Source organism: Malus domestica, chromosome 08 (genome assembly GCF_042453785.1).
Source record: "Malus domestica chromosome 08, GDT2T_hap1".
NCBI classification, from domain to species: Eukaryota; Viridiplantae; Streptophyta; class Magnoliopsida; order Rosales; family Rosaceae; genus Malus; species Malus domestica.
In genome coordinates this window covers 23,134,154-23,278,016 of record NC_091668.1, presented here as the reverse complement: position 1 = coordinate 23,278,016, position 143,863 = coordinate 23,134,154, and the positions used below count along the sequence as shown (strand labels likewise).

The 143,863-nt window shown below is 37.3% G+C and overlaps 10 protein-coding genes, 1 long non-coding RNA gene and 1 pseudogene across 16 annotated transcripts; 5 read left to right on the top strand and 7 right to left on the bottom strand.

Moving 5' to 3' along the window:
• Nucleotides 1–4,746: 4,746 nt before the first annotated feature.
• Nucleotides 4,747–6,233, top strand: LOC103448637 (histone H3.3). Its single transcript, XM_008387902.3, has 4 exons — nt 4,747–5,150; nt 5,311–5,382; nt 5,477–5,553; nt 5,747–6,233. Exons 2-4 carry the CDS (start codon nt 5,311–5,313, stop codon nt 6,006–6,008), a joined length of 411 nt encoding a protein of 136 aa, XP_008386124.1. The 5' UTR covers nt 4,747–5,150; the 3' UTR covers nt 6,009–6,233.
• A 547-nt stretch (nt 6,234–6,780) lies between these two features.
• Nucleotides 6,781–10,453, bottom strand: LOC103448636 (cytochrome c oxidase subunit 6b-1-like). The gene is made up of 5 exons (XM_008387901.4): nt 10,195–10,453; nt 8,708–8,986; nt 8,506–8,588; nt 8,301–8,382; nt 6,781–7,059 (listed from the first exon to the last, which is right to left on the bottom strand). Exons 1-5 carry the CDS (start codon nt 10,234–10,236, stop codon nt 7,006–7,008), a joined length of 540 nt encoding a protein of 179 aa, XP_008386123.1. The 5' UTR covers nt 10,237–10,453; the 3' UTR covers nt 6,781–7,005.
• Nucleotides 10,454–17,103: 6,650 nt separating this feature from the next.
• On the top strand, nt 17,104–18,783 carry LOC103448634 (VQ motif-containing protein 9). Its single transcript, XM_008387899.3, has one exon. The coding sequence runs from the start codon at nt 17,492–17,494 to the stop codon at nt 18,473–18,475; it is 984 nt and encodes a 327-aa protein (XP_008386121.1). The 5' UTR covers nt 17,104–17,491; the 3' UTR covers nt 18,476–18,783.
• Nucleotides 18,784–23,765: 4,982 nt separating this feature from the next.
• On the bottom strand, nt 23,766–25,795 carry LOC103448635 (14-3-3-like protein). Its single transcript, XM_008387900.4, has 4 exons — nt 24,969–25,795; nt 24,432–24,554; nt 24,207–24,323; nt 23,766–24,108 (listed from the first exon to the last, which is right to left on the bottom strand). The coding sequence occupies exons 1-4, from the start codon at nt 25,455–25,457 to the stop codon at nt 24,043–24,045; spliced, it is 795 nt and encodes a 264-aa protein (XP_008386122.1). The 5' UTR covers nt 25,458–25,795; the 3' UTR covers nt 23,766–24,042.
• A 26,352-nt stretch (nt 25,796–52,147) lies between these two features.
• LOC103448632 (small ribosomal subunit protein uS9-like) lies at nt 52,148–52,871 on the bottom strand (annotated as a pseudogene).
• A 3,523-nt stretch (nt 52,872–56,394) lies between these two features.
• LOC103448631 (serine/threonine-protein kinase SAPK2) lies at nt 56,395–59,321 on the top strand. Of its 2 annotated transcripts, NM_001301724.1 has the most exons (9): nt 56,726–56,845; nt 56,959–57,033; nt 57,491–57,592; nt 57,813–57,866; nt 57,972–58,064; nt 58,155–58,244; nt 58,323–58,427; nt 58,549–58,647; nt 58,839–59,117. In NM_001301724.1, exons 1-9 carry the CDS (start codon nt 56,726–56,728, stop codon nt 59,115–59,117), a joined length of 1,017 nt encoding a protein of 338 aa, NP_001288653.1. The 2 variants fall into 2 exon arrangements, with proteins under 2 accessions (XP_070681976.1, NP_001288653.1); XM_070825875.1 differs by lacking the exon at nt 57,813–57,866 and having other exon boundaries at nt 56,395–56,845; nt 58,839–59,321.
• A 7,437-nt stretch (nt 59,322–66,758) lies between these two features.
• LOC103448626 (annexin D5-like) lies at nt 66,759–68,340 on the top strand. The gene has a single exon (XM_008387890.4). The coding sequence runs from the start codon at nt 67,079–67,081 to the stop codon at nt 68,030–68,032; it is 954 nt and encodes a 317-aa protein (XP_008386112.1). The 5' UTR covers nt 66,759–67,078; the 3' UTR covers nt 68,033–68,340.
• Nucleotides 68,341–74,632: 6,292 nt separating this feature from the next.
• LOC103448627 (small ribosomal subunit protein eS6) lies at nt 74,633–76,751 on the top strand. The gene is made up of 6 exons (XM_008387891.4): nt 74,633–74,793; nt 74,898–74,962; nt 75,397–75,454; nt 75,541–75,649; nt 75,755–76,027; nt 76,359–76,751. Exons 1-6 carry the CDS (start codon nt 74,788–74,790, stop codon nt 76,595–76,597), a joined length of 750 nt encoding a protein of 249 aa, XP_008386113.1. The 5' UTR covers nt 74,633–74,787; the 3' UTR covers nt 76,598–76,751.
• A 1,439-nt stretch (nt 76,752–78,190) lies between these two features.
• LOC103448628 (lysine-specific demethylase JMJ21) lies at nt 78,191–87,250 on the bottom strand. The gene is made up of 16 exons (XM_008387892.4): nt 86,775–87,250; nt 86,518–86,628; nt 86,372–86,427; nt 86,102–86,244; nt 85,201–85,398; nt 84,909–85,108; nt 83,768–83,867; nt 83,091–83,651; nt 82,718–82,840; nt 81,673–81,753; nt 81,272–81,603; nt 80,891–81,148; nt 79,866–79,950; nt 79,511–79,736; nt 78,999–79,167; nt 78,191–78,500 (listed from the first exon to the last, which is right to left on the bottom strand). The coding sequence occupies exons 1-16, from the start codon at nt 86,921–86,923 to the stop codon at nt 78,347–78,349; spliced, it is 2,946 nt and encodes a 981-aa protein (XP_008386114.2). The 5' UTR covers nt 86,924–87,250; the 3' UTR covers nt 78,191–78,346.
• Nucleotides 87,251–92,707: 5,457 nt separating this feature from the next.
• Nucleotides 92,708–97,161, bottom strand: LOC103448629 (phospho-2-dehydro-3-deoxyheptonate aldolase 1, chloroplastic-like). Its single transcript, XM_008387893.4, has 5 exons — nt 96,400–97,161; nt 95,920–96,197; nt 94,872–95,148; nt 94,261–94,506; nt 92,708–93,166 (listed from the first exon to the last, which is right to left on the bottom strand). Exons 1-5 carry the CDS (start codon nt 96,952–96,954, stop codon nt 92,900–92,902), a joined length of 1,623 nt encoding a protein of 540 aa, XP_008386115.1. The 5' UTR covers nt 96,955–97,161; the 3' UTR covers nt 92,708–92,899.
• A 28,055-nt stretch (nt 97,162–125,216) lies between these two features.
• LOC139198209 (uncharacterized) lies at nt 125,217–127,392 on the bottom strand. Of its 2 annotated transcripts, XR_011583489.1 has the most exons (3): nt 127,042–127,392; nt 126,245–126,875; nt 125,217–125,859 (listed from the first exon to the last, which is right to left on the bottom strand). It is a non-coding gene; the product is annotated as an uncharacterized lncRNA (long non-coding RNA). The 2 variants fall into 2 exon arrangements; XR_011583488.1 differs by lacking the exon at nt 127,042–127,392 and having other exon boundaries at nt 126,245–126,915.
• A 9,636-nt stretch (nt 127,393–137,028) lies between these two features.
• Nucleotides 137,029–139,714, bottom strand: LOC103448625 (F-box protein FBW2). 4 transcript variants are annotated; one of them, XM_008387886.4, is made up of 3 exons: nt 139,358–139,714; nt 138,216–138,532; nt 137,029–137,858 (listed from the first exon to the last, which is right to left on the bottom strand). In XM_008387886.4, exons 2-3 carry the CDS (start codon nt 138,521–138,523, stop codon nt 137,186–137,188), a joined length of 981 nt encoding a protein of 326 aa, XP_008386108.1. In that variant the 5' UTR covers nt 138,524–138,532; nt 139,358–139,714; the 3' UTR covers nt 137,029–137,185. The 4 variants fall into 4 exon arrangements, with proteins under 4 accessions (XP_008386108.1, XP_008386109.1, XP_008386110.1 ...); XM_008387887.4 differs by having other exon boundaries at nt 138,216–138,528; nt 139,358–139,585; XM_008387888.4 differs by having other exon boundaries at nt 138,216–138,528; nt 138,950–139,410.
• Nucleotides 139,715–143,863: the final 4,149 nt, after the last annotated feature.

Genomic DNA, 143,863 nt, shown 5'->3' with positions numbered 1-143,863 from the left:
GTTAAATCGTGATTTTTTGTTTTATAACCGTCGAAAAACTTTGTCTCATTACTTGATCTCTGAATGTTTGTTTTTTGTGATTTTTGGCGTATGCGATCTCGAAGCATATACAAATAAGTTTGACGGTTGGATCGTTGAAATTAGTTTCATAGAATTCGTATCCCATCAAAACGATAGATTCACTAACACTTAGAGTTTATTTATACTTTCATTAAGTATAACATAAGATTTAGTGGTATCCACTTGTGTAAATATTTTAAATTGACGATCGAATTCATTCATTGTATTCGTATAAGGTCAACAAGTGTAGTTGTAAAAAATCATCAAAATCGGAATTAAAATAACCGTTAAATCGTGATTTTTTGTTTTATAACCGTCGAAAAGTTGTCTCATTACTTGATCTCTGAATGTTTGTTTTTTGTGATTTTTGGCGTATGCGATCTCGAAGCATATACAAACAAGTTTGACGGTTGGATCGTTGAAATTAGTTCATAGAATTCGTATCCCATCAAAACGATAAATTCACTAACACTTAGAGTTTATTTATACTTTCATCAAGTATAACATAAGATTTTGTGGTATCCACTTGTGTAAATATTTTAAATTGACGATCGAATTCATTCATTGTATTCGTATAGGGTCAAAAAGTGTACTTGTAAAAAATCATCAAAATCGAAGTTAAAATAACCGTTAAATCGTGATTTTTTGTTTTATAACCGTCGAAACGTTTTGTCTCATTACTTGATCTCTGAATGTTTGTTTTTTGTGATTTTTGGCATATGCGATCTCGAAGCATATACAAACAAGTTTGACGGTTTGATCGTTGAAATTAGTTTCATAGAATTTGTATCCCATCAAAACGATAGATTCACTAACACTTAGAGTTTATTTATAGTTTCATTAAGTATAAAATAAGATTTTGTGGTATCCACTTGTGTAAATATTTTAAATTGACGATCGAATTCATTCATTGTATTCGTATAGGGTCAACAAGTTTAGTTGTAAAAAATTATCAAAATCGGAGTTAAAATTACCGTTAAATCGTGATTTTTTGTTTTATAACCGTTGAAAATATTTGTCTCATTACTTGATCTCTGAATGTTTGTTTTTTGTGATTTTTGGCATATGCGATCTCGAAGCATATACAAACAAGATTGACGGTTGGATTATTAAAATTAGTTTCATAGAATTCGTATCCCATCCAAACGATAGATACTTAGACTTTATTTATACTTTCATTAAGTATAACATAAGATTTTGTGGTATTCACTTGTGTAAATATTTTAAATTGACGATCGAATTCATTCATTGTATTCGTATAGGGTCAAAAAGTGTACTTGTAAAAAATCATCAAAATCGAAGTTAAAATAACCGTTAAATCGTGATTTTTTGTTTTATAACCGTCGAAACGTTTTGTCTCATTACTTGATCTCTGAATGTTTGTTTTTTGTGATTTTTGGCGTATGCGATCTCGAAGAATATACAAACAAGTTTCACGGTTTGATCGTTGAAATTAGTTTCATAGAATTTGTATCCCATCAAAACGATAGATTCACTAACACTTAGAGTTTATTTATACTTTCATTAAGTATAAAATAAGATTTTGTGGTATCCACTTGTGTAAATATTTTAAATTGACGATCGAATTCATTCATTGTATTCGTATAGGGTCAACAAGTGTAGTTGTAAAAAATCATCAAAATCGGAGTTAAAATAACCGTTAAATCGTGATTTTTTGTTTTATAACCGTCGAAAAACTTTGTCTCATTACTTGATCTCTGAATGTTTGTTTTTTGTGATTTTTGGTGTATGCGATCTCGAAGCATATACAAATAAGTTTGACGGTTGGATCGTTGAAATTAGTTTCATAGAATTCGTATCCCATCAAAACGATAGATTCACTAACACTTATAGTTTATTTATACTTTCATTAAGTATAACATAAGATTTAGTGGTATCCACTTGTGTAAATATTTTAAATTGACGATCGAATTCATTCATTGTATTCGTATAAGGTCAACAAATGTAGTTGTAAAAAATCATCAAAATCGGAATTAAAATAACCGTTAAATCGTGATTTTTTGTTTTATAACCGTCGAAAAGTTTTGTCTCATTACTTGATCTCTGAATGTTTGTTTTTTGTGATTTTTGGCGTATACGATCTCGAAGCATATACAAACAAGTTTGACGGTTTGATCATTGAAATTAGTTTCATAGAATTCGTATCCCATCAAAACGATAGATTCACTAACACTTAGAGTTTATTTATACTTTCATCAAGTATAACATAAGATTTTGTGGTATCCACTTGTGTAAATATTTTAAATTGACGATCGAATTCATTCATTGTATTCGTATAGGGTCAAAAAGTGTACTTGTAAAAAATAATCAAAATCGAAGTTAAAATAACCGTTAAATAGTGATTTTTTGTTTTATAACTGTCGAAAAGTTTCGTCTCATTACTTGATCTCTAAATGTTTGTTTTTTGTGATTTTTGGTGTATGCGATCTCGAAGCATATACAAACAAGTTTGACGGTTTGATCGTTGAAATTAGTTTCATAGAATTTGTATCCCATCAAAACGATAGATTCACTAACACTTTATTTATACTTTTTATTAAGTATAAAATAAGATTTTGTGGTATCCACTTGTGTAAATATTTTAAATTGACGATCGAATTCATTCATTGTATTTGTATAGGGTCAACAAGTGTAGTTGTAAAAAATTATCAAAATCGAAGTTAAAATAACCGTTAAATCGTGATTTTTTGTTTTATAACCGTCGAAAAGTTTTGTCTCATTACTTGATCTCTGAATGTTTGTTTTTTGTGATTTTTGGCGTATGCGATCTCGAAGCATATACAAACAAGATTGATGGTTGGATCGTTGAAATTAGTTTAATAGAATTCGTATCCCATCAAAACGATAGATTCACTAACACTTAGAGTTTATTTATACTTTCATTAAGTATAACATAAGATTTTGTGGTATCCACTTATGTAAATATTTTAAATTGACGATCGAATTCATTCATTGTATTCGTATAGGGTCAAAAAGTGTACTTGTAAAAAATCATCAAAATCGAAGTTAAAATAACCGTTAAATCGTGATTTTTTGTTTTATCACCATCAAAAAGTTTTGTCTCATTACTTGATCTCTGAATGTTTGTTTTTTGTGATTTTTGGCATATGCGATCTCGAACCATATACAAACAAGTTGACGGTTTGATCGTTGAAATTAGTTTCGTGTATCCCATCAAGTTCATTGGTGTGTGTATATATATATATTTATTTATTTGTTATGTAGATTTAAATATATTTATTTTGTACGTATAATTATTATAGTTTTTTTAGGGGTATAATATTTAATTTAAAATTTAATATATATATATATATAATTATTATAGTTAATATTTTGGGGGTATAATTATTATAGTATATATAATTATTATAGTTAATTTAATATATATATATATAATTATAGTTTTAAACTTTTTAGGGGTATAAAATTGTTAAATTATTATATATAATTATTACAGTATTTTTTAGGGTTATAAAATTATTAAATTAATATTCTGCTTATCGTATATCGTGTTACCCACGTGTATACCCGAACCAACCCGTTATTTTAACAGGTGCTTATCGGGTTACCCGATAATACCCGATTCGTTATCGTGTCGACTCAAACACCTGTTAATTTCGAGTCGTGTCGTGTCGGGTTATCGGGTCGTGTCAGGAATTGCCAGGCCTACTTGAACCTATGTACTTGTGTAAACCCTTCACAATTAATGAGAACTCCTCTACTCCGTGGACGTAGCCAATCTGGGTGAACCACGTACATTTTGTGTTTGCTTCCCTGTCTCTATCCATTTACATACTTATCCACACTAATGACCGGAGCAATCTAGCGAAGGTCACAAACTTAACACTTTCTGTTGTACCAAAGTCCTCACTGATTTTGTGCATCAACAGAATCCAAAAACATTTTCTATAAAAACGTTTTTAGCCTGTTTAAATGTACTTTCAAATGACCCTAAAACACAAGGATTATAGGATAAGAAAATTAATGATGATAAAGATATTGAGCTAGTTTGGAAGTGCTTTATAAATGACAAATTTTTTTTTAGAATAAATGTTTTTAAAATCAATCCTTAGTAAAAATGCAAGTGAATCCTGAAAAACATTTAAGTGCTTCCTACAAGAAACACGTAACTGGTGCTTCTTGCAAAAACACTTCAATTGCTTTTAGAATCCAAAAGTATTTTTTTTAAAAGCAATTTCAGTTATTTTAAACGTACTCCAAAGAAACGATTAGAATTATTAAGCAATTATTATGACTCTCCAAAAGAAACAGAACATTTTAAATATCAAAATAAATAAATAAAAAGTTTTGAATCTTTATAATAAATAAAAAAATTAAAATAACCAACAAAAATTTATGTTTTAATTTTCATTTGGAGAGTTGTAATGAAGGGTATATTGTGGAAATCCAAAATTTGTTTTTTAGAGAATTACTTTCTAAATTTTATGTGAAAGCGGAGTATGTGGTAAGAGATTAAAAAAAAAGAAGGTAAAAAGTAAGGTAAATAGAAAAAGTAGTTATAATTTTTCTTGTTAAACTTAGTACTACGGTCTGGTGATATTTATTTTCACTTAGAAGTGAAATAACTTCGAATCTCATTGATGACGAATTCGATACCAAATTAGGTTACCCATTATATAACTTAACCGAACTCTCTTTTCTTTTAATATAAAAATATCAATGTACTCCAAAAAAAAAACAAAAAAAACAAAAAAATAAAAAACTCGGGTGAGAGGAAGGAATGATTAGGATCAATAGGAAGGGCCTACTTGAGTTTCACGATCCGTGGCACATGACATCCAAACCGTTCTCTATCGATCGTAAAATAGCACAGCGAGAGAACGCATTGACCGTCCGATAGGCAGCGGGGCAAAACAGTAAATGCGAAACGAGGCGGTCGGCGATTCCGCCGCCAAGTTGGGTTTGTTGAACAAGCACTATGTATACACAGAGAGAGGTACGACCTTTCAATTCGCACCCACGTTTCTGAAGTCGTTTTCTGAAAGGAAAATCTCTCCTCTTTCCATATCCAAACCCTTTCGACTTCTCGAATCTAAGAAACCCAAGAGGTAATCTTTCTTTCTGCTTTTTTGTTCTTCATCTTCTTCGATTCAATTTATCGCGATTGCTTCTGCGATTGGGAATTAGGGTTCTTGGGCTGCGTTTCAGATTGGGATTTTGTAAAATCGAATTGGGTTTTGATTGTTGGGGTTTAATTTATGGTTGCAGATGGCCCGTACCAAGCAAACCGCTCGCAAGTCCACCGGAGGCAAGGCTCCAAGGAAGCAACTTGCTACCAAGGTTCGTAGATACCTTCTTCAAACCCTAATTTTTGCCCCCTTTAATCTGCTTTGTTTTCTTTCAATTTGTTAATTCTGATTTGGTATTTTCTCAGGCTGCTAGGAAATCAGCCCCTACCACCGGAGGCGTGAAGAAGCCCCACAGATACCGCCCTGGAACTGTTGCTCTTCGGTATGTATTCGAACCCCCATTTATCTACCCAATTAATCTTAAAATTTGTAATTTTGATTCTGGGTAATACTGAAATCAATTAACATTTGGTAATTGATTGTTTTTATTTTGTAATTTGAATTCTGGGTATTTAATTAAGTATGATTTTACGTTGCTGGATTGTGATTGTAATGTGTTTGTGAATATGCCGCAGTGAAATCCGCAAGTACCAGAAGAGCACAGAGCTGCTGATCAGGAAGCTCCCGTTCCAGAGGCTGGTTCGTGAAATTGCGCAGGACTTCAAGACTGACCTGCGTTTCCAGAGCCATGCTGTCTTGGCACTGCAGGAGGCTGCCGAGGCGTACCTCGTCGGGCTGTTTGAGGACACTAACCTGTGCGCCATTCATGCCAAGCGCGTCACTATCATGCCGAAGGATATCCAACTTGCCAGGAGAATCCGCGGTGAGAGGGCTTAAGAGATGAAGAAACAGAAGAGAAGCTGCTCTGTGTAGAAGGGCTTCCGGTGGGCAAGCTTTGATCTGATTGATTAATGGCACTTAGATTTTAGGGTTTATAATTTGTTTTGGTTAATGTGTAATTTTCAAGAAATGAAGACTTTAGTTTTCTTTGGTTGCAATTGTAATTGTGGTTGAACCTCTCTCGAGTTGTATCGACTTGATAAATGCAGTTTGTGTTTCTAATTACTTCTTCCATTTTCCTATTCGATAACTGCACGTAAACAATCAAACACACGATTATGAAAACGAAAAATGGATTTGTGAAGGATAAATAGACGAGCTTTTAATATCTTAATCTTAATTCTAAAGCACTTCAGAGAGAACATTTTGGTACAATATTGATGTATCATGAGATATGACAAGTGATATACAACATTTGTCAACATATTAGAAGAAAAGGTTGGGCATCAGTGACGAAGTTAGCTTTCCGAAAAATGCGGCGGAGCAAAATACATTGAATTATGCATACCAAGTCATGAATGTTGTTATCTGTATATTGTCACGATGAATTCCGCAAACTTTTTTTATCCTTATAAATAAACTATTTACTACTTTGAAATTTGGTTCAAATAATTGTTACACAAAAACTGATGGAAAAAAAAAAAAAAAAAAAAACAATATCACCAGTGCACCTTTATTGTGTGGCAGGTGCAAAAGGCTCTTAACAAATGTCGCCTAGCTTCCATCCGGGTTTCGGCAACTATTTTACAACAGCTAATGCAGAAAGTCATGAAAAATGAAAAACCATCTTTTAGTGATGAACAATAAGATCATTTCAAGGGCTACAATTTTGCTGTATTCTGAAACAAGCAAAAATTTCTTATTAATTCATTGTTTTCAAATAGGGCATTCCCTGAGAGAGTTTAACTCTCAATGTAGAAACTCATCTATTGGAGGAAAACTTGGATATAACAGCATCGCGCAGACCAGCGCTTGGTTTTTAAGCAAACACCGTCTACAGGGGACCTGGAAAAGTTCCGTTCTCCCTTTGCTCGTTCCATCTCTCAACCTGATATACATACAAAGAGTACAACAAGAACACTGTTAACTTTAGCACTGCTAAGGAATATGGACTTACGAGAGATCAGCAGCCAAATAGAAAACCTGAACTGAAATGAAAAACAATAACAATTCCTTATAGCATGTAAACAGATAAGCAAAAGCAAACTCAACAGCAGCACAAACAAATGCACGTGTGGGCACACCAGTAACTAAGCCACACATTGGCGAATGTCTTGAACTATAAGTGCGTGTGCAAGGGTTCTATTCTATACTCAAGATCGGGTACTTCATCCGAACAAGGAACTGTATTCATTTTGACAAATATTGAAAATATCATAAATGTTCTCTTGGTCACTAGAACAGGACTCTTGAAATTATAATATATACAATTCATCAATCCTTCAAATGAGGAATATTCAAAGTTCAAATCTTGAGCAAGACTGGCTGCCCACGCGCCTGAAGTGCGGGCGAACAAAATCACACCCCCTTAAAAAAAATTATTAAGAACATTCACAAACACTCGCCACAGATTGTGGCATATCCTCTCTCCTCCCAGTAGGAAAAACTTAAATAAGGAAGAGAAGAAACTATAAAAAGATCAGCAATGATCCAAGCGTTGAAAACATCTCAACAGATATTCTTCTAAGATTTTGCTTCGTATCTTGTGTAAACTAGAGTAGAAACAATCGATATCAACTATAAGCATAATAGAACTGCTTAATAACTTGTTATACGACACATATTTTTCTGATCTCACAACAGTATTTAAATCTCTAACCTCTCCCAAATATATACAAAATAGCAAGGCAAGGTGATCCAATTGAGAAATCTATTTTATATATTAGGTTCAGTTTCTAGTACAAAATGCATTACAAAAATACCAATGCTATTTCGGTAGCAATGAATGGCTAAAGAGTAGATCTGAAATTTGATGTGCAGAGATCAACATGAGTAAAAACATGAAGCTCAACAAATTGTAATAAGGTGTGTGGGATTCCTTTATTTTACACATGGTATCAATTGATTGTGGCCTTGTCAACTATATATCTGTTTTCCCTCCTTCCAGATTTGTAACCACTTAGAACACTATAAGATCGACAATTAGAAAACTTCTCCAATAGCAAAGGCAACTTAACTAAACTAAATTAAGAACACTGATTCAAAATGTTGAGGATGAAGAAGGCCATACTTTCAATATAATGGCAAACACTAAATTTTAGGGCCTGAAAGAGCACTGAAATTACATACCCATTCACCAGGGCAAAGAGAGCGGTAAAACTTTGCAAATTTGTCACACTCCGGAGCATCTTCCCCCTTTGCAGCTATGCACCTGAAAATAATTGGACCAGTGAAAACATTGTCAAAAACTTCAGCACCAAGCTAGAATGTCTGTGATAAATGCTGCTCAAATAACAGAAAGGAGCGGTGTGCCTGTGTGTATTTGTATACATACCGATGATACTCTATATATCGGGTAAAGCAATGCCTTGTCTGGTTAGTAGTTGGGAAACGGAAATCTGCTGGTGCCGTCTCAATCTGGACATGAGAATAGAATGCCAGTGAACAAATCAAACATATAAAGATAAAAAAAAGATACGATATGCACTATGTTAGGGAACAAAGAGAAATCATTGATAACTTTATGGGCAACTAACCTTAATTTCAGGTGTCTCTTCAACTATTTCTTGGTCACCTGAGTTTTCAGTACTATCACTGCTTTCTTCAGCAGCAGCTTCAGAGGTAGGATTGGTTTCAGTGCCTTCTTCAGTAGCAGCAGTAGGACTAGCTTCACTGCTTACTTCAACAGCTGGTGTAACTTCAGAGCTTTCTTCTGCTGCAGCAGCAGAAGCAGCAGGTGCTTCCTCAGGTTTCTCAGAAACAACTTCTTTTACTTCGACAGGCTTGGCACCCACATCTTTCTCCAATGCGTATTGCTGTATGTCAAAGTATGACAGGGAAACACTTAGCCATTACTAATCTTATGCCATTGAAAAGAAAGGACTAACAAAGGACAAGCATCTAACATCGTCAAAGGCTGGAAGATTTTTATCATTATCCAGAAAACAGCCGTATGGCACGGATAGCAGGCCCTGCACTAGTTCTTAGCATAATACAACTAGATTGCTGAGTAATATTAAGCTTAATACAACTAGATTGGTTGCATGCCTGGGGAAGGATACTGAGAAAGGGGAAAATTTTCAGCATATCTAGTTCAGTTAGGAACAAGCAATACGTGGCCCAACTACACCACAACAGGTCATGCCTACTTAGTGGAAGAATTTTTCGTACAAAGGAAGTGGGCACTACACTCCACTATGATTCTGCAAGCATGTCAGTCCTAGACGAGCCTATTGTATCCCGCAATCACAGTGTCAACTTTTCTTAGTACTAATATACTACCAGAAATATTACCCTACTTTGTGCTTTCCCAAGCTCAGGCTTGCTTTAATGTGGCAGGACTAACTCGACATTATAACGAGATGTAGGACCAAAGACATGCATTAAACCTGCCGATACATTATTTTCTCCACACGATGTCAAGTTTCGACATGATCTTCTATGAGCGTGTTTCATTCAAGGTGATGTTACTCCGTCCAGGATTCTGACACAAACCATTTACTTGTTTTAGAGCCTAATACCGCAGTGTGGCTTACATCTTACCTAATTGATTGACTGGCCTAAAATGCTCCTCTAAAGCAATAAACTTGTAATGCTTACTGCTCGGTTACCTGCCTTACACGATAAAGTGTTACACAACTTTGGAAAAAATTCAAAATAAATTGAAAGGCATACCTAACAGAGTTAATCAAAACCTAAAACTTGTCTATAACAATATTTAGTTGCATTAAAAACACAAATTAAGCACGCAGCACGCGACCGTTGATCAAAATTTTCAAGCAATTCTGAAGGTTTGATGAAAACAACAAATTTAACATTTTTCTATAGAAAATTAAGCTCTAGATTTTCACAGCAGATCATTGAAGCAAAAGATTATTACAACCATCGCACAGATCCATAATTTGATGCAAAATTTCAAATCTTTCCTTCTAAGAATTAGCATCTAGATCGAAGTAAACAGCGAACATTTCCATGAACGAAATTGGAACATTTGCAGAGATAGATAAGACGATCGGAATCGTACCTCAGCTAGGGTTTGGATTTTGTCGGCTTGCGTCTCCGCCATTGATGGAATCGGATCTTCTTCAGCTGCTCTCGCGTTTCAGGATATCAGGCCGCCAAGGAGAGAGAGAGATGAGACGAGAGCAACGAAGCGTGTGAATGGTTTAGGTATTACCGTCTAGAAGCTGGGAATTTTTAACTGAGTTACTGAGGTGGTAAAAGGTAAAAATTGATGATTACAGTGGAGGAGTATAGAGTCAAACAACTGACAATCTTGGGCCCGTTTCTGTAAATAAGGATGGGCCGTTGGCGATTAAGTAGACATGTTTTTTTTTGGAAACTATGAAGTAGACATGTTTGATTAATATTAGGCTTGTCACTTGTAAGGAACGAATCCGAATCCTCTTTGTGAGGATCCCGAAGATCCGTTAATTGTGTCTATTCATTATACATCGTACGATTAGAAATTATATTAAATTTATTTATTTAAAATTAAACACAAATAGTACCTGACAAAAACTAACTTTACGATATACGATAAACAAACACGATTCACGGATCCTTATGATCCTCACAAAGAGAATCTTGTTGGGTAAGGAACCATCACCCCCTTCCAAGTAAACAACTTGACACATGTACAAGTCTTTTTTTTGTGTGTGTTTTTAACTCATTATTCAGCGCCACTTAATACTACAGTTTAGTGATATTACTCTTCACTTGTAAGTGAGATATCTTAGGTTTGATTCTTGCAAAATGTGAAGTTGAACCACATTATTATGGCAAACTCATTGTAAGACTTAGCCCACTCCCCTATCCCTTTAGTGTAGATATTATCGTTTATTCAAAAAAAAAAAAAGCTATTATTTAGCAAGTGCTAGATTGTCATGATGTTCATGATTTGCCTCTTTAACCTTTTGTGTTCTGAATTTAAACTCTCCTCTTTTTCCTTACTATAAATTATTATAGATTTGAATATCGCTTGTGATAAAATTAAATAAAATAACAAATCATTACCTACCATTTGAGCCTGGGAGCGTGAACAATGGACTAGTTGTTTAAATAGGCATTAAAGTAATTTGTTGTCCGAGAATGTTGAGTCTCGGCTTAGGCCTTACAGGGCACACCCTACCCTCTACCGGTAGATAGCAAATAACAAATGATTTTGACCTGATTGTGTGCTAAAATTTAAGCTTGAACTTGCATATCACTAGAATGTAGTTTTGTAGTGTTAAGCACTGGTGAAGCTACATAGGCGCAAGAAGGGGCAACCACCCATTCTCTCGCCGTAAATGAAGCCCATGAGCGAGTAACCGCCCCTCTGGTCCGTCGGAAAACTTGTAGGTAGCAGCCCTATATTCTTCTGTTGCCGCACAGGCCCTGTTCACAGCAGCTTCTTGTTCTTAGTGTGATGCGAATGTCGACTGCAATAAGACAGCCATGGTTGCAGTTGCAAAGCTTGGTGCGGCATGACTTGCAGATTGCAGAGTCTGCATACCCACCATCGGGAAGAAGAAGATGAAAATGTTAAAACCTATTTTTTATAACTTAATTACACGAATTTTGCTTACATTTTACACATGGCAATAGTTACTGCCATTCATTTCGCCACAACCAGGAGAACATCACATAGAATTCTAATAGTACTCTAATTGAAAGAAAATTACACCTATACTAAAACCCAAGCAAAAGTTTCCTGTTCACCAGTAGTAAACTCCCTAAAATGCCCTATATACTAATCGACAAAATAAAAAGAAAGAAAGAAAAGAATACTATTATATTATTGTATTTCTTTTTTATTTTCTAGGGTACACACTATCATATAAATATACACTATATTCTTTTGTTTTATATCAAGGTTCTAAAAAACGCTAGGCGGGGTCCAGGCGGATTTAAGTAAATTTCTTGTATATCTTGTAAATAAGTGCATATTGACACTTACAAAAAATTATATTTGTATGAAATCCATGGATAAGATAATTAAAAAAATGATAAAATGCAAAAAGAGTATCCAACAAGTCCAAATTTTAAAAACACATTAAGCATATATTGTAACATCCCACATCGCCCAGGGGAGTGATCTTTAAATGTATATTTCCATCCCTACCTAACATGAGGCATTTTGGGAGCTCACTGGCATCGGGTTCCGTCGGAACTCCGAAGTTAAGCGAGAAGGAGGCCAGAGCACTCCCATAATGGGTGTCCCACTGGGAAGTTGCTTGTGAGTTCCCAAAAACAAAATTGTGAGGGAATGGTAAGCTCAAAGCGGACAATATCGTGCTACGATGGTGGAACGGGCCCGGGATGTGGTGGACCCGGGTTGGGATGTGACCTATATGCCATATAACCATAGTGAGAAGTATTGTAGGATAACAAATGTACAACAAGTTCACAATTTTAAACCACTTAGGCCATCTCCAACCGAGGGCTAGCCAGATGACTCGTTTTAGCCATCTGGCCCTCCAAGATTCTCCAAGATATTAATATTTTAATGAACAGTATAGAGCCATATTTGCCTCCATCTCTAACCGAGGGCCAGAGGGCCAGAGGGCTCGTTATAGCCCTGTCACAAAAAACTGTCTCCAACCGAGAGCCAAACATAATTTATTATTTAAAAACTACAATTTAAATAATAAATTTTGTAAAATTCTGTAAAATAAAAGTTATACGAAAAAAAATATGAACCAAATTTTGTAAAATATAAGTTTGAAAATTATCGAAAAAATTGAAGGATAGATTTTTGAAAGAGGAAAGAAAATATGAGAATTGAAATGGTGAAAATTTTGTGAGAATGGTTAATGAATGGTTTAGGTATTTATAGGAAAAAAAATAGAATTTTTTTAAAAAAAAAAGGCCCAATAAACCTAAAAAAAAAAATATATATATATATATATATATTTAAATCCAACGGTAACTGGTGCCAGCCGTTGGATTCAAAGTTGTTCATACTATTCGTGTCGGTTATAACCGACACTATGTGCAATTCAAATTACTATTAGTGTCGGTTATAACCGACACAAATAGTAATTAATAATATTCTGCTAGCCGTTACACTTATTCATGTCGGTTAGAACTGACAGGAATAACAAAAATTAAGAAGATCCCGTGGGGCCCTCCCAGATTCTAGAGCCCTCTGGCCTAGCCCTCGGTTGGAGACTGTTTTCGGGCTATTTTCGGCCCTTTGGCTCTCTGGCCCCTTCGGTTGGAGATTGCCTTAGACTTAGATAGGATTTTTTTTTAATTTTTTTTTTAATTTCATTAAAAAAAACCGCCTAGCCCCGCCTAGGCCACTTATAGCCCATCTGATTTTTCCAACCGATTTGCAAGAAAACGCATCAGCTTACCATCGCCTAGGGCATTTTTTAGAACATTGTTTTATATAAGTTGCAAGTCACACATATACAATATAAAATAAATTCATATGAGATTCAAAATATATTTCATAATGCATCACGAACTCGTAATCACTTGAACTTTTATCTCATACCATTAGATGATTTACCAAAGTACTAAGGAGAATTTTTCAATATATATATTATGTTATATAATAAATATGCATTTATTTAGGGAATTGTTATTGACACTTCAAAAATCTCATTTTGCACTCCAAACTTTGTATAATTAGTAAGAAAATTACGCTTGTGAGGAGTGTAGAATGAGATTTTTTGAGTGCTGATAACAGTTCCCTTTATTTATATGGTATAATAAATGAAGGCTCCGTTTAGGCTCTAGGCGTTAGGTTTCAGCCCGCCGCTTGACTAGCGTTTAGCGTTTTTTGGACCTTCCTCATTATACATTACGTAATGGAACGATACTAAAAGAAATGACACTTGTATCCTCCTTCAAATACGGTTATTGCAAATCCTCATTTGAATATTCCGAGTACTCCAAGTTCTCCTTTGACTATTCTGATTAGTCCAGATGCTCCTTGAATATTTTAGATAGTTCTCGATAAAATGAGGTTACTGAGTTTGATGAAATATTGGCTAACCTTCTTGTAGACCTTGAATGGTTGTCTAAATTCTTTTGAAACCTTTTACCCTTTATTAAATTCCGGCCCTCCTGCTAATAATTTATGGTTTCGCCACTAGTGCTAAGCAGCAACTATTGACGAATTAACAAAAATTAAACATGTTAGATTATTGTCAAGTTATCCAATACAAGTCTTCATTAAAACATGTGGGGTAATGGTTTACTAGTAATATAGTCCATGCCGTCTACAGTTCTTATACAAACTTGTACGATAGTTTAGGGACGTGAAAATAATTTTTAAAAAATGATTTTTCTAACCTCCCTACCAAACTTAGACCTACAGTCATGATTAAGGTCTAAAATATCGATATTATTCCGATATTTCCATCGAAATTTCCGTGTTTTTGAACTATCGATATTTCCGATATCATCGATATTTTAGACCTTGATAGGAACTCTATGTGGTACTAAGTCACTCATGTATTTTACCATGCAATGTATGAAGTGTAAAATATTTTACTAATTCATTATATATAAATGATTATGGTGTGTTTAAACTTCTTTAATTAATTACTACATATTTTCTACACTTACAATGTTTGCCAGCTCGCTATATAATCAACTTAAATTAGTTAAATCCATCATGCAATGCATTTCCTTCCAATTTTTTTTTATGATAAACTAATAGATAATTAACTAAATAAACATCTTGCAAAGTTTCAATAAAAATTTCCAAGTTTTTCTTACAATTTTCGTGGTTTTTATTCAATTTTTATCGATATCGATAATATCCCGATATTTCCATGAGACTAATGCCACAAGACAACATAAAAAGCTCTTAGAAATAATTTTCACCAGACTAATCATTTAAGGTTGCACCGTCATAGCATTTGGTACCACCAATTGACAATCCATGGTTGACAATCCACCTATGCATGTGTAACGTTAACTTACATAGGGTCATAACCATGACAAACGGCCTAGTAGCAAAGTGCAAACATCAACATTTTAAAGGGAAAAAAAATGAGGTGGGTTCTTGTAGATTGTAAATATAATTGGTTGTGATCACAAATAAAATATAATTATTAACTAGCTTCTTTTAAGCTTCGAAAGAATAAATAATTATAGGAAACTTTAATAAAAAAACTTTCAGTACTGTTCATTTTAACGAAAAATCACATTTTAACATTAAAAAATCAATCTTGGTACTATTTACTTTACCCTTTATTTTGTACTTATCGTTAAAACTCAAAAATTTCAAACTATTTCATTAGTTTTTCTATAATTATAATCTCATTAGTTTTCCTATAATTATAATCTGCCACTGAGTTATTCCCTTTTTAAGTAAGAAAAAAACTTAAGACAGTCGTAGTTGAAAACCGTCTGTATATTTGACGATTCTTCGTTTTGATAAAAAAAAAAGTAGAAAAAAGTGAAGGAATGTTGGACTAACTTTACATGCATACCCCACCCTTGATTGAAAAACGTGTTCTCTTTACCGTACAAATTGCATGATGGAATAAGTGGCAACGGGTCACAACACCCTTATCATGTAAAGAGCTTTAGATTTTGTTTGACCGTAATAGTTTGCACAAGAATAATAGTTCAAATCATAAAACTCAATGACACACACACTTCGCCGGGTGGTTTTTGAGTGTAATGGTTTTTATCTTTTTGGGGAAGGGTAGGTGACTCGCATGTAGTTATTGCTAAATAGTTAATCTCGCTTAATTTTTCTTTATTTGAAAAAGAATAAATGTATAGTATGCAGTCCTATTACGTTTAGTCGTTAAATTCAATAATGTATGTCATACATGCTCCAAAATTTTTAAACCGTCTCATCCTGTAAATGATCAAATTCCATAAAGACTTCATGGAAGGCGGGAGGTGTAAAAAAATTTAAACGAATATCTTGATGTATTTGAATACTTGGTTAATAGTATTATCCCATAGATTTTTAGGAAAACTAATGAAAATGGTTTGAAAACTTCGAGTTTAATCAAAATGACAAAAATGTGTTGTAAGTGAATAGTACCATGAGTGACTTTTTAGAGTAAAAATGTTATTTTCGTTAAAAGTGAACGGTACCATGAATGTTTCGTTAAAACTCTCTAGATTTTTAGGGTCAATTACGGGTATTTTAATGAAGGGGTTTTGAGTTGTTTTTTTAGGGAAGATACAAAATGAGGATGATGGAAGAAATTTTTTGAAATGAGTTTATCATTACGGTAAAATTTCAAGTATGAATATGAACGTTAGGATAGTGTTGAACTCATTCCCAACATGGGATCTAAATTAATTTGAAATTTTGGGTGTAACATTTGGCATGTTGATAAGGCAAGTGTAACAGAAATTTTGACCAGATGAGAAAATTTCTAGTTCCAAAATGCTAACATTTATTTATTTTCGTAAGTTGAAAAATACCCACCACCATTAAATACATATGCCATGTCATTACACAACAAATGTTTAATCCCCACCAAACAAATCTGCAGGTGTTATTATCTCTATTTAGTATTTAGTAGGGATTATTATTCATCAAAAGGTGGTAAAAAAAAAAAACCAAAAAAGGGATTATTTTGTACTAAGGAAATTATATAATTGCATTAAAAATCTTCCTATTTGGAATTGTGTCTGTTTTTACTGTCTAAAAACTTTAATAATGTAACATCATAAAGCAATTTACAACGTATAAAAACTAAAAATTGTTTCCCATAAAAAAAAAAAAAATTTAATCTCGCTTGCATGACTAGCAATGTAACTAGAAGTAAACATTATAGGTTGATTTTTTTTAAAAAACTTTGTGATACGACTAAACCAGCGTTTTGTAATTACTAATTAGCAGAAGAATAATTTTGAGAAAGATAAGTGAGATCAAAGGTCGAGAGATGCTTGGCTTGCATTACGGGTCGTGTCCCTTCTCTTCTTTTAAGTGAAGAAAGAGACCAAAGAGAGAGACACACACACATTTGTTAATTGCTTCTTTTTTGTTCTCGACTTGGGACCATAAAAATCATTTCTTTTATTTTCTTTTTCTTAATTCCTTTTTCCTTTATTTTTAATTTTCCTAAAAAAATAAAAACTTTTTTTTTCTTTTTCTAATTCCATATAAATAATATACGGTCCAGTCCAGACTTGTCCCTACTCGTCGACTGCCTGCCCCCCCTCAGAACATTATCCTCATTTCCCATTCCCCACCACTCTCCGACCAAAAACCCCGCTCCTCCGCCACCCCAGATATTTTCAGATCTACTCAGACCACACAGAGGAGGGAGGGGGAGAGAGAGAGAGAGAGAGAGAGAGAGAGAGAGTCTGCTGCGTTTGTATGTAATTTTGTGTTGTTTTTTGTTATGGATAAAAGCTGTCCCTCTTCAACTACTGATTCAGCTGCTCACACTACTGCCGCTTCCAGTGGTAGTGGCGGTGGCGGAGGAAGCTTCAACACGACCACCACCAGGGACAATTACCTCAAACACCTCAACAAGCTCTCCCACAAGATCTCAAAACCCACCACCACCAACACCCAAAACACCTTCCTCAAAAAACCCAACTTTGAAAACCCACCGCCTCCTCCTCCTCCTCCACTTCCTCTTCCTCCCCAACAGCAGCAGCACCAGCCGCCGGTCTACAACATCAACAAAAATGACTTCCGCGACGTCGTTCAGAAGCTCACCGGCTCTCCCGCCCACGACCGCTTCTCTAACCCGCCGCCGCCCGTCCACCAGCCCAAGCCCCAGATCAGCTCTCGCCTCCAGCGCATCCGCCCTCCCCCCCTCGCTCAGGTTAACAACCGCCCCCCTCCCTCGCTAGAATGCGCCGCTCCACCCCCAAACGCCAGCAATCCAATCATCCCACCCATGGGATCCGCCGCCGCTCACTTCAACTCCATCGGACGGTCCACAACCCCTCTCTCTCCCCTCCCTCCTTTCCCAACCGTACACGGAGCGGCTGAATCCCCCGTCTCAGCCTACATGCGGTACCTCCACAACTCAATCTCAGCCGTCGATTCTAACAACCAGAAGTTCTCGGGATTCTCGCCGCTGGCCCCACTTGTCTCGCCGCGCTGGACCAATCTGACGCCGTCTCCGCGGCAGAATCAGCAGGTTGCGCATCCGCTGCAGGGGATAGGTACATCAGCGAATCAACAACCGCAGACAACGACGGCGACAGCTTCACAGCCACAGTTCGCTATGCCTCCGTCGCCGCTTCCATTCGGGTGCTTGAATTCGCCGCGATCCACGTACCCATTGCTTTCCCCAAATCAATTAGGGTTTCCTCAGCTGCCGCTCTCGCCCACAGTGCCTGCACCAAGCCCTAGGTGGAGAAGTTTCTAAAGTTTCTTCAGGTAAGTCAAGCTTCAAAACACAGTCGTTTAGGGTTTAGGGTCTTTAATTTTCAATTTTATAAAAAAGACAAGAAAGACATGAACTTTGTACATTCTGGGTTGAGGGGTTTATTCAATCACCGGTGGGTGGACGGAAAACGGTCCATCGCCGTTTAAAGTTAGGGCATTATCTTTGTTATGTAAATGGGATATATGAGAGTGAAAGATATGTAGGTTTGTTCTTTGTTTGTTATCTGGATATTTGGGGTTTAATCAAAGGTTAGAAATGTTATATATACAGAATTTGTGCTGCTAAAATATTCTTTTGTTGTTAATTATCTTAGTTTTGTGAACTTTCTGCATATCGATTTGCTAATTGGATGCTATAAGCATGTCTGGCTCATATATATTTGCGAATTTTAATCGGAAGTTGCTATTGGCATTTCAAAATGGTCTGATAGTCAAAAAGTTACCATTTGCGCTCCATCAAGTGATCCTTGTGTTTTATAACGGAGGAGTGTATATGACTTCTTCGGAGTTCCAATGACAGTTCCCCTTTTGAATAAACCAAATAGAAAAAAGAGTGATATTGCAGGTATCATCACGATTTGTGCAATACATGGCAACATGTTCATCCTATTTTGGTGCTAAGTTGATGCAATCTATTTTTGGCACCTAATTTGCATATGCGATGAAACTCCACCTCATTGTTTGAATTTCATGTTCAAACAAAACTTGTTGTTTTATGTTGAAAAGGGCCATTCCCTTTCTTTGACCAGTTGGGTGATGGATGTTGATAAAACGTATTAATTGGAAACACGAGACTTCCAGGTGTTGTTGTCAAGCCTTACTACGCTAGGAGTTCATGTAAAAAATTAAAAACAGTTATGTTGTTCTAAGTCGTGAAGGACCCGATAAGTGCTAAGCTAATAAGTTAAGGTTTGAAGTGAATTTAAGGATATTAAGTTGTTGAAGATTGGTGAGTGATTAGTGTAGACACTAGGTTTTGGATTCTAGTGTGATTTTGCAGATGGAGTGTGCTAGGAGATCTTGTACATGTCATGCTGATTAGGTATAAGTATAACCAACCAATAGGAAATAATTAAATGAAATGGGGGAATGAAGAACTTAATAACTTAGACTTCCTCAAATGCTTTTCGACTCACCATTAGTTGGCCTTGTTCGTTCGCAGAGTTCCCTACTTAACTCAAATAGCCATAGGAGAAGCTGACCTAGACAACCTAGCTAAGGTTCTCAAACAATAGTTCCATTCCCCTTAAGTGCATTGCAGGCAAATCCTGTTACTACTAAACCTGGTTAACCTCTTGGTTTGTGACATAATTTCACTTTCCCCTAGCGCTGCCGCTGGTTTTCATCTGTTGTAGCCCTTATTTGTCTTTTGTTCTTTGGCCTTGACTTACCCCCTCCCCCGTCCTTCTTAGAATTCGCCATCTCTGATATGTTCTGGATTTTGTTCGCACACATTTCATTCGTTGGAGCTTTGGAATTCTGAAATGTTTTTGTGACACTAATTTGATATCTTGTATATTCGGAATCAGCAAATGTATGCTTTGCCCCGTATGGAGGAGAATTCTAAAGCATATAACTTGTCATCCAATAACTGTCATTTTTTTGGCAGAAAATCTTATAAGACCTAGGAATTTGTTATTACTCGATAACAACCTTTATATGTTGTATTTGGAGCAAATGCTATTGTTTGACGAGGACAATTTAATTCTTGGATGTTGCAACTAGGTTCAATGAACAAGTGTTTTTTTGGCAGACAACGTTGCGGCGGTGCTCCTTTCCCGCCCCATGGAGTGCATTGTTTCTAGCCTTCTAGGGGCTGTGTCTGCTTTGGATGCACTGAAAGAGGCTGTGTGATTCCCTAGTGTATTTTCAAAAGTTGGAAGGGAATCACATACCCGTTTTCTGAGTAACCAAATGCCAAACAAGACGCCACTTAGTACTACGGTTCAGTGTTATTCCTTTTCACTGGTAAGTGAGGTTTTAGGTTCGATTTTTGCCAAAGACGAATTTGGACCACATTATTGTTAGAGCCTATTGTGAGGCTTAGCCCATTTCTTCACCTCGTGCGATTGATTGGTCAACTTAGTATGTTTCGTTCAAGACTTGAGTTCCTAGTCTATAAGCTCTTTTTACATTTCATACCAAACTTATTAATAATTTACTCTTTTTCGCTGCATGTCGATACGTTTCATTGCGAATTGACCAAATGCGTTTTATTGCGAAAGTTAACCAAAGAGTCATGGTAGACAGCTTCTATGCGTGATGAAGGTGCAAGGGTGAATGCTTTTCGAGCGAATGTTGAGCATAGGTAACCGAAGTAAAAAAAAAAATTTGATTATTTAAAATTTTGATGGATACAATACATGTACACTTTTGATGACCCATTTGCATATGTTTGTGGAATGCTCCGCTATTAACTCATGGATTAGTGACGGGGCAACAAACTCTATTGTTTGTTTTCAATTTCAAATGTCATGGTTCATGATCGGATTGACATTAAGTTGTTGACCCCCCCAAAAAAAAAAACACGACATTAAGTTAGGCATCAATCATTTCTCACAAGACGGAAAACATGACATTAAGTTAAGCATCAATCATTGCTCATGAGACGGAAGGATTCCTTCGTGAAATTGATTCACCACATGACAAATATTTAACAGACGAATCATGTACTATTTAAATACGTTACAATCATCTATGCTATCAGTGTCGCCAATTGAGACTAATATCAGTTTCACGAGAGAAATCTCTCCAGGAGACGACCTATGCAAATAGATTCTCTAGTGATAATTTAGCCACTGCGATCGATCTAAGGACGAAAGAAGTGCTTTGGGGATGTTGAAAAGCAGGCTGTGTTTTAATTAAAAATAGCCTTGGCAAACATATTCCTAATTCCTCTGGACATACACATAATTTCGGGGCTTTGTTTAGTATTTGTTTTGGTCGTTGTGAATTTGGCCACTAAAGATATTTTTAGTGTGCTTTTAACGAATTAATTATATATACGTGTTATATTGTGATTTTGAAGCACTAATGAACCTACAATAGTCTTTGTGTGTGCTGCTGCATATACATGAATAATTTCAAGCTGTAACTACAACTTTGTACAAACAAATTGACAAAGGAGTCATAGTAGACAGTTTAGATGTTTGGCGGTGACAAACACATTGCTTAAGGCACACAAGTGAACGTTCTTGACTATTTGAGTTATGAGCCTGTCTTCAAGTGAATGTCGAGCATAGGTCATGGGGCACATCCCCAATGAGTTTAGCCTGTGTGTAAGAGCAAGTCCATCGATGATTTTTTGCCATGGCTAGGTCCCAAATCCAATCCAACATTCACCTCCACCCATGATAGTTATTATTCACAATGGGGGAAAAGTGGTAAAGAGAAGCCGAGACAATTACTATTTAAGTGAATAGTAACTGCCATGATAGTTATTATTCACAATGGGGGAATAGTGGTAAAGAGAAGCCGAGACAATTACTATTTAAGTGAATAGTAACAGCCACAAGTCCACTCCTAAATCCAAATTCATCATATGGATGGAAATGCTCTAATGCGAATCTCTAAATCAGAAATTTAATTATCTATTAAACAAAAAAAATTGATTATTTAGTATGTCAATTATTCAAGGATGTGCTATTCACACACCTCTTTTTATTTCTCACACAACTCTCTCAACCTCGGTTGTCAGATCAAATGAATTCAAAAATATCAAAGGCTAAAAGTTAACAAAAGGTGTGTGTGAGAAGTGAAAATATGTGGGTAGATAGCACCACCCTTATTTAATATTTAGATGGATACACGTACACATTTGATGATGCGTCTGCAAGCATGCTCCTCTAGTCTATCTCTAAATCATGATTAACTTAAGAAGAGATTAGCCCTAATTGACAAAACAAACAAACAAAAACCACTTGACACTTATAAGTGGGAAGTATTAGGTTCAACTCTTGTAGATGACGAAATTGATAACAAATTACTATAACTGATTGATTGCTCGAACATGCATACAATGCATAAGAGAAACAGTTGAACTTCAAACACGATGGCTTCATTTACACTTCCCACAGAGAGGAAGACCCTTTTACAAAAGCATGATTAGATTTTTTTTTTTTTTTTTTTTTAAACAAACGATATTATCTACACAAAAGGAATGGATCAGACTGAGCTTCATAATGAACTATCAATAATATGGTTTAAATTCATCTTTAACAAGAATCGAATCTAAAACATCTCGATGTAAAAAGAAATACCACTACACCTTAATATTAAGTGCACATGACTAGATATTAAATGAGTCGTGATGGCTCTTCATTGCCCAAAAGTGTGACGAATGACTGAAGATTAAATAAGTTGTCCCAATCCGAGCTTTAGACGATAAGATAAGATCAATGACGATAAGATTATTAAACATATCGAAGATCTGATATGATTAAGTCAACAGATTGTATTAGATTAACTATTAACTAATACATTGTTTATTAGGCAAGCCGAATGAGGATCCATGAACCGTATCCGTTCATCGGACATCGAACGGTCAGAAATTATTTTATTTAAAATTGAATACAAACAGTATCTAACAAAAATTGATTACACGATTTACGGTGAACAAACATGATTCACAAACCCAAGATCCTCGCAAAGAAGATCCAAAGAAGATCCGGATTAAGGCAAAGCCCACAGGCATCACTGTCTATTTCATGACATAGGAGCTACGAAACCGGGCACACAACTACTAGTTTAGTTCGAGAACTACCATTGACAATTCAAAAAAACTCATCCGACACTCCTCCAGCTCCAACTTTTTTTAGAGTACCGATAACAAATCCTTTCAGTTCTAGTAGTTTAGGTAAAGTTTCACCTCCAGTCTATGTATCCATTTTTTAGCCAGTAACTACTGTAGTTTTACTAAACCACAAATTCATACAAGACGACTTATATCCTTCAAACAAGAGAATGCTGGGGTCATATGTCACGCAACCACTCATGCCCTAATTACACTTCGTAAACTACACGACTTAAATCGTAAAATTTAAAACTACGTGGACTAAAATGCAACGTCACCCGAACTACAGGGATCAAAATCATTATTTGGCCTAAATTCATATGAACCTTAACATTTGTGGATGGTATCAAAAGGTACCATGAATGTGTTGTGTCCCAATCAAACAAGTCCATTTTCATTCACAGGAAAAAGGGGAAAATCCCTTCACAATCATGTAAGTCTCCATGAACAACAACAAATCATAACCCAAAGACATCAATGACGAATAAAATTATATGCGATATTAATCAAACATGATGGAAATTCAAGACAGATATTTCAAATCCCAATTCGAAAACACAGAACTGAAAAAACAAACTAATTAAAAAGGAGAAAAAAAATAAAGGAAAAGAAAAGACCGGTGTTTGTCAACCATTGAATTGGAAGGACAAGAATGCCTAGAATCGGAATAGGATTTGAATTAGCCAGGATTACCTTCTCCTATTAAAAACATATAGAGGAGAAGCTCAACCCTAATTTGCAGCAATGAATGTTGCTCACTGCTTTGGTTCTTCGGTGGGCTTGGGTGCTGCTGCTTCTTTAACCTCGTCAGCTGCATCATCCTGAAACAAGAGCATGTACAATTCAAAATGAGTCTTCGTAATATCTCAGAAGAGCAGGAGGATAGAAGAGACAGGATCAATATGATCCATATGAATACCTGCATGTCAGAGGTCCACAGGGTCAGGTTATCACGGAGAAGCTGCATTATCAAAGTGCTGTCCTTGTATGACTCCTCTCCGAGAGTGTCCAACTCTGCGATCGCCTCATCAAAAGCCTGGCGGAAGTCACAGATCAAATTCAAAGTTAAACAATGTTATAAGTTCCTAAATTTTATGCTTATCTGACACGGTGGTACAATCAATAAAATATCAAAGCCATTCACCTGTTTGGCGAGATTGCAGGCGCGGTCGGGAGAGTTCAGAATCTCATAGTAAAACACAGAGAAGTTGAGAGCCAACCCCAGGCGGATTGGGTGTGTTGGTGCCAGTTCGGCATTGGCAATGTCCTGAAACACATGAAACACAGAATCCATTTACAATCGAGCAATAAATTGATTCATAATCAACGGTATAATAATCCAATCCTTAATTTTCTGCACTGAATTTAAAAAATGAGGAAAATCTGAACACAATTCGCAATCTATTTGTTCCGTCGTAATTAACCACAATGTCTACCAATCCAATCCATTCAAGTGATTGCATACAAAATGATCAGTTGAGATTATTACACAATTTGGCATTTACCAAAAGAAATTAGATTAATCTGCACGAAACTTTGAGCTATTTGTTCCATCTGAACTAACCATAAGTATAATTTTACGACAAGATGATGCAGAAGATTGACATATAGTGAGTTTAATTGGATTCGCAAATGAAACCCTAAATCAAATAAATAAGGAAACTTTAAGCCAATGTGATACCTGAGCGGCCTTGTAGGCGGAGAGGGTGCTCTCGGCGGCCTCCTTGCGCTCGGCGCCGGTCTTGAACTCGGCAAGATAACGGTGGTAATCGCCCTTCATTTTGAGATAAAAGACCTTGGAATCGCCGGCGACAGCGGAGGGGATGAGCCTGGAGTCGAGGAGCTTGAGAATGCCGTCGCAGATGTTGGAGAGCTCGGTCTCGATCTTGGATCGGTAGTCACGGATCGTGGCAACGTGGTCGTCGTTGCCGCGGCTCTCCTCCTTCTGCTCGATGGAGGAGATGATGCGCCAGGAGGCACGGCGGGCACCGATGACGTTCTTGTAGGCAACGGAGAGGAGGTTGCGCTCCTCGACGGTGAGCTCCTCTTTATCGGCGGAGGCGGAGACTTTCTCGACGAACTCGACCATCTCCTCGTAGCGCTCGGCTTGCTCGGCGAGTTTGGCCATGTAGACGTTCTCTTCGCGGGGGGAGGGGGTGGTTGCCGCCATTGTTGGTCGATGGAGGGATCGGATCTGGAGATCTCAGAAGGATAGTGTGATTTTTGGTAGGGCGAAGAAGTAGAGGAGAGAGGTTTGAGGTTCGAGGGGAAAGGGGAAAGGGGGGTGTTATTTTTGGGGGGTAGTGGAGCGATAATTGCGTTGGGGGGAGGGGAGATGTGGGCCGTTGGATTGGTACCGGCCTTGTTTCCCAATTGGATGGTGTGGAAGCGGCAGCTGGCAACGCACTTTTTTTTTTTAAATTTTACTTTTTTTCATAAATGCTTTTGGTAATAATATTAATAACACGGGAGTTTGATTTTTGAACTGGAAAAAAGGTGCGCCTTTTTATTTTGAATGGCAGTTGGCAGAAGCTGGCTTTTGATTTCCTTTTTTATTTCTTGAAACTATTTTTGTCTTAATAATTGTCTTTTCTTTTCTCTTTTTGGGAATTAGAAATTTCTTGACCCTGAAAAATTGTGGCAGTATGTCAGAGCCATGTATGGTCGGTCTTGAGCTTTTTGGTGCCCAAAACAAATGCTTAAAATGTGTTTTATTTTTCATTACAACACTATGGGAGAATTATTAAGCACATGCGTAATTGGCTCAAGATATCATAACGTCACAATAGCATCTCATGTGTCCCCACAGAAAGGCAAAAATGGAATAATGAGGACTAGCAATGATGTTCAACTATGTAAATTTCTTTCCTTTCCCCATCAATGATGTTACAATACGATATTCTAGAGTACTCTACTAAATGGAGCGGGAATTCAAACTCCATTGCAAGAAAGGTAGTGATTTGAGGGGTTGGAAAAAGCTTGAAAAAGCGCATTCGTCTTAGTTCAAGATTCAGATGGACAAGAGGAGAATCAAGACAAGGGGGGATGCCTAATTCCGAGAATATGAAATATCCTATACCCTTCTTCGACTATTTGACCTGCTCCTCGAAGCAAGGAAGGGAATGAAGATGGCATAGAATGCCCTATTAGCAAAAAAGCCAAGGGCAGGGCTAGCAAGTAAGAATCATACCCAAGATTTTGAGCGCTAAAGCAGAACTCGCTATTAGGAAAGGAGAGAAAAACAAAGCAATGCCAAGAGCTCCATCAATCCGTTATTCAATAATAGACGAAGCTCTCTCTTTATCCTTCACCACGATTCTCTTCACTTTCCACCCTTTACCTAGAGAAGGATCATCGAAAGACATTCAACTTTGGGATCCAAGGAGAAAGGCATGATTCAGTCATCTAGGAAACTTCCTTTATGAAGGCTTAGTGAAAGCAAGAAAGTGAGTTTAACCTAGGGTAAATAGTTTGGTCAATATTGACATTTCATACTCATTTCAAAATTTCTGTTTTGTTATTCCCATCAACCGGTAACCACAGGATGATCCACAAGAAAGGTGGCAGGATTCGAACCTATGGCCGGCCCACCCCTAACACGCTGGGTTGGGTGGCCGGGTTAGCACCCATTGTCGCCTCTGTACCCAAAACAAATGCGCTGCGTTACCCAGCTTGTAACCTTGTCCCCTACCCCTCTTCTGGTTATGCCATTACCAATGGCAGGTAACCCCCTGCCCAATAGATATATAATTATATCTATAAACTAAGAAAATCCATTTTTTTTATCCAATTGTTCATTCTTGGGAAGAGGAAAAAGCATATAGAGCAAATGCCTCTTCTTTCCTTCCGTCCGTTCTTCCCGAAATGGGCGAATTGCATGTAGAGATCCACAAGGGCTTATAGTTTAATTGGTTGAAACCTATTCTGAAACAACCAATGCATAATTTGCTCCCATCCCCCTATCTCTTAAAGATTGCTTACTACCATTTCCCCTCACTGCCGCTTGCCTAAACGCATCGGTCATATTCCTAATAACTTATCCAATTACAACGTGTTAACCGCTATTGCACCTTTCTTTTATCAAATCTCATAGACATGGTCTAATCATGAGGGTACTGTTTTATCAAGGAAAAGTCTGTGAGTCATAGGAAGTGCACTACTGTTATTACTCACATGGATAACAGATAGCCTAAAAGAAGACTAGAGTTTGCAGCGGAAATGATTGTGAATGCATTGCAAGAAGAAAAATAAAAAAGAAACTTCAGTCAAACAAAGAATCAAACTTGAAAAAAATGGAGGGTTTGGATGAACACAAACCTAATGACCTTTGCAAAAACGACATCGATGAACACAACAGCACCACATGTGATTCCAACATTCACTCAAGAAGAAGTAAGGATTCTTTCCAGATCCACTTTCTGGGGATCCCAGGGATCTCCACATCCTAGCTGTTCATCGTACATCGTGCGGTCAGTTTTCGTTAGATACTATTTGTGTTTAATTTTAAATAAAAAAAGACAAATGATTTCTGACTGCACGATGCACGATGAATGGCTAAGATGTGAAGATCCCTAGGATCCCCACAATTTGAATCCAAATGGGATCCAAATCCCCTATTACCATTCGTTTTCCTCTCACTCCTCTCACACTCTTCTTTTTGTTTTTTTTCTTCTACATAAAAAATTTAAAACAAGATGTTGACGTGACTTAATCGTAACATTTTAAATATGAGGAGAAGGAAAGGGAGTGAGATTAAGAGGGGAAAGAATCCTACTCAGTGATAGAGAATGAAGATGACAACATGTTTTAAACCAATAGTTACGTTATCTTAGACTCTGTAGTTAAAAAAACTATGGTCACTCGCCATTTGATCTTAAGTCAATAATGTGTGATTATTTAATTTATGTTGTTTAACTTTTTACTCTACTGTTGTATTAAGATTGAACATTGGGTAATCATAATTTTCTTAGACCATGGAGTCTAAGAAAACGAGACTCTTAAAACCAAATGTAGATCATTCTTAAAAAAAGGAAAATAAAAAATGTGACGGTCTGAAAATTGATACCGATTAACAAAACTTTATAATAGTTTGTTTGATTATGCAAAGGTGAGTGACTTTGCATGTGGTTCAACATCTTGATGAATATAGTGTTGGGTTTCCACTCATGCGCCTTGGTTCGAAACTTCCTCATCCCCTAACTTATTATAATATCTGCATTTCTCTCTTTGAGTTTGCTAAAGTCACATGGGAAGTTTACCCTAATTCTCAGCCCATATTTTTAATCTATATATAGGCGCTTTAGTACTACGGTCTGATGGTATTCCTTTTCACTTCTAGGTGAGAGGTTTTAATCCTTGAAAATTTAAAATACATGGTTATGTGGAGTAAATTGAGAATAAATGATTTATGGTTATGAAAAATTTAATTAAGAACTTTTAAAGTTTGATTTCAGAAATTATTATAATTTACATCGGAAAAATTATTGATAAGTGAAAAGATGAAAATGCCTGTAATGAGATGTGTTGACTTTTGTTAACCTCGTGGTTGTGACACGTTTGACATATTAATTAGTATATTTGAATAATGTTTGTCGCCACGAATGTGTGAGTGCAAATTGGGTGCTAATTGGAATTTCGACGAAAAAGTTGCAGATTTTTAATCTTTTAGTTGATGGGCAATATAGTAAATTGGGAAAAAGGAGATTGTTCTAGAAGGGAGGAGACCTATTTCTTCTTCTATGGAGGGGGGATGAAGGAAAAAGGAGGATGGGGGCTGTTCTTGTTTCTGTTTTGGGCTCCCCTAAACATAAATCTTATACCTCTTTCATTTAATCATTGATTTTGACCAACCTTACATCTTAACTCAAGTCCTCGTCGAGCCTATCACGTTTGTCACCTCGATTTTGCTAGAAATCACCAAACAAGGCAGAAGTTCGTAGCTTTGTTTACAGGGAGACTTATCAGTGTTCCTCCATGGTAGCCTGAGCCTGTTCTTCTTCTGCTTGGGAAAACCCCAAAATAGAAAGATCTGATGCCACATCAGATACACCCCTTGCTGTCTTAAGTCATGTCTGACTTTGTTAGTGGACAAGGCCAGAAAGGAAGAAAGCATGCTCGAACAGGTGCATGTCCTTCTCTCCATCCATTGGTTTTTCAATCGATTTAAGTAATTCTAAATTTAGGAGAGCCTGGAGGTATGCATGTCAATCTTCCTCTTAGATTAATATGAGTTATAAAGTAAGCTAGCTATTGTATATGTGTATATGCTTGAATTCTGACCACGAGGTTGAAAGCTTGGACGAATTAACGAGTGGCTAGACAATTGTAAAATGGTTGAGATAAATAATTAATTGTAGAATTATGCTTACATTCTTAGTCCAAGAGAATACAACAAAGACGATGATACTCAATAGAATACTTAAACCATGATCACCTGATTCACTTGTTTGAACCTAGTTAATGATTGTTAGTCACTTGATTGATTTTCGGAAATGAGTTAAAAATTGATTTTGTGAACTATGAATGGCTTGATCCCTTCGTAGGGTATGTAGGCAATCTAACGAGTTTAGATGCAGCCACAATAAAATAACTGAGATTATTCTTTTCTTGAAATTTGGCTAAGAAAAATAATTTGGGTCTATCTTAATAATTAGCTTCTGAATTAGAAATTTCGGGTCGTTACAGAGGTCTTAGGTTCGAATCTCATGGATGGCGAATTCGATACCAAATTAGTTTGCCCATGATGTGGATTAGCCGAATTCCCCCTCCTCTTAGTGTAAAATATATCGTTGTACTAAAAAAATCTATAAGCAAATGTTGTGTGCACAGTTTCTTTAGTGACGCAAGTTTGTGCTAAAAGACCTCTCTATTTTCTCTCCTTATTTATCATCGTCATCATCATAAGGGTGTAAGAAATTCTACAACGAATGAATACGACCAGCAATGGACTGCAGAATAATGAAGAAAAGTAAAATACAAATGTTGTATGAAGCATGCAATGTCGTATTTTCGGATCCAAAGGCGCTCCCAACTTTCCAACAAATCCAATGGCTGAAAAATCTCCTTGGTAGCTTTGCTTATTAGGTTCATCTTAGAGACTATATTGTAAACACGGAAATTCCTGCGATGAACGAGACAAGAAACACGTGTACAAAATAATATTTGTATTGATGATTTAGGGGTTACAATCTCTTCTACAAATTTAGCCTCTGATTCTATCTTTGCAATGGGTGGATTTGATGTTGTTGGTCCAAAGGGCCGTCGGGGCTTGATCTTGGGATAAACAGTTGTGCAGATTTGTTGACGTCGTGGATCCAAAGGGCCGTCGGGGCTTGATCTAGGGATGAACGAATGATGAACAATAGACACTTTCTTCAAGGGCCGTTGGGGCTTGATTTTGAATGAGGATTTGACGAAGAACGAAGAGAGCTCTCTTGATCCTTCAGGATTTGCTTGGGAGCTTTTGAGTTTCAAAGTTTCAAGGTTGTGGTATGAGGTGAATTGGTTATCAATTGGTGTCCCAAAATGAATGCCTTGGCCTCCTATTTATAGAATTCCAAAACTTGATTTTTTGGATTTAAATAATTAGATGAAATAGATCATTTCTGCCAGGTGTTGACACGTGTCCTGTTTGATGACTTTTCCGATTTAGTTTGATTTTTCGTTTAGTCACATGCTATGTGTAAAATTTATGTGACACATAAACATTGAAATTTGAATTATTGATCAACATTTATTTTACCGAAATTTCGATGTCTACAAATGCCCCCACTTCAAGGCGCGTCGTATACATGTGCTTGTCACGTGTAGAAGATGCGTTTTGAAGTCCCTTACTGCAGATGTTGATCCAAGGGCCATTGAGGCTTGATCTTGAACTGGGTTGGTGATTTCTTCAAGGGCCGTTGGGGCTTGATCTTGAACTTTGTTTGAAATTTCTTCAAAGACCGTTGAGGCTTGATCTTGAAGGTTGAAATTGGACCACAAGGAGCTTCATGTGGTAGATGATCTTTTGCTTTGGTAATGGGTGAATCGGCACGTATTTTGTTGCGCTTATTGACTTTCCACAGCTTTGATTTTGAACTGGTTCGGAGGATTTTTTGGTTTCCTCCAATTGTTGACTTTCCACAGGCTTATTCTTGAACTGGGTTTGAGGATTTTCTGGTTTCTTCCAATTGTTGACTTTCCACAGCTTATTCTTGAATTGGGTTGGAGGGTTTTCTGGTTTTCCCCAAGGGACTTTCCACAGACTTAATCTTGAGTTGGATTTGATTCAAGGGTGATGGACACTTGATCTTGAATCGGACTTGTAATTTCTTTAAAGGCTGTCAAGGCTTGATCTCGAACTTAAACATGACCACGAGCAGTTTCAGGACATGCCTGCTTTGAAAGATCAAGGAAGTTCGCAGCATTTTCATATGAACCCTGAGCAGTTTGGTCAACGGTATGATCTTCAAGAGTGATGGGCGCTTCTTCTAGTTGGTGACTTAATCTTTAAGGATTTGAATCAAGGGTGGTAAATCGGCACGTGTAGCTCACAACGTCTAGCGGGTCGACCCAAGAATTTGAGGGTCGAAACAGGTCCACCAAACCCAGAGTGATTGCAACCCTAATGATATGAGATACTTTTGATTTTGAAGAAGTAACGAATGAATCGACTCGTGTTTTGTTTTGCTTGTCTCTACATGCTTCAATGTATCATTTTCCCTTGCCTTATCTGTTATTCAGGCAGATGTGGTATTTTCTCTAGAAGCATATGATGTTGAAATAATGGGTACTTCGAGAGCAGTGCTAGGTAAGCAATCAGGGAAGGGTTCCAAGCAGTTGGTTCCAGATCGGAAGTTTGATACCAAGTGCTGTCTGATTACTTTCTTTCTCCTTGTCCCACAGGTAAAAACAAGGACAAAGAAAAGAATAGGGAGAAAGCATGATATGAAATACTCTTGCTTTCGAAGAAGTGGTGGTGATTTGATAGCGTTGCACAGCGAGGCTTTGTTCTTCGACGATGGTGCCGCCAATATGTTTGTTGAAACTTCTCGAGCTCTTGGATTCAACTTAGACTCCTTCTGCTGGGTTGGTTGATTGTGCAAGGAATGGGAGACTTGATCTTGAAGGAAATCAGCACGTTGTCTCCACATGCTTCAAGGTATCATTTTCACTTGCCTTATCTGTTCTCCGGGCAAATATGGCATCTTCTTTGGAAGTACATCAGCAACTGAAGACGAGTACTCAAGAGCAAAGCCAGGTAAGCAACCAGGCAAAGGTTCCCGGTAGTAGGTTCCTTGCCCGGAGTTTGAGTGGAGGTTCCGACATATTGCTTTCTTTATCCTTGTCTTTGCAGGTAAGAACAATGACAAAAGAAAGGACATGGAGAAAGCATGATATGAGATACTCTTGCTTTCTACCTTGGTGATATGAGATACTTTTGATTTGGTGTCATTTGTTTGCAGAGGTACTCCAGGAGAGGAAGAAAACTGGGTATTTCGAGAGGCTCTGTTGAGAGTGTACTCTCGGAAATGAGGAAGGGTTGGGCATTTTTGCAAGTCTGCCTTGCTATGGACGGTGTAGGTGGACAGTTATAGGAAGTTCTTTAATACCTGTAGAGGTACTATTCTTTCACTCGTGTTGGCAACCATTGAGTGATTGATCAGTATGGCTCCACGCGCTTTCTTCTTTATCAGAAATCTTCGACAAATTGCCCGTAATTTCCGCAAAACTAAGTGTGCATGTGACAGGTGCTGACAAGGCTGAAAAAGACTGGCGCCTTTTCGATATCTGAGATCGGCGCTTCGACAAATTATCCGTGATTTTCGCAAAGCTGAGTGTGCATGTGATAGGTGCTGACGAGGCTGAAAAAAGACTGGCGCCTCTTCGATATCTGAGATCGGCCCGTGGTTTCTGAGCAGCCCAACTTTTGAGAAAGCAGACGTCTCTTCGATCTCTGAGCTTGCCTCTTCGATTTCTGAAGCTCCGTCGAGTGCTGATTTTAAAAGAGAGGCACGCATCACATTCCAAAGCATACTTGAATTTTCCGCCTGTAGAAGCTCCCTACTTGCACTTCTAAGAACTTGATTTGTCCGACCTCTTCTTTTTCTTCACACATTCGAAAATGTCTTGCCCTTCTGACCGTCGTCTTAACTTGAATGTCGGGGAAGATAGTGACATATCTTCTTCAAACAACATTTGGCAGCCATCATTCGTATCTCCCAATGGTCCTCTTACAGTTGGGGATTCTATGATGATGAACGATACAACCGCTTCGGTGGTGGCCAGAAATCTTCTCACTCCTAGAGACACTAGGATACTTTCCAGGCGGTCTGATGAGCTGGCTGTTCAGGACTCTCTAGCCTACATCGTCCGATGTGCAGGTTCAGTTTCAAACATGGGCCAACGCCTTCTTGCTCGATCTCGTCAGGTTGAGTCGTTGATGGCTGAGGTGGCCAGTCTTCGGCAAGAGGTCAGGGTGCTTAGGCACGAGAATAAAGAGTTGCACATGCTCGTAACTAATTACTCAACAAGCATGAAGAGGAAGCTTGACCAGCTGCAGGAGTCCGAAGTTTGGATTCAGAGTGATCATCAGAGGTTTGTGGCGTTACTCCAGCGGCAACTTCTGCCTTCGTCCTCTGGCGCTTCACCAAGTGTTGAAGCTCCGGATAATCAATCTCTGGTGCTTCGTCTTTCTGGAGCTCCGCCGAGTGATGAGGCGCCACCTGATCATCCTTGAAGATCCCTTCCTATAAATTTGATTTGACTTTTTTTTTTTACACACTTGTAATTTTTTTAGAGATATCAATGGACATGCTTTATTTTATTCAGTATGTTGTGCTAAATACAAATAAAATGTATATCTGACTAAAATGCGTTACTTCCTTCTTTTTCTTCTTTTTTTATTTTTTATTTTTATTTTTTATTTTATTTTTATTTTTTTTAGATGGTGCTTGACACATCCATTTCCTTTTAGATGGTGACTAATGCACTATTCTTTCACCTTTTTTTATTTTTTATTTTTTTTAGATGGTGCTTGACACATCCATTTCCTTTTAGATGGTGACTAATGCACTATTCTTTCACCTTTTTTTTTTTGGCACTTTCTTTTTTTGTACACAATCATATTGGCACTTTCTTTTTTGTACACAATCATATTTTCCCACACGATCATATTTTCCCAATGCACTTGGCACTTTCTTTTTTGTACACAATCATATTTTCCCAATGCACTTGGCACTTTCTTTTTTGTACACAATCATATTGGCACTTTCTTTTTTGTACACAATCATATTTTCCCAATGCACTTGGCACTTTCTTTTTTTGTACACAATCATATTTTCCCAATGCACTTGACACTTTTCTTTTTTGTACACAATCATATTTTCCCACACGATCATATTTTCCAATGCACTTGGCACTTTCTTTTTTGTACACAATCATATTTTCCCAATGCACCATCATATCACCTCTCATTTTGGTTTTTCTTTTCCAGGCACGGGTGGTCATTTGCACAGTCACGGACCTGCGTTTTGAATAGCCACCGCATTTCATTTGCTTCTCCTGGGACCTTATATATATATATATATATATATATATATATATATATATATATATGGGATTGCTCATTTGCTTGTACACTCATTACACAGCTTTAGCCACTGCGTTGCTTGTTGCTTTGCATCACCACTGCACCATTGTCCAGCAATCCTCCGCTGCTGCTTTTACTTGGTGAGTCACTTGAGTATATATATGTGTATATATATATATATATATATATATATGTCTTTTGAGCCGTGCATACCATTTCCATCTTTTGAGCCATGCATATATGTATTTATATATTTGTCCCATCACCATCACCATCACCATTTGCGTCCTTATATATATATGTTGAGGTTGATCGTCTTGTCACCATCTCCATTTTGTGCACTTGTCCCATCACCAAACCATGCACACATATGTCTATATATATATAACGTACAATGTGTGTGTCCCCATTGATGGATTTCTTTGTTTGTAATGTCAGGAATTTATTTATTTATTATTATTATTATTATTATTATTATTTTAATCTTGAGAAGGCAGAGCTTGACGCCAGGATCTTCGCAAAGCTTTTAGAGCCGTGGTAGCAAGTCGTGGGTGTGCTTGTGTAAAAGACTGCAACGAGGTTTCGCTGTGTAGTGCCTTTTTTACCACAGTTTTCCCTCGGTGGCGCGCTGTCGTGTGGTACAAGAAACTGCTTGCGTAATCGCTGTGGGTTTGCGTAGTGCGATTGCGTAGCATTTTGGTTTCTTTTGCCACTGTAACGTGCCTTGAAGGACCATCCTGTAGCTGCCATCTTTGTCGTGCTGCTCAAGTTTTGTGGCTGATTTGTGGTCATGGTATTTTTCAAATGTTTTAGGAACAACACCATCACCATTCTTGCAAAGGAAGGCGATTCACAAGATGAGGGAACAACGTTGAAGCTTTACCTGCCTCTAACTGGTCCTAAGGCGCTTGCTTTTCCCGTGAAAGACAATTCCATGCATATTAAGTCATGGTCTTCTGAAGTATCTTGGAAGGTGGTAGACATTGTTCAACCAATTACGAAGAGAAAGGCGTGCACATTGAGGGTTCTTATTTTGAATCATTCGCACCATGCTCGTGACCATCACCCGGCCTTGTTTAAGCTTCTTGGTGATCACATTCGCAGCGGAGCCATGGCTTGGAATGGTACCCTGTCGACTACTGGAGAAGCCGTCTTTGATGAGCTTTATTGGGAGTGACTTGAAGATGTCTTAAGCCGATCTAAAGATATGCTTACTAAAGTGGGCCTTTACCACGTTGTGTACGTATCTTTGTTTAGTTATGATTGTCATCCTTCCGTCCTTCGAGCGTTCTTTGAGCATTGGTGTTCAGGGACCAACACACTTCACACGGCACAAGGGGAGATGTCAATTTCACTGTGGGATCTTCACAGGATAGGAGGCTTACCGATCCATGGTAAGTTTTATGACGAGGTTGTTCCCAACGCGGAGGAACTTTCTCTTTGCAATAGCCGAGGATTACCTGTGAGTTGCCGCTATTTGTTTTGGGCGTATCACAAGCTTTTCCAGGATGCTCAAGGTAAATCAGGCGTGAGGATTTCCTCATGAATCTGATTTTGGTACTGGGAGGCCATGAGGTATAAGAGGTATTCGAAGAAAAGTTGTCGTAACAAGACCACTAGGCCAAATGGAGACTCAGACCCGTCCGGTGTTATTGGCTCAACCAGGCGTCGCTCTTCTGACGAGTTGAGAGCGTTTGAGGATCTTGGCATAGTATCAGAGCATGTGGATGAGTCTTACCTAGCTGCTTTTTTAGCTTGTTGGCTTTGTAAGTTTGTTTTCTCGACAGGTGACCTCAACTTAGTTCGTCCTGGAGTTTTCAAAATTGCTAGCAAGATGGCTGCAGGTGAGTCTTTTAGCCTTGCTATTCCGGTTTTAGCCAACATTTACAATGGCTTGAGCATTGTTTCGAACTCGGCAAGCACTGAAGATCGTGCTGCGGTGCTTCCTTACCACTATGTGTATGGTTGGTTGGGTGAATATTTTGGCACTCACTTTTCTTTGACGGCTCTAGACAAGTCAAGGCCTTCTTCATCGACTGCAGCCAAGATGGGGCCTTTGATGACGAAGTATTCTGGCGTGCTCTCCGCGAAAGGCCTTGATGATTTGCAGGCACGAGCGCTATTTGAAAGTTATGAAGATTTGAGGATGGACCCCTTAGCGAGAGTTGGCTCGGCGCGGCGAGGCATCGTAGACAATTCACATCTCCGCTCGTCAGACTTGTCTTATCTTATAAGTCTTCGTTCGGGGTTTGTTTCTTTACGGCAAGAAGACCGGTGCATTATTCAGCCATATAGTCCTCACCGTTTCAGCAGGCAATTTGGTTTTGTCCAAAACTTGCCAGGCAAGCTGAAGGAAAAGAACCAATCAGCATCCTTGCAAGCCGTGTATATACATTGGGAGTCTTGTACCCGTGCACGTACAAATGCTGTTATCACGCTGCCAGTCAAGGACGAGTTCAAGAGTAATCCAGTGACCCGTGTTTATGCTCGTTGGTGGTCAAAGGTATATTATAAGAACTTGGGGATGGCAAGTGGTACCAATTCTTCTTACTCGGGCAATGATATGTCGAGAGAGGACTGTCATGTGGTTCTTATGCAAGTGGTAGCTCTTGATTGCACCAGTGTGGCTCCCTTACAAGATAGACCTGTAGCTTTAGCTCCTCAACGCCCATACTTGTCTCCTCGACATCCGGATGCTTCTGAAGAGGCAGGAGATGAAGTTGACTCACACGAAGATGGATTTATTTTGCAACAGTGTCAACAAGTTTCAAACAAGCGACCACTTGAGGATGCTCAGGTTGACAGCGATGTCAATTTTCGTCATAAGAAGAAAGAAGTGTTTAGACCTCTTCTACTCGATGACTGTGTGCCATTTGAGAGAGATGTATGTACTTCATTCCCTCTCGTGATTTCTTATGCTTTCATTATTTTGCTTTCGTTTCTAACATCTTTCTTTGTCTTCTTTAGGTTGGGTCTTCTTGTTCTTTTGATTTGGCAACTGCAGATGTTTATTCCTGTACGGAGATGCTATTTGCAGGCAAACTACCTACAGACAGGGAGATCGGGGATCCGCCTGGTGCAGAGGTTGTTCCAAATCCACCAAACTTCCCAAGTTTGCCATGTGCAGGTGAAGGTATGCAAGAACCCGTCATGTGTCCAACACCTTTGCCAGCTAGCTCTGAGATCTCTTTGAGATGGCCGAACCTTAGCGGTACTGAGCAAGTCATCCATCGCATCAGTCTTAGTGCGGCAATGGATGTCAAGAGCCATATAGAGGAGAGGATTTCTAAGTGCCCGTTGGAAGACCTTATGTTGCTTAATGAGGATTTGTCGAAGCTTGTTTCTGTTATTGACAACCTTAACATTGACTCTTCATCCTTGAAGATCAAGATTGCCGAGCTTATGGCCGCCTCGACTGAGTATTCTTCCTTGTGTGCCATTTCCTTGGAGAAGTTGAGTCCAGATGTTAGAGCTTATCAGCTAGCAATAATAAACTCATCACTGGCTCAAGTCCAGTCTTCTCAGCAAGCTGCTTTGGGAGATTATCAAGTTACATAGACTTCTTTATCTTATGTCCAGGTGCATCTAGATACGTTGGCGAGAGAGAGAGCAGTTGGTAATCGAAGCATCGCAACTTGAAAGTGTTCTCGCGGAGCAAGGAACTACACTTTCTCAGTACCAGGAGGAGATTTCACGCCTAGAACGAGAGAAATGCATGACTATGGAGTTGCCCATCTTGTCTCCCACCGAGGCAGAGACTTTGAAGACTTTGGAAAGCTTGCTTGAAGATCGTCTTCGTAGTTTTGGGGACATAGTTTTCAAGTAGTATCTTTTTTTTTTTGTAATATGGCTTTTGAAGCCGACTCCTTCTTTCAAGGAAATAAAGTATTTACATTCTTGAATTTGCTCTTCATTCTTTAAAGTGTTTTTTTTTTTTTAGATGGTGTGACTGTACTTGAAGTTTTGACGTTTCAAGTTGCCTACGTACCCTCTGTTGAGGAGAGATCAAGTCATAACGTAGTTCAAATGCATTTTTTTTCTGATGATTTTGCCGTACACAGTTTATGCTCTTGCGGGCCAGGAGCTTTGGTTGTCGCCTTTTAGGGGTAGTAGCGCTTCAAGAATCTTCCATTAATAGGGCCAATCTTCAAGCCGTCTTATGCCATGATTAAGTAGGCGCCGTTGGTGTAAACCTCTTGTATTACGTATGGTCCATCCCACTTTGATGTGAACTTGCTTTTCGTCTTGTGAGTTGTGATGACAGGCCTACGCAATGCGAGGACGAGATCTCTAATTTGGAAAGACCTTGGGCGGACCTTCTTGTTGAATGCCTTGGATAGCCATGCTTGGTAGCATTCCAAGTGTTGTTGAGCTTCGAGCCTTCTTTCGTCGAGTGCTTCCAACTTTTGAAGGCGCAACTTTGCATTCTCCTCCTCAGTCAAACCTTCTTGTATAGCCATTCTCAGTGAGGGGATTTGACTTTCGAGCGGTAGAACAGCTTCCACGCCATATACAAGAGAATAAGGCGTAGCTTGGATAAGAGTCTTATGTGTCATCTGATATGCCCAAAGTGCTTCGCTTATTCTTTCATGCCAGTCTCTCTTTGTTCGACCGATCACCTTCTTTAAGAGATTGCACAATGTTTTGTTGAATGCTTCTGCAAGACCGTTGGCCGGGGCATGATACATAGAAGACTTGTGCTGCTTGAACTTGTATTTCTCACATAGCTCATCCATGAGTTGGTTGGAGAATTGCTTTCCGTTGTCAGTGACGATGTAGCGAGGAACCCCATATCGGTGGATGATGTGCTTCTTGATGAAACGAACGACAGTTTCCTTCTTTACTTCCCTTAGGGGTATGGCTTCAGCCCACTTGGAGAAGTAATCTGTTGCAGCTAGGATGTAAGCTTCTCCTGCATATGATTTCGGAGTAATTGGTCCAACGACGTTCAATCCCCATGCATCGAATGGCCATGAAGCAGCTGTAGGGTGTAATGGCTCAGGTGGTTGGTGTATGAAGTTGGCGTGGAATTGGCAGGCTTGGCACCTTTTGGCATGTTCCAAGCAGTCCTTCACCATGCTTGGCCAGTAGTAACCCATTCTTTTGAGCTGGAAATGTAGCTTTGGTCCAGATTGATGCGCTCCGCATACGCCTGAGTGTGCTTCTTCCATGGCTTGATTAACTTCTTCCTCACCTAGGCATCTCAGAAGTACTCCTTCGAAAGAGCGTCGGTAGAGTGTTTCTTTGTAATAGAGGAAGCGAGGTGCTCGTCGACGTATTTCGGAGCGGTGTTTAGGATCATCTGGAAGTTTTCCATGCTCTAAGTAATCGATCAGCGGTTGTCTCCACTCTTCAACATCGACTGGAAGTACTGAGATGACATTTGTATCATCTAGTAGAATTTCAGTGACGAAGGGGATCACCTATCTTTAGCAGACTGGCACGTCTGCAGCTTTATCTTCTCCTAATGCCATGTTTGAGGCTAGGTTGGCAAGAGCGTCTGCCATTTGATTTTCTTTTCTTGGCACATGCTCTAGTGTCACAGTCTCAAACTCTTGTAACAGTTGAGTTGCCAGCCGAAAGTATAGGATGAGATCATCTTTCTTCACCTCATATTCAGTTCAGAGTTGATTGATTATGAGCTTGGAGTCGCCAAATATCTCAAGGGCTGTGATTCCCATAATGATCGCCATTTGGAGTCCGATGATCAGTGCTTGGTACTCAGCGACATTGTTGGAGCATAATTCGCTTAGTTGAAAGGAATAAGGTAATATATGCCTCTGCGGCGACATGAATACTACTCCTGCCCCTGCTCCGTCTGCTCGTGCAGATCCATCGAAGAACATCGTCCATGTCGGGAAGATGTCGATGTAGAATACTTCCTCGTTAGGCAAGTCGTCTGAGATTTTCCAATCAGCTGGGATTGGGTGATCAGTAAGAAAGTCTACCAGCGCTTGTCCCTTTACGGCTTTAGCTGGGACGTAGATGATCTCATATTGGTTAAGAAGCAGCGCCCATTTAGCGAGTCGCCCTGTCAAGACGGGTTTGGACATGACGTATTTGACCGGGTCAGCTTTTGCAACCAAGTGGATGGTGTAAGCATGCATGTAATGCCTGAGTTTTTGGATGGCGAACACCAAGGTAAGACACATCTTTTCTATTGGGGAGTAGTTCAACTCGGTGCCGGTGAGGGTTCGGCTGAGGTAGTAAAGCGCTCATTCTTTCTGGGATTCATTCTCTTGCGCCAAGAGTGCTCTAACTGAACTTTCCTGAGCGGCGATGTACAATATGAGTGGTTTCCCGGGCACAGGCGCTCCCAAGACAGGTGGACTTGACAAATACTTTTTTATGCTTTCAAAAGCATTGTGGCATGCTTCGTCCCATATAAATGGAACATCCTTCTTCATGAGTCGGCTGAATGGTTGACAACGCCCTGCAAGGTTAGAGATGAAACGTCTGATGAAGGTAAGCCGTCATTGTAGACTTTTCAGCTCATGCATGTTTCTTGGCTCAGGCATGCTTTGAATGGCCTTGATTTTTTATTGGTCCACTTCAATACCATAGTGCTTGACAATGAAGCCGAGGAACTTTCCGGAGGTGACGCCAAACGCACATTTTAACTGGTTCATCTTGAGGTTGTATTTTCGCAGCCTTTCGAACACTACTCGCAAATCCTTCAAGTGATCTGATCTTTTCTTTGTTTTGACCACCACATCGTCCACATAACATTCTACGTTCTTGTGTAGCATGTCATTAAAGATTTTCTTCATTGCTCGTTGATATGTAGCTCCAGCGTTCTTTAGACCAAATGGCATCACCTTGTAACAGTAGATACCTTTTAGAGTGCGGAATGCTGTTAGTTCCTCGTCTTCGAGAGCCATACTAATTTGATTGTATCCAGAAGAGCCGTCCATGAATGACAGTGCATCGTGGCCAGTGGTTGCGTCCACCATGATTTTAATGATTGGCAAAGGGAAGTCGTCCTTCGGACAAGCGTCGTTGAGGTCCCGGAAGTCTACGCAAACACGTATTTGTCCAGATTTCTTAAGGACGATGACGATGTTGGAGATCCACTTGGGGTATTGTACCTCTCGAATGAATCCTGCTTCGATTAGCTTGTCAATCTCTGCCTCGATTTGTGGAATGAGCTCGGATCGATAGCGCCTTTGAGTTTGCTTTATTGGTCATGTTCCAGGCTTGACTGCAAGATGATGCACAACGATGACAGGGTCAAGGCCGGGCATTTCTTTGTAAGTCCAGGCAAAGACGTCTTTGTACTCTGATAGCAGTTGGTAGTACTCCTCTATCTCGTCTGCTCTTAGCAGTGCACTTACAAAGATAGGTTTTTGCTCCTCTTTTGTGCCCAAGCTGAGCTCCTTGAGATCGTCAACCGTGGCTTGCCCCCCATCCTCAAGTTGTGGTGGTGCAGCAGTGACATCTTCTTCAGGGGTCTCGTCTTCTTTGCCTTCTTGGATCGTGATGTGGAAGACATCTTGGACTTCCTCTTTAGTGTCGTCCTCTTGGGTTTGTTGGTATGCAGATTGTCCAGTATGGATGATGGTGCGCCTTCTTACTATCAGTGGTCCATTTGCATCAACCTCTAAGATTGCTTAACGCTTCATCCTTGAAGGAATTGAGCTTCGAATATCGCCTTTTTCTGCTAGCTTGTCGAGCTTTTCTTCCTTTGACGTTGTTTCCCTATTTCCAAAAAACTTCATGTAGTCTTCAAGTCTTTCCAAAGCTGACTGACGAGGAGGAGAGCTAGCCCTGTTGCTTTGCTTATTAGGTTTTGACAACCTTTCAAAAATAGAGCTTCGGGATGTTGGCCTGTTAAGCCTCTTGAAGACGGAGGTTCGGTTTTGACCACCAATGTGATCAAGGGCTGACGTTCTGGGTCTTGAACGTTTCATCCTATCGAAGATTGGCGTTTGAGGGGCGAATTTAGGCTCATCTCGATCTTGTTCAATGCTCACGCTAATGTGTTGAGTGCTAGCATTTTTCGCTTTGCTTGAAATCTTCACGGGTGCATTTGGTGTGAAGCCAAGTCCAGCTTTGTTGTTGTTAATTCCGTAACCATGCTTCTTCAACTTTTTTTGAGTCTCAATGAGGTCATGTTCTTTATTGTTGACGGTGTTTGAAACCCTTTTTCCAGGATTCGAAGAAAAAGCGAAGTCGTACCCAGCTTTTGACATGAGTTTGTAGGCGTTTGGATCAAAACCTTCTTCGGTCCTCTTGGTTGGGAGAAAGCTTGGTTCCACCCCTTTTGGTAGAGCTTTTACGAAGCCTTGTGGTAGTCTTGCAACCTTAGCGTTGCTTAGCTGTGTCAGAGGTAACACTGCATTCGTTTTGAGCAACTTTACATTATCCATGTACCGTTGTGCATCGACTTTGCTTGCTTCGGTTTCGAATGGGGATTGACCATTCTTTCTTCTTGACATCGGGATGTATCAGAAAACGGGTGTGTTTAGTACATTTGAAGGCGTCGTACTCCATTTGGTTGTTGCAGGTTTAGCAAGCTCATTATCGTTCTTGCTTGAAGACAACATGGCTTCTTCTTCTTGCTTCTTGGGCATGGCTTGTCACTCCTGCTTTTTAGGTGTTGCTTTACCCATGGATTTGATCTCTTTTGGAAGAGCTTCGAGCACCATGTCTTCATCCATGTAGAACTTGGCGTCTGCGAAATGTGATTCGGCTTCGGTGAATGGTTTGGTGTCGCCATAGATCACCTTCACTCCTTCTCGGTAGAATTTCAAGCATTGGTGAATGGTGGACGGTACTACTCCATTTGCATGGATCTAAGGCATTCCTAAGAGCAAACCGTAGGAAATTATTGCATCAATCACGTGGAATATCGTGCTTAACTTGAGCTCACCAATAGTCATCTTCACTCGGATCATGCCCATCGCTTTTTGTCCTCCTTGATTAAAACCTTGGATTAGTAGACGACTTAAGGACAGTTCATCCGCCTTGATGCCGATTTTAGTCATTGTTGACTTTGGCATGATGTTTATGGTTGATCCACCATCCACAAGCATGCGGTTGACTTTGTGCTCCCTTACGTACCCAGAGACGAAGAGATGACGGTTGTGAGGCTTGGATCCTAGCAGCAAGTCTTCGTCGGTGAAATGGATTGTGTCCTCGATGGCATAGCATGTGGCATATTCATGTGGCCGAAGCTTGAAGCCTTCGTTCTTGCTTTCTTGCACTTCGTGGTCATTGGGACTTTCCAAGACCGCTGCTAATGCTATTCACATCTTCTTTGGTAATCGTAACGCTTCCTCAATGCTAAAGTGTGTTGGCAAACCTTCTTCGAACGTGAGAATTTTTCCTCCCTCAGTGGTGATATTTTTGCCTTTTGAAGGTTATTCTATTTCTACTTCGACCATGTGGCATGCAGCGATAGTGCACTGTTGGAAGAAGTCATTCGGGAAGTACTCATGCAATGAGACAGGAATGCGTGGCTCTTGCTCCATAGGTTCCCCAGCATACATTGGCTTATCAACTTTTACGTTTCTTTTGGGCTTCCTACTGTTGCGGCGACGGTGCTTTCTCACATGTTCCACCTTTTGTCTTATGGCTTGTGGTTTTGGTTTCCTTGTTTTTTTGTAGGTCACCAATGTCCATCATTCTTCATCATCGGCATGTGCATCTTGTTCGTTTGCCCCCGGTGATGGTTGCGCAGAAGGTATCGTGTAACTTGAGCATTGATAGGAATGGTCAAGTGCTGCTTGGAGAGGCACGGGATCGAAAGATCCAAATGCAATTGTAGTAGTATGTGTCGCGACCGTGTCTTCGAGGTGGAGCTCGATTTGCCCTTGTTATGCTAGCTTCATGATGAGCTATTTGATGACGAAGCATTTACCCACAGGATGGCTCACGATTCGATGGTACTTGCAGTATTTATGATCGTTTATGCGATTCATTTCTTCAGGCCGCTTGCATTCGGGTAGCTCGATTACCTTCTTTTCTAGCAAGTCGTCTAACATTGCATCCATGTCTGAGTCAGGAAAAGGGTATACCTTCTGCTCCAATTCCCTCAAGGTGCTTTTGTACCTTTCTTGGGTGCGAGGAGGCTCACTTTTCTTTATCTCCTTTGCTTTGGTTTTGGAGGAGATCTTGATAGGCGTGGAGGCGGTCTTGACGGGCGCAGTGCTGACGGTTAACGCTTCCTTGGGGGGTTTCTTCCCAGTCTTGTCTACATTTGGGGAGAACACCTTATCCTTCTTGAAGTCGGTGATCGGCTCTTTCTTCCCGTGATGGGCAATACTTAGCTCCATGTCATGGGCACGGGTGGCTAACTCTTCAAATGTCCGTGGTTTGATGCCTTGAAGGATATAGTGTAACCCCCATTGCATGCCTTGGATGCACATCTCAATCGAAGAGATCTCCGAGAGCCTGTCCTTGCAGTCGAGGCTCAGATTGCGCCATCGGTTGATGTAGTCCACGACTGGCTCATCCCTCCATTGCTTCGTGCTTGTCAGCTTTAGCATGCTCACGGTGCGGCGGGTGCTGTAAAAGCGGTTGAGGAATTCCCTTTCCAACTGTTCCCAGCTGTTGATGGATTCGGGCTCCAGGTCTGTGTACCACTCAAAGGCGTTTCCTTTTAACGAGCGCACAAATTGTTTGGAGAGGTAATCTCCTTCCGTCCCTGCATTGTTGCAGGTTTCGACGAAATGTGCGACATGTTGCTTCGAGTTTCCTTTTCCAACAAACTGCATGAACTTTGGGGGTTGATAACCCATTGGCATCTTTAGGGCATCAATCTTCTTGGAGTAGGGCTTTGAGTAGAACGATGAGGTATGTGAGCTCTCTTCGTACTGCGCCTTGATGGTGTTGGTGATCATCTCTTGCAACTGTTGGATAGAAAGAGATCCCATGAATGCCGCTGCTTGGCCTGGCTCCGGCTTCACATCGATTTTATCCACCGGAGGCTCTTCATCCTCGTCGTTTTCCTTCTTTACTGAATCATCCCCTTGCTCGATTTTTACGTCAGGCTTTACGTCTAGTTGGTTGACTAGTGCGGTGATTTGTTGGTCATTTTCTTCCACAATCCGTGTTAGCTTTGCGATCGCTTTATTCATATGAGCCAGCTGTTCATCGATTGAAGTCGCTCCAGTAGTTATGACTTGCATGGCTGAGTTACCGCTTGAGTCGGCATCAGAAAACATGCAACCAGAGTACTTCATTGGGCTTTCCTTCCTTGGCGCCCTTAGCGAGGCCAGGGTGATCACGGGTTCGTGCCTCATGTGCTCTTGTTCCTTCGGTGGAGTTGATGTAGGGGTGGAAGAGGCGGCAGAAAGAGCTATTGCCTTGCTTCGAGTTGTGATGCCCGAAGTGACACCGCCTGCGGTGATGACGCTCTTGTTCCTTGCATTGGCTGCGAGAACAACTTGAGCCTTCTTTGATGCCATTTGTGCTTTTTGCGGATTCAAAGATAGAGATGAGAGGTAGAGATGGTCCCACTGGGCGTGCCAAATTTGTAAACACGAAAATTCCTGTGATGAACAAGACAAGAAACACGTGTACAAAATAATATTTGTATTGATGATTTAGGGGTTACAATCTCTTCTACAAATTTAGCCTTTGATTCTATCTTTGCAATGGGTGGATTTGATGTTGTTGGTCCAAAGGGCCGTCGAGGCTTGATCTTGGGATAAACAGTTGTGCAGATTTGTTGACGTCGTGGATCCAAAGGGTCGTCGGGGCTTGATCTAGGGATGAACGAATGATGAACGATGGACACTTTCTTCAAGGGCCATCGGGGCTTGATCTTGAATCAGCGGAAGTTCTTCAAGGGCCGTTGGGGCTTGATTTTGAATGAGGATTTGACGAAGAACGAAGAGAGCTCTCTTGATCCTTCGGGATTTGCTTGGGAGCTTTTGAGTTTCAAAGCTTCAAGGTTGTGGTATGAGGTGAATTGGTTATCAATTGGTGTCCCAAAATGAATGCCTTGGCCTCCTATTTATAGAATTCCAAAACTTGATTTTTTTGGATTTAAATAATTAGATGAAATAAATAATTTCTGCCAGGTGTTGACACGTGTCCTGTTTGATGACTTTTCCGATTTATTTTGATTTTTCGTTTAGTCACATGCTATGTGTAAAATTTATGTGACACATAAACATTGAAATTTTAATTATTGATCAACATTTATTTTACCGAAATTTCGATGTCTACATATACATTTTTATTAGTTTTTATGGGAAAGCATAGAGCTCAAACTTGTATCAAATGCAGGCACATTTGAAGCCATAGATTTCGAAATCAATGAATTTGATTGCGGTGGATCTCCATCTTCGAGTCTAATGAGCGACAAGTGAATGGTTTTTGGGCAAGGCATCTCCCAAAATCACCTACATTCATGTTCATGAATGTGAATTTCTCTGTAAGTAAATGAATAACATAGTTTGAGTGTTTCTTTGTTTTTTCGCAACAATTATATTTAACAGTCTGATAACATAACATATAAATATGACCAGTGAAAAGAATGTAATGAGCAGATAGACGTGTTTTGCTTCCCCGTTGGCGCAATGCTTCCCCTTCACGATCACCCTGGAATGACAGTTTTTAGCAAACTCCTCTACGGTTCTGTTTATGTTAAAGCTTACGATTGGATTAAAGTGGAAACTTCTACTGGCTTATATGTGATGGATTGCAGGCTTATATGTGTTGTTAGTTAGAGCGCACTCATTGAAAATCCTAAAGACCCTATAAACGTAAGAAAAACAATTTGGGTTTACGACCTTTTTCACCATTAGACCATCTCCCACCATTGCCTAAAACCTAAAATTTTTAGCCCAGAAAATTTAGGTTTAAACCCAGAAACAACTTTTCTACTCTAACCCTTCTGGCCTATCATTTTAGCCAAGATTATTAAAGAATGAATTTATGATATTATTTTTAAATTAACTTAAAAAAAATTATGTAGACTATGAAACTCATGAAACATTGAAAAATCACTAAATCGACACATGAAACTCATGAAACACTATAGAAGAATATGAAACACATGATAGAAATGTATAAACACAAGACACTTGAGCAAACACATGGTTTTGGAAGATGGTAGAAAGAAAAATTAGAAGAATTGTAGGAGAAAATTGAGTTTTGTGTGGATGTTTCAACAAATATATAGGTATTTATAGAGTTATAATTTTTATAATTATTTTAACCGTTGAATTTAAATTTGGACCGTTAGATCTTTTTTTTTACTATTAGATTTGATCATATTTGATTTCAGTCGTTGGATTCAATAAATTTATAAATATGAACAAAAATCTTAACTAAATTAAATGTGGGCCGTTGGATAACCAACAACCCATTTGAATGTGAGCCGTTGATTAACCAAAAGAGCCATTCGACTCAATTTTATTGGCAGACAAGTGGGAGAGACACCCATGTAGGTGGGGGCTCCACCATTAATCTTGGCCTAAATCTAGCTTTTTTTTAGGTTTTAGGTTTTAGGTCCAAATTAGAACTTAGGTTGGAAATGATTGGGGGAATAGAAGGGGAATTATAGGTTTTAGGCCATGGGATGGAGTTGGCCTTAGAATGGAACAGAAATTAAACATTGCATGTACCAAAACTGGCTAATTCTGTTCTTTTCTGACTTCTTGTTGATATACTTTATATGCGTGTTATGACAACGAATCCTCAGTGTGCGCTACTTAGTTCCAGATACTGTCTGAGTTTCCAAGGAACATAAACATCTCTTATCTAAAATATTCGCAGCAAGCTTCTAAAAGGAAAGGTAGTAGCTTTTACTTTGGTGCCGAAACTGCTAGATAACGATTTGGTTACACATTTCTTTATGAAATTATATGTTCACTTTAGCCTTCTCATCGCGGTCACTACTTATCTCTTTGTAACGACTAACAGTCCCGGAAGTTAAAAGCCACCCTTGGTTCTTCAAGAACTTAGCAGTGGAATTGCTGGAAGAAGGAATTTGGTAGTGCTATGATATAAATACTCCAGCCGAGAGTAATGATGAAGTTCTATCAATAATACAAGAGCCAAAAAAATAAAACTTTAGAGGTCCTGAATGCTGCTGATAGGCCTCGTCCTTGAAGCAGTAGCAGTAGCAGCACCATGAATCTTTAACGATTTGGTTGTCGATGTTGAAGATATTGAAACAAGTCTTACGTGTGAATTTGGGGCCTTCTTGTGACTTGTTCTAATACATGGCCCTTAGTTTGTGTTACTGACTTACTATTAATTTGTGCCAAGAAAATAATACTTCTAAGCCAAGGTTTAGGGTAGACATATTTTCGGACGGATCAGATTACAATCAAATTAACATAAATTCCAATTTATTTCTAAATTATCTTCCACTTTATTTCTAAGTTAACATAAATTCCAATTTAGGAAAAGTTAAAAATTTCAGATTAAATTAGTCGAAGCTGGAATTTTCTATGCAACTCGCACCCATAGTTTATTTTTATTTATTTTTATTTTTATTGGTGAACTGGATGCTTCATAACCAGGGCAAAGATGCCAAAAAGATGCATAGAAAGCCTACATGGAGGCAAACAACTAAATTAAAGAATAAACACCAAGTAATGTAAAGGATCCAAGAGTCATTGATGCCGTATCTAATGTTAGAAATGTCACCCCTTATACTACCGATGAACGATCTAGGGAGGGCAGGGGAGCCCATCGTTACATAAGATATGAACAAGGGAAGATAGAGGTTGATTAACCCAGATGAAATCGCACATTTCCCTGTAACGCCGCGACGCTAAAAAGTTAGCTACCATATTGGCTGATCTTGGGATCCAAGACTAGGGACAATCTTGGAAAGTTTTGCCCTTCCTTTTGCTCTTCACCACAATGGGGAAGGCTTCCCAACTGCCTATAGTTAGCGTATTCCTAAGGCAAGAAGTTGATTCTGACGAATCAGACTCAATAATAACTTAACTCCACCCCGGGAGATACCCAACTCGCATATATGGAGGATCGCCATAGCCGCACTTATGGCCTTAACGTTGTATCTGCATGCAGCTAAGAAGTTACCCTCCAAGTTCCGCGCTACCACACCTGCAAAACTTGACTTCGCAGTTGCCACCCAACTGACATCCACGTTGATTTTTATGAACTCCGGACAAGGTGGGGTCCAATGGACCGTAGAATCAGAAGCAGGATTGTTGGGCAGTGAGCTAATGAGCAGTGGGCAAGACGCATCAGTGAAAGCTCCCAACATGGTAGATATAGCTGCTACAACCTGTCTTGGGTTGATCGGTAGATGACTGAAGAAAGCGTTGCATCTGGCTTTCCAAATTTGCCAGCACGTGAAACCAACATAAGATAACTTTCTTCTCACCTCTTAATTTAATCCACTAGCAGAACCTAAGATTTCAAGAAGCCAATTGGCCCATGTAGTAATTTGCTCATAGTTAATTTTGAAGTTTAAAGCTCCGCCGAACCATACCAACTCTACCCAAGGACATAGAAGGAAAATGTGTTCCACCGACTCCTTATGCATATTGTATAGGGCACATAAAGGTGATGGAGAGGATTTCCGTTTGAACAAATTTGACATGGTAGCAATAGCCGAATGAAGGGTTTTCCACATAAAGTATCGAATTTTTGGAGTGGTCTCCAATTTCCATACCATCTTCCAAAAAGAATTAGGAATGGAAGCAGAAGACAAGGACCCCAAGGTTCCCACGAGCTGATTTCCTCGAGTGGGCCCAGTGGTATCTTGATTTGAGAGAAAAAATCCCCTTTTTATCAAATGGCCACATCAGCCTATCCCGGAGCAATGGGTCACCAATCTGGGTCTCAAAAATTGCTTCATATTCCTCATTTGAAACAAATGGTTTCAAGAACTTATTATCCCACTCACCATTTGCAGAGCAGATTAGAAAGTCAACCTTTGTATTGCAGCAGACCTGTACCACGCCCATCGAAGAGGGCCGACCCAAGGGAATAGAGGGAATCCATCTATTAATCCACACCCACACCTCGCTTCCATTCATGATCTGCCAATGTGTTCCCCTAAGCAAGATATCTCTTCCGGCTAGTAGGCTAGACCAAGCCCAAGAAGCTCTCCCACCCCTTTTAGCATCAAGGAAAGAACAGTTAGGGAAGTAGCAAGCTTTAAGCACCTCAGCCTACCTGGAGTTTGGTTCATTAATTAGCCTCTAACATTGCTTTGCTAATAGGGCATCTTTGAAGTTCACAAAGCTTCTAAAACTAGGTCCCCCATTAGCTTTTGACCAGCCCAAATTTTCTTTCGAGACCTAGTGAATGCGATGTTCCCCTCATTTTTGCCCCCACCAAGAGTTAGTGATCATAACATCTAACTCATTGCAAAAAGTTGTGGGGAATTTAAACAGATTCATCAGGTATGCCGAAATAGCTTGCACCATTACCTTAATCAGCATCTCTCGCCCTGCAAGTGATACAATGGATTTCTTCCATCCTTGAATTTTTCCTAGAAGTCGCCCCTTCACGTAGGCCAATCCACTTTTCTTTGACTGACCCCATATAGCAGGAACTCCCAGATACAAACCAGGGTCCTCCAACTTATCCATGCCCAGAACGCTGATCAACTCATCTGCCAATACCACTGGGACATTTCCCTCGAAGATAACACTCGACTTCTGCAAGTTAACTTGTTGTCTCGACGCCGAGCAATAAGCATCAATTAATTGGACTAGGTTTCTACAACTTTTCTTTTTGGCCTTCAAAAAGATAAGTGTGTCATCCGTAAAAAATATATGGGAGATAATCGGGCCCTAGGGGTTCATTTACACCCTCTCAATTCTCTTCATGTCGCATGGATGTTGTATTAGAAGTGATAACACTTCACTCACCATCAGAAATAAGTAAAGGGATAGAGGGTCCCCTTGGCGAAAACCCCGCGATGGAGTAAATTTGGAGTCGGATTGTCTGTTGAGAAGAATGGCCAAGTTCACCAATGAGATACATCCCATAATGAGATTTCTCCATCTACAATCAAAACCCATCTTTTCCAAGATTGCCAATAAAATGTCCTATTCCACGGTCATAAGCTTTGTGTATATCCAACTTGATTCCAAGCCTGAACTTCCGTTTTGTCTTTCTCAATTTAAGGAAATAGAAATTCTCATGTGCAATACCAATATTATCTTGTATTTGTCTTCTAGCTACAAATGCATTATGAGTAAGGGAGATCAAGGCCGGTAAAAGCGGTTTGAGACGGTTTGCCATCATCTTTGAGATGACCTTGTATGAATAGTTGCACAAGTTAATAGGGTGGAACTGAGAGACATTTTCAGGATTTTGCACCTTGGGTATCAACCAAGGTCTAAAATATCGATATTATCGGCGATATTTCGCCGATAATATTGTTTTTTTTAGAGGACGATATTTTCACACTTATCCACTTAATTATCATTAATATATCGATATTTTTGTCGATATTATCGCGATAATATCAGAAAAGATATTTTCAGCATTTTAATACACTATTTAGGCAATATATCGCGATATTATCGATAATATCGCGAGATGAAACCCAAAAATACTTGAAAGGGACAATACTCTCAACGATAGGACTTCTGGAACCTAGCTCTAGCACCGTGACCACCGAGCTTCTTAGGCTCGCAGCGCTGGGGATCAGCGACGAAGAGAGTCATGTCGTACCTGACCAAGATGTCCTTGACGAGCAGAGCAAATCGACATATTTCTGGTAAAACGCCACGAAGGCCTTGGCGATGCTTTGACGGATGACGTAGATCTAGGAGGTGTGGCCTCCGCCTTTGACTCGAATCCTTACTTCGACGCCGACGAAGCGCTGTCGTCTGAGCAGCAGGATTGACTCGTAGGCCTTGAATCGGCGGATCTCGGGCTCGACGAGCTTGATTGGGTAGCCGTTGATCTTGATCAGGCTGCAGCCGCGCTTGCAGTAGGTCACTGCCACCACCGTCTTCTTCCGACCGAAGCATTGCACGGACTCAATAGCTGGGGCCGCCATGGTGTTGCTCTCTAGGGTTTAGGGTCTTCTCTCCTGGGGGCTCTGTGTGTCTTTGCGCGCTATGAGCTTGAAGGCGCGAGACTGAAGTGTGGGAAATGTTAAATGAGAGAGATTTAAGGTTTTGGTTGATTGGACGGCTGAGATTGTTTTGTGAAACAACGATAAGATGGGTACTGAGGAAAATGTATTTTTTTTGGACTAAGCCATTACATTGTTTCTGTCCGGCCCATCATGGAGGCCCATACTTTATGTTGGGTTGTAAAATTATGAATAAATCACACCAATGCACGCAACTTTTAATTTGGATTTTGTGAAACATACTGCAAATGCCACTCATATTAATGTATCCATTAAAATTGACTAGATGAGACGTAGATGTCACTTTCTTTTTAGATTACACAACTAAACGAGATGTAGATGGAGCATTCTCAATGCACACTGATGATTAAGGCGAAAATGTAACGAGAATATTAAGAATGTAGACACATTCAATTAGATTAAAGGGGCATTTAGATGTATGTCCAAAAAATAAACTACTTTCGGATTCAGTCCAATTGGATGTCCTTATCAATTTTGGGGATTTATCATTTGATGACTACTCTTCACAATACACTTATTTTATACATAGAGATGATGAAGATAGTGAAAATTTTGAACCTCATAGGAACTCTATGTGGTACTAAGTCACTTATGTATCTTACCATGCAATGTATAAAGTGTAAAACTGAAGGATGATTTTGTGAAAACATGTTCATTTGAATAACATCTATAGCATGCATTTAACAATTAAAAGGTGGAATCATGCTTGCATGCATTCAAAAACAAAACATTACCCATGAAATTCAAAGCCTAGTAGATTGGTGAACCAAGACTCAACTCAAATCAAAGTGAGTTGAGAAATTTATACCTTTGTAGATTCCTCTTTCCATAAGCAAAGGCTAATCACCCAAAGAGAGGGCCTTCATTCCTGGCATCTTAGATCCATGGATTTGGATGGAAGAATATGGTTCTCCAAGTTCCCAAAATTGAGAACCTCTAAGTCTCCACACCAAGGTTAGATTTAAGTAGAAATGAGTGACCTTGGAGGAGTAGGATTGCTAGATACACCCTCCAAGGGGGCCGGCCTCCTAGAGAGAAAATGAGAGACATGTTCTCTCCAATTTTCTCCAAAAGAACCCTTAATGAATTTTAGGCTATAAAGTTCTTTATATAGTCACTTCTTTAAATGACTTAAGAACCAAAAACCCTAATTCAACACACATGGCCGGCCATATAAGGGATTTGGGCTTTTGGGCCTTTGTGAATCTTTATTCATTAAATTGTCATACAACTTAAGTCAATGGGCTTGACGTTCGAAGCCCATTGGGCCTTAAGGTCCAAAACTATCCCGATATCTTTAACGAACTTATTCGTTTGATTAATTAACATATTAATTAATCCTTGCCATAAATAATTAAACCATTTAATTATTCTTACTCATCTCCATTGTTTCTTCAATCTCCACCTTACACGGTGTACGATCCATTAGGTTCCTTTTAGCGAGGCAGTGGGCGATTAAAATTCTTTAAAATCGATTGTGAATTGAAACTTACTTTCAATTCTCCCTTTAGTGTTTATACACGTTTAGGGCTTCCACAAACCAAGAGTGACACCTAGCAGCATATCATGGTTACCCAAGCTAATCAGAAGAGGTAGAGAACCTATTCAGTTTAGGATTACAAATGCAATACAGTCTTTCTCTAATACAATACTCTTGACCACATTGTTTGGTTTGATAGTTTATTCAAGTCTACTATCCAATGTGATTCGTGTGCTTATATGATTACCTTGAATGTGATTTGGAACGACTTTCCTAAATCTCATTCATACTCTGGCCAGAGATTCTAAATCATATCATAGAGTATTCTCCCCCAAACGGTTTGAAGGTTAGAGATCCCTTGTTGCGCATTCACTTGCCTCCATAGCTAAATGGCTTAACCCCAACGATGCCGTAGACACCCGCGGATGGAGTGACTTTGACATAATCAAAGATCAAGGACTTAACCACAAGACAAACGTGATGCCTCAGGTCAAAGGACTACTTTGCATTATCCCAACCATGAGTTCTCATGTGACATGAATATGAGAACTCTTCGTTGATCGTGTTCAGTGAACTCATTCTCTATTGAGCACCTACGTACTTGTCTTGATGTCACACACACCAATGACTCGAGACTAGTCACTCTCCCTGAGAGAAGACACAGCACGTACTGATCTTAACGGACTGTCAATACCCAATTGGAAATCCTATGATCAGGAACGTTTAGGATGTGTCTACGAAAGAATGGTCTCATGAATCTAACTTCTTTAGATCGCATTCTCCCAATCACATATTCCTTGGACTTATCGTTTAAGCATATAACATTTATATGAGACGGCTCAAACAATAATCTTTGCCCTTGATATTAAACTTTATTAGTTTAACATGTGAAATGTCCGTAAAGTATCATCATATGATTGGTTTTAGGGCACATTTCCAACAAAAACATTGTACTAATTCATTATATATAAATGATTATGATGTGTTTAAACTTTTTTCATTAATTACTACATATTTTCTACACTCACAATGTTTGCCAGCTCGCTATATAATCGACTTAAACTAGTTAAATCCATCATGCAATGTATTTCCTTCCAATTTTTTGTGATAAACTAATAGATAATTGACTAAATAAACATCCTGCAAAGTTTCAATAAAAATTTCTAAGTTTTTCTTACAATTTCCGTGGTTTTTATTCAATTTTTATCGATATCGATAATATCCCGATATTTCCATCGAAATTTCCGTGTTTTTAGACTACCGATATTTCCGATATTTTAGACCTTGGTATCAACATAACATGTGTAGCATTGATCCGGTTAGGGTTCTGCTTACCATTCATAAGGTCTCCAATTAACTGATTCACATCCTTCACTATAATGTCCTAATAGAAGTGGTAGAAAATACCCTGAAAACCATCGGGACCTAGGGCCTTTAGACCCCCCATTTGCAAAGCCTCACAAAATGATTGTGAGGTGTGCTTAGCCTCACAAAAAGTTAGCAATAATGTTTCTTTAGTAAAATTGTGTTTTATTTACTTTATATTTCAGTGCATTCATATTATTAATTTCCCAATAAAGTCAAATAAAAGTGTCATATTTTCACACTTAGCTGAGCTCATAATTCACTTTCCAATCTTTTCTACATAAGGAAAATCATCCTCACTTTCTTTTTCTTTTAGTGCACTCTTCTTTTAGCTTTTGTTTCTACATAAGGAAAATCATCCTCATTTTCTTTTTCCTTTAGCGCACTCATCCTCACTTTCTTTTTCTTTTAGCGCACTCTTCTCTTTGCTTTTGTTTCTACATAAGGAAAATCATCCTCAATTTCTTTTTCTTTTAGTGCACTCTTCTCTTTGCTCTTTCTTTTCTTTTTTCACTTGGAGTACATCTACAAAACATACAGTCAAATACTGTGAGGTGGCCTCTCAAGTCTCATGTTCTGTGAAGACTTTTTATTGATAAGTCTCAAGCGCCAACCCATTTTTCTAATGATTCTCTCTCCTTCAAATTTCTCTCTTTTTTTCTTCCATTTTATTTAAAGAGTTACGATTTAATCATATCAATATTTTATATTGATTTTTTTTATAAAAAAATAAGATAAAAAATATGTGAAAGGAGAGGAGGGAAGGGGACGAGAATAGGAGAATCCACTCCTTTCCGCACGTCCTCCTAAACCCTCCAAAATCTCTGTCAGTGCCTTACCACCCTCCAATCCTTTTCAGTTTCATCCCAGTTGATGTCTCATGATCTGGTTTGTCAACTCTGTCAAATTACAAGAGGAAGAAGAGTGCAAATTTAGGGTTTAGGAATTAGTTGGTGTAATAGTATGGAGAGGTATGAGATTGTGAAAGATATTGGGTCTGGGAATTTTGGGGTGGCAAGGCTGGCAAGAGACAAGCTCACCAGAGAACTCTTTGCTGTCAAGTTCATTGAGAGAGGACACAAGGTTCTGTCTTCTTCAACTCTTATGTCTTCCCTTCTTCTGAATTCTCTTTTTTCCTCATCCGGTGAATTTTATATTGTTTTTTTTTTTGACGTTTAATTTCTTTGGTGATGCAGATAGATGAACATGTTCAAAGGGAAATCATGAACCACAGATCACTGAAGCATCCGAATATCGTTCGATTCAAAGAGGTCTGTGATCGTAGACTATTTTCATTATTTTTGTTTTAAGAGAATGAATTTGGGAAGTTCTGTTTCAATTTTGTATGGGGTTGGGTGGCTGAAGGCAGAAGATGCTAAATTTGGCCTTTAATGTGCTTAAACTGGTAGGGATGATCAGAATTGATGTTTTTGTTTAATAAAACGCGGTATTTATTCTCTAAACTCCACCAAGGGGACGGGGGATGGTTAGAACTTTGAACCCGGGATGCAGTGGGACTAAGAGAAATGCTCTACACACCCTACACACCGGGGCAATCCACCACTTGCAGAGTTGTTGTTAAAACACCTCTGCTTAAAATATGAGCTTTACTTCCTGCACTTTATTTTTACTGTGAAGTGGAAATAGTCTATACATTTGCTTATTTGTGATAATTCATAACGAGGTTTGTGTTTAAGACTTGAGAGTAGTGCGGTCTCTTTCTTGCAGGTCCTGCTGACACCAACTCATCTGGCCATAGTGATGGAGTACGCGGCTGGGGGAGAACTCTTCGGGAGAATATGCAGTGCTGGCAGATTTAGTGAGGATGAGGTAAAGTAGTTTCGAAGGCAGAGGAAATTTCATTGGATATGTTTTTAGTGTAGATTCTGAAATATGGGATCTCTGAATGTCCCCTGAAATGGAGTCCATCTCGCTTTTGGTTTAGTTTCAGATAGGGAAAGTTAGGTCTGAAGCATTTTTACATAAACAGTCAGTCATAATATAACTAGAACTTGCGTACTTTTTTGATTTAATTGTTGTTTTGCATCAGGCAAGGTTTTTCTTCCAGCAGTTGATATCAGGAGTTAGGTACTGTCATTTGATGGTATGTAGTGTGGTGCTTGTCTGTTAACGTGTCGTATACTGTTATTTCGTTCTCATTTGATTTTGGAAGTGTTGGTTGTAGTAAGGAATAATTCGTTTGTTGCAGCAAATCTGTCATAGAGACCTTAAGCTTGAAAACACGCTCTTAGACGGCAGTCCAGCACCCCGTGTAAAAATATGTGATTTCGGATACTCAAAGGTAATGCACAGACCCTAGAGTACGGATCCACATTGAGGATTCGAGTTAATTAGACTTTGAGTGATTAATTTGTTCACTTTCTTTTTGTAGTCATTATTGCATTCTCAGCCTAAATCTACTGTAGGAACACCGGCTTATATAGCACCTGAAGTCCTATCTAAAAAACAATATGATGGAAAGGTAAGTCCACTTCTTGTGCCCTTTTGCTCGACGCTAAAACTTGTTATAGCATCTTTTGGTCTAATCTTGATATTATAGATTGCAGATGTTTGGTCTTGTGGAGTCACCTTATATGTGATGATAGTTGGAGCATATCCCTTTGAAGATCCTGAAGACCCTAGAAACTTTAGAAAAACAATTGGGGTAAGTGACATCCGCAAATTTTTCATCGATAAAATGGAACAGAAATCAAACATCGTATATATCAAAACTCACTAATTCGTTTTTGAGTTGTCATTAACACACTATATGTGTCGTATTGCAGCGGATTCTTAGTGTGCAGTACGCAGTTCCAGATTATGTCCGAATTTCAATTGAATGTAGACATCTCGTATCTCGTATCTTCGTTGAAAACCCCGAAAAGGTAACGTAGTTTTTAATTTGGTGCTGAAAGATCTTGTAACCTATTTGGTAGCTAGCATGAAGAGTTTCCTTGAAGTTTGTTTTTCCTTCAAATTATTGCAAATATCTGGTTTTCGTTACACGTTTCATTTTGAAATTGATCTGTTCGGCTTAGCCTTCTCACCGCGGTCTCTGCTTAATATCTCTTTGCAGAGAATAACCATCCCAGAAATCAAAAACCACCCTTGGTTTCTAAAGAACTTACCTGTGGAAATGATGGAAGGAGGAAGTTGGCAGTGCAAAGACATAAATTATCCGTCACAAAGCCTTGAAGAAGTGATGTATATAATACAAGAGGCAAGAAAACCATTAAGCGTCCCGGATGCCAGCAGGCCTCTCATCGGAAGCAGCAGCATGGATGTTGATGATCTTGAAGATGTTGAAGATATTGAAACAAGTGGTGGTTTTGTGTTGCCAAATAGGAGTAATTAGAGTATAGATACATATCATACGAGTGAATTTGTGAGTGTTGGGATGTTGTTAGGCTTTTGGGGGCCTTCTTTTGATGTGATGTGATATGATACATGGGCCTTGATGTGTGTATAATTTTGGGTTTACTCTTGTTGTAAGCTTCTCTCTTTTTATAAAAAAAAAAAAAAAAGCATCATACCTTTTCGTGTATGACGTGTTCACTTATTTGTAGCCGCAATTGGGGAGTAATGGAATAGAGGATGAGTTAAAATCCGAATTCTCATTGGAGTTGTTTACTAAACGATCTAGAACGGAGTAAGCCTGGTATTGATTCTAAAAAAGTTATTTGCTAACTTACTAGTTCAATTATTTTTTATGCTAATGGGTTAATGTTTGTTGAGTTATAGTGAATGGACAAACTTGAATTTTAAGATATGATGTGAGGACACAATGGCTAAAAAAAATAAAATTTTGCATTTTGTCTTCTAGAGTACAAATAGCGAGTGGTTCGGAAAATTAACGGTTAGACCTTGCATATAGGGGTTTAATGGATTTTCAACGGTTAGATGTTGCATAAAACATGTACTATTAAATGAGACGTATCATTGTAACTGAACTTGAAACTTTGATGAGTTTTTTTTCTCCTTAAGCCATAATACCACTAAAATTATGTTTATGTGAGAATTTTTTTATATGAGTTTGCTCATAATTTTTAATCCTTGGAGAGTAAAAAAAAAAAAAAAACTAATATTTCCTAGTTCTATTTACGATAAAGTCGAAAAGGGAATGTATCTTACGGGGAGGAAAGCTTGGCTTATCAAAATTGAGGAGTTCATTCTCAAGATACTTTGTAATTAGTTCACGAAAATTCGTGCTTATGATCACCATTGTTCAAAGTAAGATCATTTAGTCAAGTAATCATAGGAAATAGATAGACAATTGGTAATATTTTTATCATATTCGACCATTTGTTTTTGTACAATTTGATGATTAAACAATCTCATATTTTATTGATTGTTTACACAAATGATCTTTACAAAGTGATCACAATCTCATATTTTATTGATTATTTATACAAATGATCTTTACAAAGTGAATTATAAGAACAGTGCCGATCATAAATACGAAGTTTCGTGAATCAAAAATAAAATATCTTGAGGAAGTCCTCTCATCCATCTATTGAGGAACGTATCTTACTAATTACAATCATTTACGATTAATCCAATTCCTCTGATGCAAAAAATGAAATTCCTCGTTTAGTATGGGTCCAAACAAACACAAATAGTTCGCAATCGGAATCTTTCTTGTCAAATCATTTTCTTAAGGTGATTTCTTGTATGGGTCCAAACAAACACAAATAGTTCGCAATCGGAATCTTTCTTGTCAAATCATTTTCCTACGGTGATTTCTTGTCAAAGCTTAAAACAATACGAAAGTGCTAGGAAAGTTACTACTTTACTAAGAAGGCAAAATAATGGGAAAGTTAATGTATGCGACTGTTACAAACTATGCCAAAACCTCTATATAAAGAGGTGAGGGAAGCCATTAAACCACACTGAGAAGTTTTCCATCACACAATTCTCGTGCTGGGAAATTTTATTTGAACTCTTATAATATCTTTCTACATCCAACTTAGTGTCTACACTCATATTATTATTAATTAAACTATCAATATCTTTTTAAATCCAAATTTAATACCTAAACTACCGTCGCAAACCCAATTTAATATGTTATTTTATCTATAGACCTATTTAAAAAACAAAAACTCCAAATCACTATTCTGCAATTCATTCAAAGTGTGCTTTTATTTGAATTGGATTCCCATGGTTCTTATCCCATTGCCGCTTTATAAACAAGACCTATTCAAACTAACTCTCACTCACTCCCATTGCCACGGTAATTCAACTCTACTCCATAACTCAAAATCATTTTATAAATACGCATACATTAGTAATATAATTATATAAAGACAGAAATTATATAGAATGGGTTCTTTTGTCTGTTTGTAATGTTTATTAAGCCCAAATGCTTAAGCTAGTATTAGGGTTATAATGTCATGAGTTCTTCTGGACAATAATTGTTGCTTAGTTGCATTTCCATGAATATATCCATTATGATTGCTCGCACAATTCTTGTTCCCTCTTAAGGCTTGGAAGAGAGCGATTTCTCTAGTTGTTGAAATCTGTCCTCGGTTTTAACCTCATTGACTTTGTTTGGGTAGAAGAGAGAGCTTGATGATTTTAAGGTTGTGGGGACTGGGGAGTAGGAGAGGATGGTTTTATGCTTGTCCAAATTCTTAACTCCAAATTATTTATTTCAAATTCCTCGATTCGAAGCCTTAGGCCCTAAGTTGTCCTTCAAATATACAGTGGGTTTATTAATAAATTTTAATTTTATTATTAATTTCACTTTGTACTTGATAGTAATTATGCAATAGGATAAAAAGATAATTCATGTTTAAAATTTAAGTTGGATGTAGAGATAGGTTATATGGGTTCAAACAAAATTTCCCTTTTCGTGCTCCTCCCTCCCTTTTCCGAACACACTCTCAAACACTCTGTCTAAGAGTAATCATTGTTCTTGTCAGCTGGGACAAAAGCTTAGTTTGGTAGTCGAAGAGTTTGTGGTTTGTATTGAAGGAATGGTGGTTATTAGAGAAGTTTCAGTGTGGGAACCCTCCCCCCAGGCAATACACTATACTATCCATCCAGTGAACAGTAACTGCCCTTAATGAACCGTAACCGCTTTTTGCATCTCCACCGTTGCACTTCAATAGCCCTGGCAATAGGCAATAAAATAATATTATTTTTTTTTTGGGAATAAATTCTCTCGCATTGAAACTGTACCAAAGGACACCCAAATTCACATACATGTTTTGGAATGAAATCAAGTTGTAAAAGTAAAATCCTATGACATTTTCGAGGCCCTACCTTACTCGGAAAAATGATGTTTCGCCGGAGCTCTCTCGGCTTGGCAATTTGTGCACCACAGAGATGAGGGTTGCAAAGAGAGTGCAGAGAAGAGAGTTTCAGAGAGTGTCTAGGTGGTAGTTCGTGGCATGAAGCTCGTTAGGACGGCGAGATGGTGGTTGTCAGTGTCTCTATGTTTGCAGGGATATAAAGAGACAATGAGGGTTATGGGCAGAGAGAATGGAGAGATTGAGGGAACTTAGGGATTTTCCCCCCATTTCCTGGTTTCGTGAAACTCACAAAGATGGTGAGGTTGTGACGGTGGTTTGGAGTTCGTCGGAATGGGAAGGCTGTGTGGTCTCCTGATAGAAAAAAAAAACAAAACAGGCGTCTAACGTCAGCTGGCGTTAGACTCACCTCAGGCGTTCGGGCCGGCACAAATCCAAGGGCTTGGTGCTCGGGCCTGCTCAAGCTCCCTCGCCAGCCAACGCTGGACTTCCTCCCTCGGGCAATCAGGCCCTGTGCTGAAGCCTGTCCATCTAGCAATTGCTCCCGTTGGAGATTGGTGTAAGTCTTTTCCTTGTTGTAGTCTTTTTCTTTTTGTAAGTAGTCTTTTTCTCCTTGATTTAAGGAGATTGGTGTAAGTCTTTTCCTTGTTGTCAACTCCTTGATTTAAGGAGATTAGTGTATGGTCTCTAGACGCATTGATTTAAGGAGATTGAGGTATGTTGATGTAAGACTACTAGACTCGCCTTTGTGGGATGTTTCAAGGAGTTTTCCTGGATGTCTTCGTGCGCTGCAATGTGCACCCAATCCTTCTCCTTAAATATCTCTTCCTCTTTTTTGTAACCTTATGATTTTACTTGGCAGTACAAGATAGAACTACACTTAAAAGCCAATAGTTTGTGCTTGCACTCGTCGAGGTTCGTAACAAGAAGTAATCTTCTACTTTGGGGCGATTTAGCCAGGTATACTCCAAACTTGATTGCATGAAGTTTATTTATATATATTGATCATGTTTATAGAATATGAAAGGAGATTTGAAGTTTAATCTTGAATTTTGAGGATAGATATTCACATTTGGTAAGATTTGACTATAATACTTACAAATACTTAATAGTATCACTATCTGACGATTAGATTTAATGTAATGACATTCAAAGACCATATACGTATATTAGCTGTAAGATTTCTTCTTCTTTTGAAAACCAAAAGGCTGGTCAATAAGATAAGTCATCTCCCTTTTCAATTATTAAGAGACAACCAACCCACTTTGCATTAATAATACGGAACTTTAACGAAAAGTTTCCCGTACTGTTTATTTTAACGAAAAAATCACATTTTTATATTTAAAAGTCAATCTTGGTACTATTCACTTTACCATTTATTTTGTTTTTATCGTTAAACTCAAAATTTTTAAACATTTTCCATTAATTTTCCTTTAATATTATCAACAAGTTGAAGCTGACAAGGTCCAATTATTGACGTGGTGATTTGCTCTATTCTGTATTCAAATTTGAACAGAAAACTTAACACATGCTATGCTTATCACGTGGTGAGAAAACTGGCGTGTGCTTTTATTTTATTTTTATTTTTTTGGGTCAAGGCGTGTGCTGTTATTTATTATGTTAAATTTTAATTACTTGTCTTAATAGGAAAATTTTAACTACTTCTTTACCTTCTTATATTTGCTTTTTAAGACAAAATTCTTCTCATGTTGAGTTATGCTACAGCCAATTGCGATTTTAAAAATGTGTTATGATCATTTATAATTTCTAACTATTGATGCACGGATGGTCAGAAATCTTCTTGGTCGACTTGATGTTAGTAAAATGCAATTTTCCATATTTAATTAGATCATTGAAAAGTTTTTAAGATGACTGTTGCGTAGTATTATCAATTCATTTATGTTAGATAACATATGGGTTTAAATTTTTAACATATTGTAGTTTGCCTTGTACGGGCATGCCTATAACGAATTTCAAGCATGCTTAAATTGCACGTTAAACTGCTACATTGCCTGTGATGGATTTTATATATTGAATGCTAAATTAAATTAAGGGTAAATTAATTGTCTATTTTACCATATTATATAATGGGGCTTTTAGATCCAGGTCCAAAAACATAGAGTGTTCTTAGGAATGACTCCAGTTATCTAATTATATGTTTTTATTTCTTTTATACTCCTTCTATATTTTCTAAAAATAATTAAAATCAATTAAAATCATTTAATATTATGCATTTTTCAACTCCAAAATATCTAATTAATATGTTATAAACAAAAAAAAATTACTAAACTAACATAAATCTATCTGCAAAACATTATACCCTAACTCAAGTAGCAAATCTGTGAATGTATATTATACCTATGAGTGAGATATGAAACTTAACTAAAAGGTAGAAGAAAAAAAACATAATATACCTACAAGCAAGACACATTAATCTGTGACAAGTTGACTATGAAAAAGAATATGTCATATAGGTAGATAAATACAATTAACCTGTGATATAGGTTGATTATAAAAATTAAAAAAATTCTATAAATGGGTTAAAGCAGGATGAAGAACAAGAAATAACAAAAAAAATATAAAAAGAAATAATCAAAGAGATAAATTAGGAAGAAATTTGATTTTTACAATAAGTTTTTTCCCTTAAGAGATAATTATTGATAATTAAATAATTAAATTTAATGAATTGGACTTATTTTAATAAATTGGATCATTCCTACTATTGGCTCAAAAAATTGGAGTTATATCAAGTTTCCCCTTATATAATTACTATTAAGTACCAAATAAAATTAATAATAAAACTCAAATTTATCAATAAACCCACATACTATAATTAAACCCTAGCATCATTCTTTGTTTATCATACATTCATTCTGGCTAAAACCCTAGAAAAACAAACTTTTTTTTATTGATAGATGGTGATTTTGAAGTTTTAAATCCTCCAATTAAGGTATGACTTGATTTATGGATATTTTATTTGTTTGATTTAACTTTTTTTTAGAGTTTAGAAGATGAGCATCTAGGTTTCAATTATTTTTCATCAATCCCGCATAGTACCCTTTGTTAAACTTGCTGCCACAACAAATCGTTTTTCACCCATTTTCTTCGTATTTTATACCAAATTGAAGCCCTAAGAGTGTACAATCACGTTGGACTTGTTTTAGGGCCTAAAAACTACGAAATCTCACCTTGCAAAAACCAAAGATTCGGCCAAACTTGAAACCTACGATCCCGACGTCCAAAACTCTCCAACGAACGTCCCCGAGCTTCCTTAGAACCTCCTAAAGCTCACCACAAGCTTGAAATCTCCTGAAACACAACATTTTACGTTCGCATGAACAGTACCTCAAAAATGGAGGTTCGGGATCTATGTGAAATCGAAGGTTTCACTTCCTAAAACTAGCACCAATGAACTCAGGACGACGAAAGGATGAAGATGCATACCTTATTTGCCTCGATCCGTCGAGTTTTGAAGGGTTTTGGGTGAAGGCCGTACGTATAGGGTGAGGGGAAAGAGAGAGATCGTGCGGGAGAGGGACAGAGAGAGCTACGGGAGGGAGAGAAGACAGGGAGTGCGTGTGTGTGTGATTGTGTGGTCCAACACAATCCTCACCATCCATCCAATTCCCTAACCACAAAAATTTCCAAATTCCAAAATTAAAATCCCAAAACTTACAAAATTAATTCAATAATGTCGCACACACACGTACCCGAATGTCCGTCAAGGGTAGTTACGTCAATTCACGCCCCCGATATAGAAATCCCGGGACGGGCTGTGACAATAATTAAACCCTAGCATCATTTTTTGTTTATCATACGTTCATTCCGGCTAAAACCCTAATAGCTCTTATAGAGAAAAACAAACTTTTTTTTATTGATAGATGGTGATTTTGAAGTTTTAAATCCTCCAATTAAGGTATGACTTGATTTATGGATATTTTATTTGTTTGATTTAACTTTTTTTTAGAGTTTAAAAGATGAGCATCTGGGTTTCAATTATTTTTCATCAATCCCGCATAGTACCCTTTGTTAAACTTGCTGCAACAACAAATCGTTGCAGACACTCTCCCGGTGTTTGTCTGAACCCCAAAACACCCTCCAATACGATTTCTGCTGCTTCTGGTACATGTATGGCTGCTGCTGTCCTGTGTCCAGATGCCCTCCAATACGATTTACATTCACCCGTGCATGCATATAATGCATACAACACAAGCCCAAATGTTGCGATCAAATCTGATGGAAATTTCCAACTAGCTATTGTTATTTGAAATACTGTAAGCATGCAATATTTTACTTAAACGTGAACAGACTCACTCTTTTATTCTTCCCTCTGGTGGTTCAGGTTAGCCTACAGGAAATTTAATTAGCAGGTAGCTCAGATCAATGCTTGATGACACTGATTTAGGAAATGAGTCGTACACAATCACTCCGGATAAAGAATTAAATAGCTAACAAATCCACTCAATGAACCTTGCCTGATACTTTTTTAAAAGCTAAAATCATTGGATGGCTGCACAATGTCATTACTAGAGTAAGAGTCAAATGGATGTAAAGATAAATTTGCATATTGAATTAGGTTTGTAAGGGTATTTTAGGTAGTAAATTTGGGTTGGTACAAACATTATTTATGACTATGCCCGTTTGTAAGTAATTTTAAATTAAATAAAAATACGTTTGATGGAAATGACGTAAATAATACTTGATGAAAATTTATTGCAGTAAAATGATCCCGGGTCCTCACAAACAGGACTCTTATCAGTTATTGACCAAAAAAAAAAAAAGGACTCTTATCAGCTACAGACAGCTACCCTTTTTTGGTCCGATTAAGATTTGTTTCAACTTTCAATCCACTGTCCGTTACTTCTCAGCTACCTTTCCTTCTCAGATTAAATACGTTTCAAATTTCAATCCTATCCACTCTCCATTCCAAACTTTTCAATCTTTTCAATTAACGTCTCTTCATTTGGCGGATCAGCTCTTTATTATATCTCAGTATTTTCCAATTTAATCCCACAATTCAAAAACTTGGTCTGAAAATTTCTTCAATTGTAGTTGCTGAACAACAATGGCCTCTGTGACCATACCGCCGGTGCTTACATCCCCCAGAGACGACGCAATCAGCCTCCACCGCGCCTTCAAAGGGTTCGGCTGCGACACATCCGCCGTCATCAACATCCTCGCCCACCGCGACGCCACCCAGCGAGCCTACCTCCAACAGGAGTACAAAACCATGTACCACGATGACCTCACCAAGCGCCTCTCCTCCGAGCTCAGCGGCAACACCAAGAAGGCCGTACTCCTCTGGATGCACGACCCCCCAACCCGCGACGCCACCATCATCCGCCAGGCTCTGGCCGCAGAAGGCATCGTGGACCTCAGAGCCGCCACCGAAGTCATCTGCTCAAGAACCCCATCTCAGATCCTCCACTTCAAGAACCTCTACTTCTCCACATTTGGGGTTTACCTCGAGCAGGACATCGAGTTCCACGCCACCGGAGACCACAAAAAACTCCTCCTTGCTTACGTGGCAACGCCGCGGTACGAGGGTTTGGAGGTGGACAGGGCTGCGGCGGAGCATGATGCTAAGGCTCTCTTCCGGGCCGGGGAGAAGAAACTGGGGACTGATGAGAAGGTGTTTGTGCAGATTTTCAGCGGGCGGAGCAGCGCTCACTTGGCCGCCGTGAGCGCCGCATACCACAACATGTACGGTGGCTCGTTGAAGAAGGCTGTGAAGAAGGAGACTTCTGGGAACTTTGAGCACGCACTTTTGACCATTCTGCAGTGCGCCGAGCATCCCGGGAGGTACTTTGCGAAGGTTTTGCACGGGGCGATGAAGGGTTTGGGGACCGATGACAGTACTCTGCTGAGGGTGATCGTTTCGAGGGCGGAAATCGATATGCAGTTTATAAAGGCGGAGTATATGAAGAAGTACGGGAAGACGTTGAACGATGCTGTGCATTCGGAGACTTCTGGGAATTACAGGGCGTTTCTGCTGGCGCTTTTAGGCCCCAATCATTAGGTAATAGAAAAAGATTTGGGGAAGATGGTAAGGTTTGATGATCTCTGTGGTTGTTAATTACTTATGTTTTAGGTATTTTCAGAAGCTATAATTTGGGAAAGTTATGTGTTGAGCATGATCTAGAACTTTGGCATAAGCACTTATGCAGCAAGTTATTTCTTTGTTTAAAATGCTTAGTACTGCTTCTTGGCTGATGATTGCCTATCGAGCTCCAACGATTTCTCAATGTTGCTCTTCTGTGTGTAGGTTTGATTTGCAATGATTTGGTACAAAAAATGGACACCATATGCATTTGTTATGGTGGTGAATGTGGTTTTTGAATGCTTGTCAAGTTTGATTATCCTTCCAGTGTTATATTTTGTCACCTGGTGAATCCGAACACGATCCAATTAGAAAACGGACTGGATTGTTATCGAGTCATCTGATACGATGAACTAATAAGTTGGATTAGAAAACAAATTGGTAACACGAAGTGCTACCCCCAAATTGAAAATTTCTTGTTTAGAGCCTGTTTGGATTGCATGAATTATGAGAATCCTTGAGAAGCCTAGCGGAGAAGAACCCCTTCGGTTCTAGGGTTTCCCCATTGGCATCCGCCGGAAGAAGAAGGAATCTTGATTGGTCTTTAAGACTGGCTGTAGTTCATATCCTGCTCATTGTTTTGTGAAATGTGTTTGTTGAAACATTTCATCTCTGCTTCTTGCTGAACCTTCATATTTGGGGGTTGCATTGTGCACACTATAATTTATTTTTCTTTTTTTTTGTTACAACTACCCACAAAAGTCAAAGTCGTCTTTGATTTAATCAATTCGAATGCATGAAATAAAAATAATCGGTGCTACTTAGGACTACGGTCTAATAGTATTCCTCTTCACTTGTAAGTCAGATGTATTAGGTTCGATTCTCTCCAAAAGCTAAGTTTTTTAGAGGTAAATTTTTGGCTTCTTTGTGCATTTTTGTTATTGTGAAATTAAGGATTAGATTTGTTATTCGATTAGGGCTTATTTGCATTTGTGGTTTTTGTTTTATGGCCTTTGTGTTTCGTGGTGCTGACTGTAAATTGGGTGATCAGAGCGGTAAATTGGTGAGGTGAATGATGGTTGTGGCAAAGATGACTTGTGTCAATGAACAAAGTCTAATTAAGTCATCATGTGCTTTGGGTTTCTATGTTTACTTGGCCGACTATCAGGTTTTTTTTTAAGTTTACCTCTTGTAACATTTTCTTTCATGACAAAAAAAAATAAATAAATAAAATACATATAGATGCATTAACGACCGTATAATGATAGTAGTATCTAGCTAATAGTAAGTTGGGTGTATTTTCATTAAAAGAGCCGCAATTTGCACCCAATCCGTTTACCCAAATCAACCCACTTGCTAAAATCAGTAATATGGTTGGGTCTTAACAGGTCGGATTGATAACGGTTGAATGCATCAATGTCCCGTCACTTAATGGCTAGTTTTAGGTCCACCTGCGAAACGTTAAATATCCTTTAACAATGGTGCTTTTGTAAGACCCACTCCAACCTTGAGTTGAAACCTATAATTCCCCTTCCACCCCCTCCCCCCCCCCCAAAAAAAAAGGTGTGATATCCACACATCATTTTTTACTTCTCACACACCCTTTTAATTTTCGGTTGTCGGATCGGATGAATTGAAGAAGATCAAAGGACAAAAATTAATAAGGGGTGTGTGAGAAGTAAAAAGGGGTGTGTGGATAGCACACTCCAAAAAAAACCCAACCCAACCCATCCCAAGGCCAAATATCGGCCCAAGTTTAGACCACAAAGTGGAGTGGACCCCAGCCGATGTGAGTCCACCACAGGCTGTGAAGCCTAGACGCCAACCCGACTAGCCTCAACGCGCTAGACGCGCCAAACGCCAGCCCAACGGGACCTCACCCACGTGGGCGTGTCCCCTGGCTGTCACATCATGTCGGTAGCCTTTGGGCTACTGTTTTCGATCCACCGACTGATTTTAAAAGGGCCGTTGGTTAATCCAACGGTCCAAGTTCAAAATTTGTTTTGTTTTATATTTATATAATTATTGAATCCAACGGCCTAGATCAAATATAATCAAATCTAACGATAAAAACAAAATCTAACGATATAAATTTAAAATCAACAGCTAAAATTGTCACATCCCAGCCCAGGTCCCTACCATATCCCGGGCTCAACTCCATCGTAGCACTATATTGTCCGCTTTGGGCCCCGACCACGCCCTCACAGTTTTGTTTTTGGGAACTCACACGAGAACTTCTTAGTGGGTCACCCATCATGAGATTGCTCTCGTGCGAACTTGCTTAGCTTCGGAGTTCTGATGGAACTCGAAGCCAATGAACTCACAAAAGGTCTTGTGCTAGGTAGAGATAGGAATATACATATAAGGCTTAGATGATCCACTCCCCTGGGCGATGTGGGATGTTACAAAAATTATTTTAAAAAATTATTTAACTCAAAATTCACCCAAAAAAAATTTATTTTTCAATATTTATCGGAATTTAAATCTTTTTAGATAAAAATGTTCATAAAATTAAATTACGATAGGCTACGTAATTTTTTTTATTGTAAAAAGGTTAATTTAAGAAAAAAATTAGCCTAAGTTCATTCTTTAATAATCACAGGCTAAAATTTTAGGCCATAAAGGTTCGAGCATAAAAACTGTTTTTGGTTCAAAACCTAAATTTTTTGGGCTAAAAATTTTAGGTTTTAGGCTAAGGGTTGGAGATGGTCTAACTTCGTGAAAATGAAAATCTCAATCTTCCTATTTCATTTGCACCGTTGTTTTTGAAATGAAATTTAGTATTATTGATCAAAAAAAAGAAGAGATTACATTTTCAGAGCAATTACTATTTTTAATTAGTGAGTTTTAAGAAAGAATTCGGATGTGACGACCCAACACGAATAATTATATATTTTATCCTCGAATGCATGGAAATGACTAGTTTGCTCTCGTTGGCCTTGTGACGTGGATGTACATAGATAATTTTAAATTATTTTCTCGCTAACGTAATTAAATTGTACTCGACATCTCGAGAGCATTGACCCGAGTTAGGGCCAAATCGGGCTCGTAACGGAAAAGTTACGAATGTTAGAATACAATTGAATCAAATAAGAAAATAAAATTTAGACCAATTGGGATCATTCCTTTTTTCTTGGAGCCCAATTAGGATTGGGTTGAAGTAGATTTTGGGCCATTTGGGTTTTCCTTTCCTCTTCCCTCTCACGGCTGTCCAATAGGGTGCCTTTGATATTTTCCCTTGGCAATCCTGTAGCTGAATCACACACACACCTACACGTAACCTTTCTTCCTCTCTGATCCTACTTGAAATCTTTCGTTTGTACCGTCTGTACACCCATGCACCCAACCATCCTCATCTAGCACAGATCGAGCTGTTGGAGACCACCTTCGAGTTCGTTGCAAGCTCACGAGCCTAACCATACCCTTTGTTTGAGGGAAGGACGTCGAAATCGTGAGAACTTTTTAGCTCCGGCGAGGAGTTCTGTTGCTCCGATGTGATCGTGGGTGATTTAATTGGTTTTGAGGCTTAAGAAGGTACTCTTCTAGTTTCCCTAGCACTTTGGAGTCATTTTGAAGTGTTTTGGATGTTGGGACACTCGGGTTTATCGAGTTGCAGACTTAGCCAGAATATCGAAGAATTTTCCGACAACTTCTCATCAGTTTTAGGGCTTTAAATAGGTAAGGTTTTGTTCTCCTTGTTGAGAGCTTCAAATCCATATAAGATTTATGGATTTGGTTGAAAAGTGAGTGAGAAAATCGAATTTTAAATTTTTCCAGAAACCAGAGACGCAACGGTAATCGGCGCCGGAATCCGGCGACCCACCGAAGAAGAAAGGAGAATATTCCGTCAACTTTGACGGAATATACTCACGGCGTCAGGTATATTTAACGGAATATTCTCTAACGGCGTTAAAGTTTCCGTTCAACGTGCATGCACATGCCCGACATGTGAAGGCGCGTGGGACGTCAGAAAATTATTCTAAAAATATGGGGATGCTCATGGTGTTGAGCAGGCCATGATGATATATTCAAACTCCCCAATTGAGCAACGTATGAAAAGTTATTATTTAGTTTTGATTATGTGCTTAAATTAACGTTAAATTAGTGGTTTCACATATAAGTGAGACGTTCTCGAAGGACGAGCATAGCCAGGCGAGACTTGGGGGTTACAAGTACAACCTAGTTACATACTAGTGAGTGGGCTTTTAAATGAACTTGTTTTCTATAGATATACGTATTTATGATTTACATTTTCCCATAAATTGTTTTAAATGAAGTTATGTTTTAAATGCCATGTCAATTGCATTACATTTTAGTATATGCCTTAGTATAGGTATGCATATTATTGCATGGTGCTGCGGACGCACATGTAAGCTTCAAGTAAGTACATATTGATGATAGTGATTGCAGTGTGTATGATATGTTGAGATACATTTAATGCTCATTATCCTGCACCCCAGTGTTTGTGCTCCGCTCGAGGCCAGGGACTAGCCTACACATGATTGTTCACCTCCCGCACCACACGCTCACCTTGGATCCAAGGCAGGTGCCAGCCTGTTGTACATACCCCATTAGGTGGTTTCAACTCGTATGTGACTTGCGATACCTCACACAGCATTCACGTGATCGTAGCACTTGAGCGTATTTATTTACACCCAACTTGTCATACAAACTACATTAGGTGGTCAGATTCATGTGCAGGAATTGGTTATGAGTTATAGGTTTAGCCGTACAGGTCACATTAGGTGACTCCGGCTGATATATCATTTTATATTGATTTACATCACCTGGCTTACATAGTTATTATTGAGATACTTGACATGTCATACTTTGGTTTTCATTGCTCTCAAGCCTGATTTCTATATACGTATATATTGTTATTTTCTGGGAAATTATATGGGTTTTAAGGTGAGGGGTTAGATGTTTTGAAAGTGAAATAGTTTTGAAAAGTTTTATTTTTGCCCACTCACATTTTATGTTTTGCGCCCTTCCAGGTTCTTGATAGAAGTTCGTGTTGGTGACTTACAAGGACTCTATGACAGTTTTGATAGACTTCCATTAATGTAGGGTTTTCTTTCATATCTTGTATAATTAGTATTTAGACTAATGGACTGCACCTTGGTACCTATGCTCTGATTATGTGTGTCTACACTCTAACACTTCAACTCGTACTTATATACCAGTCTAGTGTAAGTTAGTTAGTTTGGTTTTTATTTACTCACATTATATTATCACCTTCACTTATGTACAGGGCACATAGCTACATCATCTTCACGTGAAGGCAAACATGCCTCGATTTAGGTCGAGGTGCGTCATCGAATCCTCGCTAGATCCTTTTTGTGAGGATCCCGAGAATCTGTTAATCATGTCCGTTCATCGTACATCGTGCGGTCAGAAATCATTTTTAATTTTTTAATTTAAAATTAAACGTAAACAGTACCTGATAAAAATTGACTACATAATGTACGATAAACGAACATGATTAACAGATCCTTAGAAATCCTCACAAGGAGGATCCGGAGAGGATATTGTTGGTTGTAAAAAGGCTACTAAAAGTCAATTTAAAAAAAAAAAAAAAAAAAAAAAAGAGAATGCATCAATCGCTTCACTATAAACATTTGTGATTGTGGTTTGGTTTTTGGGTGTTTTGTCACATGGTCAACCCGAACACCACACGAGTAACAAAAGATGAATTATTGTTAAGTTGTTCAACAAAATTAGATCAAATTGTAAATGTGCAAAACATGTTTTCATTGTAAAAGCTGAGAATTTAGGGTAAGAATAGAATTTCGATTACAATATATTTTTGTTTTTTAAACTTGTCATTTAATATTACAGTCTATTTGATACTCCACTCTACTGGCAACGACTAACTGACGTGAGCTGCCATTATATCTGAATATCAGCAACATTCAACTGAGTTGGGTGGGATGCGGCACACTAAATTATAGCATCCCAGCTTACTCAAACCTAGCAACATGTGGTGGGCCCAATGAACTGTTTTGGCTTGGGCCTCCAACTGAGCCATATATGGACGGCAGGCCAGCCATTCGGCTCAAAATATTTTTATAAGATTCTATTTAGCCCACTATTGAGTCAAAACTAGATTATAATGAGCCATTTGACTCTCCGTTCGAGATAATTTAAGTAAGAGGTCTTAAGTTTAATTCTCGTGTAGAGCGAGTTAATTATCAAATTAGTTTGGTTGGCTATCATGTGGTTTAACCTAGTAAGCCATCACTTAGTGTAAATAATGTCGTTTTGAACAAACGATATTTATCTACACTAAGGGGAGAGAGGGTGAGCTTAGCCTCACAATAGGCTAGCAATAATTTGGTTCAATCGAACCTAAGACCTCTCAATTACAAATAAAAATGAATACCACTAACCCATAATATTTAGTGACGGTGTAAATAATGTCGTTGTATTAAAAGAAAAAAAAAACCTTTAGTATTGTTATGAAAAAAATCAACCTATTACAATATCGGCTGCTGGGCTTTTGACATTCAAGTGAGCGGAAAGCCGACGCATTAGCCGAAGCCCATATACCACAGCTTTCGGGCCCCAATCCAAAAATTTGGAACAGCGTCCGCATTAAACTCCCAACCCCAGAATATAAAAGCCCCCATCACTCGCCAATCAAAAACCCTAGAGCGAGCGAGAGGGCACGATATAGCTTCACAAATCTTCATTCTCTCTCAGTCGCGGCCGCCTCTGCAACCTGAGACCCAAACATGAAGGTTTCTCTCTCTGCCCAACTCCCATCATCTCCCTCTCACCCCCTATCTATCTCTTCCTTCTCTGTTATCGCTGTTTTCTAATCCTGTCTGCATTTTCTTTGCAGTTTAACATCGCCAACCCCACCACTGGGTGCCAGAAGAAGCTCGAAATCGACGATGACCACAAACTGTACGTTTTTTTATTTTTCATTTGGGTTTTTGTGAAATGTTGTAACTTTTTCAACTTTGTGCAATTTTAGCCATGATTTAGTTATCTGTAGCTCCTGTTGTCCCTTTTTCGTAGCTACAATGCCTTGAGTATTTTCTTTGCATTTCTGATAGTTGTTGGATATGTTTAATTGGATTATTGAGTTGTTTTGTGTTTAGATTAATTCTTGAATATTCATTTTGTATTTCAGATTTGTTTGTAAGATCTGTTTTTTTTTTTTTTGTGAACGCTAAGCTCTCTTGTTTTAAACTTTGGTTTGAATGTTAGCATTTTATGTCTGATTCTTTCCCAGAAACAGTTTAATTAGATTTCGGCTCGTATGTTTTAATCTAGCAGTTGTTTAGATAGTTCATTGGGCAAATAGTTTGATTTTATTTACTTCTGCTATTGTGTAGGCGGGCCTTTTTTGACAAGAGAATCTCCCAGGAGGTTAGCGGAGATGCTCTTGGAGAGGTATTAATCTTGCCTTTCTTACGCGTCTTTTATCTGTTTCTTCCTTTGGTTCCAAGTTTTTCGAATGAGTGTTATCTGTGCAACAGGAATTTAAGGGCTATGTTTTCAAGATCATGGGAGGTTGCGACAAGCAAGGTTTCCCCATGAAGCAGGGAGTGTTGACCCCTGGCCGTGTTCGCCTCTTGCTACACAGAGGTTGTTTTAAACTCATGCTTTATATCAGTATTTTGTTCCATTCATGAATAAATTCCCCAGAAGCTTGTCTTCATTTTAACTAACCTGGTAAATGTATTTGGACAGGCACTCCTTGCTTCCGTGGTTATGGAAGGAGAAACGGTGAGAGGAGGAGGAAGTCTGTTCGTGGGTGCATTGTCAGCCCCGATCTCTCTGTTTTGAACTTGGTGATTGTGAAAAAGGGTGACAATGACCTCCCTGGATTGACTGACACTGAGAAGCCTAGGATGAGAGGACCCAAGAGGGCATCTAAGATCCGTAAACTCTTCAATCTCTCAAAGGAGGATGATGTTCGCAAGTATGTCAACACATACCGTAGAACATTCACAAACAAAAAGGGTAAGGTTTTTTAGTTGTTGCCCTTCTGTGTGGTGGACAAACTGGTCATATCATTGTTATAGGAAAGCATGCCTTTGTGTCTTTAGCTTGATAAATTGGTGGACTTGCCTTTGTTTGTTAGAAAAGGATTGCTGGGCAAGTTTCATATTATAAAAAATATACTTATGGCATGATGTAATTAAATCGTTTCTCGTTTTACTTTTTTTAGTGCTTAAATTTTGTGCCTTTGGAGTGTTGGATTCATATGCATTCCGTATATTTTAAAATGTTGTATGTTCGGTTTGATGGTTCTTTCAATTTCTAAGCTTGGTGACCTTATTTGGTTTTGCAGGCAAGGAAGTCAGCAAGGCTCCCAAGATCCAGAGATTGGTCACCCCGTTGACTCTGCAAAGGAAGAGAGCTAGAATTGCTGACAAGAAGAAGAGGGTTGCAAAGGCCAAGTCTGAGGCTGCTGAGTACCAGAAGCTCCTTGCATCAAGGTTGAAGGAGCAGAGGGATCGGCGAAGTGAAAGCTTAGCCAAGAAGAGGTCCAGGCTGTCCGCAGCTTCAAAGCCATCCGTTGCAGCATAGATCCGTGCTCGAGTGATCTAATTTTGGTTAAAAGTAAGAAATGGATGTTACTGCGTTGTCTTAGTATTTTTTTTTCCAGTTTTTGTGCTACTTGATGACTGCTTAAAGTGTTTGCTTTATTGCTGTTGAGGTTATTGGAATTTTCACTATGAAACTTTCCCGTTTTATTAATATTTTGGAGCTTTTTATTCAAGAGCATTAATAATTTGCTACTTTCCCTTTGGTTTTCTATGTAATTATGTCTGGGTTTCCCTAGCCGTTAGCACAGTTTCGGTTTTAGAATTTGGATACAAGTAAGAAGCTCTCCCTCCAGCCCGAGCCGGTGGGCGCGGCTGTTCCATCCGCTGTGTTCTGTACAACAGAGCATCTCTATCCACGCTTGTGTTATCACTCCTCCATCCCAACTCCGATATCTTTTCCAGCATCTGCAGCTGTTTCGCCAACCAACGTCCCTTGTACACCATGTCTACGGCAACAACTTCATTTGATGCTGTTGGCTTTACCTTCGTCCTCGCTGATCTGTAGCAGCTTCTGCCGTGCATCTAATTCGGTTTCAGAAGTAACTAGGGTCCGATTCCGATCAATCTCCCGAACCCCTGGTGGCAACACGCCCCAGAGGAGAAAAACCCTCAAACCGAGCTTTTTCGTGGCAATTTCTCTTCTGGAGCGCATGAGTTCCCCCCCAACTCCAAGTAAAGGCGTGAGCACCTCCTCTTGTTTAGCGTTAACATGAATGAGAGTTTCAGCATTAACAAGCAACGGCATGTTTACTTACATGGCACGAGGATATGGGAAAAAAGCCAATACCTTGCCCAACCCACCCACCCACTCCATTATTTTATTTTTTTATTTTTTTATTTTTTTTATTTCTTAGGTTTTTAGTAAACACGTGAATTGGAATGATACCCATTTCTTCTCACTCCATTTCTTACAAGTAAACGTACTCTTAACATAAATCAGTTGAAATAAAAATCATCCAACTAGGTTTGGGCACAATCACAATAAGGTGTCAAACTCATTACCAACAGAGTCGCCTCGACATTGGTCAAACTTACAACACTGCACATATATTCCCTTGGTTTGCATCGTTTTGTTACTCTATACGCCAAATTGTTCCTTACGTCGATGCACAAACTGCCCAAATCCTAGTTGTAGGAATTAAATCTTCTCTTCTCTGGTCTTTTGCTTGTTTAAGTACTTATCAACCCGAGTACCGCCTGGCATGTTTAATAGCGCATCTCATCATACCAAGCAAGCAAGAACAATGCCCTCCAACAAAATGAAAACCCAATACAAATACATGACGGTATCATTTATGATTTATTAAGGGGTCGTCACACTCTTGACGATGGCAAATTGGTACCAAAAGATAACTTTTCTTGAGTAGTCCATTTCTTACCTCCAAGTTGATAAAAAAGAAATTCATTTCTTCTTTCAAAATACCTTGAAAATAGTAGCTTATCCATTCCAATCTAATCCTATGTTTTGATTATTTCTACACCGATTGACATGAATGTAAGAATTATTATGTTCGACAAAGGAAGAAGGGAAATAAATCACGTGAGATACAGCAAAGTAACCATGAAACTCCTATTTTAGTAGAGCATATAATTGGCTTCTGCTTCATTGATATCATGATTGCACACATTCTTTGGACCTTATCAAGCGATAAAACAAGTTAGCAGCAGACAGTGCTGCAATCAATGATCTTGGTACGGATAAATCATGTCTATTCTACTCCCAAAAGTGTTATATTTTAGGATCCAAGGGAAACCCCTTGTAATTATTCAACTCTCCCCACACTACTTGCTCAACTTCTTCCCATGTTTTCGCCGTCTTGAGTTCGTCCCAGATACTAAAAATGGCTCCCAATACATTCTCGTCATGCAGCATACAGTAGCACCTACACACAAAATCATCCAAAACAAATCCAACTCTCATTTTTCGGGGAACAGTTTGCACCAAACACATTGATGCAAGCTTCAAACATGACAAACTGACGATACTGATACAGACATGAAGAGATATTAGAATTTTGTAATTTTCCTATTGAAACAAAGGATATACTTGTTCTAGATTCTAGAATCCTTCCCATGTCAAGAGCCAAGACCCATCTCAAGCACCAAGACCAGAGTGACACGATTGAGTATCGGTTTGGCTCTTTATTAGATGTATTACCTAGCAGAATTTCAAAACTCATGGCATTGTCAACTGGCTTTACATCTAAGTCACTGCAACCTCCTTACACACCTTTTGCTTAAGTTTGCTAATAGTTTGGATAACACACGGATAAATGAATACAATAGAAAACGCCTAAATTCTTCTATAGTACATTAAGAGCATTAAATGGTAAGTTTCCAACTAAATTGATAAAGCAGCATATACAAGGATCGTTACTTACATTGCGTGGTAGGAAAGCTGTCCAAACTTGTCTCCACCCTTAACAGACTTATTCTGTGATTCTGCACTCACTAAAGGAAGTTTATAACTTTCTAAAAGTTGCTTAAGGAGACGTGTATCACCTCTAAATACATCCAAGTATATGGGTATTATATCATAAATGGGGTCACCTGCGAAAGCAATAAAAGAATCAGTTTGAAAACAGTACGTACAAGCCAAAACATCATATTACAAAGCCAACCGAGCGATGTTGGAATGTGATTCGATATGAAGACTTAATCCAATTAAAGATATGTATTAACTATATAATACTTTATAAATATACGTTATGACGATCATTAACAAGGATAACTATGCACATGGTAAAAATTGCCAGCATCTCTGCATAGTAAAGAATGCAGTGGAAAAAAGATTAACCAGGGAAAAGATAAAAAGAAATAACATATAATTTAAGTCATGCAAAGAAGCAAGTACAGAACAACACATTGAACACTAATACAAATAAATACCAACCTATAGAAAGATCACTGAAATCAAGAATGTGGCTAGGACGCCATGATTTAGTCCCTGCACTGATGCCATTTCCATTCACTGAACCATTGGTTACCAGGCCATTGTCTTTGGTGTTCTCAATCAGGCAAGAATTAGCACCACATGGTTCCATGTGAATATTATCATCCATGATATCTGAGTGTATCCAGGAACAAAGTTTACCCACCTTGTTTAAGCCATTTTCATCCTGAAACCGTATATGGTCAAATAAGACCAAGCATATGTATGGTTTTGAAAGAGAGTGATCTACATTAAATTATTATAATTGAGAAACCAATCTTGCCATGTTTATGACAGATTGGGATGGGGTAAAAACCTCGAATATGTGAAGCAACTTGGCCAAATCATCTGGTAAGTATTCATCGACTTTCTCGATCAGTGTGGTAGGAATTGGATCTCCCCTGCATATTGAAACCCAGATACTTAAGAGCTGTCCCAGTTAGATAATCTCGTACTATGTTTTAAAACATAGGAGCTCAGATTACACTAATAAATACATTTGACCACCACTACATGTACTGAAGAACAATAGATTCAATAAAATCGGTCAGTAAAACCCAGTTCTGGAACATCACAAGACATCAAACCTATACCTGCTAATGCCCAAAAATACATACAATGAAACATGCAAAAACAGGAAACAAAGAACATGTGTGGCATGTGTAAGATATATAAATCTGGATGAACCATATGCATAGGAAAACAATGTGCTTTAGCACAGTACTTTCAACTAAGTCTGAAAGTGAAAGATTTGATTGAAACACCAAGCGCTTACTCAGGCTATTGATAATCACCAACTCAATACCTTCACCTTGAATATCTAATAATGTCCCTAACTTTTGGGATAATCCAGCCAGTCAACCTTTTCTGGACCATCCATCAAAGTAACCAACCATGTCACCATTACAATGACAATATGACAGTCAACACCTGCAACTGATTTACTAAAGCTAGGAATTGAAAATCTAAGTTATAGTATGCTATCAGAACTAATTGACAAGACCTAGCATCTACAACAATCACACCTGTTAAGAATGGTGTCTTTTTATTTCTACTAGTTCTCCAATCGCATTTTGAGTTCACCACAGATACCTTCCACTGAAGGTCAGAAGTTAATATTCATTTTTCAGTTTACTATGATGTACTATGTTGCAAGAGATCTTTGGTAATATATAGATGCTACTGTCCGAAACAATTTTTCTGTCATAAACACAGCATTCATGTATGGAGTAGTATATCATCAACAGGCACCATAAAAAAGGTGGAGTAGAATATTATCAGTACAGTAAATTAAACAAGTTCTGAAAAGTAAAACCCATCTTGTGATAGGCATAAAAATACCATTTACTCAAGCGACTTGAGACATCCTTCTTCTTCCTGATTAGAGTTCTGATGAAAATATTCCATTCAGCTGGAACTTCTGATTTATCCTGAACAGCCTCCATACAACCATTAGTTAAAGGCATATCTATTTCTGGTTTAATATCTGAGAAAGTTGAGATGCTTAGAGGTGGCTGAGGCAAGAGATGGAGGTTGCGGAGCTGCTCTCCCAGAAAGGATGCTAAGTTCAGTGCGTCTTCCAATGAAATCGTATCTCTTCTGCGAAAACAAAACAAGACCAATTAAAGAGCTATGCTAATGTATCCTCTAACATATCAGAAATGCAAATTCTTGAGCAGCAATTGAACTACAAGAAGGAACTTATACACTAACTTCACTTACAGCTCTGCATATATTTTTCCTTTGCATCGTTTTGTTATAAGATATGGCCATATTCTTCTGCATTCAGGTGAGCCGATGGTTTCATTTGTTGGCATCCCGGCCCTTCTGTAATTAAACTGTTTCTTGCTCCATACGCCAAAAGGACAAACATCTGCATTTAACTTCTCAGGAATAAGATTGCATCTGGCAATCACATCAGGAACTGTTTTGGCATCCCATGGTACAATTCTGTAAATTCCATTCTCAAGATAAATGATCCCACTTTCCAAAACATCAGGCATGTGATTCTTCAGAGGGGAGTTGACTTTGCATAGGAGATTGTAAAACTCTAGCTGCAATGGCGTACTAAAATGTTAGATGTATGTAAAAAATGCTGCAAGAAAATAATTAAAAGATAGTACCTCTGTGCCTAGACCATAAAGTGATCTTTCCAGCCCTTCTTCAACAAAAATTTTGACTACGCAGTCGCTCAAGAGATAAACCTGTAGGAAATGATTAAGAGGTATAAGGAGAGAATCTCCAGGCTGGGCATAATCATCTATTTACCTAATACTCATCACATATTTTTTTTTTCCATGTAATACCCTAGAATTATAGAGGTCGCACTTGGTGCGATGGCAAGTGCCTTCGCCCATGAGCGGTAGGTCTCGGGTTCGAGACTTGGGAGCAGCCTCTCCATAAATGGGGGAAAGGCTAGCCGACATTCACCTCTCTCAGACCCTGCGTAAAGTGGGAGCCTTGTGCACTGGGTACGACTGACCTTTTTAATACCCTAGAATTATATGAACTCCAAAACTTTGACTCTAATGAATCGAGAAAATTAATAATAGAAAGTTTGGTCCTCCCCTAATACGATTTGTCATCTATCATAATCTATGATCCCCTCAGCTTAAGTTCCAGGTGAAATTATTCGCATTAACAATATGCTTATAGGTAACAGATACAGTACTGTGGTTTCCATAGCTACTTTGATATGCTCTGAGGCCTACTGTTAACTGATTTCTTCTGTTAGGACATGATTAGCCATTGGTTATATTCTCATATAAGAGGCAACAAAATAACTGACAGCTTCAAAGGGTTAAGTCAGAATTCAAACTTGAGATTATGAAAAATAGAATTCCTTTGGTCAGAGCTTGGTATTTGAGCTTTGCTAGTGATCCAATCCTGAACCCCCGCTCACCCACAGCTTAGTTGACCAACAAATTCAAGGGTATTCACGACCTTATCATTATTCTTCATGAGTGTTCATTCTTTTGGGTTTAGGTCTTTTTGTCAGATTATATGTTATTCTAGCTCTACGTAATTCGATTATGGATTCCTCATTCGCACATTGTACAAAGATTTCAGGCTACAAACAACAGTAGTATAGGAGCAATATGTTTACTCCACAAATGAAGACATTAGCAGATATGCAGAAACTTTCCAATTTAATAAACCTTGACTTACAGGATTGCTACCCATGCCAACAGGAAGCTTCTCATCTTCTGCTGGATAAGGCAAATTATGGAATGCACAAATTTCTGACAGGCATTCAGACCATCTCCCAGCATTTAATGCAAGACAAGCTCCCTAACATTCACAGCAAGAAATAAGTGGTTTACTATATATGTAAAAGTGCAAGCAAACATGATAGTTATGGACTGTGGAGGGGAATGGATGTCACTGGCAAAAGATCTACCACTTTATAAATTAAATCCCGTTTAGAAATCTTGTTATCTTCTTCTAGGACTCTTAAATATATTATACCAGCAACCACTTCATTAATTGGTATAAAAGTCAATAAGGAAAGCATGAAGAATAGGCTAACAAGTAGAAGTACCTTCCAGATTAAGTCTCTCATTCCTGTTTTTGCAAACCAAAGCTTAAATAACCATTCTCTCATTTCTCGTTGTCCTATGCAGTTGCCAGAGCTCCAAGGAGAGTTGTAGTGATCTCTCTCTTTATCTAGATACATGGCTAAGAAATTTATGTCATAAGAAAACCCCTGGGAAATTCTTTGTTGTAAATCATGGTCATTAGAAGCAACATCAGCATTCTTTTTTTCTCCAGGTTCGAGAGTCCTGACTCTTTTCACTTTCCTAATCAGATCAGAGATACCAGAATCATCTTTATTATTTGTGGCATCATCTGAATTTCCTTCTGCATGTGCAAGTAATCCAGCACGGCAAACTCCCTTATGATGATAACCAGGTGCCATGTCTAAACACACAAATTCAAAATTTTTGGGATTTACAAAGTTCTGGGTAACGGCAATACTTGGTTCCAGATTTAAGACACAGTGCCACCATCCACTTGGAACGAAAATCGTTTCCCCTGGAAGTTGGGTACACTCTATCGGTTTGTCTTTATCAGCAAGAAGTGGATAAAAATCTAGCCACCACTGAAACACACAAAAAAAAAAAAAAAAAAAAAAAAAAGAACCAATAACAGCAAACTTTAAAACCACAAAAGAAAATATGAAAAATCACAGAGGATTAGAATATCTGAATAAAATACCTGCAGTGAAGATGGAGTTTCGATATTGACATCACCATCTTCTTCGTTTACATGTACCGTGACACCTAGTGGTACTCTTCCTGGTGGATACAGGGCCCACCTTCAACAAAATGCAAACTTGACCTCAGTTATTTTTAATTCAAAAAGGGCAAAAAAGAAAAAGAAAAGAATAGAAGAGAAAAACAATACTCGGTCAATTTGACAAAAGGGGAATGATATATGGTGTAATAACCATGGGGACAGAAACAATGTGGTTTATGGAATGCATTAAATAAATATGTTGATGATATTCTCAAGTCTTGTTTAGTTAGAATATCCTCATGCTTTAGGTATAAGATCATGACCTATCCTATCCATTAACTGTAAGAGTGAGTAGAACTTGGGAGGAGTTGGAAAACAACAAAAAAGAATATCATTAAGTCAAATTCAACCTGGACAAAATAAAAAGCAACAAAGAGACTCTGTAATTGGTATAAATTTAGAAACAGTTTTGGACTAATGGAGGAACTTGAACAGGGAAGAAGTAGAACAAATGCAGTAAGTACACAAAATGGAACAGTATTATTAAACCCAGGTCCCCCAACTAGCACAACATAAGCTGTAACGATACCATATTCTTAGTATTGGTTTGGTACTGAGGTGCTTTTATAAAAAGTGGATATAAAAAAAAGTTGAGCTCAAAATGGTGTTTGGTAAACACTTAAAAACAACTTATTTTCACAGTTTTGGGTGAAAAAAAGCTAAAAACGTGAAGCAGCATAAATGTTGGATTATGATTTCTTGTTAAACGTTGGATTATATGTTTAAGATAAAGTTTATAAATATTTTTCTTTTAAAAATAAAGTATATTTAGTAATTCACCCTTATTTGTTAAGAAAATTAAATTAATGACGCATCTAGTATTATACCTTTTTTGGTCATTTCACACAGTCACAACTATTTTACATAAAAGTTTACCAAATACTATAATACTGTTTTTTTTTCCAAAAGCACTTTTACAAAAAAGTTTACCAAACACTTTGCTGCTTTATTTCACAGCTGCTTATTCTCACAGCACAACAAAAACATTTTTTTTCAAAGCACAACAATACCAAACTAGCCCTTAAATGCATGAGCTTTTGAGAACAAAGTCGAATTTTACCTCTTACGGCCAACTAGTAGCGTATTCCAGGCACTGGTCAGGGCTGGATCAACATGCCAGGAGGCACCAGACCTCTGTGGCCCAATAATGAGCCACCTAAATGGTGGTCGCTTGTCTCCATCTAAAACATCAAAAAAGTCCTCTTGAAATAGACAAGGCACACAGTAATCTTTCAACAAGGCAGGTGCAACCTCTCCAAACTGCTTTAAAAAGTTACATTACAGGTCACAAAAAAAGAAAACAAAATTATCCAAAAATTTATTCAAAACAGACACACACAACCATTGAGCACCTTGTGGTCAAAAATATATAGGGGATCCTCATCATGTTGAATTTTCAAGTATGAAACATAATCCTTGAATTTCATTGAGACTTTGCGAGCACTCCTTTGAGAAATTTTGAAAGCTGTATCTCCATATTTCTGCAATAACTGGTCAAATGTCCATGTATGCCTTGCAGGCCAAGCATCAGCTAATCCAGTAAGCAAAACCTGATAAATTTTGGCAGTGACCTATGTGAATAACACAAACAACCAATGTGTAGAAAAAACAGCATACTAATCTTGATTACCGATTTGCAACTCAAAATTCTCAATAGTACAAGACCATCAAGAATAAGCTGTGAAAATTTAGGGTATTGGGGGAGAGTGGATATTTTTAAGCTGTGAAAATAGAAGCATGGCCAAAGCAGGCATAGAGGTGCTGGTGATTTAGGTTTAAGGGGTTTATTGGTTCCTTTGCTAACAGACATGGCAGGCTGTGGTAGTGAATATCCAGTGTAGTGTGGAAACGGTATTATGGTAATGATGGTGGTAATGTGGTCGGTTATAGATAGGGGTTAATGTCGTACACATGCTAGTGATGATGCCGAGGGGATGGTAATGGAGGGTATGATATGGTAGAATAGAATTAGCAGTAGGGGTAGAATGGTGGGGCAAAGTTTTAATGTGCAGTGGCCAACATGAATAGAATTTTTTTTTTTTTTTTAAATAGAAAGAAACTATTTCTCCTTTCATTTCTAAAAACTCAGTACGCATTTGGGTATGGTGCATCCAAGGGGGTCATGTGAAAGAGCATCCTCCTTTCTCAAATCTAAAACTTAACAGAACACTGCGTCTGCATATAATCAATGGGAAGAAAATATAACTATTAAATTATGATTCAAAAGTGAATCATCATTATTCATCACTGTACCGGTTTCTTTCCATCATAGTCACAAGAAAAGTCTTCCAAATTGAGGTCTTTCTTCCTTTCCACATTCCCATCGTCAAAAGAAAAAGCATCCAATGTGGTATAGCACCTGTATAATCTTCTGTACAAGAACAATGAGTTGAATCCTGCATAAAGTGGATACGAAATGACCAAAACCATCAGCGGGAAATTATAAAAGAGTTCATCTAGAGAAGATTTTCAATAGCAGAGAATAAAAGGGGACTTGTACTCGAAAGACACGACATCCATTACCATCAAAATAAAGTGGTTTTCTGCCAGCCTCGTCGCATTCATATGGTACATGCTCCCTGCATCCAAAAATACAATAACTCACTCAAATTCCGATAAAAAACAATGCACAGTTAATAGACAAGCACAGCACAAACTCCGATCCATACAAATCAAGTGCCGTCTTCTTCCACGAGCCTTTATACTGGAGCGGACCATTTACTTTGCTGAGGCATAAACTCATCCAAAGTGGCTCTTCATTGCATAGTATGTACATCACACTGCAAATTCCAAATCGCAGAAAAAAATCCAATAAAATTCGATTAAACTAAAATCAAAGACCAAAACGCTAACTTGAAATCAGAACAGAAACATTTCACATCCAAATGCACATCAAAATTCCAAAATTCAAAATTCAAACGGGAACCTGCTAACGCAAGCGAGGCGAGCGACGTCGCGAGGAGGGAGGTATTCCAGGATGTCGCAGATGAGGTCGTCAGGAAGGACTCGGAAGTCTCCGAGAGCGGCCGGCCGGCGATCTGTGAGCCCTAACGCGTGGGCCTGAGAATTCTCCATTGGAGATTGGAGATTGCGGAGATCAACAAAACAAAGCAAGTGAATTGGAATTCGGAGGTGTGCGTTTGTTGAAATTGCGAGTAGGCGAGTATGCAAATGGAACAGAGGAGAGGGAGAGGCAAGGGGCTTTGGGTTTTTGTTGGGAGATTTGCAATCGGATTTTTGCCGCGTCGACGTTGGCGTGTGGTTTTTCCTGTGTACGCGCTACGCGGACTTTTCACGCCATATCGAATTTTCCTTTCCCTTCCCTTTCTGTTTGATCCGGTTTTTGCCTTTGTCGGGTGGACCAAAGATTCGCGCGGGCGGAGCGGGTGGGGTTTCAGATGAGAGAGAATATAGGTGGTGGGCTTATTTTTACTTTTTATCCATTATTTTTAATTTTTGAATTTTAAATCGAATGATTTGGACAATAACAACGATAAAAAATTAATAAATATGTATGAGATAAAAATAGATAGTGCTATATACACATTATATTTTTGAATCACATAAAACGGTGTCGTGAATAAAGTCGAACGAACTACATAGTAGTTTTTTTTGGAAAATTTTCGTGTTTCATTAAAAAATATTTCAAATGATACACTAATGTAATTCAAAGGGAGCTTTATATATAGCGACAACAATTTTTACTATATTTCAAGGAATTCTATTAGTTTTAAACATGTCAAGCAGAGATAAAAGTATAAAAATAATTAAAGTCCAACCCAAAAACATGAAAACAATGTTTTAAACTACCAACCATACCCCTAAGATTTTAGGCTTTTAATAGAACTCAGCTCTCACAACTCTAACAATATTAATATGTGCCATAAGCTCACCAATCCTCGACTATTGATGCAGAACAAGTTTTGAAACTATATGTATTGTATCATTTATTACTATAATCAGTTCAATCAGTCCTGGATCATTTTTGCAGAATCAGTTCAACCCGTTTTCGACAATTTTTGTAGAATCAGTTCAACTTGTCTTTGACTATTTTTGCAGAATCAGTTTAACCCGTCCTCGACAATTTTTGCAAAATCAATTCAATCCGTCCTCGACCATTTTTGCAAAATTAGTTTAACCCGTCTTTGATCATTTTTGCAGAATCAGTTCAACTCATCATCAACCATTTGCAGAATCAGTTCAACATGTTCTCGATCATTTTTGTAGAATCAGTTCATCTCGTCTTTCTTGCAGAATCAATTCAACCAGTCCTCGACTATTTGCAGAATCAGTTTAATCCATCTTCGACCATTTTTGTAGAATTAGTTCAATCCGTCCTCGACCATTTTTACAAGATCAGTTCAACCCTTCTTTGACCATTTTTGCAGAATCAATTTAACCCGTTCTTGACCATTTTTGCATAATCAGTTCAAACTGTTTTCGACCATTTTTGCATAATCAATTTCAAATACATGTAAAATCAGTTTTGTATACTTTTTTGCTTTTTTTTTAAAAAAAAAAATTATGCAACTTAATTGACTTTAATACTTTAAAAAAATATATGTAACTTTCTTACTCATGTGAGGGAGGTGAGGGGTACGGAAGAATCAAGAGCATCGTGGAGCACGAAATTGAATCAGTTTTATATATTTTTTAATACAATCAGTTTGTGTAGTTTTAGAAGAATTAGTAAATGGTGCAGCCTAGTTTGTGTTGGGTTAGGTTAGTTTAGATTGATTTTTACTCGATGCTTGTAAGTTCCAAATAATTTACCTTTTTATCAATCAAATTAATTTCAAAGTTAAGTAACATTCTCCTTAAAATTAAATTAATCGCTGTGTATTAATTTAATTTCTCTTGTGTAGGCTCTATCATGTGTTTAGTCCTTTGTGAGTTAATTGAATGATGTCCAAATGTATAATGATATAAGATTGACGCTTGTTTTGTAATTTGGTCTTTTGTTCACTTGGATTAATTTTTTTTTATCATTTAAAAAAGTTTGAGGACATATTTGATGTACCTGATGAAACAAATAAATTTGAGTTAGGTTTTCTAAAGTCTCCTTCCCAAGTGTAAATATAATTGTTTTAGCTTTTATATTAGTCAACCTCAACTAATGATGAGAAGCTCATTCTTGAGGCAAAAAGGTGTAGATGCCCAACCTCCACATACCACATCATCTCTTTGAAGTTTGAATCCTGAGAAATAAGGCGCCTAGGTGGCACAAACAACTTCAATGTTGGAGAGATAAGTGTGAAAAGATACAAAAAATAAAGGGTATTTTCGTAAGTTAAACTCCAGAGAAAAAAAAAAGCAAATGATGTCATCTTTCACATTTATTATTATTTTTGTCTCCCCTTGAAATATTTAAAAAGGGTTATCTCAATATAAAATTAAGTATTAAAAATATACTCTACGTGTAATTTTTCCTAATTCAAATATGTGATATTCCTAATGTTTTCCTATATTTCCTCTTATTGCACCTAAATTTTCGCCCTCTACCCCCAAACTCCTATAAGTTTGCGAAATTTGCCTCATCTCTTATTTATCATTATTTTTTTTGAACAAACGATATGATTTACACTAAGGGAGAGGGTGAGCTCAGCCTCACAATGAGCTAGCAGTAATGTGGTTCAAATTCGCCTTTCGTGATAATTGAACCTAAAACCTCTTACTTACAAGTGAATATAAATATTACTAGACCGCAGTACTAAGTAGTCTCATTTATTATTTTAAACCTCTCGAAAAATGGGAAGGGAAAAAACGTTTAAGGTTCGTTTAGTACATATAATTGGATTGGAATTAGAGGTACAAATTGCAATGTTGTTTTTTATTTTAATTGTAAATTTTTTTAATCGAAACCTGAAAATTTTGAATTTGAATATTTTAAAAAAACTTGGAATGGAAATTGAAATGTATTAGATATTCTAAAATTCTGAATATTCGATTTTTATTTTTTCAAAGTCTTCTGAACTTATTCTGATACAAATTTTTTTTTTAGATTATTCTGATTCCAAAATTTCTGATTTTAAAAATTGTGATCCACTTCGATCCGATTGCTAAATTTTGGAACGAAATTGAAAACATTGTTTCTGATCTAATCTTTCTGAAAAACACTTCTAATCAAAATAGAGAACTCTCATTTGGAAATCTCAAACGCCCACTTGTAAAAAATAATGTGCGGGAGAGAAACACCATTTTCGAGTTACCCATTTTGATTTGAGGATTGCAACGTAAATACCAGCCCAATCTCATTAGAAGTTCTTTTTCTTCCATGGACCCTCCCCAATCAAGAAGAACAAAACTTACCAAATCCGGCCCAAAGCCACTTGGATTTCAATTAAGAGGCCTCAAAAGTCAAACTGGTGCATTTTTGCTGTCCGGCTTAAACTTTGGTGCATACAACCCACCACCCATAAGATAACCATGGTTAACCATTAACAATTAAAAACGAGTGCTGATAAACACTCCCAATCCAGTTTTTAATAAAAATTCTGAAACCAATTTTACCCTCTTTTAAAATGACATCCAAGGGCCAAAGCAAAAAAGTAAAATGAAAATTCTCTTCTTTGTTTACCATCTCTCTGCAACTATCTCTATTCCTTTCAATAAAATTTGCCTCATTTTTAGTGTTCCCTCTTCAGTATGCTCGGAATACAGAATTATATACCACATGTTATTATATAAATGAAATGAAGTTTATGTTAGAAAATATTAGTATTTAGGTTTATTTTAGTATTTGGGTTTTGCTTGTTAATTTAGGATTTGGCGCCTATCCGAGTTAGGGTTTCTTAGGTTTAGTTTTCTGTAAATATAGTTTGTAATTTAGTTTAAAAAACAAGTTAGTTACGATGTTGTATGGTATCAGTTTGTTTTGTTGTTTTGTTGTTTTTTGATTTAGTTTTGGTCTCGATTAGGCTTACGCTTCCACTTCAGTCTGTTCCCTTTGTTCTTCTTGGTCACTCTGTTTATTTTTCAGAGGCTTGTTTGTTTTTGAAAGGCCCAAACGGGGCATGAAAGAAATATTGGTGGTTTAGTTGTTTAATATTGGTGCCTTGGTTGTTTTTAAGGCCGACATGGGTGACTTGAGGAGGTGGTTATTTAGCTTGGATTGGGAAGCCTTTTGTTGCTCATTGTGACGATCGCTCGAGTGTTTGGACTGGTGACCACTAAAGTGACATTGAGTACATGGTGAACTAGATTTTTTGTTGGTTTGTTCGGAAGTTCGCAATTGGCATTGGGAAGGTTTGCACTAGCATTGGTATTTATCTTGCACTAACAATGTTGCACTGGCACTGGTATGGAATCTTACATTGGCATTGGCATTGGAAACTTGCACTTGCACTTGCACTGATGGAATTTCATATTGGAATTGGCATCAGAAATTAGCATAATGGAGCTTGCATCCGCATCTGCTTGTTGGTAAACTCATGTAGTTTACCGCCATAAGTTTGATGGGGGGTGTTAGAAAATATTAGTATTTAGGTTTATTTTAGTATTTAGGTTTTACTTGTTAGTTTAGGATTTGGGCCTAGCTCATTCGAGTTAGGGTTTCTTAGGTTTAGTTCTTTATAAATATAGTTTGTAATTTAATTTAAAAAACAAGTTTAGAATTCTATAGCCGTTTCGGCAATCTCGTTTGTTTAATAATATTCTTGTTAGTCTTATTAGTTGCGCACTCTGATATACTATTTACTTTTAAAATTTATCTCTACTTATATAATGCTATGTCGTGTAATGTTCTAGACTGAAAAATCTCTCCAAAAGTAGGATACACCAATGCACCCGAACAAATTTGAGCTGGCAAACTGCTCCATGATGATTATAATATTATAACAACTTAAAAAAAAATTGTTTAAACACAATAACTTAGAAAGATCAATAACAGCCAACAAGAAAATGACGTCCTCGTGAAAATTTGGGGAATTGGCTGCGATGATCTTTTAGCATATCCTCGATATGATATTTACAACTTGGACTCGTTACATGTCGATATTTGATTTTAATCAGTTCAACAATTAATATTAATTTCTAATTATTTTAGCCACTTTTACAAAATATTTTTCCTGACTTGTCACATGATAAATCTTAGGAAAAATAGCTACAGTAAACATATTTTGACATTTGATTTACATAAAGGAAAGTGCTAGTTATATACCCACTTTTACCTCCCACACCTTTGTTAGTTTTTAGCAATTGATTTTCTTTAATTCATTCGATCCGATGGGTGAAACGTAAGAGAAATAAAAATGAGCGCGTAGGCAGCACTACCCTTACATAATCATTTTTCATTAACTACGACATGACATAATGATAGCACAATGATTATATAATGACGACATAATAAACACTAACGATGTAGTGAAGATTTAGATAGTGAGAACATGGAGAATGAGAAATGGGAAATGCTAGGGAGACCAAATTGTGTAAATCAAATGATGAGATTATTGATGATTGAATTATTAATTAAGTGTCAATAAACATGTCGATTTCTAATTGATAACACCATTTAATTTGCAAATTTGATATTCCTAGCAAAAGATCCTTGTAACAGAAAACTTTGCCTCGTTCTCATGACAACGGTCAATTTGACAATGTACCAATCGACCTGACGTGACATCAAATGTATATAGTATGTCTCACAGAATGACCAGAACGCTACGGTGGCGGGGAGCTAGTTACACGTAAGGCCTCCAAACCTCTGTATGCCAAGATGTAGGCAACGAAGCTGAATTTGAAGCCTTCCACCTACCCCAACCAGGGTTCATAAACTTTTCGGTCTCCTTCGCAATTCAACTTGTCCAACTCTATATATATATTCAGAAAGGGGCAATGAAGTGCATGCATCACACATGGCAATGTCAAAATCATACGCATTATTCAATTTATTTTTGCTTCCCTTCAAAGTTCAAAGTCTCCAACCATCACTTCCAGTATATACGTACAACACACAACATAAATTATCACTAAACACCAGTGACGTATTAACACAGTGCAGTTTTGAAAAGATGAATAAAATAACTTCCAGGGTTCTTAACCCTTGAGACCATTCTACAGACCTAAAGCGGCAAGCGGGTTCTGTGACTTGATCCTTCTTTTCCTGAGGCGCTCGGCAATGATAAAGGCGAGCTCAAGAGATTGTGAGGCGTTGAGCCTTGGGTCGCAGTGAGTGTGGTAGCGTGAGCTAAGGTCGTCGAATGTCACAGTGCGTGAACCTCCAATGCATTCCGTCACATTCTGGCCTGTCATCTCTAGATGAACACCACCTGGGTGGCTTCCTTCTTGCTCGTGTACATCAAAGAACGCTCTCACCTCCGCCTGAACAAATAGCAAATAATAAAGTTTAGGTACAGGTGAACCATCCTTGTTATCAGATATTTCTAATTCACAAAATTAAATAGATAGATACACACGAATACAATGTCCCACCAATCCACAAAAAACAACCTGCCAAGACAATTAGTGCTTTGTGACGCAAAACGGGCTGCTAGTCGATTTTGAAAACAATCCCTTACCTACCAGAAGTGTCATTTTAGAACTTCTTGCCAATATTTTCCCCCATTTTCTCTTCTCCTCCAACCCCGCCAACAAAAATAAAAAGAATAAAAACCCGAAGCTCGAATATGCTTTTCTAATGCTTCCATCGACTGTTATACCAAACACCCCTTACAAGACATTCTATTCCCACCTACTACACCTACACATTGCGCCATCAGACGAGTCAATTCGCTAGAAGATGATCATTAAGATGTCTATCTTTGAAGTTACAGAATGGCCACCAAGTGAGACACTTGAGCTGGCTGCCCCCACCCCAACAAACTTAAAGAATTTTTCAACAATATGGATGAGGAATTTGGTCTTCTATTGAGTGTAAATGTTGGTGGATGACAAAGAAGACAATAGAATTGTTACAAATATTGTCACTCAACCGGTTGTCATGATTCATGAAAGCTTACAACAACAACAACAACAAAGCCTTTTCCCACTAAGTGGGGTCGGCTAATTCATGAAAGCTTAGCTGAAATAAAATATGGAAAGTGCCATGACTATAAAAAGGTCGTACCTAGTGCACAAGGCTCCCGCTTTACGCAGGGTCTGGGAGAGGTGAATGTCGGCTAGCCTTACCCCCATTTATGGAGAGGCTGCTCCCAAGTCTCGAACCCGAGACCTACCGCTCATGGGCGAAGGCACTTGCCATCGCACCAAGTGCGACCTCTGAAAGTGCCATGACTATGAGGACCTAATTATTTTTGTTCTCATGGCTGCTAAGCTTTCTCCAAAAACATTTATTATTTACTAATTAGATGCTCTGAACCAACATGTTTATTAATTACCACATGACTAATCTACACCAAGTGAGCAATAAACCTAACAGTTCAATAAAGAAAAACGTTAAAAGATAAGAATCATACCCTTATGGCATCAAAAGGACGTGTTTTGAGGCCGCAGGGAGCCTTAATGGTGTTTCCATGCATTGGGTCACTGACCCATGTGACAATCTGTCCAGCCCTGCGGACTGCCCTAATAAGATGAGGAAGTTTCACCCTCATGTTCTCAGCTCCCATTCTTGTGATCACTGTTATCCTCCCAGCTTTGTTCTGAGGATTCAAAATCTCAATGAGCTTAACAAGCTCATTTGGATCCATCTTATCGCTGACCTGCATCACAAAAGTGATCCCATATGATTCCCATATTAGTCTCCTCCATGATAATTAAATTCCATTAAAATGTCATGTACACTATGTGTCAAAATCACATGGTAGTCAAAAGTGAATTTCGGCTAGCCATGTGATTCATTTCAACTTAGCGTATTCTCACAAAGTTTAATCCAAATAAGACCGCTGTTCCATTTACACATAGCAATATCTTTTTTCTGAGCATGAAAGAGAAAGATCTCAAGAAAAAGTTGCAACAATCTGCATATCGTGTCAGGTTTTTCAAAATATGATGTCACATCCATTCGTCCCACTAAATAGGTAATTTGATTGAATAGGACATATGCACCATACGGGAGATGAATTACCTTGATTCCAAGGGGATTGGCAACACCTCTAAGGAACTCAATATGAGCACCATCCAGTTGCCTGGTACGCTCACCAACCCAAAGCATATGGGCAGAGCAATCATAGTAAAGGCCGGAAGTTGAATCCAATCTAGTAAGAGACTGCTCGTAAGGCAAGAGCAAGCACTCATGAGATGTCCAGAACTCAGTTGTTGTCATGATGGGGTGATCGATTGTGAGCCCGGCAGCGGTCATGAATCCAAGGGCCTCATCAACCCTGGAAGCTAGCTCCCGATATCTGCCATGCCAAATCAGGATAAACATGTTATTAGGTAGAACTATTACCAAAGCTAACCAAATTAAAATTGGAAGTTTGGTACACTTGAAGTCATATCAATATGACATCGCAATGCTATTATTGGATAAAAATTTGGTATGAGTCATCAATTGACACGCTAATTCCGGGCACCGCCATGACAAGATTTTACTAATAAACATGTAGAATACCAAACCTAACCAAATCAAAATTCAGAACTTGGTACACTTATCATCATGTTAATATGATTCCAACAATTCTGTTTTAGAAAACAACTTGTTATTCATTACAGAGTAAAAAAGCAGGTAATTTGGATTATTAGGAAAAACACATCAAACACTACCAGATAATTTGATATTAAGTAGTAACCATCGCTATCCACACACGCACAAGGTTACTAATGCGGTCCCGAAATTCATTGGCGAAAAGAACACTAGATTCCGCAATTTGCATGTGCATATCTTTGAGGTACAGATCACAGCACAAAAAGATACAAAGGGTTAAAAAGTCTTTTAACACATAAACGACTAATATACTCGATGAAAGAACAAACAAATAGGCAAGGCAATGATAATGACTGAGGGCATAGGCATAAACTCACTAACTCGTGATCACAGACACCCAAAAACACCAAAATCTAACGAAATTAATTTACTTTTTAAGTAATTAAGTCTTTCACTTGTGCACGCCACATGATTCTATTTAATTTATCACTAATCTAAGTTCTAACACAGTAAAACTGAAGAAACATACCTATCACCTTGCTCGCTGTGCTCCGTGAAATCCAAGTTCCACTGTGTGACCCTCTGCATAGCTGCATAACCTCCAGTAGCGAAAGCCCTGAGAAGGTTGAGAGTAGCAGCAGATTGACAATAGGCTCTGATCAGTCTCTGGGGGTCTGGAGTCCTCGACTGTAAATCGAAGGCGTCTCCGTTCACATTATCCCCTCTGTAACTAGGCAGCTTCACACCATCCTTCTCCTCAAAAGAATCCGATCTGGGTTTCGCAAACTGACCCGCCATTCTTCCCACCTATGTAAACAACCACACCCAGTTTCACAATCCATTTCAATTCCCACAATTACACACAAATTACTGAAATTTCAATAAAAAACAGTGGACCCAGATTCAAAATTCAGTTCAATCCCCAAACTTGCTCACAAATTACTAAACTTTCATTGAAACAACATAGAACCGGGAAAATTTCGTATAATATAGAGGGAAAAAGTGTTACCTTGACGACGGGCATTTGGCCTCCGAACATCAAAACGACGCCCATTTGGAGGAGAATTCTGAAGGTGTCACGAATGTTGTTGGCATTGAACTCCTTGAAGCTCTCAGCGCAGTCCCCACCTTGAAGAAGAAACGCGTTTCCCATGGCGGCCTCTCCGATACGCTCCTCCAGGTTCCTCGCCTCACCGGCGAACACAATAGGCGGGAACGAATCGAGGGTCCGAAGCACCGACTGGAGATCTTCCTGATTCGGGTACTCCGGCAATTGCAGCGCCTTCTTAGATTTCCATGTCTCCAAGCTCCATTTCGCCGGAACTGCATTGTGATTCGTCGCCGAAGAAGAAGAAGAAGAAGCCGTCTGAACAGCCTGCTGCTTCGGCGGCTTATCGGAGACAACTGGGTTCTTGGCTGGCTCGGCGGCGTGGACGGCGACGATTGGGCGGACGGACTTGATGGGCACAGCGGGTTGGTGAGTTCTGGAAGAGGGTAAGAGAGACTGACCTTGAACGAAGCCGGATTTGGTGGGAATCAGAGCGCTGCTGCTTGTGAGCGCCATTTTTGTTAGATTTTCTGAAGATTGTTTTTTTCTTTTTTCTTTTGGGTGTGAAGGTACAATGAGATTGGAGAGAGAAATCTCAGAGGGTACCTGAGGAAGGGAAGGAAAAGGAGATTGGGAGGGCTTTTATAAGAAAACAGGGTGTCTTTGCGGAGAGATGCGGTGGTGGGCAGTTGAGGGGATGAGTGCGGGTTGTTCCGGGCTTTTGCGGGTTGTTGGAAGGGTATTTTTGGAATTAAGTGTTTCAACAATTTTGGGTAAAAGTCAATTGCTTGATATTTTTGCACAAGTATTTTTCTTAATTTAATGGAGTGAGTAAGTCGGTGGTTTTTTTTTTTTTTCCACTTAATGTTCTGATTTAGCTGTAGAGTTTTTAAATTTGATTTTCATTAAATTCGAATTTGAATCATATTATTATTAACTCATTATGAGGCTAAGTTAATTATTCTTTCTCCTAGTATAAATAATATCGTTTATTAGAAGAAAAAAAAAATGGTTTTTTCTCTTCAAATTTTGGATGCATTTTCGCTTATCACATTTTACAATTTATTTAAATTTATTTAAATTTATTTAATTATGATAAATAGAGTGGTGAACATTTCTTTCTCTTAAAAAAAAACAAGAATATTCCCTTATATTCTTTTACGATTCGACAGAAAAAAAAGGAGAGTAGGTAGGGTGTATGTTTTGGGTTGTGGAAGCCGAGCTGAATTAGATTTTTAAACATTCATTCATTCATCTGTATTATTATTTGTTTTTGTGTGTGGAAAATGTACACCAAAAAAGAAGCACATGGTTGGCTCTTAATAATTACAAAAGTGAGCATGGAACTCTCTCAATCAACATGTTCTTAAATTCGAATTTGTAGGTGAATACTTACACTTACCTCAACCTATTTGAAATATTTTCGAAAAAAATTGAGGGGATTTTATAAAAAAATGTCAGCTGAATTGGTAAGTTGCTTTTGAGAAGAGGATACCATTAGCGATTTAGCTATCTAACATTTCAGTTGATGCTGTTGATGTTTTATTTCGCATTTGAGCATTAATAAATCAGTTTATCATTTGAAATAATAAATGTAAAAAGCTATTACCTCAATTTGTTTAAGGTATTTCATCGAAGACTTTATCTCTAAAGATGAATTATATTATTCAACTGATAAATGAATTAAAATCATGATAAATGTCTAATTAAGATATTGTTCCATGGCTAATTATGGACCAATGGATGCTCCATTCGCGTTTGGTAGGACCAATGGCTTCCGCGGCTCCACTTGTTTTGACTTCTCTGTTCCCACCCCGACGGATATGCTGTTGAGTGGGTCTCGGATCTGATTGATAAAGAAACATCCTCATGGAAGGCAGATTTGATCAATGTTTTATTTCCTCCAAGTGAGACAACTCTAATTCTCTCTATTCCGTTAAGCGAAAGGCTTCCCTCGGATATATTAATGTGGCACTATGATTCCAAAGGTGTTTTTTCGGTTAAGAGTGCCTACAAAGTTGCCTATTGTATGCGGGATTCACCATCCACACCATCTGCAATTATTCCAGTGGGTTTGATGTGGAATTCCATCTGGAAAGCTAAGGTTGCTGGGTAAAATCAAGATGTGCGTTTGGAGAGCTTGCTGTAATGTACTCCCTATTCGTTTGGCACTGTTAAACAAAGGGGTGGCGGTGGACAACATCTGTCTTTTTTGTAGTTCATCTTTCGAGTTGGTGCTACATGTGTTTAATTCTTGTCCTTTCGCCCGCTCTATCTACCTCGCTGCCAACTTGAACCTTGATGTCCCTTTTGGCGTCTCAACCTAGTTTTGTGAGTGGTTCTATCATTGCATGGCCTCACTTTCTGCCGATCAACGCAATCTGTTTTTGGTGCTCATTCACTCAATTTGGCGGGCTAGAAACACGCTACTATGGGAGGATAAACTTGAGAACCCTACTTTGGTTGGCTATATGGCTAATCTTTTTTTGCTTGATTTCCTCAAAGCCCAACCTGCTGTTCCTTCCAAACCTTTGCACTCCCCATCCCGCTGGTGTCCTCCCCTTCCGGATGGGTAAAAATAAATGTTGATGGGTCTTTCTGTTCTGCTATGAATTTGGTGGGCGTTGGTGTAGTTTTTCGTGACGAAGCCGGTAGCTATGCTGGAGATTTCATCCGAAAATTACCACACGCGACTAACCCTAGAATGGTTGAACTTATGGCTACTCAGGATGGGATTCTATGGGATGTGCAGCGGCACTGGCAGCATGTCATTTTAGAGAGTGACGCCTTGTAGGTGGTTCAAGACATTGGTAGCTTGAAGAAGGGCTTATCGCCTACTGATATTTTGGTTAAGGACATCAGAGAGGGTCTAAGAGTCTTTGTTGAATCTAAGGTTTGTCATGTTCGTTGATCTGCAAATGTTGCGGCTCATTGTATGGCCAAGTTGGCATTGTCTTCTGATTTCAATTCTATTGGTTTGAGGAACCTTCAGATTCATTATCAAAGGTTCTTCTACAAGACTGTATGCTTTCTTGATTTTTGATGAATAAATCACTATCATTTCTTCTAAAAAAAATAAAAAAATTGTTCCATGGCTAATTATGGACTGCAAATTGTATAGTTTATGTTGTATTACATTATAAAAAATGTGTTTCATATGTATACTTTACAAACCAAAGGTTCGGTCCTCATGGTTGATTTAGGTTTTAATCTAGAAACAGTTTTTCTGTTTCAATGCTTATGGGTTAAATATTTGGCCCGCATTATTAAAGAAAGAATTTAGGATAATTATTTTTTCTTAAAGTAACTTTATTTCAGGAAAAAATTATTTAGACTATCCAAATTTAATTTTATGAACATTTTAACCTAAAAATATTTAGATTCTAATAAATATTGAAAAATCACTGAACTGACAATATGAAACTCGTGGAACACTATGAAAGAATATGAAACACATGAAGTTTTTTTTTCTTTACAAATATTTTAACCGTGGGATTTAAATTTGAACTGCTAGATCTTTTTTTTACTGTTGGATTTGATCATATTAGATTTTAACCGTTGGATTTAATGAATTTATAAATATAAAATTGAAGAAAAAATGACACATATATAGCCACTAATCCTGGGGGGCTTTTGGCCTAAATTACCCAAAAATGAGTTTTAGGTTAAAACTCATATTTAACCCATGAGTTGGAGCAAGTTTGGGTAGGTTTAAAAATTTTTTTTTTTTGAATAAATGATATTTTCTACACTAAGGGGGAGGGGTGGGTTTAACCTCACAATGAATTAGTAATAATGTGGTTCAAATTCGCATTTGGTAAGAATTAAACCTAAGATCTCTCACTTACAAGTGAAGATGAATACCACTAGACCATAATACTAAGTGGTGGGTAGGTTTAGAACTTAAAATTTGAGTTTTACTCTAAGGGTTGGATTAGGTCTAAGGGGGTGGGAGAGTGGCTAGGTTTCATAATAGGTTTGCAATAATGTGGTTCATATTTGCATTTGGTAATAATCAAACCTAAAACCTTTCACTTACAAGTAAAGAGGAATATTATTATACTGTAATACTAAGTGGGTGTGAGAGCTTATTAAAAAGATAAAAATGGTAATAATTGGAATTATTTTTTAAATTTTTTTGTTATTTTTTGTGAGAGTCTTGGTCAAGTCTAACCACGTTTTATTTCCTCAAGTAAAAAAAAAAAAGGGTTTGAAAGTTAAAAAAGAAATGAAAGGCAAATTAAAATAAGCTGAGCCGAGCCGAGCCAAGGAAAAACCATATGGCTCTGCAGAATTTACATTAATTTAGGAAATATTTACCAATAGACATAAAATTAATGATTATTTTTTCGAATTGGAATCAAATAAAAAGGTGTTTAAGATAGAATGAAGAAATGTCCAGGTCACCCACCTGAGAAGTTTTAAGTTTAATTTTTTTATTAAAGACGAATTTAAATTATATTATTGATAATACATTTTAAGGTTTAACCCGCTTTTCATATTTTTAGTGTAATAACGTTTGTTAAAAAAAGCAAAAATAGAATGAGGAAATGTCAAAGTCACCCACCTACCCTCCTCCACTTCCCATGCTACAGTCCTCTCGGTCCGACCTCTCCTACCCCATTACACAACACCTCCCTCCACACTCGACACGTGTCCATCAACTTGGCACATGACTTGGCATATTCCGATGGCTTTCGTTGCAAGCGTGCATGAATTCTTGAGGTTTGGGTTTGGCAGGTAGCTTGGTGGCAGCGCGACAAAGCGGTGTTGGCAGGTCGATCTCACCAGCTTGCGTCTCTGATTGGCGTACATGTTGGAAGTCTTCCAACGGTCATGAATCTCGTCCATGCTATTCGCCGTTCTATATTACACGTGCGCAAATTATTAAACGAACCGGGACGGAGGATCGACCGATGTTCATAACTATTGAATCTCCGGTCAAGTCGGTAAAAAATTCAATGCCTAACAATCTAAAGTCATGAATCTCGATTGGAACTTGGACAATGTCCTCACACATTAGGAAGAAAATGTAATATTTTATACCTTTTAAGCACATTATCCAGGTAACTATTACATTGTATATGGGACAGATGTATGTCATCCGTTTTCTAAGTAACTTTTGACACACGTTTTTGTGGAGCCTATTTTCGTAATGCATTTCAACGATCTGCATAATCTATATTTTAAGTTTTCTCTCAAAAGTCATGTTTACCAAAAATCATCTAAATCTGAAACCATATGACCATTCGACAATTTCTAACCCATGAGATAAAGCTTAAATATAAGCTCTAAGGGAGATTATATTCACATACCCAAATTACTTTCCCCACACCCCTTTAATTTTTTAATATTTTTCTATCAAGTATTAGTGATGTGGGCTAAATTCCCACCAGTTTTCCAATTATTGGGCTAAAATAAGTCATGGGGAGAAAATATATATCTGAGCTAGATTTTCCCCGAGATTTAAGCCCGACTTAAATTATTCTAGACCCACCAAACTGTCATATTTCAAACCTTTTTTTTTTGTTTTTTACTTATAATCTAATGACTTTGATCAAATGAGATCAATTTAATGGTAAAAAAAAGATTTGACGGCCAAAATTAAATCCAACGTCTAAAATAATTAAAAAAAATTATTAAATCAAATTTCACTTAAAACTTTATAAATACCTATATATTTTTATGATTTTTAATTACTTATTGAAATTTAAATATTTTTAGATTAAAATGTTCATAAAAATAATTAGGATAATCTACATAAATTTTATTTTCAAAAAAGTTACTATAAAATCATTATTTAATAATCTCGGGCTCAAATTTTAAGCCATAAAGGTTGAAGGAGAAAAATAGTTTCTTAGTTATGGCTTAAAATTTTTTGGCTTAGATTAAGGGTTTATGGTTTTCTTGTAGAACTGTATTCGTTTATTTTCTCACTTCAATGAATGTCTTAATTATTTGGATTTGTCAAATTATTTGCAAGGATGATCTATGAATGATGTTATAAAAGATAGACAATTCAGATTGTTAAAATACATTGCCAAATGGACCCACAAAAACGCGTGTGAAAAGTTGTGTACAAAAAATGTACCACATATCTGCGACCTATCTTTTAGATTAAGGGTTCATGGTTTTCTTGTAGAACTGTATTTGTTTATTTTCTCACTTCAAATGAATATCTTAATGGTTTGGATTTGTCAAATTATTTGCAAGGATAATCTATGAATGATGTTCTAAAAGATAGACAATTCAGATAGTTAAAATACATTGCCAAATGGACCCACAAAAACGCGTGTGAAAAGTTGTGTACAAAAATAGTACCACAGATCTACGACCTATAAAAAAATTAAGACTTTTTAGCCAAAATGGTCTTTGAGATTGACATAAGTTCTCATTTTGGTCCCTAAGATTTGAAATCGTTACAAGTGGTCCCTGAGTTTGTCAAAATTTAAGGGTATTTTTGTTATTTTATCCTTATTTTACAGAAATTTTATCGGAAGAACCAAAATGATTGATGGCGAACAAATTTAGGACCACTTCTATTTTTTTTTTAAGTGAAACAATAGCGTTAATAAGTTAAATGTTAGATTAGTCACCAAAAAGGTTCGAACCCACGCTATCATGCAAGGGCATAACACATTTCCACCACTGTGGTAAAGAGCTACTTGCACCACTTTTATTGATTTCAAATTTTAAGTATCAAAATGAAGAGTTATACCAACCTTAAAGACCATTTTAACTAAAAAGCCAAATATTCATTGGAAAACTTAACCAAAATACAAGTTAAAAATTGTATACGCAAAATGCATGTGGGAATGATAGATAAAAATCATTATATGATGGGGAGTAGTAGAACAATTTTTCTATTATTAGTGCTCATATTTTGTTTTCTTCATTATTCTTTTGGAATGAGTGGATAACCGTGGCTTACTACTCTTTGTCTTCTTTTAAAGAAAAAAAAAGATGTTTCGAATATTATTGTGACATATATGGCTATAGGGCTGGGCATTTGAAAAACAAAAAAACCGAGTGAACCGTCTAAATCGCACCGACATCTTGGTTTGTTTTGGTTTTTTATTTTATTTATTTATTTATTATAAATTTCGATGGTTAAACCAAACTGCACCGATCTTAATCGGTTTGGCAATCGATTCCCAAAATTCTTAGAGGTGCGGTTATCCGAACCGATCCGCATACATTTAATTTTATTTTTTAATCATAATTAATACACGTTTAATATAAATGGTTAGTTATTTACAAGTTACCGTGTTTCCACTATATGAAAACAAAACGTGATTAGTTTAAGAGTGCCTCTGGAGAAGAATAGGGGGACCATTTGGAGAAGGCAACAATTGTTGCTTTGGTGCTCTCCTTAGGCCGCTTCATTTGTGCTTTTCTTTGAGCAATCACTCATATTGGTGTTGTTTTGTAGCTTTTGGGAGAGAAATTTGTTATGTGTTTTCGTCTTCACACAGACCGAGAACCGACTCAAACCAACCCGCCACTGTTGGTTAACCGACTTGATTAGCTTTACATCCAGCTTTGGTTGCTTTCGGTTTGCAATTTTGGCCCAATCGACTAGGTCGGTTTGGTTTCGGTTTTGACCCAAAACTTACCCAAACCAACCCACGCCCACCCTTATATGGCTATGTGGTTAACTGGTTAAAGATATCTTTTGAACAGTAAGAGGTCTCTTTTCAATGGAACATCTTTGAAAGTTCAAATTTCGTATCCCCAACTAATAAAAATGGAAAATAGTCGAAATACAAAATAATAAAATAAAAACTCGAACTCAACTTAATTGCTCGAGTTAAGCAAAATATAACTAAGCATTAAAGTACACCAACTAGTTTTTGTTCTAGTACTATTTCTCTTTCCAGACACGAGGGGCTTCAAACTCAGTTTAAGAGGAATTACGCGTTGCTTTAGTTAATTGGCTTAACTCACATTTGTTCTATTCGTGTCTTAATAATAGAATAAACTTGCAATATGTCTTGGTATGGTGCTACTTTTCTTTCAAGACAAAAGGGATTTCAACTTAGTTTAAGAAGAATCTTAGCCAATTGGCCTAACTCACATTTGTCCCATACTTACTTTATTATAACTAAAAAACCATTATAAAAATCCTAGTGGTATTTCTGTTTCAAGATAATAGAGGAATTCGGAATTTTGAAGTTAGTTTAAAAGGGTGAACACATTGTCCTAGCCAATTAAGGGTCTGTTTGGTATTTCATTTGGATCTAATGTTTTTAACTCAAAAACAAGTTCTGAGTCACAAATTTAAAATCTTTGTTTGGTAGTGGATTTGAATACAATTCTCAAAATCATAACTCAAAAATATCTGAAAACAAGGGCTATTGGATGAAAACACAAAAAGTGTGTTTTTAGACTTATTATTTTATGGATTATCACTCCCGTCTTTCTCTCCCTCTCTCTCCTCTCTCCCATTCGATGTACTCCCTTCCCTCTTCCCTCTTCAATCCTCTTTTCTTTGTTGCCTTTCCAATCCCTTCCCGCTTATATCCACCATAGCCACCACCTCTATCCTTCTCCCTCTGGCCAAGACAAATCGATCTCTCCCGCCTCTTCAATCATCTCTTCTTTGTTGCCTCTTCAATCTTATCTCTTCTCACTTGCATCTACCATAGCAGCATAACCACCACATCTTCCCTATGGTCGTTGGATCTCAGGTTTGAGACCGCCAACATGATTAGCCTTTGTCAGTGCGAGTTTGGAGGAAGGAATTGGTAAATAGTCAAAGGAGTTACCGCTAGGGAAGTGAGGGATGCGGTGGTCAGGAAATTGGTCTTTTACCACTGGGGATGGGAGGGATGAGGTGGTCGGGTAATTGCTTGGGCTGGGCGTTCGACTTCTTCTGTTTGGATTAGTTTTGAGAAAATGCATACCAAACAAGGTTTTGAATTTAAAATTTTTAAATCAAAACATGTTTTTAGAAAAAATTAAAATTTTGAGTTTCGTTCTCAAGTTAGATACCAAACAGTCCCTAATATTCTAATCCCTTTTTTGTAAGGTTTGCATAGAAATATGCTACCGAAGTGAATAAAGCTAGTGTGCATGAATTCTTGAGGTTTGGGTTTGGCAGATAGCTTGATGGCAGATCACATGAGGCGAGGTCGATCTCACCAGCTGCCGTACATTTTGGAAGTCTTTCATCGGTCATGAATCTCGTCTATATGCCATTTGCCCTTCTATATTACGCATGCCAAAATTTTAAAACCGTCACATTGCTAGACCGAAATTCATAACTATTGAATCTTTGGTCAAGTTGGTCAATAATTCAATGCCTAACAATCTAAAAGTCATGAATCTTGATTAGAATTCGGAGAATGTCTTCAAACATTAGGAAGAAAATGTAATATTTATATCTTGTAAAAAATTAATTAATCGTAAAACTTAATCAAAATACAGGGTAGAAGTTGTACACGCAAAATGTGTGTGGGGAATGATGTTCCGTGCCAGTTTCTTCTACCTATACTGCAGTTGAAGCACATAATGTAGAAGTTGGTAATATGGTAGGGAGTAGTAGAATAATTTTTCTATTATTAGTGCTCATATTTTGGTTTCTTCATTATTTTTTCTGCTTGAATGCATGAGATGTTCAGTGAGTGCACATTTAACTTATTTTTTCATTGGAATTCGAATATTATTGTCACATATATGGCTGTGTGGTTGATTGGTTGGATATATATATATTTTTTTTGAACAAACGATATTAGCTACATTAAGGGGGAGAAGGTGAGTTTAGTCTCACAATGAGTTAGCAATAATATGATTGAAAATCGCCTTTGGCGAGAATCGAACATAATAGTCTCACTTACAAATAAAGAGAAATACTATTAGACCGTAATACTACTAAGTAGTAGTTGGAGATATCTTTTGAATAGGAAAACGTTACCAAAATGACCAAATGCAACTAGCCCTTTATGAGTCTAGAGGTCTATTTTCAATCGAAGATCTTTGAAAGGAATCTGGATTCTCTTTATAAGGATCCTAGAGATCAGTGAATTATATTCGTTCATTGTATATCGTGCGGTTAGAAACCATTTTAAATATTTTTATTTTAAATTAAATACAAACAATACCTAACAAAAACTGACTGCACGATATACGATGAACGGACACGATTTACCAATCCCCAAGATCCTCACCAAAAGGATCTGAAAAGGATCCTGTTGGCTTTGAAATTTCAAATTTCGTATCCCAACAAATAAAAATGAAAAATAGTAGAAATAAAATATAATAAAAGAAAAGTCGAATCCAACTTCACTGCTCGACTTAAACAAAATATAATCAAGCATTAAAGTACACCAACTAGTTTTTGTTCTAGTGCTGTTTCTCTTTTTAGATAGGAGGGAATTCAACTTAGTTCAAGAGGAATGACATGTTGCTTTAGCTAATTGGCTTAATTCACATTTGTTTAAATCATGTTTTAATAATAGAATAAACTTGTAATATATCTTGGTCTATTGGTACTTCTCTTTCAAGATGAGAGGGGATTCAAACTCAGTTTAAGAGGAATCCTAGCTAATTGGCCTAACTCACATGTGTCCCATACCTACTTTATTATAACTGAAAAACCATAAAATAAAATAAAAAATATCTTAGTCTAGGTATTTCTGTTTCAAGATAAGAGGGGAATTTGAAGTTTTAAAGTCAATTTAAAAGGGTGAACACATTGTCCTAACCTAGCCAATTAATAACCTAATCCTTTTAAAGGTGTTCATACAAATATGCTACTAAAGTGAGTAAGGATAAAGCAATTGTGGGTGGGGTTAACTCCCCATGAGGTAATTGTACGATTTTACAAGATAAAAGAGTCCTTGATAATTTCGAAACAATGAAACACATTTCCAATAAAGTGAGCCCCTAGAAAAAAGAGTAATCCACATAGGCCGACTAAAGGCTTTCACTGCCTTCTTGTTCGTAAGCATTGAAAGATGTAATTTCCGAACAAACCCTTTCTTAGATAGCTTCGTGCCCTCATACAAAATCTAAAATTTTGTGGAATAAATAGGGCTCATTTGGGAAGTATTTTTTATAGTTAAAAGCGAGCCTTTTGATTTTAAAAATGAACAATAACTACCAAAACAAAAATAAGGTAAGGTATGTTGTAGTCCTAAATGATTTAAGAGTTTGATTGTGTAAATTTTTATGGGATTCTATAATATTTTTTAGATAATTTCCTAGTTGTAACGTATTACTTGAAAAATGTAGATTCTTCCATCCTTACTATTATAAATAAAGACACGATGGATGAGAAATCATCACCACAGAATCACCAGATTCTTTCTTCTCTTTACTTGCCTCCCCTTTCCCTCTCTATAATCCCTTAGTAAAAATAGACCTACAAAACGTTATCAGCATACTCCCATTACTGCTACGGAACTAAAGGTTCTTGGAAGCGGTTTTTCTACAACTAGCATTCAAAGACTTTCTTCATTTCCATCCAATCTGGGTTCTTCGAAAACACGAAATCGACATTTTATAAGCCTTGATATCATGAAAACATTCACCATGATGTATGAACCAAAAAAAGAGGAGCTTTCACAAAGGTTGGTCTTATGAAGCCTCAGTATGTGGTAGAACTCTAGGAAATGGAGGCACCGGGTGCATTCAGAATGTAGCCACGAACCTTTGGTGATCACTTTGAATCTAACTTTCAGATTCCTGCAGTTGATCGAGTTTTCTTTTCACATCCATCCAGTAATTATTTGCAAGTCTGTGCAACTTTCTATTCTCGTGCTTGAGTTCTCTAATATCTTGTTTATGACTTGCCACTTTAGCCATTGTTGATTCAACTTAGCAAGTTCGATCAAGTAGACGTGAGCCTGTTGAATACAGAACTCACAGACTTAACACTGAAAGTTAGAGTCTTGAACAGCCAATTCGTCGGACTTTTTTGAAAGTATTCTTTTATCTTTGGAAGTAAGAAGGTTCCTAGCTATTACTATGACGGTTATATCATTCTTCATTGCAGAGTACCCAACCGTAAGTAGACCATTACAGGATAAGAAAGATGGGTGCCATATATTATCCTGAAGAGGCACGTGTCCATCTTCTGCAACATTCAAATCAAAACAACGGCCAGATGTGTAAGCTATTTCCAAAATATGATGAAACAAAAAGAAGTCAGATAAATTGAAATCTAAAAAATACAACATATGCAATTTTCAGAGGTGAGCAATTTTTCGAGCGTGCATTTTGGGTGCAATTGATGCCTCTATAAAAGGAGATTCAACACGGCTGTTGTTCAAAAATCAAAGGGTCACCCATCTCCAAATTTCAAAAGCCCAAGTTTTTCTGAATATAGTTCGTTGGTATTTCCTAAACGCAATCTTAACTTTTTAGAAATCGATGACAACTCTATCAAAATATCTCTAACAAAGTTGAAACGCGTGAATTTGACTGTTTAAACTACACCACTGTTGCTAACAAGGGTGGATCGACACCACCAATCACTATTGAAAAATCTTTGTATATGTCAACCTATCCTCCATGGCAAGCAGACCTTCAAGAATACCTAACCCTTCTTCCTTGCTGAGAATGCATTTTGAACCAAGCCTCTCAAAATACTCAGCCTTCATTCCCTCTTAGAATGCCTCTTCAACTAAGTCCCTCAAAATGCCTAATTCATTTCCTCAACAAGAAAATATTTTTAATCGAAAAGTTCTACATTAGCATCAAACTCTTATACTGTTTTTTTTTTCTCAAGAGTAAAAGTATCTCATATCATCAAGGTCGATAACAAAAGTATCTCATAGCATGCTTCCCTTGTCTTTTCATTTGCCTTTGCTCTTGCCTACAAGACAATGAGAAAGAAAATAATCAGTCGGAACCTAAAATCAACGTTCTGGTTTGAAATTAATTGCCTGGAACCTTGCCTGATTGCTTACCTTGCATTGCTTATGAATAATCATCTTCAATTGTTGTTGGCGCAGGATTACAAGTCACCAACACTTTAGAACAGTGGGTACAATGTTGGCTCTTTACACTGAAGCTACTAAGCATGGATGAGTCACCGAGAAGTAATGTTTTGAAGGATCATTCAAAGGTAAAAGCTTGCGTAACACTTACTTTGTGCAGGAGGCTAGAGCAGAAGAATCAACGATAAAACCATAGAAGTTCAAAGAGAGAAAATGAGTGGATGACCAAGTGAGTGGAAGACCAAAGTTAAATGATGATAATCCTACTCATAGCCCTAACAAATTCTACCTGAGTTTATGATGACCAAAGGATAAGAACAACTTCAACTATTATTCTGTCTCATCAATTTATATCATTCAAATCATGTACAAAAAGGTAATCCAAATTTTGAGAATTACTAACTAATTACCAAATGCATTAACAAGTTATAAAGATGCCACATGGATTGAAGTCTGAATATGACTATCCATAGACTTGACACTACTAAACTATTATATGCCCAAAGCATGACAGTCACTGTATGCATTCAAATCCCAAAAGGACAGTTCATGGACATGGCAATTTTATTATCTCTTATGCCTGAAGCATGATAGGCGTATAGGTTCTAATGATTCAACTCTCCAGAAGTGGAGATTAAAAATCTAAGCTCTATAATGCTCTAGAGAAGGTTATGATCCAAATTCTCCAAAAAAATTATTTGATAAGACATGACTGTCCTAGAAGAGACAATGTAATGCCCCTAAAGAGATAAGGATATTTAAAGCAATGAAATGCTTATAACTATGCATGTGCATGCACATGAGAATTATGGGATCACAAATTGAAGGTAACCAATGTTTATTTTGGTTTTACAGTAGCTACTAGATTCATCAATGAGCCGTGTTGATATTGAGCAATGTTTTTTTGTTTGTCTATGAAAAGAAAAATTATTGGTCAAAATGAAAAAAAAGGCAATTCCATTACAATTTAGTAAGAACATGAAAAAATAAAATGGACCTTATAGTTCAAATCACCAAATTATGTTGAACCCAAAAGGTAACATAAAAGCATTTACAGTGAAATACACTTTCATGATATGACACAAGGTTCCTAATTGAAAGCTAAAATTTTAATACACTCCTGTAAACATGATTTCCATTGTGAAACTTGTTCAGTTTAACAGAGAATTATATATATTATACAAAGGCTTATGAAATACCCGAAGCATATCTCCATAAGTAAATCTCTCAAGTATACATAGAAACAAATTGCTCTATATAAATTCCAAAGAATAATTGTGTCATGAAGGTAGAAAATCCCTAAAGGATTCAAATTGCTGAAGGTAAGCCATGGAAGGGGAAATCACAAATTATGTACTCAATACTAGTAGATGGTATGAATTACCTTAGTAGGTACTTTCATTATGATATTGTTACATCATATTAAATCTCTTGCAAGAGTTGATAAAATTTGGGACTCCATAAGAGTCTAAAAAGATTATAAACTGTTGAAAGGAATATTGTCTCTAGTTGCAGATCGAACAATATGCCAACACGATTTTATCCATTAAAAGACTTATGATATTAAAGAATCACGTGGATTGAAGATCATAAGTTGAACACTCAAATGACTGATCAATATTTAGACACTAAGAAAGATTTCATCCTCGTGACGGAAATGATGAATTGATATTTGGTCCAGAAGTACCATATCTTAGTGAAGTATGTGTCTTACTCTATTTAGCATAATACAGTGAAGCAGATGTTACATTTCCTTTGAAGCGCAATACCAACATATAGGTATCAGAATTACATCAAGCTTATCTATTGATATCTCAAAGAAATTACAGACATGTGCTTGTTTTATTCCAATGAAATCACTGAAGATATGTGCTTGTTTTATTCCAATGAAATCACTAAAGATATGTGCTTGTTTTATGCATAAAGATTGCTCACAAAAATAATTAAGCAATGGAAGCTAGAGAAAACGTCCTCAAAGATAATATGGTACACAACCTCACCAACTATACACCAAAGATTTTGCTTCAGAAGCTCAAGAATTGCACCAACATGCATCGGCTTGATGACAAGTTAGTTAATCCAAGTTTATTATAACTAGAAGGAGATATCATCAGGGGTGTCTAAGAGTATGCTACATTGGCCACATAAGCAATGTATTTTTGTTTTCTTTAGACCATTCATTCAACTCATGAGATTATTGGAGAAGTTCTAATGAAACAATTAATCGAAGATTTGTGATCATTCAAGAGTAAGTGTTGTAGATATGGATGTTATTTCGTTTGAGGGACGCTCATGCATGGTCAAAGAAAGTGGCTCATACTTATACATGGTAAAAAAAAAGTGGCTCATATGATATTTATGCATGGTAAGAGTGACTCACATCCAACTTGTTTTCAGTTATGTAAAGGAAAATAAGCACAGAAGAAACGGAAGTAGTGAACAGTAAGCTATAAGACTAGAGATGAGAGAAAAATAGTGAGAGTTATTTTGTACTCATATTATTTCAGATAATGAAAAAAAATATTACTGTTGCCTTGAGGACATAGGCACACTTGCCAAACTTCGTAAATATTGTGTCTTATTTACTTCATATCCTACTGCACACATATTGGCTATTTCACAGGATCAAGAATATTTTCTCTATTTTTAAATTTAACACCCATTAAGATGTTTGATATGCTCGTAAATATTGTGTCTTATTTATTTCATATCCTCGTAAAGCTGTTTGATATGCTCTAAACCCTGTAAGGTGCTAATTGTCAATTCGTACAAACTTGATGGCTTATGGTCTAATATTCACAGGGTTTGATAGGTAGTTTGCTAATTTAGAGTGCATACACAATGAGTAAAAATTACGACAACAGGTGCTTGGATCACCTTTCCGAAGACATGATTGAAAAGACAATGGATGAGCTGTGCATATCAGATTCACGGGGGTTCTGTGTGTGTAAATCATGGAGAAGGGTAGCATCTAATTTAGTAAGGTTTGCTATTTTAATTAATGCAACACATTTTATTTCTTTGTCCACGTTGTTAGGCCCATATTCTGATGATTTATTTATTATTATCAATTTCTTTTGTAATGAAGATGGTCGTTTCATTCATGCACATATGTTCACAGTTTGGTTTTTGATGTAATTTGCATTATGTTTCTGTGTTTAGCAATAAAGATGACATGGAGTGAGAACCACTGTATTTGTTGTGCTTGAGTTGTTATGGATGCTCATATTTGGGTGCCTTATAGTTCAACGAAAAATCAAACAAGGAAAGATTACGAGCAGTTAAATATCTAATGAACGCTATTTAAATGATTATTTTCTCGTTTTATTTTTATTTGTACTAAGGCACCTAAATATGAGCATCCATAACAACTCTGCACAACAAATATAGACATTAGGTACCAGTCCATGCCATCTAAACAGAGGAACATAATACAAATTCCATAAAAAAAAAAAAAAAAACCAAACTATGAACAGATATGCCTGAATGCAACGACCATCTTCATTACATAAGAAATTGATAATTATAAAATAAATCATCAGAATATGGCCTAACAACATGGACAAGGACATAAAATGTGCTGCGTTATATTAAAATAACAAACCTTAGAGCTACCCTTCTCCATGATTTATACCACAGCAGAGCCTCTGTGAGTCTAATATGCATAGCTCATTCATTGTCTTTTCAATCATTTCCTCGGGAAGGTGATTTGACCACCTGTTGTCGTGATTTTTACTCATAGTGTCTGCACTCTGAATCTCTCAATTTTGGTACATATTGGGGTAAATTAGCAAAACTAATATCAGCCGTCAAGTTCGTACGAATTGACAATTATTACATTATTGGGTTTAGGTTCTATCGAACAGCTTTACATATCATAGTAATTTTTCTAGTTTTTTTAGACAATTCTTAAAGAATGACATGCATAAACAGATATACCTGATTAGAGTGTAAAAGAAAACCCAATTACCGAAAGGAATTGGACAAACATAAATTAAAACCCTAATAATAACTCGAAATCTTCTACTTGATGGCACCCCTGCTCCAAGAATCTCCAATGCACCCACCGACCAGCAAAGAAAAGTGATGAAAAACCATACAACACAGAGACATGGCATTCTATATCCTACAGAGAATGATAAATAGCTGGTTAGGAAAAAAAAGAAAAGAAGAGATAGTTAAAGTCAAGAAATTAAAAAAAAAAAAAAACAAAGAACCAAAGCTATTAACCACGAAAAAGCGATACGACTTCAACCCTTTAGGAGATTCCTAGTTTGGATTTCAAATATGCTTCTGTGTTTTACTAGAAAACTCAATAGACTCTCTCTTACAATCACACACACCCGTGAAATTGTTTGCAAGTTACAATATTTCAATATATGAATACATACACTAACAAACAAACACACACTAATCAAAGAAATGGGTTTAGAGCAATCACAGGAGCAAATGAGATCAAACCCATAAGACTCGTCCTCACAAAAGCAGAACTCTTGCATGGCAGCACCAACCGAGCCATCCCAATTCAAAAATCCCCAAACAAACGTACTCTAAGCACTAGTCTCTTGAATCCCACTCAGTAAGCACAGTTTTAAATAAAACCCAGACGGCCAAAACCCCAACATAACCCAAGAGGCCCTAAAAACCCTAGATCAAAAACGACCCAGACGAAAAAAGAACAGACCCCATTGATACTGATGCACTTCTTATAAAGGATAATGGATAATGCAATTTATGGACACAAAATTTCAATAAAATTATAAACAAAAAACCCTTAAAAAAAATTAATCCTGGTTTCAATTGAATCTGAAAATATTGAGAGAAAAAGATTGAGAGAGGAGTTGGATGGTTTCTTCTTCAATTACCTTTGTTGTGATTTGATGATCAAAATGCAAGGGAAAACCCATGGGCTTTATAAAAACTTGGGATATAACCAATTGAAGCTATTTGGTATACACAAAAAACAAATATTATTATATGTAACGTTTCAACTTTTTGGGGAAATTTGATGATTGTTGTAGCCTATTTTACTAACAAGGGAATAGGGGGTGTGGCAACGAGAGAGAGTACAGAAAGTGTAGGATTTCTCTGTGTGTTTATGGGAGTGTTATTCCCTTACACAGTGCCCTTATATATAGACTATAGTTGTAAAGAGGAGAGGAATTACTTGTCCTCCACGTAGATTCAATCTTATAGGGAAAGAATAACTAATAACCAAATACCTCTATCATTTACACAATCACACTTTACCAAATGCAAGAACCTCTTCTATAGTTACATCATGAATGACTTTATCATTGGGCAACACAAGTTGTGCATAGAACTTAAGAGTTAACCCCTTCGTGTACAACAAATTTCTTCATCAATTTCACCCTAAGTATAGGTGCAACACTTGGATTTACCTGTTGGTTCACTTTCATTCAGGTTTTTCATGTGTTGTACCCTGGCAAGATTTCTCGTTGTCTAGGTTTTAAGATCTCGGTAAGTCTTTTCTACCACTATCAAATCAAAACGAATACACTCAATTTCTTGAACCAACTGCATGTGTCTATTCTTCTAAAACAAAATAGATTGGGCAGAGGTTTGTAAACATGAAAACAGACGCTTTGAAAGACAACTTGCATCATTTTTGTCAGATTGTAGCCGCTTGTGGCCAAACTTTGATTCTTTGGCTAGGGGTGTATTCAAGTTGATTGGATGATGACATTTCGAATTGGGTGTGGGACAAACAGATTTGGCGATAGTTGTATTAGAGCATCTCTAAATGAGGAGTTAAAAAGTCCACATTAGCAATAACAGTAAAAAAAAGGCAGCATTAGTGTTTTCCAAATGAAATGTCAATTCTTATGTAGCATGATGTGAATTGACAGCAAAGGTGATTGGTATCAAATTTGACAGCAACTTCAAATCTATTTTTAATGATTAATAAATGCTTTCATCATTTTTATTTATTTATTTCTTGGAAATACTTATTACTATTATGAAAAGTAAATAATGTAATAAATAATAGTTTAAATTTGTTGTAAGCCTATTTGATTGAGCGATCTAGGGTTAGAGAGAGAGAGGGGTGCGGCAAGCTTTAGGGAGAAGAGAGATTGATTTAATTGTGAGGTGTGTTTGATTCACCCCATTGTGCCTTTATTTATAGTAGTAGGAAGGGTAAAACCTTTCCCTTTAGGATTACAACATTTAATAGGTAATCTAAATCCTAATAGGAATATAAGATACATTCCCAGATTCCCTAGGATTTACACAATCACATTCCTATTCTAAATATGACTGCAACACTCCTCCTTGAGTGTGTAAATACTCAACAAACCATCGCATCAGATCTTCAGCAGATAAGGTAGAATAGTTGATGAAGTCATCGGCACAACGGGTGATCGCGAGTCTCAAATTTACTTTGAAGTATGCATTTGTAAAAACTCACAAAAACCTTGCTATGGTAAAACCCAAGGAATGGGGAAAACCCATAGACTAAGGAAAAAAGTAAGAAAATATGCATAATGTCTAAAACACTCGTCAAATTGGATGAAGGTAGTGAACTCATCGGAGTATGATCATCCTAGGATGGGCGCCTCATTAAAACCTTGTTAGGTAGCAAAAACCCAGTGGGAAAAATGCTCCTAATTGTAGGAAAAAGAGTACATTAAGATCATGTGAGTATACTTATAGATACTTCCCTTGAGTTAGACATAACTTCTAAATAAGAGAACTACAAGCGATTCAACTCAGATAATTTACGCATACCGATTCCTTGGACGAGCTTCTGAAATGTAGACTTGGGCAATGACTTGGTAAAGAGATCGGCCAGGTTGTCCTGGGAACAGATTTACTTGACTTCAATGTTCTGATGCTGCTGCTTATGAGTAAAAGAACTTCGGTACTATGTGCTTGGTGTTGTCTTCCTTCATGTATCCCTTCTTCAGCTGCTCGATACATGCTGCATTGTCTTTAAAGATCGTTGTAGGAAGGTCAACGATTGATGTAAAACAACTAGTGTTTTGAATATGTTCCATAACTTATCTCCCAAAAGCACTCACGCGATGCTTCATGTAGGGCGAGAATCTTAGAATGGTTAGACGAAGTCGCAACTAGCATTTGCTTGGTAGACTTCCAAGATATAACGGTGTCTCCAATGGTAAAGACATAACCCGTTTGAGAACGTGCTCTATGTGGGTCAGACAAATATCCAGCATCTGCGTAACCAACAAGGCGAGAATCAATCCAAGGGCCATAGGGGGCGGCAACACTTGGAGATTTACGGGTATAGAACAAGCCCAAATCCGTAGTACCTTTGAGGTAGCGGAAAATGTCTTTAACACCATTCTAGTGCCTGCGTGTGAGCGCATTGCTGTATCTAGCCAATAGATTCATAGCGAAGGAGATGTCGGGTCTAGTGCACTGAGCCAAGTACAATAAAGCTCCAATTGCACTTAGGTAAGGAACTTTGGGTTCCAAAATCTCTTCCTCATCCTCCTTTGGACGGAAGGGATCTCGTTTAGCATTTAGAGTTTGAACGACTATGGGTGTACTCGAAGGCTTCGCTTTATCCTCATTAAAACATCGTAACACCTTTTGGGTGTAGTTCAATTGATGTACTAGGATTCCATCCGAACAATGCTCGATCTTCAGGCCGAGACAATATCGAGTTTTCCCAAGATCCTTTATCTCAAATTCCGATTATAAGTGTGTAGCAATTTCCTCAAGCTCTGCGGGAGTCCCAATGAAGTTCATGTCATCGACATAAACTGCAATAATTGCAAATCCGGAATGTGACTTCTTTATGAACACGTATGGGCATAGTTCGTTGTTCACATAACCCTGACTTGTCAAATATTCACTCAGACGGTTATACCACATCCTCCCATATTGTTTTAATCCGTAGAGTGACCTCCTCAACCTAATTGAGAGAGTGTTCCGTGGTCTAGAACTATTTGAGCCAGTCAATGGAAGTCCTTCTGGAACTTTCATATAAATTTCCGTATCTAGATCCCCATAAAGATACGCGGTTACCACGTCCATAAGCTGCATATTCAATTTTTCGAAAACTACCAAACTGATTAGGTAGCGGAACGTTATAACGTCCATTACGGGGGAATACGTCTCCTCGTAATCAATCCCTGAGCGCTGAGAGAAGCCTTGCGCTACGAGGTGTGCTTTGTATTGTACTATTTCATTATTCTCATTACGCTTCCTCATGAAAACCCACTTGTAGCCAACGGGTTTCATGCGTGGTGATGTAGGAACGATAGGTCCAAATACCTTACATTTCACGAGCGAATCGAGTTCGACCTGGATTGCTTGTTTCCAGTTTGACCAATTGGTTCTACGTCGGCATTCATCGACGGAACGTGGTTCAATGTCATCGGTAAGCATGATGTCAGTAGCTACTGAGTACGAGAATGCATCGTCGACGATCATCTTATTCCTATTCCAAACCTCATCCAATACTGTGTAGTGGACCAAAATCTCGCGATTCTCCGGAGGCCGGCTTGTTTCATCTGAAGCATCATCGTAATTTAGAATAACCTCATGCGTTATAACGGATGCGTGAGCGATGGTCGGATTCAAACTAGGGTCACTAGTTGGTGTCATTTTCCTCTTCCGGGGTTGTGAATCCTTTGAACCAAGGGGTCTGCCACGCTTCAGGGTCCAAGCAGATGATTGGCTAGCCGCCAATGTACCTTGTCAGGTGGAAGATGAGGCCTCCCCACCTTCGGGGACGGTCCAACCTTCCCATGTGGGTTGTTGACGTACACGGGGTACATCTATCCTTGCATGTGTGTTTGCAGCGAGTATATGTGATCTTGTCACTTTTGCTAGATCATTAAAAGCATCTGGCATGCTTTGAGCAATGCTTTGAAGTTCTATAATTCGACGCACCTCAGTTTTAGACTGGGCAGTGCGGGGATCTAAATGAGACATAGTGGGAGCATACCACGACAATTCGCAGCGTTCTACGGGAACGTTAGCATGCTTATCTCCCCCTAACGACGGAAAGACTGTCTCATCAAAATGACAATCCACAAAACGTGCGGTAAAGAGATCTCTTGTCAAGGGTTCTAAGTAGCGAACAATTGATGGCGAATCATAACCGACATAGATTCCCATTTTTCTCTGATGACCTATTTTGGTACGTAGCGACAGCGTTATTGGCACATAAATGACGCACCCAAACACCCATAAATGCAAGACGTCAAGCTCGTTTCCAGTGACCAATTGTAATGGTGAATGTGGTTGGGTAGCGGTGGGCCTCAGACGGACCAACATAGTTACGTGCAGTATTGTATAGCCCTAGGCAGATACCGGTAGTTTGGTTCGCATAACCAAAGTCCGAGCTATCAATTAAAGGCGCTTTATGAAAGCTTCTGCCAGGTCGTTTTGGGTGTGAACATGGGGTACATGATGTTCCACATTTATCCCTACTGACATGCAATAATCATCAAAAGTCTGTGACGTAAACTCTCAAGCATTATCCAGTCGAATTGACGTGATTGGATAATCAGGGTGGTGAGCCCTTAGCTTAATGATTTGAGCTAGGAGTTTAGCAAACGTGGCGTTGTGTGTGGACAACAAGCAAACATGTGACCATCGTGTCGATGCATCAACCAACATCATAAAGTATCTAAATGGTCCGCAAGTTGGTTGGATTGGTCCACAAATGTCCCATTGAATCATCTGAAGCAATTTAGGAGGGTTGTGAATAATCTTTGTATAGGAGGGTTGAGTATTCAACTTCCTTAAAGAACACGCTTCGCATGGTGGTAGTCTAACATAGGGATGTAACTTATGCCCGTGTGAAGATTTGAGGATACGACATATCATGTCACATCCAGGATGTCCCAAACGATCATGCCAAAGCAACAAAGTGTCCGGGAACTCAGGCATAGGGCCGGCCACACTGTGGGCTTCGATGCCGCGAATGGTTGTGATGTACAACCCACTTGGCAAGCGTTCCAACTTCTCGTGAATATGCTTCTGGCCATATTCATACGAAGTGATACAAAGAAATTTAGGACCATGATCTTCAGTGGTTTCAAGATGATATTGATTATCTCGAATATCTCTAAAACTCAGCAACGTTCTTCCGGAATGTGGAGAATAGAGTGCCTCCTTAATGGTCAGAATTGTACCATTAGACAACATGATACGTGCCTTTCCGTATCCTTTAATCAGGTTGGATGAGCCTGAGAGAGTTGTCAAATGAGCTTTCTTGGGTATGAAGTTAGTAAAATAGTGGCGTTCACGCAAGATGGTGTGCGTGGTTGCACTATCTGCTAGACAATTAACTTCCCCACTAGACATACCTAGAAATAAATTGATTGAATTGGTCACATGTATAAATATAAGTCCATTCATTCAATTAAGCAATTCGAGAAAATAATATCCATTCAAATAACAATCTATAATTCAAAACAAACCAAAACCAAACAAATTATTTCAAATACTTAGAAAAATTGTTTAAAATTAAACCATAAACCTAGCAAAATAGGGGGGTAGGGCCGGCCACTCTTAGTGGGTTCGGCCATTAGGGGTAAAAACCCTAAATACATGTCTAATTTATTCATCCATAGGTGCTGACGCCTCTTGGAAATCCGATATCTCCAATGATGTAGTTGCATCTTCCGGATGATCCACATGTGCAAAGTTAGACTCACGACAGGAATGATACTTGGCAATAGCCTCAGGGGAAGCTTGGCATACGTGTGACCAATGATCCCTTAATCCACAACGATATCACATGTCTAGTTCAGTAGAAACAGCCTGAACGGGAGCTTTGCCCTTGTTCTTGAAGTTTGGGACCTTATGGGCGAGTGGTGGACGCTACTGGGTCGCAATTCTTCCCTTAGGTGAGGCACTCTGTTGACATTGGGCCCGTGGTTGGGCTTGCCGCCCATTGCCACGGCCACGATAGTTCTTTCGTCGTTTATGGCTGCTAGAATAGGTCGCATGCGCTTCAGGCGCGGTGTTCAAGCCAGTGGGTCGAGTCTGATGATTCTTCATCAAAACCTGGTTATGCTTTTCAGCAAGAAGTAAAATAGAGATCAAATTCGAAAACTTGGTGAATTTCTGTGCCCTTATGTTGTTTCTGCAGGACAATATTGGTCGCATGGAAGGTCGAATAGGTCTTCTCTAGGAGATCTGATTCGGTTTGTTCCACTTTGGAGAATTTCAACAGAGAACGGATTCTACAAACTTCAGAGTTGTATTCATTCACAGACTTAAAGCCCTAGAATTGAAGATGCTGCCAGTCGTGTCTTGCTTCAGGCAAATATATGTCTTTCTGGTGATCGAAACGGTCGGCCAGAGCAAGCCAGAGGGTGCGTGGGTCCTCCTCGGTGAGATACTCAGTCTGTAGTGCATCATGAATATGTCTTCGGATGAAGATCATTGCAGTAGCCTTCTGAGCTTCGTCAACAGGTTTGTCGGTGATAGGTGCCTCGATGGTGGCTCTAATATCTTTTGCAGTGAGATGGAGCTTCACGTCTCGAACCCACTTCAGATAGTTTCTTCCAGAGACTTTTAGAGCTGAGAAATCGAGCTTGTTCAAGTTCAACATGAACCTAAAACGGAGGGAGAAAACGTGATTAGTCATATGGTAAGCCATAGACATATATTGTAGAACATACAGGTTCTTTAGACATGTATTGGTTTAATTTATGTATGAAAACTACGGGTTTCATGTGGTATGTTTTGAATGAAAACTTCGGGTTTCAAAGGCACTAAATTTGAAACTACAGGTTCAATTTAGTTTTATGAACAATCAGTTCATAATGAGAGGTTCCTGCAAGAAACACATAATGTAATATACTAACTAAGTGTAGTGGATTTGAGTTGTCTTCAGGAACTCAAGTGTGAGGGCTTCGTTACTACAAAAGTATGTGACGGTTCAAAGTATAAAAATAAATTGTTAAATCGTTAATGTCCAAAAGTGATCTTCAGGTCAATAATTTTGGATTCATTATCAGATTAATGGACTGCATGTCACTTTTAATTAATTCAATAAATCGGGCCATACAAGGTTGATTGTAGAAGAAAAATATTATTAACATACGGGTTAAATTATTTAGAATGCTAAAATAATAGCATTTGGATTGAAAAATATGCCCCAAAAATAGCTCGCAATCAACTGATTCAGTAACTCCAGTTCTCATGCCACCCAAGACCCTATCCGCAGCTCCAGATCCCGCAACGACCATTGGGTCCTCCTCGAGGCCACCAAGAGCTATGCCAGGAAGATGCGCCTGCCAATTTGTCTCTTTCTTCTGCAAGATCGATTTAAATAAATTTGCAGATCCGACGAAGCCTCTGCAAATTGAAAAATACAATTTGGGATTTTTCTAGGTTTTATTTTATTTTTTATTTTTTTGATAAACCAAAATCTATTAAAGGCAAAAACCTCTAATACAACCAGAAGACCTAGAGTCAAATCTAAGGGCATTCATAGCCTCATAAAGAAAACAATGAACCCAAACATAAGGGTTAATAAGAGACAGACCAAAATGAGCTATAGCATTAGCAACAAAGTTTGCTTCTCGAAAGATGTGGTGCCAAGAAATTTCTACAAATTTAAGTGCTAAACCCTTAATATCACTGATAACTTGGCTAATGCGCCAGGGGCGCTTCCAATCACCACAAGCAAGTTGGATGACGAGTAAAGAGTCTCCCTTCACCATCAACCTCTGTATCATTTCCTTATAGCAAGAAGCAACACCTCTCTCAAAGTCATAGCTTCAGCCACAGTGATAGTGGTATCCTTCAGTCTCATAGCACCGACCCTATAAGAAGCCCCTCCTGAATCTTAAAATAAATGCAGTAGCTCCCACACCCGAAGTACCATAACCATCAAAGTTTAGTTTGACAAAACCCGAAGAGGGGGAGACCATTTGATAATATGAACCTGATTTGGAGCCACCATCTTGACCTCCTTTTTGTTTGCCATAAGAAACTTTTCACCCACCTTTGAAAGCCGCCCTAAAGCTCTTACCAGCAATCGAGATCATGTTGTTGAACACTTTGTTATTCCTGTCTTGCCAGATTTGCCAGCAAATTAAGATCGCCTTACTGAGGTCACTTAGTTTTTTCTCTTCTATTGTATTTAGACTATCCAACCAGTCAATTACATTGTTCACTTGATAACTATTCTTCCATGGACTCACCATGGATAAGTTCCATGTTTGTAAAGCATGGTTGCAGAAAAAAATGGGTGATTTTGATTTTCCTCATCACTACTACACACAGGGCAACTTTTATCAATGTGATGAATATGTCTACTTATTCTAATCCTAGTATGAAAATTTTTCAAAATAAGAAGCTAAGCAAAAATCTTAACTTTAGGAGGAATTTTCAACTTCTGCATTTTCTTTAGCATATTCTTTCTATTGATTTCTTGGTTATCATTACCCTGTATCCAAGTTGCCGACTTCACAAAGAAATCCCTACTAGCAGAATGCTCCCAAATAAAGAAATCTCTCATGTTGTAATTTGGTATAGTTATCTCACAAATCTTCCTAGCTACATCCACATCCAAAAGTTGTTGAAGCCGATCTCGATTCCAACAATTATTCTCAATAACATCACTCACCTTAAGGTTCCAATTCAAGGTGCTACGGTTATCGTCCGGGATGAGATGAAGAGGGGGTAAGGAAAACCCCAATGATAGGTCCATAAGAGAATATCTTCACCATTATCCATAATCCATCTCAAACCTTTGCATATAACCTCTTTACTTTTCAGGATACCTTTTCCAGGCAAGGGAGTAGTTATGCTTAATTTTACAATCCAAAAACTTTTTAGTTCTAAGATATTTTTGTTTAACAATTTTCACCCATAAATTGTCCTCATTCTTTGAAATTTCCAACCTAATTTAGCAAGACAAGCATTGTTAAAGTGATTTGCCCTACGTATACCCAGACCACCTATGTCTTTAGTCGTACAAATATTACTCCATCCAACTGGGTATAATTTTCTTTCTTTTCCCAGAAAAAATCTCTACACTCCTTATTTATTTTTTTCATTACTCATGACATTTAAAACAAGACATAACATGACTAGGCATACCAGAAAGGTTGGATTTGATCAAGGTTAGCCTACCTGACTTCGACAAAGAATTTGCTTTCCAGCCTGCTAACTTTGGTTTAACTCTCTTAATCAGTTCAGATTCATTCACCGGATCTTTCCAAAATACAATATTATGAATACCAAGGTACTTGCTAATAGTTGTTTTGTGTTGGATATTCAATATATTGACAATCTTAGTTCTGTCTTGATTACTTGTGTTACCTGAGAAATAAATGGAAGATTTGTGAAAATTTACTAGTTGCCCTGCAACCATTGTAAAAGGCTAAAAATGTCAAAGACTTTGCGTGCACCCCTGGTAATAGCTTTCGCAAACAAAAGACAATCATCTACAAAAACCAGATTAGCCACATGATATCCATTAGGCGAAGAGAGATACCAGTATGGGACTTGAGGGACAAAGCTAATGCATTGAAATGTCTAATCAACGGTTCCATGCATAAAATGAATATGTAGGGGAGAAAGGGTCACCCTACCCAACACCTCTTTTCGGAAAGTAATACCCATGTGCACTACCTTAATTAGAACAGATAATGAGGTAGAATTATGCATTCCATGATCAAATTCACCCATCTCTTAGCAAAACCAAATCTTAGCAAAACATACCTGATAAAATCTCAATTAAGATAGTCATAGGCTTTCTCCAGGTCCAATTTTATTCCCATGACACCAATAGCTCCTTTATTTCCTTTGAAACTAGAGAACAATTCATGGGCAATGAGAATATTGTCTTGTATTGAGCGCCCCAGTGCAAAGGCACCTTGGTTCTCAGATATGCATATGTCAAGTAAAGGCTTTAATCTCTTAATTATGATTTTGGTTATAATTTTGTAACTAACATTACAAAGACTTATAGGTCTATAATTGCTTACCACTTCAAGGGTGTCCACTTTGGAAATTAGGGCAATATTTGTATGGATAATCAGTCTTAGGCTAGTATTATATTGAAAAAGTCATTCACCATAGGGATTACAGAAGCTTTAATTACCTCCCAACAATGTTAATAAAACCTTAAGAGCACCAATACCCTTAAGTGCCTCCTAAATTTCTATCTCTTCCACCTCCCCAAGGAGGGAGTCATTATGCTCACTAGTAATGCAAGGGTTAATAATATTGGCCATGTTCGCAATATTCTCCAGGCTAGGGGGCAGCACAAGAAAAACGCATTTTAAAGTTGTGCACAAAAACCTGTTCAAGCCTCTCACCAGCCTTCCAATTTCATTCCTCTTTTTCCTAATTGTTGTCATAGTATGGAAAAATCTAGTATTCTTATCCCCAAGTTGAAGCCAGTTAACCTTAGCTTTTTGAGCCCACATAGTTTCTTCCTGTTTTAGAATTGTATGTAAGTTAGCAGTAAGCTTACTCTCAACCTCTAGGCCTCTGACTAAGTTATTATGGCTATAGTCTTTCATGACTCCATTTTGAATCACCTCAATCTCACGGATCAAGCTTTTCTTTCTCTTCCCTAAGTTGCCAAAAGTATTTTGGTCCCATCTTTTAACAAGGAAGGTAAAAGTTACAGTGCAAGCTCCAAACTTTTCAAGGGGATTAAGGCCATCCATACTCTTGCAGGCATTCTCCACAAAATCTATAAACTCCGGATGCATCAACCATATGTCTTTAAACTTAAAATGGTGATTGTATCCCAAGGAACCTTGAGTGTTGAAACGCTCATTATAACTAAGCAAAATAGGACCATGATTAGATCCAAAGATGGGAAAATTTTGTCGGATTAATCCGTGCACCGGATAATACGTTGAACTATAATAATTTTCTAAAAAAAATCTCAAAATAATTGTTGTCAAAATGAATAAAAAGGGAGAAAACCAGAGAAAAACAGTAAAAAGGAATTAATCATCATAAAATAAAAATTAAAGAAAAAAGGGAAAAAACCTAGGTTGAGGTTTATCTCCCAGCGTGCCTCCATTTCTTCATCTTCCCGGCCCACCCTCCCATACGAACCCCCTTCCTAATTTCTTCAATCTCCCAAGACCCACATCGATTCACTATAAAAATAATACTACTAATTAAATTGAAGATGCAAATTGATGAAGAAAAGAAATCAATTCGTGGTACTAGTCCGAGTTAACCGGAGTCGTCGAAGTTGGATCCAACGCTGTTGGCTGCAGGATGATTGAACTGCTGAGTTTGTTGTTGTTGACGATGAAGATTGGGCTTCTTGATCTGAACTACATCTTCGTCCACATCGTTGCACTTCGATGTCGACGACTAAGACGCGATGGAATAAGAAGTGGCGAACCAGACGAGAAATTTCTTGGAACTAATTGTAGAGGAGTGGAGGCCGGCGAGGAGAACTCTTCGAGGATTTGCTCAACATCCCACTTTGAGAAGTTGTTAAGGGCGGCTTCGTGAATGTGGAGAGGATGTGGCCCGACTAAGACCTAGTTTGGGAGTCAGTGCTTAAAAAAAAGGGCACTCATAAAAAAAAGTTAGTTGAGGGTTTTAGGTGTTTGGTAAACTGAAAAAAAAGAGCTTATTTTGGAAGCTGCTGTGAGAATAAGCTGAAATCAAAGGAAAAAGCTGAAGCTGCTATTTGCAGCTTTGGAAAACTGGCTTTTTTTCAAAGCACACGGAGCTACAATGCTTCTTTAATGAAAAGACCCACTATTAGACTGTTTTTTTTTTTTTTTTCCAAAAGCACTTTTACAAAAAAGTTTACCAAACACTCTGTTGATTTATTTCAAAGCCGCTTATTTTCACAGCACAGCCGCTTATTCTCACAGCAGTTTTTTTTCAAAGCACAGCAATACCAAACCAGCCCTAATTATCCTGAGCTTTTGGGGTGTTTTAATAGTCCGGTGTCAACCGTATAAAATTTGATGGACCGGATAATTAAGCGGGTGCTTATTTAGTAAAAGAGCGCACCAAACTACTGCTTTAGTATTATGAATCATATCCGGTGTGTTATCCGGTTTGCCAAACGAGGCCTTAAGATACCAACTTAATCGAAACAAATCTAACATTTAACTAAATTCCTAACCAGTTGATTGCCTCACGAACCTGCTCCTTACTCTTATCAGTTCTCTTCTAGTCTTGTACCAAATCCGCTCTTGCAACCCACTTGTATTTCAGTGTCTTGCTTACATCTTTCGGTGTTTTATCCTCCCAAACCAGCTCCACACTCCGCCTTTTGTTGACCTTCTTGCGCCACCTCGGTACCATCGTGGTCCACCCATCCTCTTCCGGTCCATCAACCACCATACGTTGTTCACCCTCCACGTTGTCAGTATGTTCCTCATCTTGAATCACATGAGTGGGAAAGCATAAGAGAGTATCATTCTGCAGTGCCACCTTCACATCTTTATCTACCGGAGTGTCCTCAGGGCAAAATGGGAGTTAGTCCAGTTTGAGATAGTACGGTGCAATAAACGCACCTTTAAAGTATTTCACCTTCATTAAAAAAATTTATTATGCAAACAATAGATAGAACACTTTGTTCATTTACATGGCATGCAACTTCTATTGAACGCGTTCATCACCATCATGACGTTAGTCCCTGAAGTTAGTCTAGTTTGAGATAGTACGGTACAACAAACGCACCTTTAAAGTATTTCACCTTCCTTAAAAAAATTTATTATGCAAACAATAGATAGAACACTTTGTTCATTTACATGGCATGCAACTTCTATTGAACGCGTTCATCACCATCATGACGTTCTGTTTGATAATCCAACACATGAAGATATAAACTTACAAATAACTTTATATTATTAAATCAAAACACCACAATATCAGTAAAACCATGCCATACAAGTAATTTCCACTATTCAATTTTTTACCATGGGACCACCTCATCAAATTACTAAAACTTCAGCTTCAAAGTCCCAATCTGGTACAATATTTCTCTTGTGATGGATACCCTTTGTCCAATTTGAACAAAATGTAAAAAGGCAAAGAGCCCTTCCCCTTGGAGCCTTCTACTCTTCTGCGCCTCTAAATAATTTGTATCCTTTGTTTGCACTGCATATGCATCAGTCACATGTGCGTTTTGTTTGTTGTTGAACTTGGTAAGGTATTGAAATTTGCATGCCAAATATAAGAGAGAAAAAAAAAGGTGATTGAGTGAGATTGGGACCAGACTGAAAGGCCGTGTGGACCACTGCATCTATCCCCTAGGACCAATTTTTCAACGGATGGATAAGGACCCATCCCTATAGTTATTTTGTCTGTCATTTAATTGTTGTTTTATCTACTTACCAAATTGTGAATACGAATATATACTCGCATACTATATATTATCTTTGTTAATCAGATGGTGATAGCATTGGCTTTGTCGGATATAAGCTTTACTTATCCCCCCCCCTCTTATAACTTTTTTATGTGGTAACTTCAACCACAAGTAAAAATAAAGGGATCTTTTGATATAGACGCCCCAAATTTGAATTTTCTTGATCAAACATCTATGCCTTTTAGTAATTTGATTAAACTTTTTTTTTGTCATAATTTTGGTGCTATATGCACATTATATCGTAACAAATTTCCTATAATCAAGCATTTTGATTACACTCTCCTCCGTTAGAGATAATCGTTAAAAAAAAGTTGGTTAGATTCAATTTATTTTCACAATAATGCTACAATTTAACAATAATTATCTACAATTTAAGATATTTTCTTTCCAAAATAGTTTAAAGTATTTTTAAATCCCACAAAATCAAACGTAATGAAATAAGTTTTTCTTTTAGTACGTTAAGAGAAAATAGGATTGAGAATAATATAAACGTACCAATACACAATGTGTACAATATAAAACGTACCAAAATAAAAATAATGTACCAATATTAACAATATGTATCAAATCAAACGTACCAAAATTGCAAATAAATGTATCAATTAATGATTTTTGTAAATTCAAATGTACCCGCAGATAATATATTTGTAAAGTATTGTACCTAATAATAATTCTCCAACAACTATACTTAAAAAAAACAGCAAAAAATATATATAATTTCACAAAAAAAATAGAAAAAAATACACAGAGTTTTTATGTTGATCACCAACTATGTGAAAGAAAAAACCATTTGGAAAAAGAAATAATATTAAATGTTTGCACTAAAAAAAATTAAAAAAAAAACTGTGATCGAAAAAACATATCTGGAAGAAGAGAAAATATAGTTTAATTAATATCTCCACTAAATAAGGAAAAGTGCATCATGTAGATAAAAAGATAAATTCAAAAATTATTTTAATTTAAAAAAATATAATAATGACATGAAATTTAGCTTGAGGTGGCTATTGGTCAAAGCACGTTAATCAAATTTTAAAAAGGCACATATGTTTAATATAAATGATATAGAAAAACTGTAGGGGATTCGAATTTTCTAAAAAATAAAAGGGTGATTTTGTGAAAAATTAATAAAAAGTTTTTAATATTAACAATAGATCAATAATATCTATGTTAATTATAAAGAGGTCAATCATGTATTGTGATACTTAAATGCATTTAAAATAAACAAAATTACAAAATCTGCCACTACAGCTGGCACCCGCTTCAACTAACACTCATTTTCTCATAGTCTTGTATTTGGAATAAGTCAATACGTGTCAGACACTGCAATGTAGTGTCTATTTCCTGATTTTGTTATTTACATTTGGATTAAGACACTGCGTTGCAGTGTCCATTTACTAGTTTTGTTTTTTCCATCACTCACACGCCTTCTACATGTTCGTTTGTACATTTGGATTCAGACATTGCAATGCAATGTCCGTTTCCTGGTTCTGTTTTTCACTTTTGGATTCAGACATTGCATTGCAGTGTCCATTTCATGATTTTATTTTTTCCATCACTCACACGTCTCCTACACTTCACACCTCACGCGACTCCTGATTTTTACATTTAGATTCAGCATTATAATGCAATGCCTGTTTCCTAACTCTGTTTTTTACTGTTAGATTCAGACACTGTAATGCAGTGTCTATTTGTTGATTCGGTTTTTTTACATTTGAATTCGGAGACACTGCAATGGTTCTGCTTTTTTACATTTGGATTTTGACATTGCAATGCAGTGTCCGTTTCCTAGTTCTTTTTTTTTTTTTTTTTTTTTAAATTAAGTAGAATTCTCCATGTAAACGAATAGCAAGATAGAATGATAGAATATACATGTTATAACTATTTATAGGATTCAAATCCTCTTGACATCAATTTCATAGGATTAGAAATCCAACGACCGAAGTCTCTTCCCCCGCCTCTCTTCCCACTCAACTCCTCATTCTTCCTCGCACCCCCACACCACACCGTTGTTAACAAACACCAAATTCAATTGCAGGTCATCTGTACTCGAAGTTAGATTTATTTTTTCGCTATCTCTTACTGTTTTAGCTTTTTGTTTGTCATCTCTTTCTTCTTCATCATCTTTGAGATTTCCCTCTCTATAATTCTTCCATAGTTATGAAAAAAGATCTTTGCAACCAAAAGACATTGGTTTGCACGACCCATCTCTTTGTTGTTTCGTTAACATCGACAGAGATTTTAAGGTGAAGGGACTTGCAATTAAGGGATATGGCGGTGGTGCAGCTGATTTTGGAAAGGGTAAGGTAAGGGACCTGTAATTGGTGGTTGTGGGTTGGGTGGGTTGTGGTAGTGTTAAGGGTAATTATGAGGTGAGGGTGAATTTAATTTGGAATTTGGGGAGTTGGTGGTTCGTACTTGATAAAAAGAAGAGTTGAGGGGAAAAAGATGAAGGATAAGAGATTTTGGCTGTTGGATTTGTATTAATGGATGAGATCCATCGGTCTAGAGGATCTCCACAAAATTGATCCGAAGAGGATCTAAATCCATATTTATAATACCTTAAGCCAATATGACATTTATAGAAAGAGAAAGAGAGAGAGAAAGATAGAATAGTCAAATTCTAACTATTCATAATGACTTACTTATGTGGCATTCATCATTGAGCTATGCCTAATTAATATAAATATATCATTGATTAAGTCCAAAACAAAAATAAATATGTTATTGATACATGGCTTAATAGTAAAGTTTTTATTGACTTTTGGCTAAATTACCTAAAATAAAATTTGTGAATAATTCAAGTCAAGGACGAAGTCAAAAATTTTCATCGGAGTAGAGTATAAGTTCTTTTTTTTGGTTACTATGTGTGACCAAGTCACTAGTTTTGTCTTAGATCGTCTCCAATGGAGGGCCAAATGGCACAATATAGCCTACTTTTGACGAAAACTCATCTCCTATTGTAGGCTAAATGGAATCTTAAAAACGATTCTCAAGCTGTTTGGCGAGCTAAATGTAGCCCACTTGAAGGCATGGCTACCACTGTTCATGGAGGCTGCCATCTGTTGCTGCCGGAGACTGAGTTGCAATGATTCGGTGTGGCACAACCCACCATAAAATCATGCAACCTCACATCTCTGTCGCTAAAAGCATGGCAACTAATGTCAGCTAGCTGCTAGAAATTTACTTTTTGTTTCAATAAAAATCTTAAAAGTTGCAGTTTTATTTTTTAGACAATTCAATCTTATATGAAATCTTGCTAATTGGTTTTCAATATTACACGTCATGTCTGAAATATTGGTTTTCAATCTTCATGATATAGCACACATCATGCCATTCTTTCTTAGAATTACATTAGTAATTTAATTCTACACTTTGAAGATATGTAGACAGTTTGATTTAGATTCAATCGCACTCCTCAATCAACCTCATTCTTCCCTTCACCAAAGATCATGGGTCATTCAGACTGAGCCACTTCCCAACAGCGAAGATGCACAATTTTAATTCCAACAAGTATTACTTTGGCTCAAAACTCAAATACGAATTTTAAGTCTCAATATTGAAGATGTTTTGCCTAATATTTGAACTCACGCATAAAACTTGAGTATTTGTATTGAGATGCTCTAAGTGCGGCTCCGCCCTTGATTCAAATTAAAAATTAAGTAAAATATTGTGTCCATGCATTTTTCATTCACAATCTAGACCTATAACTTATTCAATTCAATTCAATTCCTCTCTCATTATATGTCTATATTGTAAATCTAGAGTATTTGTTGATATGTATAATAACCCACATGCATGGATGCATGCCCCGTGGGAATTTCTTGGGAGTATAAAGTTTAAGATCAAACTCTTGTATTTTAAGATTTTAAAAGATTTGGTCCAACACACAACTCAAAAGTTCTTATTAAATTGGAAGTGAAATCCCTAAAGCCTTGAATCACATGTACTCATTTCATTTGAGTAATACGTACATATATATATACACACACACACACACATACACAACTCAAAAGTTCTTATTAAATTGGAAGCGAAATCCCTAAAGCCTTGAATCACATGTACTCATTTCATTTGAGTAATACATACATATATATATATATATACATACACATACATATATATATACATATATATAATATTGGCATATAAGACAAGGAAAAAGCAAACGTGTCTGATATTGAGAGACATTTCTTGGAGGCAAAGTTGATGAGCATTATTAACCATCATAGACTTAACAACCTCTTGCCATCACCAGTGGCGTATATAGGAAAAATTATTTTGAGGAAGCGTGCAAAATGTTTTTAGACATACACAACATGTAAATGTTTCAGTGCGACATTTTGTCGAAAATTCGAAAATGGGAAAGGACTGCTTGAGTTGCGGAGAAAGGATCTGGCTCTAGGAGAACCCCGATTTCAAAGGAGTCCTCAGTGTAATTGCTCAAGGTTTTCAAAAAAATAAAAAATAAAAAAAATAAAAAGTTTAAAGTGAATCAACTCAATACATGGACGGAGCTAGAAATTTCTTCTAGTGGGGGCAACAAAAAACAACTAAGAAAACCTTATTATTGTATGGTTATACGCAATATGATATTAAGAATGGTTTCAAATGATGATGTAATACAATTTCAATGTTACAAAAATTTCAATATAGTAGTGGAAAGTGACAAAGTGATGAGAAAAATATAAGTACATGATAGGCGGGAGAGGGTTTTTTTCGGTTTGAATGACAGAACAAGAGCACTATTTCTCAAATAATATTTAATATGAAGCATAAGTATAATGAATGTATGTTAGATATTAGACACATATATTTTCTTCAAAGATAACCCGTGTATATTATATAATTGTAGTCTGCAACTAAACAAACGAATTACTTGAGTGGGGGCATCTGCCCCCAATGAGCCTTCATTGGCTTCGTCCATGACTCAATACAATTATGCGTTTATCTTATTACGTAACACAATACATTGCAGAGGAGAGAGACAACGATCCGCATCGAATTTAAATGGTGAGGGGTCCAATAGACAACCCAAGTGATAAATTCACCTAAATTATGCAATGAAAAATTATTGAGTGAGTGTGACTGCCTTGCGTCCTTTGGCTGGTTGTTTACCCAGAAGCCAAAATTAAAGGACAACACAAGAGGGAGCTATTATTATCTCTAATGGCTAATCTTACAACCAAGAAGCCGACTTCCAAAAAGTCCAAAACCACATACTTTTGTGAAGTTCAAAATTTGGGTGGGTCTATGAGCTGTGTTGATTTCCAAGTAGTTGGTGTTGGATGTCTACCATCGGTTTGGTATTTAATACAAAATTGATTCATGTACAATTTTTATACACACACACATACAAGAATATGTTATAAGTTATATTCATGTGTGATTTCAATGCTACATAGCTTTTATTGTCACGACTGGTTTAGTTGTTAGATTTGATTTTTAGAATGGTTAAACATTCTATTTTTCAGTTTTAATTATTCATTTTTCATGTCATTTAATATTATGTATTGTTTGAAGAAAAATTTTGCTTTTTAAAATTTATTTTTTACATATTAAATTTAGTTGAAGGACCGATATACGAAGTACTCTTGTCCCATATGTTAAGTTTGGTTGAAAAAATCTTCTACCATGTATAGAGTTTCTTAAACTGTCACAGTAATAGTAGGTAAGAGTGAGACCTAATATCACCTTAAATATGTTAAGAAGGGTTGATGAAATGTTGGTATAACAAATATTAGCCCATCATGACCAACGATCTAAATATCGTCACTGGGTTAGAGAAAGTCTTATATTCAACTTACTCAAGTGGAGGGATGATATATATATAGGGACAAATATTTTGATAAACATTTTTACACTTTCTTGTAGCCTTTAAATTTTGTAACATTCAACGGTCTAGATTAAGAGTGATGTGGAGAGTTGTAAACATTAAATGACTTGGATGATGATGTGGATTATAACTAATAAAGAAAACATCAATCTAAATTAAAAATTAATATATAATAGGATAAAATTGAAAAAACCAATAATCAAACTTTGAACCTAGCGTAAAAAATAAAAAAAATAAGAAAACAAAAACATGAAAATACTATAACCTCCATCTCCCTCCCTGCAATCCCTTGGATGAAATCTCCTCTTTCATTTTATAAAAAATGAACCCTAATAAATAACAAAAAAGGAATGATTTAAAAAAAAAAAATGATACCAGGGATAGGATTAATACTTAGCGGAAACGAAATTGCTATAATAAAAAAAAAATTGAAAGCGCAGACGAATGAAATCAAGTTGTTTGTTTGATTCGAAAAGCTAAAAAAAGTAGAAAAATCATCAATGACCTAAATCGACAAAACTAAAATGATTTTGTAAAACCTAATTTAATCACCCTACATATATGAACAATAATATATGGTTTAGGGTTTTGTACGTTTTGCTTACGTAATGAAGATTCAAGAGACTAATAGCTTGATTCGTTGTAGAAGGCATCAAAACTTCATATCAATCCTATGGAAGCTGCATACCTCATCAGCAAAGAGGGAGATGGAGGTTACAATACTTCGAATCCATGGAGTTCTACCTCCTTTCTTGTTTGCAAGCTTAAAACTAGTGTTTCTTCCTTTTTAATTTTATTTTTAATTACCTTCCATATTTTATGCTTTTTGAATTTTATTTTTATGTTTAATATTAGTTAAAATCCACTTAAGCATCCATGTCATTTAATGAATGAATATGAACCTTTGGATGTTTTGTAATCTAAAGGTTTAAAAAAAGTGTAAAAATATTTGTCCCTTAATCCTATCCCATATATATTTGTGATAAGATGATATTTAATTGCGGTTAGTCTATTGCGATGACGCATTTGTTTTGTATGTATGTTGCTTGTTGTAAAAGTATTTTATTAAATATCATATATTTTGAGAACTATTATTAGTACTTTAAAATTTATAGTACACTCCAAGAGAGTATTGTTTTTTTTCTAAATATAGAAAATTTAGAATTCACAATTAAAATTTTAAAGTGTCAATAACAATTCTCTACTTTTATTGAAAATAAATAAAAAATAATAACAACACATCATGTTTTATGGACGGGCAGACAAACCGGAAAACTGAAAAATCCACCAAACTAAACCATTTGCGTTGGGTTTTTTTTTTTTTTTTTTTTTTTTTTCCAATCGGTTTATAAAACCAAACCGAAAGAACGGTTTAGTATGCGATTTCGATTTTGACAAACCGCGAGTTAACCGAAGCAAACCGATTATAATAAAATACGTAATTAATAAAATGTAAATATTATATAATTTTAGTATTTAACAAATATATTGTGTGTGCTACAAAACTCATTTACCGTAGCATACAAAATCTTTTGACTAAATATCATATAATTTTTGTTGGTGTTCTTTTCATGGTACTTTATAATTTAATTTAAAGTTATGAGATTGAAAGTTTGAGATTTTGAATAATGAGATTAAGTATTTAGAAGTTATGAAATTGTAGTTTGATGATAAATTTATTATAAATTAAAAGGTTTATAATTTTTTCTTATAATTATTTCAAATAACTCAAAAAAAAATTGTTTGGAAATAAATCGCAAACCTAGCTAAACTGCAGCACAACATTAGTGAACCGATCACATCTTCTAAGCCATTACTTAGTTGTGGTTTGGTCGTGACTTGAACTTAAAACAGAACCAACCCATCCCATGTCAACGCCACACATAAGATGTTATAATTTGGAGTTTTGGTGGCATTCAATAATCATTATAAGAAAGGGAGCTTTAACGAAAAGCTTCCGGTACTGTTCACTTTAACGAAAAACCACATTTTTGCACTAAAAAGTCAATCATGATACTATTCACTTTACCCTTTATTTTGTCCTTATCATTAAAACTCAAAGTTTTCAAGCCATCTTCATTAGTTTTCCTTATAAGAAATGCTACGATCAACGCAACTAACTAAATCATACCATTATAACTTCATAATATTTATTTATTATAAAATGTATGATATTACTAACTTTAGAAGATTAAATTATATAAAAAGCAAAGAGACAATTGTCCTCTCTACAACTTTCACGATCATATTGTTTAAGAATCATTATTCATTTGCAAATATCCGAAATATCCTCTCCATTTTTTGGGGTCTTATTTATTTATTTTAATAAATGATATTATTTACACTAAGAAAAGAAGGTGTGTTTAGCCTCATAATAAGCTAGCAATAATTAGGTTTGAATCTCGTCTTAACAAACGATATTATTTACATTAATGGGAGAGGTAGGCTTAGTCTTACAATGGGCTAGTAATAAGGTAGTTCAAATTCGTCTTTGACGATAATCGAATATAAGACCTCTCATTTATAAGTAAAAAAAAAATATTAATAAACCGTAGTACTAAATGACATAGATGATGGGTCGACTTCCATGTGTACCATATACCTCTCCTTGCAGCAGTAGGGTGTAAGAAACTTACATATAACATGTTGCATACATTCTCTCTGTCCTTATCACATAACTAATCATGCAAACAAAATAATTTTTGCACACCTATTTTTTTAAGGAACTTTAACGAAAAGCACTCGGTACTGTTCACTTTAACGAAAAAACCACATTTTTACAATAAAAAGTCAATCCTGGTACTATTCACTTTACTCTTTATTTTGTCCTTATCATTAAAACTCAAAGTTTTCAAACTATTTTCATTAATTTTCCTATTTTTTTATCCTACACCTCAATTAATTAATTTATTAAATCACAAAACGATGTGATATGTGCAAACGGAAAAAAGGTGTACAAAAATCACTTTCTGTGTTGCAAGTGAATATAAAAATAGAAAGAGGAGTGTACAACATAAAAAAGAGTAATTATTCTACAATAGGCCCCATCAAGTACTTTAGCCTCACCACAATGAGTGAGTGAGAGAAAGAGCGATCCTTTGAAATTCATATGGGGGTAACTTATTTTATCCAAAATAGGTTTGAACTTTATGCAGACATCTATCTCAGTCAGTAAAGTAAAATTCTAACTTGGAAAATGCAGGCCAGGCAGTAAATTTAACCTTTATTTTCCCGTCAAAGATGAATTTTGTTAAATTAGTACGAAATTTAAACTCATACTGTAAAGACTCAATTTTTTTCCGCCGTTGTGATAAAAGATCATTTGCAAATCTACCCTTTTGTTTAGGTGAAGCAGAAATATATACTTTTTCTACTCTTTCTTTTTCAACTGAACCAAGTCCAAATTGCTTGCCATTTTATGCAATTATTGGCAACACAGACACTCACAAAGTCATCAACTAACAAGGCAATGGCCAAACAAATGAGACTCAACAAACCATGCTTTTCATTTTCCATTGAAAGATATACATATCCATAAAAAGATATAATAAGTTCCAAACAGAAGCATCAAGGAACTGCTTGAAAAAAGAGAAGCAAACAGTTTGACAAATAAAGAAAAAAACACAAACTTAAATTTTACTAAGGAGATGGAGGCCAACCAACTCCTCCTGCATCTTCATGGTGATCAATTCCTTCATAGAACCTCAGCTCAAGCTGCTCCAGCCTGCCTTCATCATCCCACATCTCGGCATAACTCTCGTCGTCGTCGTCATCATAGTAATCCTCCAATTCACCGGCGACGAATTCCCATGCCAAATAATCAGAAGCATCGGAGAAATCCGAGCAATCTTCCCACTCATTCCTCTCATAGTAGTCCAGAACAAGAGGCCCCAAAACCTTCAATTTTGGGTACTTCTCTTTCAGGAACTTGTCCTCAAGTTTAACATCCCAGCACCCTCTCAAATCCAGGAACTCGAGCTCGCGGCAGCTCGAGAGTATTTGGAGAGCACTTCCTGTGCTGATAAGATGGTATGCCATCTCAAGGTGCTTGAGCCTTGGCATTGTGGTGGCAATGGCACAAGCCTCGTCATCCAGCAAAGGCTTGCCTGCTGTATCCAATGGGTGCATGTTCCGACACAATGCTACGAGCATTTTACAGTTCTTTCCGATGGCCTCTAAAGCACGAAAACCAATTTTGCCACAGTAGCTAAGATCCAGGAAAGTGATATTTGAGAGCCTTCCAGCAGTCTTTTCTACTATAGAATCACTAATTTCACTTCTTGGCAGTCTCAAGGTCTGAAGGGAACCAGTACTTGCAAAACCAAGAAAAACAAGACTCAAATCACAAGACATTAATTCGTCAACTGTATCATAAAAAACTAGTATTCTTCATTCACAAAAAAAAAAAAAAAAAAAAACCAATCCTTCATTAACAGAAGACATTGAATATACGGATGATAATTAACAGTGATTTGCAAGTGTATAAGAAGATAATCATGATTGAAGGTTCCAATTGTACTAAATCCAGTCTATTGGGTTTACAGTTTGCACAAAATGTTCAATTATCTGAAACAAAATGACAGAGCATCCGCATATACACTAATGTGTGATCACAAAATCTTAATGAAACCAAAATTTTGTGGTGATAAAAATTTGCTAGTATGCTTACTGCTCAGCAATGTGGGAGAAGATTCTGTCATTTTGGAGGCCGGAAACTGTGAGCTTTCGGAGCGATCCACAGCTTCTAGCAATCAGCATTTCAAGCATTCGATCGAGGTGGTGAGCCTGGCATCTGTTACTCCAGTCCTCAATGTCAATCTCTTGCCAGCAGTAAGGCCCCAACACTGCCTTGTTCCAGGATTGGCAAACCCTCGGGATCACTGTCAGTATCTCCTGGAGAGTGAGATTGCCAAAAATCAGACCCAATGCATCTGGAATCAAATCGTCCCAATGCCGAAAATCGCTTCCCCCTTCCATCTAGTCTGCCTTCAGAAAAATGATAATAAATAAATAAATAAATTTTCCGAGTCAATCCATACCATTAAAGTTGAAAAAAAAAAAAAAAAACCATCTTTGCACATAAATCTCATGTAAAAGTAAAAAATTTCTTGAATTTCATGACAAAATCAAGATTCATATACAATGCGTGAGTAGATGTAAATTCATGATATTTTTCCACTAATAAATACTGCTGGAAATCAAAATGTTCATCTATATGATAAACAAGAAAATTCAGAACAAGAATTACAAAAACAAAAAAGATAAGACAGAAAAAGGACAAACATCAAAATTTACGGACCGCCGTAGTTGTATGAGAACATAAACAGAAAAACAGCAGCGAGAAATGACAGTTAGTTCATCAAAATTAAGACCAAAATCCTGTGGTAGATCCGGCAACATTACCATGTAAACAAAACGAGGATTATGTCAAAATCCAGAGGTTAGAACTTAGAAGACAGAACATCAACAGATCTAGAGGAGGGACAAAACCCAAATGAGAATTGAAGAAATGAGGTAAAAATTCGAAATTTAAGTTCTGAATTTTGCATTTTTTTTTTAATGATTTGGTAACCGCAGAAGCAAGGAAACAACTGCTGCTTTGAGATGTAGTGTGAACTCCCGCTTTTGCAAACGAGTTCGACAGAGTGTGAAAAGATTAAAGCTTTTATCTTTGTGCTGGATTTTGTTCTTGTCGAAGAAAATTGGACATAAATTAAATGGGAAAACATAACAACAACATTCGACTGATTAAACGCCCTGAGGAGGTGGGATTTGTTAACTTTAAAGATTTGGATCATGCAAACCACTCACCGGTTTATCCGCAGAGACTCAGCAAAGGAGAGGGAGGCTACAAAATGAAACCCATCTGCCACCAACCAGCAGAATCCAGAACAAAAGAGGTAAAAACAAAAACAAAGGTGAAAAAGCTAACAAATACGTATAAAATGAGATATAAAAACTAAGGGGTTTAATTTAAATATATCTACACTCCAACTCTCTCTCCTCCACTTGGAAACCAGAAATTAAATAAATACGAGCAGTTTTTAATGGCAGATATCCTCCACACATATACATGTAATTACACTTTCTGATTTTTTACTCTTTTAGTCGTCTAACAACACATCCTACCTTTCAGAAAATCCCAAAAAAGTTTGAAAATTTAATTACATCTATGTGTATGGATATTTGCCCATTAAAAACTGCTCGTATTTATTTAACTTCTATTTTTAAAATTTTATTTAATTTTTACTTTCAGGTGGGAGAGAGTTTTTTTTCTTTTCTACGGGTTGAAATCTCCGACAGTATATTTGTCAAGGTCTATAAAACACCTTATTCTCAATTTATATGTATTTTATTTCATTAATAAATTTAGTAGCTTTTCTAGAAAAAAAAGTAAAGGAGAGAGAGTTGGAGTTGGGATAATGCATTAATTGGTAATTTAAATTAAATGCTTAAGTTTTCATACCTCATGCGTCATATCATACGTTTTTGTTTACTTTTTCACTCTTTGTTTTTGTTTTTGTTATTTTGGATTTTGCTTCTTGGGGACATATCGGTTTTCATTTTGTAGCTCTCTGTCTCTCTTCCTTGCTGAGGCTCTGGAAATAAAGCGGTGAATAGTTTGCATGATCCAAATCCTTGAATTTAACAAATCCCACCTCTCCAGTGCATTTAATCAGTCCAATGTTGTTGTTATGTTTTACCATACAATTTCTGTCTAATTTTTATCCAATTCCTTACCAATATATTTAGATGAGGGAAATAAACTTCAATTTCTTTCTAAAAAGTCGAAATTTATATTTGGATTCATCAACATATAAATTTAGAATTTCCGCGTGGAAAAAAATTGGAAGTTGGGACCTCCAATTCCTAAATTTGAATTTCATGTAAGGAGATGTCATTCTAAATTTCTATGAGTAGAGTCTCCATATTCAAATTTTATTGTTCTTTTAGGTTAACGAAATAAAAGACTTTACAAATTCAAAAATATAAAATTATATCATTTAAATTTCCGTTATTTTAAAATTCCTTAATAATTGTAAATTTTCGCATCTTAACACTATAAAGTTACCATTTTGCACCGGGTCCAACTTGTTTGCAAAGGCGGGGGAAGCTTACACTACATCTCAAAGTTGCAAACTTTTTTTTTTTTTGTAAATAAAATATATTGATAAGGAAAAAAACAAGAATACAAGCAACAAAGAGTAGTTGAAAAAACAAACACACAACAAAGAGCTGCAGCTAAAAGAAAAATAGACAGCAACGCTAACAACGCTGCATCAAAGCAGCAAAAAAAACTAACTATTCATAGTTATATTCCATTCCCGTAAAGTAGAGTCATTAACAGCGAAATGGGTGATTTTCAACGAACTCAATCGAAGTCTAATGGTGGACTTAATTGAGTTGAGAACCACCGCAACGAATTGACATGAGTTCTTGAATCTACGGTTGTTCCGCTCCCTCCAAACATAATACACTGTAACAGTAAGACTTAACTTCAAAACTATCGAAGATAGAGATTTTCCCTTGCAACGGTTAGTAGTCCACATGACAAAAAGAGGCCAATAGAGCCTTAGCCAAGGGACACCGCACTTGAATAACACGGAAGACCAAATACCATCAGTAAAAGGACACTCAAAGAAGAGGTGGGAATGGGACTCCGTAGCACTAGAGTAGAGTACACAAGTGACAGGAACTGACAGAGCAAAAGTTAAAATTCTATCCACAGTAGAAAGCTTGCATTTAATAGCCAACCAAAGAATGAAGGTCATCTTGGGAATATTTTGATTATATTTGTTTTGATATATTTGCAAGGATTTGGTGAAGGGGATTGGGATCCGGTGACTATTTCTAGGTTTAGTGTTTTTAGTGACGAAATCTGGCTCTGGTGTGCTTTTGGTTGCATATTTGTAATTTTTGTGCTATGATTTCTTGTTCAAATTGACGACTCGCTCATTTTCTTTAGTGTTGCTGCCTTAATGGTTGTTGGCAAGACGTTCGTGGCGGCGACAGGCGGGAGCTACTCCTATATGGAGGATTGAGATTAGGTTTTATTTGTTTGTTTGTTTATTGCGTTGGATTTTTGTATTTTAACTTTTTTCAAGTGTGTTTTGGGTTAGTCTACCTTTCTTTAGATTAGCTGTAACTTTTATTTTCTATTTAATGAATGTTACCTTTTCGAGAAAAAAAATACATTTGGATTTGGATGCTGCGGAAATGTGAATCCATGAAACGGTTGTGTGCACTGCTTAGCATGAGGGCAGTGCCAGTACAGCAAGCAAAAGAAGTAGTACAATACGCACTTACAATGGTAAAAGGTCAAGTGGGTCTTTGTACTTTTATGTCTTCCTCAATGCTTTTTGGCGCAACTTTCGCGTGGGAGAAAGAGAATCCCCCAATTCCATTTCAAGACCAAATTATTATTATTCATACCAAAAATTGTAACAAAAAAGTAGTAATATTCCTTCTAATTATTTTAACCAAAGTTTCTATTGGATTAAAGAAGATCAAAACAAAAATGTATGATGTAAGAAGGCAACATTGTTTTTGGTGTACGGGAACAATATTGGGATAATTTCAGACAAAGTAGTCTTCTTTTGTATATGCAAAACAAAAAAAATGTTTTGCAAAACGTTTACAAAGAGACCTTAAATGTGTCAAGTTATATTTTACTAATGAAAATAGAAACGACTCTTTAAAGATAAAAAGCGAGGTGGTGAATAAGTGGCAGAAACACATGAATGTGAGCAGCGCTACTAATCCCATTCACATGTCCTATTTTGAACTCTTCTACTAATCAAAATGTTCATGGTATATACCCATGCAAAGTGGGTTTAAAAAATAAGATAAGTGAACGAGAATAGATACGTTATTATGGCATATTTCCCTATAAGAAATGAATTTACAAGATTTGCTAAAAAGAATGAATTTACAAGAAAATAGTATTATTTGTATCAATGTGTTTATTAACAACCAAAGAACTGAAAAATAAATGGGTCTCATTAATTATGGATATAACACACCTAAAAAACAAAGATGACATAAATATAGGAGAGTGGTCTATCCCATACATATTCTTTCTAATTGTGAACATTGTAAAACTTCACCGCTAGCATTTTTTTTTTAACAAACGATATAATCTACCTAAGAGACGGGAGAGTGGGCTAAGTCTCACAATGGGCATCAATAACGTGATCCGAATTTGCTTTTGGTGAGAATCAAACTATGACCTCACTTACAAGTGAATAGACTATCACTAGACCCTAATACTAAGTGGCTCCACACTAACTTTGTTGATTATTTAAGTCTAACTAAAAAGATTATGATAATTAAGGACATTGACCTACCAACCCAAGAAATTATAAGTACATTGGCCCTTGTGGGGACGTGAGTCTGGTAAAACGCATATCATGGCCGAAAGAAAAAGAGAAGTGCCGCATGCTTAGATTCATCAAAATGGTCAGCTTATAGTTCGTCCCAGTTGCATTTGATGGAACCCATTTCGTTGTTAAAACGTTAGCTCGATTGTCTTTCACCGATTGAAAGTTTTCCGATAGTTTCTTCTCCTGCATGCTACCATTCTTGCATGGACGAGAAGCAAGGCCGGTCCAGAGATTTTTGAGGCCCGGGGCGATGTCAAAAAAAGTGCCCAAACTTCATATAAGAAAATTATTTATTTTCACACGTAAGACATTGATAAAATTATACTTAGAAAAGCACTTCAAACTCAATAATTTAGATACACAAAAAGACTAATTTATTTTGTATTGAGAGAAGAAAACCAAACAACTCTGGACTTATAAGTAGATAGATGATAAATTTTGTTTTCCATTTGAACTTTGAAAGTGTTTTTGTATAAATCATGAGGTGTTTTTTCTTATTTACTAACCTTGTCAATATGGGACTAAAAAAATAATGATGTTTTCGAGTTTTTAATTGATATGTATTAGTAATGAATGAGCATTAAATTAAATATTTTGATAACACATCATATAATTTACAAATTTGCGCTACAAATTTGGTCTACCTATTACTCATTGTTGAAGATTAGACTTGAATTGAAACGAATATTTAAAAATAACAAGCTACATAGCTACTAGCTAGTAACTAAAAATAAATTAACAACCAAACAAAAATTTGTTAAAATTGAAAAAAATAAACATGCCCATAGCGTTTCGAACTTAGGACCTCTTGTTAATTTTAAACAACAAAAACCATTGCTTCTAATTAAACTTCTTGATCCTTTAACCAAATTTTATAAATTTATACTCTTCTGAAAAGAAATTTGTAAAAATTAGAAAGTAAATAAGCACATGT

Excerpts from the sequence above, each read along its gene's own strand:
- LOC103448637 (XM_008387902.3), top strand. The coding sequence starts at position 5,311 with ATGGCCCGTACCAAGCAAACCGCTCGCAAGTCCACCGGAGGCAAGGCT. Across the intron at positions 5,383-5,476 it reads GGAAGCAACTTGCTACCAAG|GCTGCTAGGAAATCAGCCCC; the intron begins GTTCGTAGATAC and ends GTATTTTCTCAG. Across the intron at positions 5,554-5,746 it reads CCTGGAACTGTTGCTCTTCG|TGAAATCCGCAAGTACCAGA; the intron begins GTATGTATTCGA and ends AATATGCCGCAG.
- LOC103448636 (XM_008387901.4), bottom strand. The coding sequence starts at position 10,236 with ATGGCGGAGACGCAAGCCGACAAAATCCAAACCCTAGCTGAG. Across the intron at positions 8,987-10,194 it reads AAATCCAAACCCTAGCTGAG|CAATACGCATTGGAGAAAGA; the intron begins GTACGATTCCGA and ends TTTGACATACAG. Across the intron at positions 7,060-8,300 it reads CTCTTTGCCCTGGTGAATGG|GTTGAGAGATGGAACGAGCA; the intron begins GTATGTAATTTC and ends TATGTATATCAG.
- LOC103448634 (XM_008387899.3), top strand. The coding sequence starts at position 17,492 with ATGGATAAAAGCTGTCCCTCTTCAACTACTGATTCAGCTGCTCACACT.
- LOC103448635 (XM_008387900.4), bottom strand. The coding sequence starts at position 25,457 with ATGGCGGCAACCACCCCCTCCCCCCGCGAAGAGAACGTCTACATGGCC. Across the intron at positions 24,555-24,968 it reads CCGCCTACAAGGCCGCTCAG|GACATTGCCAATGCCGAACT; the intron begins GTATCACATTGG and ends CATGTGTTTCAG. Across the intron at positions 24,324-24,431 it reads CCTGCAATCTCGCCAAACAG|GCTTTTGATGAGGCGATCGC; the intron begins GTGAATGGCTTT and ends GACTTCCGCCAG.
- LOC103448631 (NM_001301724.1), top strand. The coding sequence starts at position 56,726 with ATGGAGAGGTATGAGATTGTGAAAGATATTGGGTCTGGGAATTTTGGG. Across the intron at positions 58,065-58,154 it reads GTGATTTCGGATACTCAAAG|TCATTATTGCATTCTCAGCC; the intron begins GTAATGCACAGA and ends TTCTTTTTGTAG. Across the intron at positions 58,428-58,548 it reads ACTTTAGAAAAACAATTGGG|CGGATTCTTAGTGTGCAGTA; the intron begins GTAAGTGACATC and ends GTCGTATTGCAG.
- LOC103448626 (XM_008387890.4), top strand. The coding sequence starts at position 67,079 with ATGGCCTCTGTGACCATACCGCCGGTGCTTACATCCCCCAGAGACGAC.
- LOC103448627 (XM_008387891.4), top strand. Across the intron at positions 74,963-75,396 it reads ATCGACGATGACCACAAACT|GCGGGCCTTTTTTGACAAGA; the intron begins GTACGTTTTTTT and ends GCTATTGTGTAG. Across the intron at positions 75,455-75,540 it reads GCGGAGATGCTCTTGGAGAG|GAATTTAAGGGCTATGTTTT; the intron begins GTATTAATCTTG and ends TCTGTGCAACAG.
- LOC103448628 (XM_008387892.4), bottom strand. The coding sequence starts at position 86,923 with ATGGAGAATTCTCAGGCCCACGCGTTAGGGCTCACAGATCGCCGGCCG. Across the intron at positions 83,868-84,908 it reads CTACTAGTTGGCCGTAAGAG|GTGGGCCCTGTATCCACCAG; the intron begins GTAAAATTCGAC and ends ATTTTGTTGAAG. Across the intron at positions 78,501-78,998 it reads CAGCTTTCCTACCACGCAAT|GTGCTACTGTATGCTGCATG; the intron begins GTAAGTAACGAT and ends TTTTGTGTGTAG.
- LOC103448629 (XM_008387893.4), bottom strand. The coding sequence starts at position 96,954 with ATGGCGCTCACAAGCAGCAGCGCTCTGATTCCCACCAAATCCGGCTTC. Across the intron at positions 95,149-95,919 it reads CACAGCGAGCAAGGTGATAG|ATATCGGGAGCTAGCTTCCA; the intron begins GTATGTTTCTTC and ends TTGGCATGGCAG. Across the intron at positions 93,167-94,260 it reads GTCCTTTTGATGCCATAAGG|GCGGAGGTGAGAGCGTTCTT; the intron begins GTATGATTCTTA and ends CTATTTGTTCAG.
- LOC103448625 (XM_008387886.4), bottom strand. The coding sequence starts at position 138,523 with ATGGAAGGGGGAAGCGATTTTCGGCATTGGGACGATTTGATTCCAGAT. Across the intron at positions 137,859-138,215 it reads TTCTCCCACATTGCTGAGCA|TACTGGTTCCCTTCAGACCT; the intron begins GTAAGCATACTA and ends TGGTTTTGCAAG.